Genomic DNA, 144,179 nt, shown 5'->3' with positions numbered 1-144,179 from the left:
CTCTATACTCCCTCTGCCTTAATACATAACCTACCTTTTCATCATCACAATATACCTCTGTCGAAGTAAATTACCACAAGGCATTGCACGCATAGTAGACATGTGGAAATTAGGTGAGATCTTCAGAGCATTACATTAAAATTGCATTTGATTTGTTCTCTTAAATGACATTTAGTAGGTGAAATGATTAAGCCAAGAAAAATATTGTTTGTAAAAGATCGCTGCACACGGGCTCATTTTGTAAACTACTGAATCGTAAAAGCAAAGTGTATATAACAAAGGCGTAAATTATGTATGTTTTACTTTCATGATCCAGGGAATATTTTGCTGTTTGGAAATGGAGTGGGGGTACAGAACGGGATATCCATTCCCATGATAACACAATGGACTTTCACCATTCATTATTTTCATGCAAGCAGAAAACCAATGGATGCCTATGGAATCCACATGACCTTACCGCCTGTAAAAGCTGCCTGCAAAGGTTGCTTTGCAGGCAGCAGTTACACTTTTCTAGATTGGAAATGGGAAGAGTAAAGGCGATGTTGCCTTTGTTTTACTCTTTGCATTGCCTCTCTGTTTTGGAAATAGCAACAATTGCACTGCGAGGACAGGTTGCACATACGTGCAATTGGAAGTGGTCCCCTGCAGTGCAATTTAGGTTTCATATAAAAGGACCCCTGCAGCGCTGGGTTGTGGCACCTGCAGAAACTAACTGGAGAGACATCGGGCCTGATTTGCAAAACGTTTTCCAATGGGATTGCGCCATTGTAAAACATTCTTAATACTAGAGTGCCATTCAAGTAAAACCTGAAGGTTGCTCTACTTGCCGACCTCTGAGGCACCTTCATAAGAAGCTCCCTCACATCTCTCACAACAAACAATGCGGGTCATTTTATATGAGGTAGGGTAAATTAAGGCATGAAAGCGTTAATGCCTTCATTTACCACTGCACCTCATTTGAGAATGGGCGCAACGCTAACCTAGAATTCCTTCCATGCTTTTCTCCTCCTCTTGAAAGTAAACTAGTTTTACTACTGCCTGAGATTTACATGCAAGAAAGAAATGGCAGGGAAAGATCAAGGATACTTTATATTAGCAAACTACCATAGAAATGCAGAAGTCATTAAAACATAACATACATCCCATTATTTCTTTTTTTTTTATTTCGATTTTATTGTTTTTTTAGAGCAACAGAGAGCTCATTCAAATAAGCAACATAGGGCACATGCCCCTAACAATCCCAAAAAGAAGCAATAATTCCCTGATGTGTTCAACCACCCTCCCCCCTCCCGCCCAAACCCATTGTCTCGGGTCACAGGATCTGTTTGTCCATGGTGAACCTCTTTCGGCAGCTACGACTGAGCTCAAGACCGTCGGTAGCGAACCAACTCCCCAAACTCAAAGACCGTGTGTTCTGTACTGAGGAGGTTTTGGGGCCGGTTCGAGGGCCCATGTGGTTTTCAGGGCATGTCTTCCGGGTTGCCAAACGCCTTCATGAACTGTAGCCAAACAGTCTCTATCTGTGCACTGGACCCCTGTATTGCTGCTGTGATTCTTTCCATAAAATAGATGTCCTTGGCAACTGCTACCCATTCTCTCCTCGTGGGGAGAACGACCCTCTTCCATGTTCTAGCCCGAGAGGCTCTGGCCGCCAGAAGTAGTCAGTGTCTAAAGTCCGGGAGTTTTCCCCAGTGTTCATCCCTTTTCTGTAGCACAAACAATAACAAGATTGGGTCCCGTGGGTAATCATCCTCTCCCGCCTCTTGAGCACTTCTGACCAGTAAGCTTGGACTTTTTTGCATGACCACCACATGTGGCTTTCTACCCACTTCCGTGCCAGCACACAGGGACGACATCTGGGAACATCCTAGAGAGTGTGATCAGGTCATACTGCCACCTGTGGAGGAGTTTTATGGCATGCATCTTATATTGGCAAGAGATCGAGGTCTTAAATGCCGTGCTGCAGAGTCACCCCCAGAGGCCATCCCCGATTCCACAGCCCAGATCCCTCTCCCATTTCTTTCTAAGGCCTCCAGTCGCTCCTTCTTAGGGGGTCATGAGCGCTCCGTAAAGGAGGGAGTTGAGCCCTTTCATTTCTACGTGGGGATCTAGGATTTTTTCCACAGGAGTGGGCTTTCTTTATATGCATGGCTTCAGTTAAGACTTCATTAGTACCCCCTTAAGCCTTAGATATAGGAGTGGAGAGAGCCTGCTAATTCCCAATGCCTCCTCAAGCTCCTGGATACTTATAAAAGTGTCTTCCCTCATCAACTGGCCAACCCTACAGAGCCCAGCCACGAACCAGGACTGGTAATGTTCATGACCCGGGATTTCTTCTCTCACTGGCGGCAACCAAATGTGGCTCAGTGGTGAAGGCCACGTGGTCACCTTTTCTCTATTTCCCTTCCCTGCTAACGCTTTCCACATTGTCCCTAGTATTGGGTGGTCCCTGATCCTTTTTGGGAGCTTTTTTAATGCAACCCACAACCATTCCCCTACTGTGACTGGGTGCAGGTGAAAGTGTTCGAGGCAGACCCATTGTTTGTTAGGGTCCTCTCTAAGTTGGGAGGCCAATGCCCTTAGTTGGGCCGCGCTGTGACAGGTCTGCAGGTCAGGGAGGTCGACCCCCCTCTTTCTTAGGGGAGGGTGAGGGTCTCGTATCCTATTCTAGGTCTTTGGCCCTGCCATAAGAATTTCGTTATGTGCTTTTTGGCTTCTCTAATGTAGGTTTCTGGAGCCTCCAGTGGGAGCTTCTGAAAGACATATAGCACCCTGGGGAGAAGATTCATCTTTATCGCGTCTATCTTTCCCATCCACGATATTTGCCCCTTCCCCCATCCCTCCATTTTCCTGAATAATTTATCAAACAGTGGGGGGTAGTGTGCCTGGCTCAAATCCTCATTGGGTCTGACTATATTGATCCCCAAGTACTTTATCCCCTCTGTGCAAATCTGGAGGCCAGTTCAGCCAGGTTTCTATCTGTATCTGGTGCAAAGGGGAAGATCACTGACTTGCCCACGTTTACCCTGAAACCTGAGAACCGTCCAAATTGTTGAATAACATGTAAGGAGGCTGGGACCGACCTGGATGGCTCCCTCAGATGTAACAAAATGTCATCCACGTAAAGGCCAAGTTTAAAGGTCGGTTGCCCACGTCGATACCCCGTACCACAGGGGAACAACTGAGGTATTCTACCAGTATCTCCATGGTCATGGCAAACAAGAGTGGGAAGAGGGGACAGCCCTGCCGAGTCCCTCTCTGGAGGCTAAAGATGCGTGACAGGCGCCCATTCACCGTGACTTTAGCTGATGGGGCTGTGTATAGGGCCTTGATAGCTCATCGGATCCCCTCGTCAAAACCCAATTTCTCCACTACCCCATGGAGGAACCCCCAGTCCACCCGGTCGAATGCCTTTTCAGCATCAATGTCCACCAGGACCGGGTTATCCCCCCTTGGTGCGTCCTCCCTCATGAGATGCAGAGTTTTACAAAGAGTGTCCGCCCCCTGCCTCCCCTGTATGAAACCCACCTGGTCGGAGTGGATAAGCCCCGGCATATGGCCTTCCAGTCTCGTTGCAATAATCCTAGTGAATAACTTTGCATCCACATTCAAGAGAGAGATTGGTCTGTAGGACCGACAGTCCGCCGGGTCCTTCCCCTCCTTCGGGATCACCGTGATTAATGCCTTGCCAAAGGATGGAGGATTCCTCCCAGTCGTCATTATGTTAGAAAATAGACCTGCTAGGAATCCCACGAGATGTCCCGAAAAGGTCTTGTAAAAGCCTGCCGTGAACCCATCCTCCCCCGGGGCCCTTCCCAGCTTCAAGCCCGACATTGCCCTGAGAACCTCCTCCTCTGTTATCGGGGCATTCAGGGTGGATGCCTCTCCGGATCCAAGGGCAGGGAGGGTAACCCCACTGAGGTATGCCTCTAGTGCTTCGCCCTCTTCCTCCCCTTCCCTCCCATATAGGGTCTCATAGAAGCCACCAAATTTCTCTGCTATCCCTTCCGGGTCAGATCTTTCCCCCTCTTCTCCACTCATATTTTTTGCCACCCATCTGTCCGCACGCTGGCCTCAGAGTTTGGCTGCCAGCATAGCATCGACTTTGTCGCCTTTTTCATAGTATTTTCGTCGCAGATGTTGGAGTCCGCTACAATTTTGCCCATCTCCAGTTCTCTCAGTTCTTGTCTCTTCCCTCTTGCAATGCCCAGGTCCCTATCCTTCTCTTCCTCCCTTTTCCCTTCTGACCTCTCCAATAAGCGTATCTCTGACCTCAGTCTGTGAGCCAGGAGGGTCCTGATCCTCTGTTTGGATGCCCCTTCCCTAATCAATCTACCCCTCCAGGTTGCCTTCACCGCCTCCCATACTGTCTCCCGGTTAACTTCTCCAGTGTCATTCAGCTCGAAGTATTCTCTGATCGCTGTTACCATCTCCTCCTTAAAAAATGCATCCCTAAGTAGAAAGTCGTTACATTTCCATAGGTATTCCCTAGGTTTCAAGCCTGACATGCTAATGTCTGCCCAGACCAGCTCATGGTCCGACCAGCTGACCGGGTGGATATCACAAGCATCTATTCTGCTCATGTACTGGTGCTCCGTGAATACATAATGTATTCTTGTCCTAGTACCATGGACTGCGGAGTAGAATGTGTATCCTTTTCTGATTGGGTGCAGCTCCAACCATTTGTCCACCAGCCCATGATCCCAGATTATGTCTTGGAACCCCCCATGTGGCCGTCCCCCTCTGCTGCTTAATGAGATAGGCCTCCCTCTGTGGTCCAACTCCTGGTCAGCCCTCATGTTGAAATCCCCACCCAGGAGAAGGAGCCCTTCTGCTTTGGTCATCACATCTCTCACGGCATCTTGAATGAATTCCATCTGGCCCACATTAGGGCAATATATCGCTGCTAAGGTGATTCTGGAATTGTGCAAATTGACAGACACCACTATGGCCCTCCCATCCGCTCGGCCCCACCACGATACATCAGTGAGTTTATGGCTCCCGTGTAATAGGATTCGACTCTGCCTCTCTTTGTGTGGCCGGATACCCAAAAGGTCTGACCCACATGTGATCCTGGGATGGCCCTCTCTTCCCCCTTCACTGTTCTGGTTTCTTGCATGCAAAGAACATCTACTCCAGCATTCTTCATTTCCCTCCCCAGAAGGGAGCACTTAGCTGGGGAGTTAAGCCCCTTCACATTGAAAGAGCCCATCCGGAGTGTCTCGACCCGGCCCTTCCTCTCACAGTCTATCATTCGGTCTTTGCCTTGTGCTCATTGTCTTCCCGGTCATGTGGGGACTGCTCTGTTCCCTTTTTAAGCCGGATCCGTGCTGTGCCCGAGAACCCCTAACCCCAACTCTCTCCCCTCTCTCCTCCCTCCCATGTCCGAGCGGCCCCCATGCCTGGCAATGGGCAAGCCACCAGGGTAAATATTCGTCCGTCCACCGCAGCTCCCCTGGTGAACTCTGTGTGCCAGGCCGGGATTGCTTGACTGTAGCCCCCTCCCGCACCGATGGTGCATCTTTGTTCACCTAGTCCTCTCCTTCGTTCATCGTCACTTTGTTTAATTTCTTAAATTTGCGCCTGCCCTTCGTCTTCTTCTTTGTGGTCCAGGGGCCCTCCGATTCTCTCCTGGGTTCTGGTAATGCCTGTGTGCCCTCCTCGCTTTCTTCCTCTGGGGCTTCTCCCTTGAGTACCTGCAGCACTTGTGAGGCCTCCTTGCCGCTCTTAACTCTGTAATCCACGCCAGCTTGTTCGAAGGAAAGGGCAAATGGGAACGACCACCTGTATCGTATGTCCTGATTGGTGAGCCACTGGGTGAGCGGACAGCACTCCCGTCTGTGGGTGAGCGTGAGGGTGGACAGGTCTTGGTAGATCCTGATAGTATCTCCTTCGAAGATGAAGCTTCCAAGCCTTTTTGCCTTCTCCAGGACCTCCATCTTTTCTCTATAGCAAAGAAAAATGCACCACAATGGTTCTTGGGCCTCCCCCTCCGCCACCTCCACCCCGGGGTGCTCTTTTCAGCTGGACTTCCTTGCCCCCCTCTATGGAGAAGAGTTGGTTTATCAGCCCTTGGACTTTCCTCCCCACGTCCGCCGTGGTCTCTCCTCTTTGCTGGGACATCCCCATAATGCGCAGATTATTTCGGCGTTCCCTATTTTGGAGGTCGTCCATCTTCAGGATTATGTCCTCCTCCCTTGTTTTCAGGTCTATAAGCCTCGCCTCATATTTCATGTCCAGCAGGTCCATCTGGAGGTGATTGTTTTCCATCTCTTCCATATTTTTTCCCAGGGTATCCACTCTTCCTCTAAGGTCCACTATTGAGGCCTGTATATCTGTACGAATTGCTTTAATCTCCTGGAGAATGTCCTTGAGGTCATCTTTAGTGAGCGCTGCAGGGGGGGAATCATTTCCTGCGGGCATGGTGGCTCCGTATGCCTCACCCAGGGCCGTATGTGACCTGCGAAACCTTTGGAGAGAGAGGATTGCACTGGTGGATGGACCCTGCTCCAGGATCTTGCTTTTTGGGTGCACCTTGGTGTGGTGCAGCTGTCTGATTTCTCCTGTATGTGCCCCAATATTCCACTCTGGGTTCCTTCAATAGTACCGGTGCCTCTGCATTTCAGGGATACAGTTCTTCTGTTTGTGGGGCCTTAATGTCAACCCGGGGCTCTCAGGCGATTCCACTGCTTGGATCCGGGGCCAGCTTTTCGAGCCTTCCTATCATGCATTTTCCTTCCTCCTGCTTTGCCAACTCTTCTCCCTTCCCCGACCCTGAGCAAGGCGTGGGGCCATTAGCAAGTCTGCGACTGCACCGTCCGTCTTCTTTGGTGTGAGGTTCGCCTTGGTATGGCCCTCTGGTGATTGAGTGTGTTCAATGGAGAGGGGTGGGGGGGTTAGCCCCTGGCGCGGCGTCCTCTCGGTCCCGCTTGCCCCCCGTAATCTCCTCACCTCTTCTTGGTCGATGCCTCCGGTTGGGACCTGCAGGGTGTCTGCCAGAACCTGATGTGTGTCCTTTGTGCCTGCCAAGCAGGCACTCTGGGCCCGAGCGCCCCCTAGGTTAGAGGGCTCCTCACCTCTATCGGTGGGTTGGGGGGCCCCTGCTGCAGTTCGGGTGGGGGGATCTCCGAGTCCCGCGGGTGCGCTCACCTGTGCTCTCCTGCTCCGACTTGCTGTCCCTACTCGGGTGCCCGGATTGGGCTCTTCTCCGCCGCCGGGTCCGTGCGGCACTTGGCTGGTCCCTAGTTGGAGTCTCCCGTCTCTCGCGTCAGTCTTGGCTGGGTCCGTCTGGTGGCGCACTCTGCTTGGGTTTGTTCACATGCGGCCCCCATCTCCTGACTTCTGGATGCGCTCTTTGGGTGCGGGGGGGCTGTCAGTGTTTTGGGCTTCCCTGGGATCCTCTCCAGGTCCGATGGCGCCTTGGGACGAACTGCCTCCGGCGTCCAGGGCGCGTATTACGCTGCACTGGTTCGGGTGCCTTTCAGCTATCTCTTTCGGGGAGCTTCCCTCTGCGGTAGCGTTGGGGTGGTCCCCTGGCCCTCCTCGCCTGGTGGGGGCCGACTACATGGGCTTGAGTCTTCTCAGCTCTATGCCGTACACCTTCTCCCGGCCGGGGGTGAAAAAGGCCTTGCGGTGTGGGCGGAGCGCGAGCTTCACGCGTCCGTCATGCTCCGTGCCCCTTGGCGGTCTCCATCCCATTATTTCATACATCAAATGTAAAGAGAAAAAGAAACATTTCAAAAATAATGTAAACAATTAAAATTGACCATCTGATATCTGTCTTTGGTCATACTATGACGAACTACAAATGAGTCCCCTAATTCGACTAAAGGTCCAGTGCAAAATTGTTAGAAGAATAATTTTTAAAATACAATTGCTCGGTAATCCTACACTCACAGGCATACATAGCCTCTTTGGATGGAACTGTGGTTTAACTTTATATCCTTCATCTAGTCAGCAATATGCTAGGACATTATATACATTTATAAGCTAATAAGAATTGCTACTAAATACACATTATAGGATAAATATTCACAGAGCAATCAATAAAATAAAAAGTTTGTAAATGTAATCAACATGTATAATATATAAACCGATATCAAGAGATAAAAGGCTACATTTACAAAATGTTCAGCGCGGCGCAAAGTGACTTTGCGCCGCAAATGTACACTTTGCGCCCCTGCAAAAAACAATTTCTGATTTACAGATCGGACTTTGCTCTGGCACTCCCCACTTAACGCTCTGTGTGAGTGGTTTCCGCGGGAGGCGTGGTAAAGGGCAGCGCAAAGAATAGAAAGGGGTGTAACATGCAAAATCCTCATTAATCAAGGAAAATGAGGGAGAAAATGGGTATGGGGATGGAGCACAGTGATGCAACCCACAAACACGCCCGATCAAGCGCTAAGTAAACCCTATTCCCAGAAGCGATCGCATAATTGTAATGATTCCAAAGGAGAACAAGCATCTCGCATTTTACGTCCACCCATTACCCATCACCCTGCAAAATGAGCAATGAAAGCTCAAGCATAAAAGCACAATGCAACCCAAAAGAACATACCATTTCTACAATGCCGGATCTTACATTGCTAGCACTGATATTAATACATGAAAGGACAAGGAGGGTCACAATATTCCATCCACCAAAAACAGTATTTGGGATGCCAGAGGAAGAGGTCCATGGACTGCTTCCCTCCGGCATGCCACTTTAGACCTGGTCAGGGAGAGGGGGAATGACCTTGTATCACCCACCATGTGCTCACAGGCTGTGCCATCTCTGGTAAAAGTGCTAACTGCCTTACATTTCCTGGCGACAGGATCATTGCAGCATATCACAGCCATTGTAGGGGTATATCACAGCCCACACAATCAAGGTTCCTTCACCAGGTCTTGCAAGGCAAGGCATAGAGTGTGTTGGGTATGCTATGCATTTGCACACTTTCCACAGGGTCCAGGAGTCATCGGCTGCACCCATGTAGTTCTGCAACCCCCTTGAGACACAGGGCACATTTATTGCAACAGGAAACCGGCACCCCATCAGTCTGCCGCCGATCTGTGATCCCATGGGACACATTATTTATGTCAATGCCAATTACCCAGGATGCACACATGATAGCTACATCTTCCAGCATTCCCCCATATACCAGGCCTTTGCATCGGGAACCTTTGTAAGCAGCTGGCTTGGGGGTGAGTATTAACTATCACACACACACAAGCAGTCACATGACACACAGAAACACAAGAAATGACAAAACATGCAGTAAATAAATAATGATTTACCCCTTTGTAGGGGACTGTGCCTAATAAATGTCACCATTCCTGTTGACACCCATCAGGAATTCGCCCACCCCAGGTGAGTTGCACTACAATGCAGCACACATACCCACTAGGGGCATAGTGGCGTGAAGATTCAGAGTGCTTAAGTCATGCTTCCGCTCCCTTGACCACTCAGGTGGCGTATTGCTATATGCATTCTCTGTAATATGAAAAATCATTGTGACATGTTTCCTGCATAATATTTCCACATGTTGTGGCATAGCAGTGGAGCTGCAGGAGAGCTTCCACGCTCATCCACATGCACCACATATTCCCCTACTAGGCCAAAGGGCACAGGGACAGGACAAACACAGCGAGGTAGTACAAATCTACTTCACATGAAAACCAACCTTTGTGGAACACATACAGTAATGTCACATCCCTGATGGCATTCAATAGTGCAATAATGCCCATAACAACACCCCGAGATAGCGCCTCTTGATTAAAAGTACACTCCAACATCATTGATATCCTTGACAGGAAGTGCACAAACCATGTCCACACTCATGTCAAGCTGGTAGAAAATTGTCCATCTCACATGGCCAAAATACCTGATATTGCAAAGACAGCACCTGGCATGATGACTGCATCATGTGTCCCTTTGATTCCCAGGCATCAAGTGGAGAAAAACACGTCTAACTGCCATCTTGAAGCTGGGTCCCTCAGCAGCATTGCAGCTAGTCCTGCTCACCACCACTCCCCACTGGCAAGTTCATTCTCCTGCAATGGGTAAAATCAACAGCTGCCAACCCACCCCCTTCTCATGCATGTCTCTCATACCCTCAACATGTACATTGTCCCATCATGAAGATGCACACCAAATCTCTCAGAAAGCTAGTTAGACACTCACAGGATACAGAAACATAACAAAATGGTGGATGGTTACATACCTCTCACTATCCACAGTCCTTGATCATATCAATTGGAACACAGCAGCAACATAACACATGACACATGAGAAAGACATGAAGGCCTCCGACACCCGCACCTCACCAGCAATGCACTCATACTTCACACATCACCCACATGCATACTTGTCATCTGCATCATACACCTACGAGGATTGTGAGAGTGAGGTGTTTTGCATACCTTTGCATCATTGACTGGGGTGGACTGGGGACCAAAAGAGGGTCTGGATATTATTCTCAAAGTGACTCCATATCACACATCTACAACATGCCCAACACATAACCCATGAGAAAATGTGGAAATACAACACAAAAGAGGCCCAGGGTGCAGCGCCATACAGCGAAATGACCAGACTTCCATATAGGCCAGGACACCCCTGATCATGGAGTGGCAACTTGACATGACACATGTCAGGAGATGACACAAAAGGCTGACATGACAGGAGTGCAAATGTAATGCCACACAAAAAGTAGCTACTGCATCAGCCCTCATCAAAAACATGTTCACAGGGACATGCTGAGGAGACTGACTCGAAGCAGCAAGTCGTGGAGGTTTTAACAGTGACACAAAGCACATGCATAGCTGATCAAGGAGACATGTACACACACACAATTATGTAGGACAACTCACATCTTCAGTGACTGTGACCATCACCTAATCATCACCATATCACATTAATCATACAAATCCCACATCATGCCACTATTGGGATCCATATGTCACAGTCATGAAAAAGAATGACGATACAGAATCTTTCCTTGTGGTACAACTGTTGGGCTGTGAATCACTCACCGCCTCCACCTAGCACTGGGCCTCCGTATTGGTGCTAGGTGGGTCATTGTCCAGCAGAGAGAATTAGCATTTGGGTAGAAATGGGTCACTGGGGACCCTCTCAGGTATTGTGGGTACATAATGAGGCAAGATTACTGAAATTACATTGAAAATGTGCTTAGAACAGCTAAATGAGCCTGTCTAACAGACTGCATATATCAACATCAATGTTGAATGGAATGTTCATCTATATGCGGGAGTCTGTAACAGTCCACAAGACCACGTCAGTTGACTCCAGGTAGCATGGCCGCATGTCCATTACACCATCTCGAAAATGTGCCCAGCATCATGAGCAGTTGACTCACTGCTCTCGAGAGAACAATGACCCTGACATGAGGCCCAAAAAACGGATACAGTCCACCCTGGACGAGGACAAAAAAAATACATTTCACCTTGGACGGCGTAAACAAATAAGGCAGTGAGTGCACTGTCATTGGCTGGTGGTCTTCATCCCTCCAACTGACACCAGCCTCAGCTGCTGCCTCCGTGATGGTGGAGTGCAATCTTGCAGACACTGAAACTACCATTGACACAGGACTTCCCACTGCCAGGCCCAGGGTCTCCTTGCTCTCCAACTCTGCAGCCTCAATGTACTCATGGAGCTCCATGGCATCCGGACTACTCCGTGATGTACACTCCACCATGTCCCTCAGTACGCCCTCCACATCAGATTCAGCAGCATCGTCAGAAGAGTCAGCAGGCCAGCTGATGATGGCCTGCAACACAAGGGGATTCTCAACCGGCACAGCGCTCCAGACTGCACTGGCAGATGGCAGTGGCTCATGCTCTTCTTCCTCCTTCTCATACTCCTCCTACTCATCTGTGGAGTCCTTACCTGCACAAAGTCAGAGAACAATAGTCAGAGGCCTACCTACCTGGATGAACATACATATGGGAATTCTAATGCATACATACATTACAAATTGAAACTGGGCATTCTGAAATGTGAAAGGCACAAGTGACTAACATTTAATGCTCTGGCAATCAAATCGGTGTATATTAGGCGCTGCATCAAGCCATGGATTGGAGGAGTAGGCAACCATTTCACACATACATACATGTATGAGAATGGAAGGTTAAACAGTAGACGGGTGGAGGTCCATGCTTCATTGCTGAGCCCCTTATCTACTTCAACCATGCCTACTTGCAACATGTGGAATTATCACATTTTCTCCTGTTGACCAAACCTGCATGCATCCATTTGTGTTGTCAACATTCCCTTCACTCCCTTCTCCACATTGGCCAAGGCCAGATTTGTGGCTACCCAGGCTCACTTGCCTCTCAACTATGTGTGAGGCGAATGCAGCATGGATATAACCAGTGTGCATTTGCATGATGATTGAATAATTGACATTCAAATGCGGATTGAATATCACTCAAAAATGTTTTGGCAAATCACTGCAAATTCTGCCTGGAATACACCCTCATTCTCACAGACAATGTCGCTCATCCATACCCACTAGCCACCAGTGCCAGTGAATGGATAACTCTGACATTGTCCACTGCTTGGTGTTATTCTATGGTGTCCGACAACATGTGTCTTGCAAGCCATTGCCACATCACATATAGGTGTATTGGCATTGCTAAAGAATCCTGTATACAGTAATGTGTGCTGTAGGATCAATGTCAGCTGCAAATAGAGTTCAAGCATCCACGTTCTAGGATGCACAAAATGTAAAGGAAGTGAGCATGGATGCATTACTGTAGTATTCATCGATGGGTGAGAAGGACCTCAGCCAACTGTACCACAACATTTGATAGCATATCATGTGTAGATGAAAGCATATATAACATGCACACGTGGCACACACCTGATGAGGCTGCATAGTTGTGCATGCCTGCCACATCAATCACCATCTCACTGCTGATGAGGCCACTGACGACCTCTTCAAATGGAGTCCACATATAGTTATCCACCTACAGTAGCCTGAGCAAAGGCCACATTGCTGCAAAGCTTCTCATTGGTCCATCACATGAGGTTCCCCATCCTCTTGTGGACCTTATTTGCAGTGTCCCTCCCCACCCCAAAAGGCATTGATGCGATCTGTAACCTCCTGCCACATCCTCCACCACTGGGTCACAGGAAGCGTACTGCCCGCCCAAGGGTACAGTTCAACCTGGTATTCATTGACGTAATCAGTGAGGATTGTTACCTACTCTGTAGAGCTCCTCTTCCTTGGTGCCCCCTTCTCCTTGACCTGTGCCTCTCCGTGGGGTACTGCCTGTTCCTGCTCTGCAGGCTGACCTCTTTTGGTGCTAACGGGCCTCGGATCTAGGTTCACCATCACTTTTAGCAGGTGGACCCTTCTTCTGCCCTTTTCCCCACCTTTGTCTGCTCCTTCTCTGCTGAGCACTTCGACTCAGGGTTCAAGCAGCATTCACAGCAAGGTACACACAAATGTCAGCGCAAAATTCACATTGTACCCCCTAAATATCACTGCCTCCATGCACTCCAGGTAATCTGTGTTGTACCGCATAAATGTCTCCACCTCTGCATGCAAGGGAGGGTCCATAATATACAGCGTTACGCATGTAAGCATGCTGCATGGGGCATGGAAATTACGTGCATAGGGCCCTTGCTATGATTATGTCACTGCTACCTCGTGTGTGGAGTGTAGACAACTGTGACTTGTTGTAGCTCCTGCCTTGTGCCATATCCTGCTTCCTTCAACCTGAATTTGCCTCCATAGTTCAACATCTCCTGCTGCCTGGTGGTGTGTCATTGCCTGCTGACCACTGGAAATGTCACTGGTATTCCTTAGCCTGATCCTCTATGTGGACCTCCTGTCAGGCTCTGTGACCACCTCATCTGCCACATAAGGACTTCCACTCCTCAGTACCACCACCACAGCGCCACAGCATGCATAGTCAGGGCCCAACTTCACCCCACCATCCTCAGGTGTACCATCTTTGGAAAATCGACTAGCATCCCTGTCAAGTTCTCTGCTGCAGAGATTGGCATCTTGGGTGACCAGATCCTGACCCATTAAGATGACACACAACTCTTCATCAAACTCCCCTCTGATCCTCTTCTTACGTCCTCCATAAATGTAATCTGAACAAAATGTCGCCACAAAATTGCTGTGATTTGCAGGGACATTATCTCATTGAACATGCGGAGGACACCCCTGCAACACCAAAAACCCTTTTTATTTCAAGGGTGTTGGGGGACACCAGCACAACCCCTGCTCCTCTCGACCCCATATATATGTTCAGCATATATAAAGTCGCCAAAACCTTTTCCGGGTGACCACATATATGGCGACCATATGTATGGGGATAATATTACTAAATACCCTCCATCATTCCTGACTGCCTATCTGCCATCCTGTCATGGTGTAATTCCAATGCTATCTGCCTCAATGCCAGCAAGACTGAGGTCCTTTCTATTGGGACTCCTGCTCCCTCTTTCTGTCCCTCAAACAGGCCTTCTTCTATGGGCTCGCCCCCTTCTCCTTCATCTAAAGCCAGAAACCTTGAAGTAATCTTCGGCTTCTCTCTTTCTTTCATCCCTGACATTCAGAACATTGACAAGGAGCCCCACTTCCAACTTCACCTCCTCAAAGGAATTCTTCCTTTCATCACTTTTCCCCAGAAGCTCAATGACTCTAGAGCTCTGGTTCTCTCTGGGCTAGACTACTGCAATAGCCTTTTCCTTAATCTACCCTCTTCTTCTCTACGGTCCCTCGATCTAGTCCAGAATGGGCTGCAAGACTTATCCTTGGCTGCATCTCTCCAGCCCTAAAAACTCTTCACTGGCTCCCAGTTGCCGGAAGGATCACATTCAAATCCCTCTGCATCATTCACAAGGCTGGCTGGTGCCGGGGACCACAGTATCTACAATTTGCTCTCACTAAATACTCTCCTTCCATATCTTTATGTTCCTCCGGCACCAACTCTCTATGTGTTAAGTGCTTTGCTAAACAGCGAGCTTGTGGCCAATCCCTTTCCTCCGCAGGTTCCCTCCTATGAAACAGCCCCCACCCCCCTCTTTTTCTAGAGCCTCATCTCCTCAAATTCCGGTAGCACCTCAAGACTTTCCTTTTTACCTCCTTCTTCCCTTCCTCTATCCTCTGCTAAATCCCACAGTTGCTGAGATTGGTGACCAATGCCCTTATGTGTCCTCTTGGGTCCTGGCCTCCCACACCCAATCGCCAACAGCCTCCACCCTCCACCCCTCCGAGCACTTTGCCTTGGCACCCACTGGCCTATGACACCGCAGGCCTGCACTTACCTATTTATTGGCAACTGACCACTCCACCCAGGCACTTACAGCTGCTCACTCTCTAGCACTTCCCTCTTGATACACCTAGCACTTACCAACTCCTTCATCCCTTCTCTCTCTCTCTCTGCACTTGAGCATTCTGAATTCTTCTAAAGCCTAGTAGGTCCACCTCTATCTCTTAATGTTATATTTGTTTTCACTCCCATGCTCCCTTCCTGTTGCCCTGTGGGTGCTTTGAAACACAATTTACTTGATGTATAAGCACCTTACAAATGCACAATAAATAAATAAATACATAAATGCATAAATAAATAAATAAATAAATAAATAAATAAATACATGTTGCAAGTGACGAAGGAGACATGGCAGCACCCGCCGGCACTTGTATCATCGCTGCTGTCATTTGTGAGGCAGCAGGATGAGGAGAGGCAGTGGGCACATGAGGCAGCATTTGCAAGGACCAAAGTGGCAGAGAGGGTGGTGCGGGTGCAAATGACAATGGAGGAAATTAAGTCTTGTATGATGGAAACCCTGAAAGTCATTCAGGGAACAATGGAGGTCCGCCTGCAAGAGGCAGACGTGGAGTGTGAATCAGCCTTTCCTGAGGCATTTTTTGGGGAGCAGGGGCAGAAGTCCCAGGCGCCTCGCTGATTAGGGACGAGGCAGTTGTAGAAAGAGATGTTGTCAGGGATATGGGAGAATGGAGGGGACAGGGGGGGTCCCATTTAGATGCTGGATGGTAGTGGAAACATAGTGATTCGTAGTATTAACATCAAGTAGACAGCAGATGCCATTTTTTAAGTTAGGCGCCATTTTGAATTCGGGTCTAGTACCACAGCTTTGTCAGTTTGCTTAATTTAGTTTTAAGAATTGGAAGGGTGTACGTGCGTTTCTTATTCCCAACCCTGACTTCCCTGCAATAAGCCAGTTTAATCCAGGACACACAGTTCTTCAGTGTCTCTTCTCATTAGCTTATGTAACCCAGAAGGAATGTGCTTTGCCAGGCCAAGAGAGGGCTGCAGTCAGTCTTTGAAAAGCTGTCCCACGATAAGGAGGGTGAGGGCTACAGGCCTCTATCAGTCCAGATTTCTAAGTTATAGCAAGTAGGGACTCCCGAGCCCAGCACAAAAGAATTTGAGTGCACTGCCCTGGCAAAGACACATGGTCCTAAAACTATGAAATGGCCAATCGATCGGAAGATCAGAGAGCGGTGATGGGTTGCCCCCACCGTTGGTGCTTTAGTTCTTCATTTCTTTTATGCACAATTATTCTCTTTTGATGTTTGTACATAGTTTGTCTGTAATGCATTTTTCATTCATGATTCAACCACACCGCTTACCATCTCTTTGTCCATTTGCACCTTTTGTTTGAATATGATCTCCACGTAAGTATGTCCTTTTGCTGTAATGTGGTTTTAGGTCACACTCTGTGGGTCATGTTGGTACTGGGCTGTTTGCTGGGCTGTTTGCTGGGGGGCATGTGGGAATGCTTCATGTACATGTGATAATTAGTATAATGCATTCATGGTCATTGTACGTATATGTGGGGAGCAGACATGTTTTGCCAATCTAGTGTTTCACATCTTTGTCATGCATATCTGTTGCTTGCCTACTTCTGTGCTTTGAAGTACAGGCATGTTGCTCAATAATGTACATGGTGTGTGTGAGTGTGTTATACATGTATACTGTAGTTGACATGGCACTTCATTTGTGAATAGGTTAATGGCTGTTGAATAACTCTGGGGGTTATTTGAGGTAGACATTGTGGTATTACTTTAATTGACTTGCCCATATGGTCATGTGGACATGTGTTTCACATGTATATGAGGTAACATTGCAAGTCTGAGGGCAGGAGGGGATGGGTGCCTGATGCCATTCCTTGTGCAAGGGCACAGCATGTTTGGTATCAGTGTCTCAGTGTTGTTTGAGTACGTTTTTGATTGTGTGTCAAATGGTGTCAATGTGAGGGTACATTTGGTGATGAGATGTTTTAGGGTGGTGTGTTGGGTCTCTTATTGAGGATTGGTACTCATTTCTTCATGTGTCTCACCAGATGTCCCACAGAGATGTTTGAGGTATGTGGTGACAGCTCATTCACTTCTGTTCATTCACTTCTCGAGGTTTAGTTTATTGTACATTATGTTGCTTTCTGGTACCAATGATGTGTAGGGGCCCCCTTGGCACTTACGTTTCCATGTGGGTGTGCTCACATTTCAAAAACAGGTATGGCTTATTGGCATTGGGGATGGCGGAAAGGAATGCTGCCTCACTCTGGATCACTGTGCTACTCACATCACATGTGGACTATGTCACCTGCACATCATGGGACCAAAGTGTATCTGCAGTAAAAGTATGGTTGGATGTTGTTGTGCATATGAGTGTGATCCTTTGGGGAGCCATGGAAGAGGTGATTGCCCTGTAATCAGCTTCTGCTGCTTCCAGGTGATCATGTTGGAGGAGGATGTCTAGCAGTTGTACTTCATGGTAGACACTGGCCATTGGAGCTGAGGTAGGTGAGTGTTCCTCATTGCACTGGGCCATGGGTGTATTTGGTGTGCTACCTTAAGTTATGGGTTGGGTGCAGATTAGTGGGTGTAATGGGGCAAGGGTGGACTTGTGGGTGCTGCATTAATTTAAGGGGTTGGTGTGCAGATTAGTGGGGGTACCTGGACGAGGGCAGACTTGTGGGTGTTTCTTTAAGTTAGGGGTGCAAATTAGTGGGCCTTAAATTAGGGGGTTCGGGTGCAGATTAGCGCGGGAACTGAGATGAGGGCAGACGTTTGGGTGCTGCCTTAAGTTAGGGGTTGGGGCTCAGATTATTGGGGTTCTGGGACACTGGTGGACTTGTGGTAGCTGCCTTAAATTAGGGTGTTGGGGCACAGATTAGTGAGGGTACTGAGACAAGGACGTATTTGTGGGTGCTGCCTTGAAGTAGGTGATTGGAGCGCAGATCAGTGGGGGTACAAGGAAGAGGACTTGTCGATCGCAGTTGTGGAGGGGAAGTAATAGTGATTGCTGGTAAGAAATCATTGTTTTCCATGAGTCCAGTGCAAAAGTTTTACAACAGCGCTATGTTCTGTTTGCAGTGGAGGCCTATTGTGAGTGCTAGTCGTTTTTCTTTGCGCTGCAAGTTTCTGTCCGCTTTTAATTCCATGAATCAGCTCACACGGCTATACATTTCATCTGCACAATGTTCTTGCTCGTGCTAACTACTTAGAGCAGACGTAGCTTTTTGCAAATGAGGCCAAAAATCTCTCTCTCTCTATATATATATATATATATATATATATATATATATATATATATATATATATATATATATATATATATTCAGTAAAAAAACTTTGTTAAAGGGACGTTATGGTTAAGTTGCGCTACTAAAAACCTATGAAATTCAGTAAAAAAACATTGTTAAAGGGACATTATGGTTCCAAGTAAAATCGAAAACTCCCTGAAATTCACCAGTTATGGGCAGCTAAGCAACCATAACTTGCGCCATCAATGTGCACTGCTAAGACTAACACCCAGGACATCAAAGATGACATCACAAATATCATTGATGACGTCACTGATGACATCACATGGGCATTTACTTTTCATACAAGGGTTTGGGAAGGTAATGTTGGCAAAAAGTATCAGGGATTATCGGGAAACGTGTAATAAACTAACATACTTCATTATGCAATGTAGTGTTGTAAAGAACATTTCCTTGCAGTGTTCTTTCTAGTACAGGAACCTACTCATACAGAAATGTAGGTATTGGCTGCAGCATACACCACACAGGTGGTATATTTGTAATTTTCCAAAGTTATATAATGAAACGGTGAATGCTTCTGTATCAGACTTTTCCGTACTGTGAAACATGTACTAAGTAGCTAATAATGCATCACTTACTACATATTTCTACTAATACACACAAAACATAAATAGACTACAATGCATACACATATGGGGCTTATATATGGAGAGTACAGTAAGCAAACAAGAGGCAGTATCATTAGCAACTGTGTATAATCTACATGATTGTATTGATGTACAAAAATGCTTGCTATGTTTCAGGCCTGCATCTCCCCTATATATGTACATCATAAGATGTGATTAAATTCTAAGGAAAGTAGTGTAAGAACATGTGAGAATAGCAATATCTATAAATGTAATACTTTTTGAAAGTTAAGTTTCTGACTGTCAGTAAATAAACCCACCTGCCCTAGATATGGTAGTGAGCAAAAAAGAAGGGGCTAGACATGTGATGTCATCAGTGATGTCATCAATGATATTTGTGATGTCATCTTTGATGTCCTGGGTGTTAGTCTTAGCAGTGCACATTGGTGGCGCGAGTTATGGTTGCTTAGCTAACCATAACTGGCGAATTTCAGGGGGTTTTCAATTTTACTTGGAACCATAACGTCCCTTTAACAATGTTTTTTTTACTGAGTTACATAGGTTTTTAGTAGCGCAATGTAACCATAACGTACATTTAACAAAGTTTCTTTAGTGAATTTCATAGGTTTTTAGTAGCACAACTTAACCATAACGTCCCTTTAACAATGTTTTTTTACTGAATTTTATAGTTTTTTAGTAGCGCAACTTAACCATAACGTCCCTTTAATAAAGTTTTTTTTACTGAATTTCACAGGTTGTTACTAGCGCAACTTAACTATAACGTCCCTTTAACAAAGCTTTTTTTACTGAATATATACTTTCATCGTGTGAATTTGGGAGATGTTTACTAGGATTCCCTTACTTTATATACATGTAACATAGAACATATTGAAACCCCCTCGCTAATGATTTGTGAAGGCAAGACGGACTGTGCGTATGTCCGCAGACGGGTGCGGACGACATCAACACTAACCACACACTCAATGGGTATCAGAAATGTTCTATCATACCATATAAAAACTGCACAAGTTTAAGAAGCAGTACATAAACACATTATAAGTAATAATAATTAAGCAGTGGAACCTGCACGTCTAACACATCAACCATCCATTTAAATACCAAATATAATTAAATGGATTGTACCATAACAAAAAAGGTATGCCTCCAACATAATTACCTCACAGAAACTGCAGAGCTAGGAGCGACAGTAGACAAACACAACACAACAAAGTTAAATTGCCAGAAATTAGTAAGTAAACTTCATTTTTCTTATGTATTTGTATACTTTTTGTATGAGGTACAGAACAATTAATGTATTTGTGTTTTTTACACAGAAATATGCAGTACTTTGGAGTGGCTGGAGAAGAATTTTCCGCGTGACGAAATGTCGGAAGATAGCGATAATAATGGTACACACTTCTCTGCATAAGCAAATGAAAAGTCAGCACTTTATGTGTACTTAACATATATATTTATTTTTAACAGAGCATACAAAATTGAAGAAATTCCACCAAAAGACACAATGCAAGACACCTTGCAACGCATAGAACAGAAAGTAGACATGTTGAAAGATAATTTCAATGGTTTAAGGCAATTTGTGGAGGAGCACGTCAAAGGGAAAATTAGATATCACTGTACTACCTGTCCCTGTCCCCCATCTTCATGTCCCAGTGACCTATCCCCAAACCCTCACGAACAACATAAACGTTTCAACGAAACTTCCATGCCTTTATCCCCTCACAACCATCCTCTGCAAACCCCTAATTCCCCTATATTTGTTTCAGTTTCTGCTTCCCACTCTCTTTCTTAATTGCTGTTTATGTGTATAATAAAAGAAATGTTATGTTAGTTTTAATGAAATTGTTTGCGTTTAATTTTTTTTTTTTTAAAAAGTTAAAATGTCCATGGACAGCGCGCCTGTCCGGCCTGTCCATAATTAACAAAATATGGATGTCCTAAGGACACTACACCTATCCGTACCATTCGCACCAAGATGAAACTGTTCTTAGAACACACCAGCTATCCGGGATATCTGTAAATCAACAAAATGGGGGTGTCCTAAGGACAGTATACCTCTCCTCACCGTTCGCAACCAAGATTAAAGTGTTCTTACAACAGACCAGTTGTCCGTGATGGCCGTAAATTAACAAAATGGGGGTGTCCTAAGGACACTATACCTGTCCGTACCGTTCCCAATCAAGATGTAATTGTCCATAGAACAGGCGTGGTGTCCGGGATGTTTGTAGGGAAACAAAATGGAGGTGTCCTAAGGACACTATACCTGGCCGTACAGTGTGCAGAACATCTACGCACATGCGCACCACACCTGTAAATCCTGCGAACATCGCGCCTGTCCGTCTCACTTGTGTTGCACTTTTAATTAGTTTCAGAACCCAAACACTGTCCGTGGAACACCAGCGCGCATGCGCACAACCATTCCTGCAGACGGGTTCACAACGTCATCATGTGACCGCACCCACGCTGAGCGTGTGTCCTAATTTGCGCACTTTGTCCGCTTCCCCAACATTTTAAAAGAACTTATGCAGACAATTCAAATTATTTTAGAGTAAAAAATCACCATTGCACATGTCCCAGACAATGGCCCTAGCTTTCCACATATTTTTGGGAACTTTTTGAATGCTTTAGAGTGAGCGATATGGGCATGAGGCACACCACTCCACCCCTATATAAGGCCACCCCCCAGAGCTCATCTTCATTGTACTTCTGGCAATTGGAGATTGACGTTTGCTGCCTTTAGTGCTCTAGCTGAGATTACGTCACCAACCCTAATGGCATCCATGGCTGCTGTTGCTACATCAGCCTCAGCACCACCCCCAAACCCTCCACGACCACCACCTCCCCAAGGGCCTGCAGAGGGGAATAGGCATGAGGATGTAGAGAACGAGGATGAAGAGGATGAAGAGAATGAGGTGGAGGAAGTCCCTACTACCAGCACTCGCCGGGAATCGTGGGTGTAGCGGTTGTTTACCTTTTTTGTTAACATACAAAAAGCACGTGCGGACAGGTCACCTGTAACCAGTGCAAATTGGTACTGAGTCGTGGGAGACCTGGTTCGTACAGCTTTGGTACGACATCCATGAAGTGACACCAGACTTTGTTCCACGGTGCAGACATTTGCAAGATTGTACCATGTAAAGAACGTAGTAGGTTGAGTTGCTCCACAGCATTCTCTGTTTCTGATCCTCTCACCACAAGAGACACTCCTGTGGGAGAGCGCATCCCTCCAGCTGTCTCACAGGCCATCGGCAATGCTGTTGAGCCTTACCTTTCGAGGGTCACAATATTGTGTATGTTCTGTGACACAGTACTCTGCAGGGGGGAGAGTCTTCGAACTGCTTTCGAGACTACGGTCATGCAGCACCAGAAGAGTTGCTACCTACCTAAATAAGGCCCACCCTACATCTTCCTCTCTCCACCTGCCCTTTCTTATCTCTGTGGTTGGTGTCCCTTCCTTACCCTCCTTTCCCCTCCTCTCCTAATGTGTCAGGTGTAGAAAAAGGCAAAAAAATATATAAAACAACAAAAAGGTTTTTTTAAAAAGGCTCTTTTCAGAGCCGCCTTCCTCAGTTTAAAAATAAAACTATCAAGTAAATGGTGCATGAGCCTGCACATTTATTAAAAGTCCGTGGACAGTCCTAGGACAGATAACATTTTGGGGTGCGACCCTAGCAAAAGCAATGCACTTTTCTCTGAGAGTAATTGTTGGCTCTGATAAGAGCAGTTTGGTGGTGTTTTGTATGTTTGAAAAAATGGGATTCGTCAACATGTAATGCAAAATAGATTACTATACTTCCAAAAAAGGTTGCAATGCATTTTGTACACTTCGAATAAAAATATGATTGCCAGCATATGTAAGATGGACCCATTCCATCTCCCTCCGCGAAAAATGAATGTACTATGAAACATAATATTTTCATTGTGGAAAGAGGACATGCCAACATCTCTTAGAAAGGCAAAACAGCCTTATTGACATTGTGCCTCGCTTTCTCCATTTGTGGACCAAATGAAGAAGAACGCAGCCACATTTGTATTTGCGCAATAAGAGAAAAAATTACTTGGCAATTTGGAAACATGTCCATGACCTTCTCAAGTCCTTCCCTCATTGGGAATTGCAAAAAAATTCCAGACACATGTCCTAAACTGTTCCCTCCACAATGAATTATAATTATGTCAGGATGATGCTCTGTCTGTAAAGTAGCACAGAGAGGTACCAAGTCCACCCACTTCATTCCACGCACTCCGTGCCAGTACACTTCCACATGAGGGAATCCAAGATCTGCAGATATACCACAACGTTCTGCATGCACCTTCAACCAATGTATCCATGAGTCTCACAAAATCCAGATAATCTGTTTTCGCCCACACACAACCATAGCTGTCTGTTCTCCTCTCAGGAAAAGGACGTCCTCGCTAAATCTCTCCGTACACAACTCACCCACTAAACTTTACTGACCAATCCCTAGCGCCGCTCATTCTCATTTGCATGCCTCTCCACCCCAGAATCCCTGTATGTAATACGCGCTGTCCGCAGACTACCACCATGTCTGTGGACATGTAGAAGATCTGAGCGTGGCGAATTTACATTTAAGTAGTCTTCCCCATTTCCCCTTTAAGGTGGGCTCTGAATAGAGCCGTTTTTTGTTTTTTTTGCAGATATTTTTTTTTTTTTTCTTCTTAATTTACTCCTTGATCATCACATAACCTGTTCCAAAGCAAGCCTTACATTCCAAAAGAACATGGCATTTCCCAAAAAAGATAAGGAAACACCATCTGTTTCAAAATAAGCCACATTACTCAAAACAATGTTCTCGTGGCTACAGAAAAACATACCAGCTCTTAGCATGAAAGCACGCATGCCACAATTGATTGCACACATAGCAATGCATTGATCAGGACAAAAAACAAACTGTTCTCCCATTTTGCTCTAGGAAGTAATCCAGAAAAAATTACTATCACATTTGGAACGATGTTGATTACTGCTTGAACCAACTGTTCCAAATCTCCCAGCAAAGTAGGGGAACTCGCGTAGCCCAAATGGAAAGCACCATAGTGCAAAACTACGACATGGGGACTGTTCATCCTACGCATATCGCTGCAAACTTGGAGAATTGTCTCTACATTGCAGTCAGTCACAGCGCTCCACACCACCTCCACTCTTCTGACATCGAAATTGTTGGCTAGATGCCTGCATTGAGAATAGTGCTGTAAACCATGGACATAAATATCCCCAAGCACCAACACCCTGACTGTTTCCATCTCTGCCATCTTCACTAAACACACTCTCTTCCTACACAAATCCACAACATCAACATCTGATTGGCTTATCCCTGCAGTCCCCTTTCCATGCTGGATTTGCTGTAAAACCCTGTATGTGGCACCCCCTACCCGCAGACAGGCGCGGTGTCTGCGCGGCACGTAACTCTTAGCCAGCCCTTGTACCCTTTCCACATCACTCGCCAATACATTCCCTCATTGGACACAGCGACGCAGTCACACAACCATCCACCAATCACATCCTAGACCTCTACATATAACTCCATCATCAGAGTTCCGCACTTCAAATGTACTGTTGATCACTCTGAATACAAGTCTCATATCATTGGAAAGCACCTACTACAAAAAGTACTGTGCAAGTCTCGAAGATTTCTACTTACAGCTCCTTGCATATCCACATGCATGATTACAAAGTATAGGTATGCATATTTTATTCAGACTACATGTACAACTCTTATGATTCCATACAAACAAACTAATGCCACTAAATCGGCATAGCCAATACATACATGCCAACGCTCCTGCTTTAAGTGCGAAACTCCCGATTTTTCATTGAAAAATCGCACTACTTTCTACTGTCTCCCGCATAACCTATACATACATGCCAACCCTCCCGATGTACGCGCGAAACTTGATTTTTCATTAAAAAATACCACCATTTTTTACTGTCTCCCGCCTAAATTAATGCTAATACCAATGCGATCGTATGAGAAAAATAAACGTTCCTGATTGCTGTGGTGAAATCCCCCTCTCAGGGGCTCCTGATTGTTCGCATGTCTACTTATAATATGAAATGATTCAAATTTTCCCATCTACTATAATGAACTATCACTTCCAAACCTCTCTGCTATCTACAACACATCTGCAAAAAAAGAAGGGCATTTCATGAACTTAAAATTCTACTCATTTGCAAAGCAGGTTGAACTAACATACTGCAAATAACATATAAAGGCTGCACATAGTCAAATGAAATGCATGCGTACACTATGTTCAAATATCAAACGAGAATACTACCTCGAAAGCATAAAAATCAATGTGTACATTAAGATCAGTGCTATAAACACACAAAATTCCTAACTTCTTCCTTTTACAATAGCAGTGAAGACCACTCTCCTGAAAATCAACAGAATCTAAACTACAAACAACATATCCGAAGAAACCTGCTCATTCCACAAAACAAGTAAGTACAATGCTACCTTTATATTCTTACTGTTCCTCAAAGAGACTGTGTGGGTCATTCATGTAATTTGCATACCAAAAAAAACATTGATTTCTGAACCATTCTGCCCAGAAATCATCATTTATTAAACAAAGAATAACAGGCAGAATAGTACACAAATCGACGTTTTTTTGGAACACAAATAACATACTCAAGCATTACAATGTTAATACTACAAAACAAATAACTGTTTTTATTTTATACCATTACGTTTACTATTAATGCTTCTCCTCACCACTACCTCACTTTCTACTCTCATCTGAAGCACAGTGTAGTAACATACAAACAGAAAAGTAGCCTTCCCAACTCATTGTAACTGCTCAAAGCACATTCACACACCACCACAAACATCTTCCCCATCAAACTCATAAACGCATGCACACAGCACACATACATTGTAAAACAGACCAACCCATACCTTCTTTTTTTTTCAACAGACTCCAAAGAATGCCTACCAAAAAGCAAGTCCATAGAAAGCAATGCAGAACTAGAGCAAATGAAAATAAAAGTGTCCAAAATAGGCATCCATCTCTACCACAGTTTGTATAAAACGTTCAAACAAAACATGTAATGCAGTCATTTAGCGAAACAAAAGAAGCTTCAACTACAGAAACTTTGCCTCCTCTATCAAAATGTGAAACGAAACAGAAAATGCTTACCAAGAATTCGACTACAACTACTGCTAACACTGCTCCTATAAATCCTCATATACTAGCAAGAAACCATAGTAAAAAAAATATTTTAGCAAAAATGTTCGCCACAGAGTCCTTCACAATCTAATAAGAACAGGAGCGAAATCATCCACAACCCTTAAAGCCTACCGTAGAAAATTAATCCTAGAAGCTCTCGTAGACTGTACAATCCTTCTCAAAAGGAAGTTATTTATTTTAGTTTTAAACAGGATGAAACCACTAACAAAACTAAGTACTAAACTACAAAAGAAACTTCTCAATAAACGGAATGTCAACAAAAATAACTTCTTAAATATCTTTGGAGGTGAATGGAGTCACACAACGACCACAGAACCATATTTTAATAAAGAAGCATACAAACAAAACCAAACAAACACAATTGCCATCGAGGATATGAAAGAAATCATAATACCATCATGGAGCAAGAAACACTGCTTACAAAAGTATCCGCAGAAAACTCAGAATTACCTCTCCATTCGACTGAACCAGAAGGTCCAGTATACAAATGGCCATGCACGTTAATGTGTAACATTCCCAACAAATCTTTCAAATCTTTATGCCAGTTCCTCAATCAGTATGTGAAAGGTAAAGACAAAATCAAAATGAAAGTGCTGCAAAATATGGATACCTGTCCAGTGCGCAAATACACAGGACTACAAGGACACTCATTAGCCTGCATTTCAGGACCTATTTGCAAAAGCACCTTCCATGATATCAAAATGATATCAACACATCATTCAAATGTAAGAAATCTAGTGTATAAACTGTACTTTGCTAAAAGTCCTGCTTTAGAACTAGCCAATTTAAATAACACTCTTCTGCATGGTACACCCAAATACCTGCAAGAAGAAATCGACCGTATCCAGAGAAAATATTTTGGAAGTGAAAGCCAATTACAAAATGAAAATAGCTTTAGAACAGACTACCAGCAATTCTGCACATGGCAACCTTCTATAACACACATACAAAAAAGAAATACTAACATTTAAAAGTACATCCGCTGAAGTACCAAACCATGTGTGTGTGTGTTGCCGTAGAACATTTTACAAAAGGAACACAAAAACTAGAGATGTAACATACAAAATAGAAGACAATGAAGAATCCAAATGGTTTGAATTAGCTCTCTACCTTTTACCAGAAAACAAATACAAAATAACGGAACCCTTAATATGTTGCAGTTACTGCACTACAAAACTTGATAACAACCAAACTCCTTCACGTGCTATCACAAATAACTTGGAATTATTCCCATTACCAAAACCCCTGCAACAACTCAATTTGTATAAGAGCATCATAATTCAAACAGTGCACCCATTTCAAGCAATAATGCGCCTTCAACCAAAAACAGCAAAATTACCTCCCTTTGAATTGGTGAAAGGTATTTGTGGCAAAGTAGTTTATTTACCATTAGATCTGACAGAAAATGTGCACACTCTAGGAGTGCAACATCCAATAGAGCAATCTTTAATTGTCTTAGTAAATGGTGTACCAACAAAAGAGAAATAAATTTGGCAACAACTCGTGGACTTACATAAAGTTAGACAAACCTTTGTTATGCTTGATTTATGCTCGGTTCAAAATGGCGCGGGCGCGCAATGCATTCTGGGAGCGCTCGGAGCCATGTTGGATATTTACTTCACACCGCAGTGAAAGGCTGCACATATTTTACTGAAGTGTTAGATTCACAGTGTTGAGACAAACATGCTTTTCCAAACCTGGTATGCAGTCAAGGCCATTTCTGCTGGGAAAGCTAACATTGTTATGGCTTGCTACTGTTCTTCGTGGAGCGTGTTTTTAGAGCAGGGAGGCCCTGCGTTCCTTGGGGGGAGCTCTCGATTGAACCAGCTGGCAACCGACGGCTGTTCCTCAACAGCGCAGGTGCAATTTCCAGAAGGTTCGAGAATTAACTCCCCTTTGTGGAGTGTGTATATATGCGGAAACCCGGAGGGGGTCAGGTGAGACTTCAGCCAGAGAAGGACGCTCCGTCTGGCCTTCCTGTGAGCTGTGGTACTCTCGGCCTGCCTGTCCCTAGAGTCTTCCAGCCGCTTCTGGACGAGATGAGGACTTTGATTACGCTCACAGTGATGTATTCCCTTTTGATTTCTTTATTTCTTCTGTGAACTATATCCATATTATTTGAATGAGTTATTTCTATGTACTTGTAGCTTTGAATAAATAGCTGTAAAGAGCAAATTTATCTTCTAAGAGTGCGTGGTTGTGAGTTATTGTGTCTGTCTGTTTTTTTTTTTGGTTCAAAGTACTTGCTCCATAATTGCATTGATGATTTATGGTTGTTTCGTGCACTTTTCGGGGGAAGAGCAGTACATTTTTGGCGTCACGAACAGGATGTACGTGATGAGTTATTCCGTGCATCCAAGAATCTGTTGAAACGTAGATAAGATTTGGTTGTCGTGTAAGTGAAGTTTTTTTGAGAAGTGACATTTGTTGTCTCTTTGGTAACTGTTTGAGTGCCTGTGGGAGTGATTGTAGTGTGGAGAACAAAATATATAGGTTCAACGAGGTTTTGCTTTGTTTGTGATAATGAGTAGTTTGTTCAAGAAGAAGAGCGTTACCGCTGGCGGTGACTGTTCTGAGGTTGTTATTCCAGGTTGGACTAAGAGTCTGTATGATAAGTTGGCTCAAGCGTGGGCATGTGGTGCCGGTTTAAGTGAAACTTGGGATCAAGGATTGGGAGATGCCGATCCGACTGATGTAATTGCATGCTTGCAACAAGTTCCAGTAGAACGTGGTAAAGAATGTGCGGCATTAGGTAGGTGAGGTTGGGTTCTTTTGCATGCTTATAGGAAAATACATCAGAGGCAAATAGATATGAAAACTGAGGATTTGAGATTAGAGAGAGAACGAGCTACAGGACGGCAGACTGCGTTACTGCAGCAGATTCAAATGAAATTGTTTAAAGATAAGGCCGACACATATCAGGCGGTGGCCGAGAGGGCAGCAGACAGAGTAGCACGATATAAGTATAGGAAAAGACGGGGAGTGGTCAACAAAAGAAAGGTGGCAACTGTAATCGCTACCGCTGGTGTAGACTGGGATCCGGACAAATGGGATGGTGATATTTGTGATTCGACCAGTCTAGAAAGTAGTTCTGCAGAAGAGTCTGACCCCAACGCAGAGGTGAAACAGAAAACAGTGGCGGCGAAGCCTGTTAGAAGGCGGTGAGCCGGACCACACCCGCAGAATCCTGGTGCTGGTATGGTGGATTTAAGCACTTTTGAAGATTACACACAACAGGAGGTTGGGGAAATTATTACCCGTTTGAGGCAAAAATCAGGGGAAGCTTTATTGACATGGATGGTGAGATTACTAGATGTGGGTGCTGCAGGGTTGTTGGTAGATTCTACTGATTCACTGCGTTTTTTACCCCTGTCAATTGACACCAATGTACAGGAGGTCTTAAGAGCAGGACCACCCCCTGATGCAAACAGTCAAGATACGCAGGTGTCTTTGTTGCACCTGATAGCCCAAGCATGTAACCGTAAATACCCTATTACCACAGATTGACCCAGTGAAGAAACAAAGTGGTATACGTTGAGAGAAGCAATTCAAAAAGTCAGAGAGCATGCTATGAAAGAGGCGATTCACATAGACGCTCCTGATCACATGGGAGCCGTGCCCCTCTCAGTCTCAACTCGAAACATGGTGATTAGAACTGCACCACCTGCATACAAAAGTATCATTATGACTTTGCTCATAGGCATGACGGGCAAGGCTACGGATGAGGTAGCAGATGCCATTCGACAACTTGCAGATTTGGGAGAGTGGGATAAGAGCGATAACAAGCCACAAGAGAGAGAGAGGGGCGCAGTGAGAGAAGAACTGAAGGCAGGCGGCAACATAGCAGAGACTCCCGAGTGTCCCGAAAAGACATGTTTTTGGCTTTATTAAAAGATGGTGTGCCACATGAAGAAATTGATGGCATTGAAACCAGAGTAATGTATGAATTATACAAAAAACGAGGACTTGCAGCCAAAGAGCGCTACAAACAGGTTAAGAAACAAGTAGTCACCAGGACACAGGGGGACGCCTCACCTTCTGCTTCCCCTACGGAAGAACAAGATGAAGGGTCTATGGGGACACCTTTCCCGTACCAGCCAACATATGCTGATTTGAGAAAGGTGGTGAGTGCGATGCTAGAGGCGGAGACGAGTCACACTCATTCGAAGTTTGACTAGGTCTTCGGCCAAGCTCCGGCAGCGTCTGCCCGCATAAAAGTGGATAGGCGGCCTCATGTTGATGTTAAGATTTTTTGGGGGCCAAGAAACACACAAGGGGTGCGAGCATTGATAGACACCGGGGCAGAGGCCTCTTTGATTCATGGTAATCCGACACGATTTAAAGGCAAACAGTTAACGATGACAGGTTTAGGGGGAAAGGAGACCCCCGCAGTGCAAACAAGAGTGGACATGAAAATAGGCAACTTAAAGAAGCAGAAATACCAAGTGTTGATTGTCCCGATACCTGAATATATAATTGGCTTTGACATTTTGGAAGGGCTAACCTTAGGACTTGGCGGTAAACGTACCAGTTTGGGGTGAGTGCATTAATTTGTACACCCATTACTGTAGGCAAATTGAAGATGCCCCCAGTGCAAGTGCCAGTGGCGACTAAGCAGGTAGCCATGAAATAATACTGCATTCCTGGGGGGCACAAGGACATTTCAGACACCATTAAAGAGTACGTGGAGGCGGGTGTATTACGCCCTTTTACCACATCATGGAACAATCCGCTCTGGCCCATTAAAAAGGGGGATGGGTCGTGGAGGATGACAGTGGATTATAGGGAGCTGAATAAACACACTCCTCCCTTAGTGCCTGCAGTCCCAGATGCCATTACTTTGATTGAAAATGTCCAAAAGTTTGAGGGGACTTGGTATGCAGTGATCGATTTAGCTAATGCATTTTTCTCCGTGCCAATTGCTGACGAGTGTCAAGAACAGTTTGCATTTTCATGGGGTGGACGTCAGTATACTTTCACGAGACTACCCATGGGGTACATGCACAGTCTGACTATCTGTCACTGGCTGGTGGCAGAGCACTTAGACAAGATACTGTGTAAACCTGACATACAAATTTCTCATTACATTGATGATATTTTGATCCAGGGCAAGGATGAGCATAGCGTCAGCTAGATGTCCTTATAGAAGGATTGAAAAAGGAAAGGTGGGAGATTAATCCGAGTAAAATTCAAGGTCCAGCTGAAACAGTGATATTCTTAGGGATTCAGTGGCATCATGGGCATCGAGAAATGGTGCCAAAAGCGTGACAGAAAATACTTGAATTCACCACTCCAACGAGCAAAAAGCAAGCTCAGCAGTTTATAGGACTGTTTGGCTTTTGGAGACAGCACATTCCGCATTTAGGGCAGATATTGGCCCCCCTCTACAAAGTGACAAGTAAGAAATATGAGTTTCAGTGGGGGGAAGAGCAGCAGAGAGCCTTTGAGATGGCGAAAGACACGGTGCAGCAGGTGCTTGATTTATGGCCCTTGAAGGAAGGCGAAGTGGAATTAAATGTGTCTGTGCAAGACAATTATGCTAACTGGAGTGTGTGGCAGAAACAAGACAGGAAACGTGTGTCATTAGGGTTTTGGAGTCGTAAGTTGCCCAATGCTGGTAACTCATATACTCCGTTTGAGAAGGAATTGCTGGCATGTTATTGGGCTCTTGTTGATACCGAGCAGATGACCTTAGGTCATGATGTATTCATGAGACTTGAAATACCAATCATGCAGTGGGTATTGAGCTCTCCTAAAACGCATCGTATAGGACATGCTCAAGAGGCCAGCATAATTAAGTGAAAACGGTATATTCAAGACAGAGCCAAATCAGAAAAGGGTGGAGTGGCAAAATTACATGAGCAAGTAGCCAACATACTGCCCTCTGATTACATACCACCGGAGGTGCCTGAAAAACGTGAGTCTCCCGTGAAATGGGGAGTCCCTTACAGTGATTTGACTGTGGAACAAACAGAGCATGCTTGGTTCACGGATGGTTCAGCTCGATATGTGGGAACTGAGCGGTACTGGGAAGCAGTGTCGTACAATCCCAAAACAAAAAAGATGTTGACAACGACAGGGAAAGGAAAAAGCAGTCAGTTCGCAGACCTTTACGCAGTTTACCAAGCATTGAAACAAGAGACCCCTGGTCAATGTCATGTGTATACAGATTTATGGTCAGTGGCAAATGGATTGGCAGTGTGGTTGCTGACTTGGCAAAAGAATGGATGGAAGATTCACTCAAAAGAGTTGTGGGGAAAGGAACTGTGGCAAGATATCGCAGAAATGTTGTTACAAAGTGAAGTCACTGTATATCATGCGGACGCACATTGTGCCACAGATTCATTAGAACGTTGGTTTAATTCTGTTGCAGACGAACACACCAAGATTGTGACAATGGATGCAGAGGCTTGGGAAGACGATATGGAGGGTTTGGCCAAATGGGCCCATCAGAAAAGTGGGCACCTTGGAGAAAAGGCTACTATCAGGTGGGCACAAGCTCGAGGCATCAGTCTTCCGTTAGAACTAGTGAAAACAATTATTTTACAGTGTCCCGTGTGCCAACACCAATTGCATAGACCTATACCTCAGATTGTTCGAGGCACATTGAGAAGAGGAAAATTACCAGGTCAAATTTGGCAGATTGATTATATCGGCCCTAGGCCAAACAGCAGAGGTTGTCAGTATGCATGCACTATTGTAGATACATACTCGGGATATTTGATGGTTTTGCCGTGCAAACGTGCAACCCAATTGAACACCATCAGGTTTTTTTAGATCAGATCATATTACATTATGGAGTGCCTTTGCAGATTCAAAGTGACAATGGGTCATATTTCAAAGGCAAACTAATCCAGGAATTTTGTCAGGAAAAGAGCATTGAGTGGATATATCACATTCCCTACCATTCAGCTGCAGCAGGGCTAATTGAACGAATTAATGGGTTACTGAAGGAACAGTTGCACAAATCTGGAGACGGCAGTTTGGCAGGCTGGCGTGATCGTGTGTTTGATGCGGTGCAAGTGCTGAATAATAGGCCTGTGTATGAACATGAAACTCCTTTGATGCGATAAATGACTCCTAATTTACAGGTTCAACCCAATTCAGTCAGAGAAACATTGTTATACTGGGAAATTACGCCAGGTTCTTTAGCTCCCTATCGAGCAACTCCAGAGTCAGCAGGGGTAGACTTGCATTCTAATGAAGAAATCAGATTAGATCCACGAGGAATAGTTGTCATTAAAACAGGGATTGGAGTACAGATTCCCCCAGAGCATATGGGATGGATTGCCCCTAGATCTGGCCTAGCATTGAAGGGAGTTCAAGTGTTGGGAGGGGTAATTGATGCTGATTACCAAGGAGAGATTAAAGTCATCCTAATGAATAGTGGGGATCAGTTGTTATCAATACACAAGGGTGATCGAGTGGCCCAATTGATAGTCATTCCCATTAAATTGTCCATGATTAAGAAAGGGGAGCCTCCTACAGTGTTAACTACCCATGGGGATCGCGGTTTTGGCTCTTCAGACAGTATGGTACCGGGTGCAAAGGTGTGGGTGGAAAAGCCAAATGGCCCACCAGTGCCAGCAGATGTCATTGCATCAGGCAAAGATCAAGTGGTTTTAGTAATGGAGCCTGGTAGAAAGAAATGGCAATATGTACCCGCAGACAAATGTTACCTAAGAGAGAGATGTGCAACACTGGTATCTCTTTTCTGGGTTTGCCTTGTAGATCCTGGGTCTGGTTGGTGTAAATGTGGCACTAAATGGACTCCATTTGGGTGGATTAGACGATCTTCTGTTACATGTGACCATCGTCACATCTGTGCTAGTGATCAAGGGGATACTGATAGTGATGAATAATGTTGTCCCAAAGCAGTCCTATGCCAGTGCCGACAAGCCCGCCAGACCGAAGACATGGATCCGTGAAATGCGACAAACACATCAGGAGCAAGTGAAAACGACCTTGATGCCAGCTGTGCAGGAGCCCTTTGTAGGAAGGAGAAAACACTCTCCAATGATCACACAAGAAGAGAATATGTGGATATATCTGGCACAGCAAGTACTGAATATATCACACTTTTGTCTTACTGATGTGCCCAATGCTGAAGCTTTATTGACTACATGTTTAGTAGCGGTGCCGACGCCTGTTCCGGTTTTAAAGCATATTTTCGGCGTCACACATAATGATTCTCTAGTTCAAGATTCAGACATTAGACAATCTTTTTCAGTTTATGAATACTGTAGGTTCTGCCAAGAAACCGACAAGAAGTGGAGAAATTTGACACGTGTGATTACGTACAACATAACCCAAGGCGATGTGTATTATATTATGACATGCAATGCACAAGAAATTGGTAAATGCAGACGAATAGAGTTGACCAATCAATACAATCATACTACGTTCGAGAGGAGACTGTGTTCCCGAAGGTCACACAAATGCACCAGTGTAAATAACACTATGTCTTGCAATCATACAGTGATAACTGCTAGTCATTTGAATCATGTGAAACTTCCAAAAGGATGGCTCTTTTCATGTGGTAACATTACATATACTTATATTCCAGCTAACATTTCTGGAGGTCCATGTGCGTTGACTCGATTAGGACTAATGATGTTTCCTTTACACTCAGCGATAACTCGAGGTAAAAGGTCAACCTTTGAATCTGTAGGGCTATCTCCTGACTGTGATTCACATGTACATTTGCTATCAGAAGCTGAAGTTCAAGCATTAACCCTTTCATTAGTAGGTGTTTGGGGTTTAGCTGCTGGAGGTTACAAATCTTTGATGAAATGACCCTGTTTAGTAGTTAAAAGTCTTAATCATACTTCGCAGGCTTTAGGAGAATTACTCCTTGATAGTCAAGTTATTAGAAAAGCAACTTTACAGAACAGAGCTGCTATTGATTACTTATTGCTTAAACATAATTTAGGGTGTAATGCCTTTGAAGGTATGTGTTGTTTCAATTTAAGTGACCACTCACGATCCATTGAAAGTCGTATTCGAGGTTTGAGGGATCTCATTTCTCAAGTGTCTTAAGATCGTAACAAAAACTGGTGGGATTGGTTATTTTCATGGATACCTGATATTGGAGGTACACTACGTTATATTTTTGCTTGCATTTTTATTATTGTATCTATTATAATTGCTTGTTGTTGTTGCATTCAATGTATTCCCAATTTAGTTTTAATATTTCGTAGGTTTCAGAGACCAGTTCCAGTGCCACCTGGCTACGGAAGATAAATATCCAGAGGGTGGAATTGTTATGCTTGATTTATGCTTGGTTCAAAATGGCACGGGTGCACAATGCATTCTGGGAGCGCTCGGAGCCATGTTGGATATTTACTTCACACTGCAGTGAAAGGCTGCACACGTTTTGCTGAAGTGTTAGATTCACAGTGCTGAGACAAACATGCTTTTCCAAACCTGGTATGCAGTCAAGGCCATTTCTGCTGGGAAAGCTAACGTTGTTATGGCTTGCTACTGTTCTCCGTGGAGTGTGTTTTTAGAGCAGGGAGGCCCTGCGTTCCTTGGGGGGAGCTCTCGATTGACCCAGCTGGCAACCGATGGCTGTTCATCAACTGCGCAGGTGCAATTTCCAGAAGGTTTGAGAATTAACTCCCCTTTGTGGAGTGTGTATATATGCGGAAACCCAGAGCGGGGTCAGGTGAGACTTCAGCCAGAGAAGGACGCTGCGTCTGGCCTTCCTGTGAGCTGTGGTACTCTCGGCCTGCCTGTCCCTAGAGTCTTCCAGCCGCTTCTGGACGAGATGAGGACTTCGATTACGCTCACGGTGATGTATTTCCTTTTGACTTCTTTATTTCTTCTGTGAACTATATCTATATTATTTGAATGAGTTATTTCTATGTACTTGTAAGCTTTGAATAAATAGCCGTAAAGAGCAAATTTATCTTCTAAGAGTGCGTGGTTGTGAGTTATTGTGTCTGTTTTTTGGGTCAAAGCACTTGCTCCAGAATTGCATTGATGATTTATGGTTGTTTCGTGCACTTTTCAGCGGGAGAGCAGTACAACCTTGCAATATCTGAAAGACAATAATGAATACTACATAGAAATAAATATTGAATAAAGCTTAAGGGAAACAACTGAAATAATTCAAGAGTCATCAGAAACTGGTCAATTTGAACTTCTGGATCCTGCTGCAGCATCCACTCTTTTGGACCATAATACAATTCATCCATTGCACTCTAATGACAGCATAGATGATGCACTAGAAACGTACCAAATGCGATAAACCAAAGCTTCACCAATGAGCATATGGGAAAAAAGTATAGAAGCACGTGCTTTCCCTCTACTATTTCCTACTTGCAAAGGAGGAGGATACGATGATAGACCCACTCAGATAAGAGCATCAGAATACCGCTCATTACGAATGTATTCTGAAGATCCCCGATTTAGACAAAATGTGGAATACGTATTCCATCTACTCTTTGAAAGTGAACTAGCAACTCTACGTTACGGAGTTGCACACATATTGAAATCGGCAAGCCACTTTCAAAATATGTCAGCTACGCAAGTAATACAAAAAGTGCAAGAAAAAGTTGAAGTTTTACAATCAAGCATAACAAATCTGTTTGCAAACATGTGTGGTACAAAAGAATACTGGTTCCAACGTTATGGAGATGTACGTTGTATGATCAGAAACCTTGGACCACCAACTTGTTTTGTTACATTAAGTTGTGCAGAATATGCATGGGAAGATATACATAATTTCCTACGCATATCAAACAAAAACAAAACCAACATAGATACACTAACACCTGGAGAACTTTGCTCTCTAGATCCTGTTAATGTTTCAAGATATTTCTACCATCGTTTCATTGCTATGCTACACTTTATTTGTAATAAAAGTGTTCCTCCCCTCAGAGTAGTACAACACTTCTTTTGGAGAAAAGAATACCAAGCCAGAGGAGCACCACATATCCATATGCTTTTATGGATTAAAGATGCTCCTAAATTTGGTCAGGACAGTGATGCCACTGTTTTGCAGTTCATCCAAAAATATGTCACTTGTGAAATCCCTTCACAAACAAGACATAGTGACCTTCATGGACAAATTGTACAATTTCAAAGACACAAATGTGGCAAATATTGTCGTCACAAATACAAAAACAAAGGGAAATACTACACCAAATGCCACTCTGGATTCACTAGACTAGTTACAGAAACAGGTGAAGTGAACAACTTCATGTCTTCAGTTCGACATAGGGTTAAAGGTAAATCACCTAAGAACATGTACTACATAAAAAGAACCGAAGATTCAAAATATATTAATGATTACAATGCAATCATTGCCCTCTTATTGAATGTAAACATAGATGTGCAGTACATTGCAGACAATTCCACTGCAGGTGCACAATATGTTACAGCCTACTTAACAAAAGCAGAAAAAACAGAACTTCAAGACCTCTGGAATGACCTATCATCAGACAAAACACTATCTCAGAAATTGTATAGCCTAGGCATACAAATGCTCTCTCATAGAGAATGTGGCGCTTATGAAGCTGCAGATTGTTTAACCGGTACTGCTTTGTATGGAAAATCTGAAAATATAGTATGGCTAAGTCTTGGTCCTGCTAAATCTAGAAAAAGCGTTCTCAAATCATCTGAGGGCATAGAAACAATAGCCAAAAATTATCCCAACAGCCAAGACATTTTGAAAAACATACTAGACACATACTACCCGAACAGGAGTACCACTTTGGAATCCATGTGTCTATATACCACATAGCCCAAAACTTTGCATACAAAAATAATATAAAACCCAATGAAAACAAAGGTAGATATCGAGTGACAGATTGTGAAGGCAGCTTAGTGAAACTTACCAAACGAAGCTTAATTAATCATGTCAAATTGTCATTAAATCTCCTCAACAGAAATAACTATATTCATGTCCCTGCTACAACTTTTTAAACCATACAGAAAAGAAGAAGAGATTCTAGATAACTATGACTGCTATGAAGACGCTTTCAAAGCAAATTAATGCACTGTCACCGATGTGAACTTTACGCAGTACAAAACAATGTTGGACAATGACCAGCAATACGAAGAAGAACTCCAGGCCCAACTAGATAAGGACACTTCCGACAGTAGTCAATCTTCTGTAACAGGAAGCCAAGAACCACTAGGACAGCCACTAATAGCAAATGAGGCAGAATTTGCTATGACAGAAGTCGAAAACACCATGTGTCACTATGAAGAAGATACAGAAGACTTAACTGTACTACAATCAAAACTTAAGAAAGACCAGCGCACCGTTTTTGAAGAAGTAACAAAAGAAATTGCACGTGGTATACAACACGAAAATGAAGAATGTACCTGCCAGAATTACAAACCTATACTGCTGTACGTCAGTGGTGTAGCTGGTTCAGGCAAAACATTCTTAATCAAAATCATCAGAAAGTTCCTTCAACAATTGACAATGGACAAACTGTCAGCTGTTGTAACTGCCCCCACAGGTTTAGCTGCCTACAACATAGGCGGTATCACTTTACACGGATTACTACTCCTTCCAGTAGAACACCAAAACAAATTAGACTATTACAAACTTTCTACAGAAGCTGCGATGGGACTATGCAGAGTATTAAAACAAATGAAAATGCTATTAATAGATGAAGTGAGCATGGTCTACAACATAATGTTGGCTTTGATTCACCTCAGATTGCAAGAAGTACTTAAAACAACCTACGAAGAACTCTTTGGAGGAAAATACATTATTATTTTCGGAGATCTTCTGCAATTGACACCAGTGAAAGGCGAACCTATTTTTTAAACCTTAGGACACAAACTCTGCCGTAAAACTGTTGGCAGCATAGGAAATGTCAACCTTTGGCAACATTTCCAATACAGAGAATTAACAGAAAACATGTGTCAATCTGCAGACCTCACTTACGCCAACATTTTAAAAAGTATTAGAGTTGGTGTACTATCTCAAGAAGCACAAGCAATATTGAAATCCCAGCACATCCATGCACTTTATGGCGATAACGCATGTGCTACTGATGTTATGGAACAATTAGCGCACAAAAATGTCAATTGTATGGCCTCAATGCCAACTCTTGCAAGCTGTTCAAAATTTAATGAAACAATGTTTAAAAAAGAAATGCAGCCAATAATTGAAATTTGCTCCACAGACAAACTGGACGTACGTGGTATGACACTACCCATGTGTCAACAAGCCACAACAAGACTAAATACCTTAGAAAATTCAATCTCCAACACAGCTGGGTTGGAAAAAATATAAAAATTATCCTTAAATTGCCGAGTAATGCTTAAACGTAACCTTGATGTGTAGCAAGGACTAGTTAATGGAGCACTGGGTACAGTTGTTGGCTTTCAAACATACCCACGTGACAACAACATTCAGTTTGTCAATATTCTCTTTGACAAACTTTCAGAAGTAAAAAGAATAAGGCGCTCAACAGCTCGATTGCTTCTCTTCAAAGACATGTATGTACGTAGAGAACAATTTTCTCTAACTCTTGCATATGCAGTCACCATTCATAAATCCCAAGGTCTTACCCTAGACAAAGCATTGATAGATATTGGGAGCACAGTCTTTAAAGAAGGGATGAGCTATGCAGCACTATCATGCTTACGTATACTTGACGGTCTATTTCTAATCAACTTGATGCAAGTAAAGTAAACGCTGATATTCCTTGCATTTTAGAATACAATAGACTACGTTCACTGTACACCCCCCATCTGAAATCATATCCTGTTCTACAAAAAGGAAAATGTTGCAAAAGAAAACTAATTAAAACAGAAATGCAACAGGATCTGAATACAAATCCTTCCAAGAGAGTAAAATAAGCTAATACTTCACCAATTACCACAACCAAAGAAGAACCTATTATTGAAAGTAACTCAGGTACTTCTTCAAGGAAGCAACACAAACTCTGACAAAATGACTCAGACACAGAACTATCTGGTCCATTCAAATTTTCAAATGTAACTCGTATAAATTGCTACGCAAATGTAGCAATGAATATTCTATTTCAATTGCCACCAATTATTAACAACATTTACTTACACAGTACAGACCAATTCTGTTTGCAAATGTTAGTCCTTCATAGAAACGCAACAAACAATCCTGACAACACGTATAGTGTTCACGGAATAAGACAAGAATTGTACTACTGTGCTGGAATGGTGAGATTCACTATAAACTCACAAGAAGATCCACAAGAATTTCGAATGTACTTATTACAAGTTCTGGGAAATTAAAACATACCTATAAATGAAATCTTCCAGATTTCATACATGTGAAAAGATACATGCACTCTCTGCAACAATGTGACACAGGAACAAATCCCTAATGAGCTCTTTGTGTATGTATCCATAACTAATTGTGAATCCATTCCATTTCAACAACTTGTACAAAATGCAAACCATGGCAGATTATGTACTATCTGCAATTCAGATAATCGCTCCACCTTACTAATACAAACACATAGTAACTATGTAATACTAATGCTTCTACCTTACAATGCAGATGGAACCAAAAACAACTGCAAGCTGACTGGATTCACACACGGTCAAGTGTCACCTGGTAAGGAAACCTTCACAACAATAGGTATAATCTACCACGCAGGAGCCACAACCAATGCTGGTCAATACACTGCATATATTAAAAAGAAATGTGGATGGTTCGAATGTAATGATAGTAGCATTACTCTAAAGCAGAGATTACCAGCAAATTTTACGAACGCTTATTTAATCTTCTTAAAGCCTAAATGTAATAACTAATCTGTACTTCAACATTAACAAAAATGCAATTAAAAGACTATGGAGGTCATTACGACCCAGGCGGTAAGTACACCAACCTTACCACCATGGTGTAAACTACATTTACACCATGGTTGATGACGGATTTACCGCCCCATTCCAAGGTGAGTGGGGCAGTAAATCCCCATTTCCCATTTACCCTTCCCCATTCCCATTTTTGCCCCATAGGGCATAATGGGAGTAGGGAAGGCGCTAATTACGGCACCGTAAATTACGGTGCCGTAATTAGCACCAAGCCGTTTAGCTGCTAAAAGCAGCCGTTAAAATTGGAATCAGGCGTTAAGGGTTAACGACGGCGTTAACCCTTACCGCCTGGGTCGCAATGACTTCCTATAAGCAGTTATAATACGCCAACAGCTATCTAACTGGCTCAAGATTGTATAACAGCCACACAGATAAATGAATAGCACTGATTTGTAACATAAAATAGACGGTTAGAATACGCCAACAGGTATCTAACTGCTTCAAAAATCTGCAACAAGCCAACAGCTAGAACATTAACCAGAAACAACAATTGAACACTCAAATGAAACAAACAAATAGTTTGTAGCATAACAAAAAAGGTTTTTTTTTAATCCGACAAGGATTTTCTTTTCCCCAGACCCAATGATTTGAAAAACAAACACAGAAACTGAGCAAAATGCACAGTACACTGGTTTGTAAACTAAATATTTCCTCCAAACTACTAAAGTCATATAAAAAATACATTGAATCTGTACAAATGAAACAGTAAGTATGATTTCAAACATTTCATACATATTAGAATCCATACGTGTGATCTATGGCTGTAATATGGTGCAGTGGTTGTGGCCAGGACCCAGAGTCTTGGGTGTATAGCCTACGGCCTACGGCCTGCGGCCATGCACCCAAGACTCAAGGTCCTAGCCACAACCACTGCAGCATATCAAACCCATGGTGGCTTCTAACTTCAGTGCTTATAACTTTGGTCTTGGGGGCATGGCCTTCAGCCATTCACCCAAGACTCTAGGCCCTGGCCACAACCACCGCAGCATATCACACCCATGGTGGCTTATAAGTCATTAGCACACTGATAAAATGAAACATTTTAACTGCAGCATGTACTCAATTTGCACCCAGGACTCTAGGCCCTGCCCACACCTACCAGATAGATGGTCGATTGTATAGGTGTGATGTATGGGTGTGTTATTCTGCGGTGGTTGTGGGCAGGGCCTAGAGTCTTGGGTGTATGGCAGTAGATATTCAAATGTATGTGTGTGATCTATGGGTGTGATATGCTGTGGTGCTTGTGGCCAGAGTCTAGAGTCTTGGGTGTATGGCCTACAGCCTACGGCCTGCAGCCATGCACCCAAAACTATACGTCCTGCCCACAACCACTGCATTATATTAAAGCCATGGTGGCTTATCATTTTACTGCTTATAGCATATCACACCCATGGTGGCTTATAACTTCAGTACTTATAACTTTGGTTTTGGGTGCAAAACTCCAGGGCCTGGCCACAACCACCGCAGTATATGAAACCCATGGTGGCTTATAACTTCAGTGCTTATAACTTTGTTCTTGGGTGCATGGCCTTTGGCCATGCACCCAAGACGCTACGTCCTGGCCACAACCACCGCAGCATATCACACCCATTGTGGCTTAAAACTTCACTACTTATAAATATGGTTGTGTAATAAATATGGCCTTCGGCCATGCACCCAAGACTCTAGGCCCTCCCCACAACCACCTGATAGATATTCGATACTACGGGTGTATCTATTGCTGTGATATGCTGTGGCCATGCAGCCAAAACTCTACGTCCTTCCCACAACCACCACAGTATATTTACTCCTTATACCATATCACACCCATAGTGGTTTATAACTTCAGTACTTATAACTTTGGTTTTGGGTGCATGGCCCAAGACTCAACATCCTGGCCACAACCATCGCAGTATATCAAAGCCATGGTCGCTTATAACTTCAGTGCTTATAACTGCAGTCTTGGGTGACAATCCGTCCAGCGGTTTGGGCTGTAGGCGTGCGCAAAGTTTTTGCCCCATTCAGTCTATGGGAAAAAAGATGTTTTGGGACCCTCCCTACAACTTTGCCCCTCCTGGACCAAACCTCACCAATCAAATGCAAAAAAAAATCAGAGTGGGCCATATACTTTATTTGCAAAGTTTGGAGAGGATTCGTCCAGTGGGAGTGAAGTTATAAGCCACCCAAAAAGTGATCTTCCTATGGAAACAGCAACTTAACCATAACTACACAGCCAGTACTGTGGCTGTGTAGTATATGTACAAATCGATAAAAATTATAAAAATGTAAAGATCATCATTATTGTTCAACTTTTTTCTTTATTCTTAGTGCTACTTTCAAAACATGTGTTACTGTCCAAGCAGCTGCTATCGCAGACAGATTTCATAGGAATTCTGTTTTACAATATGGCGTGTAAAAGTAAAGTGTAAGGGTGATTTTGCTTAGTTTTCCATGTAGCGCACCAGAACATTGCATGCAACTACAACTTGATATCAAATTACCAATTGGTTTATCCCTTTGTAAAGAGGCAGCCACCCGTGAAATTCTTGTGAAATGCCGATAAGGGAAATAGTGCTGGGCTGTGCCTGCCCTCAGTACAGCAGAGAGACTGACCTTGCAGGTTTGGCGGGGTAGTGTTTTGTGTGGGTGGGCAGGCACAGCCCAACACCATTTCCCTTATCTACACTTGCATAATCAATTATTCACTGTACTGCGGGTGCTGAAGAAAGCCAGCCTGTTTTTTTTGGCCAGGATATATGTTTAAATGATATCATGATAGCACCTTCTTCCTTGATGGACTGGCAGCAATAACTTCCGATTATGTGATGGCAGCCATTCCTCCTTGGCATGGGTTCTTTAGCCTCTACATAGGAAGGTCTTATTGGTGGTGAAAAATGTAAATCCATAGCAGTGAGATGCTAATGTGTGAAAACGGTTCATTGGGGCATACAACAGGATGCAGTACAATTTCAGGAAACACGTGGTCGTCCTCTGCTGTATTTAGGTGGTTCCATTCCGATTTCCTGCTGCAATTATCATTGGGCATTCATTTGTTTATTTGCAGAATTCAAAATGTGTTCTGACAGGGGCAGACGTTACCAGGGCCGGCCGGGTTCAGTCTCCCTGTGTTTCTCTCAAAACATCAAGAGCTGAAGGATAAGGGTCACTGTGAAGGAAACGAGGTCCATCACACTGTTACTCCTTACAGGGCCGGTCCTAGCAGCAGCAGCGCCCTGGTTGAATTGGTACCCCACCTCCCGGCGCACCCCTGGTCAACAGGGGGAGGGTGTTAATCACTGGAATAGGGTGCTCATGCTAACACATGAGCACCCTATTCCAATGAAAACAACCTCACTCCCGCGCCAGAGCAGGGAGGTAATCATTGGAATAGGGTGCTGATGCAAAGTATCAGCACCCTATTGTTATTAAATGTGCCACGCGGCCACAGGCACGTTTAATAACAAAAGGGCATCTGCCGCGCCTTCTCCCACTATGTCAGCTCGGGAGACCTTGAAAGACTCGCTCGAGCTGGCATGGCAGGGGGCTAATGATGCCCTGGGGTCTAGACCCCTGGTCGGTCCCCTGGTTTTCCCTGCCCTAAGGCCGGCCTTGAGTCCTTATAGAGGTGACAGTCCGCACTGTCTGACTTTGTAAATTACCTTTTCCCTACCATTTCACCCTTGGTAATGTAGGATGCAGTGTAAGGCTGACACACCTTGCGTGGGGGTTTTATTCATATCTTCTGGTCATTTTATTTGGATTTTTGTTGATTTCCTTTAAACTGGCCTACTTATGCTGACGGCATGTGTGGTTGACTGGACACACTTTTTTGATCCCCTCTGCCAGATTGGGCAGCGCGGTCACCTGAGCAGCAGCAAAAACAATCATTGCTCAGAGGGAAATTGAATCCCTCTGTTCTACATTTTGGGCGGAGAAGGAGATGGGAAACATTTCCATCAGGAAGAAGGGTATTTAAAGTATTTTTACTTTATTAAAATTGCATGTCAGTCCCCACCCATCACCCCCTCACTTTCTCCCTTCTGGATATGGTACACACCCAAGCTTGCTGTCAACGAGCACTCAATCAGATCCATAACAAACCAGTGGTGCAAGGACATAAACCACAGATGATCCCACATTCACGTTTGATGCAACCTCTAACCGGAGCCCACAGCTGTGATGGTGCCGGCTTCATGAGAGAAATGTGCCAGAATCAACACCTTCTTCTTTAACAAAGTTGGTAAGATAAGCAGTTTCATGGATGCCTCAAAACTAGACAGGTCCCGGCTATGCAACAGCTTGGGCACTGCTCTCCTGGATTTACTCTACCCTCCTCTTCCCTAAGGATCTTTCAGACACACTTTCTTCCCTTGAACCTACAGCTTATACAGATTAATTCCTTCTGACCTCCCTCATTAAACAACTCACTGACCCAGTATGGTCAATACCTTCTTCAAAGAAGGTGCATTACCAAACACATTGAAGACAGGTCTCATATGACCCCTACTCAAAACACAAACCATCGCTTGAGCCAGGGGACCCAGGCAACTACATACACACCACAAGCCTCCCGTTCATTGGGAAACCTATTGAGAAATTAGCTGTGACCCCTTGTGACTTCTTGGCAAAATTGACCAACATGACCTTCTCCACGATTACCAATCTGGTTCCCACCTCAAATGGAGCATTGAGTCTGTAATCATCCCATTGGCGGATGATGCTCTGAGAATCAGCTACATGGGGGACTCATGCCTCCCGGTCATCTTAGACTTCTCAACGTCCTTCTACACAGTTGACCACCTACCACTCCTCTCGCTCCTTAATGACAGGATGTGTTTCTCTTGAACCGTCCAACAATCATTCTCATCCTAGCTAACCGGCAGACACCACACTGTGCAGATGGGCTCTTTCAGATCCAACCGTCTATCAGTCACATGTGGGGTTCCCCCATGGATGCATCTTCTTCCAAATTATCTTCAATTTATACATTATACCCTTAGAAGCTCTTCTAAATGAACCCAATATAGCCATCCATTGGAACTCTGATAACACTCACCTATACCTTAAGATCAGTGCTCCCAGGACATTGCTTGCCTTCACGATTGCCTGACTACCATCTAAACATGTATGTCAAACTCCGACCTCCAACTGAACCCTGCCAAGATCAAATTCATCCTCATCGGTCCCCCCATCAAACAACAAGGATTCAACCCTCAGCTGTGAAGCTCAGCCAAATCCGTGGGATTCATTGTCAACAGTTGCTTTTCCTAACAAAATCATAGAAGCAAAAAGGTGCAAACCACAAGACTACAGATATCTGCACTCCGCCAAATCAAACACTTCATCCCCAGGATGCCTTCCAAACATTGGTACAAGCCCTCGTGATCTCACACATCAAAAGGGGAATTTCTTCCTTACTGGGCTTCCAGTTGCATGCATGGACCTCCACAAAGTAGCCCACCATGCAGCAGCATGCCTCATTACAGGTGACCGCAAATTCGACCATATATTTCCAACACTGAGGGATCTTCACTTCATCCGCCTCCCGCTAGAATTATACTCAGGACTGCACATATCACCTACAAAGCAGTCTTCAACAGAACACCAGTAATTATGCTCCCAGGTTTCCCACCTTTTTCTTTACTATATTGAATTAATCCTTCCTGATAGCCCATCATACTTGACAATACTGTGATTTTGCCCCTGGGACTGTTATGTGTTCTCTTTTTGGATTTTGCTTCTTGTTGTCCTGCTGTCACGCTGTCCCTTAATCTCCCATCATAATATGTGGTATATAAACTGTAATGCTACTCCTTGGTGTTTGCCTGTGAGCGGTGCTATATTCTAAGTTCCACAGTAATCCCCCACCCACCCGAAGTCCCACCATAATTTGTCCTACACAGTGATTTTGCTCCCTGGAGTCCCACAGTAATGTCTGCCCCCTGATATGCCACTGTAATGTATAATACATTGTAATGTTACTCCCTCGTGTCCAACAGTAATTCTGCTGCCTGTCATCCAGTCATCAGCCAGATATTGTAACTTGGATCCTATTTGGCCATCTGCAGTTCTGCTCCTGTCGTGTCACCTTCATTTGTGATATTCTGTTTTTCTGCTCCCATTGGGCCCTGCAGTATAGCTATTGTCATTGTGACCACTGACGTGTTCCTGCTATACCTTTATTTTCTATCCTGCTGTCCCATTTGTCTGTGTAAAATCCTGCCTGCCACCCCAAGATTCCCACTGTGACCATGTCTTCCAGGGAGCTGCTCCCAAGCACCTTGGTGAACCAACTAGACTAGATTAGTCCACTACATGTGTTCATGCTACTACGTTTCCCCTCCTTCCTTGTTCCCCCATTCGCAACTAGAACCATTGATTGAGCACTGTACACCACCAGAAATAGAAATAGCAGACTACACCTGGAAACATCTGCATGTTTTCCCACATGCAGCGTACCAGAAGGACACTGCTACCGTGACATAGATCTAAGGGGCACATACACCAAGATGTTGCCAGGAACACGTTGAATGAATGCACTAAATTGCCCACCAAGCCGTCCACTAAACCTTTCGCACCAACTTTCCCAACTTCTAGGCTCAATCAATATGCAGACCAACTTAATTACTCACACACCACTATTTAATATCCTTCCCAACAGACATCAAACAGAACATTTCATCTTTACAACCAACATACATACAACAATCCCAGACAATGCATCCTAGCACCTCCGGCACATAAGACTCTGCTCTGTACACAAATGCTTCTATGATCTCGACAGAAAACATCTAGAAACATCTAGTGGCTTCTTATCAACGGGTAGTGAAGCCAAGCCAAGTTAGTGAAGGGATCTCTGAACTGTCAGAGGTGCTGAACCTCGTTCTGGGCCTACTTCATAGAGCAGGTAGTGGTCTCTTGCCACGAAAGCCTCCTTAGCCTAAGGCGTACAACTTTATGAAATACCAGAGATCTATTTTCTAACGTGTAAAATACAGATTGTAATTCTGTGCATGTTCGGCCATCTATTTCCCCCACAAACAGGGCATTTTTTAAGTAGTATATTTTCCACCCCTAGGAAACTATTTCATTTAACAACCACTTCAAAAATAAGATAATTTACTCAAAATAAATCCAAGAGGTGGCACGGCCCATTGGCAGGAATTTCACCATGTAAATTGCTTATTTAACTTGGAAACATAACAAGTGGAAAAAGTTCAGCTGTACTGCTAATAAGAAAAATGGTACTTTTATATTTACCCTTGCTAATAAGAACAATTGTACTTCTATGGGAATTATACAAAAAGACCGAGAATAAAATTCAGAATGGGAGATTTGGCCAAATTCTGAACGCCCGAAACGTTCAACCAAATCACACATTCGCTGCTAAGGGCTGCGGGGGCTGCGGGTGTGTCCCCCGCACCCTTGTTGACTATATTGTGAGTGGGGGTTGCAGGGGTGTCCCCTGCAGCCAATCCCAAGAAGCCCAAAACAAAAAAAAATAAATACAAACATGTAAAAAAGAAAAGGATCCTGCAGCATCCGTTCCGATCATGAAAGTGAAAGGGAACAGACATCACAGGCACGCAGCGAGTCGGCAGCCGCTGATAAGTAAGTGGGGGGGGTGTGGGTGGGGGTGGGGGTGGACAGTGGGGGCCAAGTCGGGTCAGCAATGTTCTGGGGATTAATACCGAAGGTTTTTTTCAGAAAAATTATCTTCGGTCTTTTCTCCCTCAAACATTTCAGTTGCAGCCTTTCTACCCTGATCCATTCTATGCCTACCCTTACCAGTACACTTCTTCCACATGCCCTCTGAAACAAATGTATAACTTATGGAACAATCCCTGCTGTCCAGCCAGTCGTTTTAGTAATTCCTTTAAGGTTACCATAGGTCATAAATCGTTCTGCAATGTCCGTTCTGCTTTTTAGGTTGGACTCCCAGAGGTAAATTGTTCACGATTGGGTGCTTATTGTATGGGTATGCTACCCCTACCAATGTTAGTACCGTACATATCATCTCCTGCACTATGTCTTGGAGCTCCCTGTGCTGATTTTAGGATCCTCGTCCATTGTTGAACAATGAAAAACCTGGGGCAACATCTCAAAATCCTTTTACCTATGTGCCTATCTCCTTTATGAGGGGTATTTTCTTAACCATTTAATCAATGTACCTGTGTAAATGGGTGATGGTCAATGTTTTATTTAGGCCAAAGGTCTTTCATTTTATACCATTGAAATCTACTCCCTTGTCCGATATTCTAAACCCCATATTCCCATCTTTCATCGCTGTTCCTTTGGTCTTTTAATTACCTGGCCCCTTGTTAACCCATTCAGTTCCTTTATTTCCATCAGTCTTTAAAGATCCCCGACTCATTCCCATTCCTTGACTGCCCCATATCCCTTTCATCTGAACATTATAGCATAATGACAATTAAGTTCTGGCAATGTATATTTTGTAAGCATATTCTATATATTTTTGTCTAAACTATTTCTATTTACATTTATACTTCCTGTTTTGTCCTTGCTACAACCCAAGACCTTGCCACTCTCTGTCCTCCCCTTATAGAAGTTCTCTTTTTCTATGTCGCCTTATTCCATGCTGAAGCATACTGTCAAGTTGTTCAACTGTTTGCTCAGTTCCACTCCTACAAACTTTTATTTTGTGCCCCCATATTATAAGAGCCACACATATGTCTGAAATGACATCTAGGGTCCCAGTTGTGCACACATCCCTTGAACAGAACGCATGTCTGTGCTTCTTTTTTCATTCCAAAGTCCCTCAATCACTTATCCCTTTCTAAGCCTCTGGCGGTAGTGTTGATGCCCCTCTACCCCTTTGAGGGCAGTATTGGAATTCCAGGCCATAAGACCCAGCCTAAGCCTTATACGTAAAGGGCCTCTTCCTCACCCTATCTTACTCCTGACTGCTCCCTTTGCCCCTCCCAAAGCACGACCCATTAATTTTTTTTTTTTTTAATTTACTTTTACAAGAAGTTGTTAATTACAGTTGATGTACGTCAGAGAGTGCGTAAAGGTAAGTCTCAAGGTATTAAATTCAAAGGTGTTCTCAAAATTGAACAGGGAGAAAATCCTCTGTAATTAGAAAAATGTCCATTGAAAATCCAAGACCGGCCGGTCGCTTTAAGTTACGACGCCGAGTTTGATGAAGGCTGCTTCCAATATTTTGGCCATGACTACCGCCCATCGGGACTTTTCGCCAGATATCAAGCGGCACCACCACGTGTGCTCATCAATCAGGACCGAGTCAAGCCATAGCGGAGTAAAAAACGGAGTGCGAATTTGCTTCAAAGACGGGCAGTTTAGGAGAAGATGGCGAATGTTCTCAACAGAATCAGGGTCTTCACACAGTCTGCATGTAATTGAGCTGGCCAGCCGTCTTCTCCCTAGGATTTCTCGAGTGTGGAGCAAGTTTAAACGTGACCTTAAAAATGTTGAGCGCAGTTTTTTATCTGGGAATCTCAGACAGTACGCCAGAGGAAGTTTCAATTTATTATAGGTTGGTGGAAGTTGGTTTAGGCACTTGATGGAAGCAGCTTTGTCAATGGTGGTAATCCAATCCTGCAGTTTCAGTTTTTCACTTACTCTTTGCGGGTTCGTTATCAAGCCGTTGAGTGAACATTGCAGGTCTTCCAGTTTGGTTTTTTGAAGGTGTGCCCATTTTTGGACCGTCTTGGTGTTAGTTGATTCCAATTCCTGCCCAATAATTTTAAAGATTGGCAAGCTGTCTTTAATTAAGGTTTTCCTAAATAGGGCAAGTGTGGCCCCACTGACGGTGGCGCTTAGCGACAGAAGGCCCAACTCTCGTCTGATCGCTTCAATAGGAATTGCATTCGGAAGGCCTAAAAGAGATTTCCATATATAGGCCTCTAGTTTTCGCCATAGTTGGGGTGGTATGGTGAACATGGCATCCATGCCATAGGTCAGTGCGGGGACCATTTTTCCCTTGTAGAAATTAATGGCCGGCACTAATGAGAATTTGCCATACTTCCTGTCAAGTGCTCGTAGTTGGGAAGTCAGTTGTTTAGTTTTAGCCCAGAGATGTTGCTGCATTTTGAGTTCTTGAGGCGACCCATCTATGAACACACCTAGATATTTAAATTGTTGGACCACTTCGATTCTAGTTTCACACACTGACCAAGACCGGGTGGTCTTCGGAGGGTGGCGAGAAGAGGACAGCACCATAATTTTGGTTTTAGTCTGGTTTATTTGGAGATTGTTGGTGGTCATGTAGGTTGCCAGATTGTCCAACTGCCGTTGAAGGCCGATCAGAGTTTGATCGAACAGGATCATATCGTCGGCGTAAAGCAGACCCATTAAATCAATCCAATATTTTGCTGGACCATCATTACATCTTTGGGTTAGCCTTCATTTTCTGCTGAATCGTTGGCCATACATTGGCCATCACAGCTCGCCCCCCCTTCCTCCTACTATATTTCCTAATACAATCACTGTACATGTAAAGGACCAGCCCCTGTCCCAAAAATCATGTGGGCCATAATAACACATGTGTTGATCCAATTCTCAAAATGTATTGCTCATCTCCTGAGCTCATCTTTTGTGTTCCCTTGGAGTGTGTCATACCCGTTTTTCTCATGATAATGCAGCATAACTATAAACTATACACATAAAGCTGTTTTGCTGCATGTTAGTGCACCATTTCTAGGTGGTGTGTGGGTTGTGGTATATTCTTTTTTACTTTGGGGTTGGGGAAGGAATGGGGTGGCGTAGAAGTGCCCCCATAGGAATGCTGCAATGAATGCATGGCAACGGTCGCAGTGAGTTGGCCACCTAGCAGTTGAACCAGATCCATGTTTAAAAACCTTTTGTATTATTATTATTAGTATTATGGTATTTAATGAGCGCAGACCCAGCTTTGGGAAGCAACAGAGCGCTTCACATATCACATCAATGCAGATCCATAACGAAGCGCTTTACAGAGTTGTTCAACCTTACAGATGCACAACCAAGTGCTTTTCTATGGCACCAACAGTACAGATACACAGGTGGGTGGTAGGATACAGATAGACGCACAGGGGCGGTACAGCTGTACCAGGTGGCAGGAGGAGAGGGGTGGGTGGCGTCTAGTGAGTCGGGATGGCCTAGGTGTTGAGGAACCCTTTCTCCAGGTCTCCTTCTGTAGGGTATTTTGTGGAGATTTGGGGCCTGACGGTATTTTATTACCGCCGAAAATAACTTAGCAATAATCACTCTTTGTATTCAGATTTGGCCATGTGCAACAATAATACAATGGACATGCATTATTTCAGCACCCAGACCTACATATTTGGTATATGTGGTTGGTGGTATTTTTGGTGAGCATAATTCCCTTGTTTTATTTGTGGCCCCAATGTCCAGAATCCCTTATCTTTGCTTAGATTTTTCGTGTGATCACTAGAGAGACCTCAGACCTGCATTCTAGGAATACCACATTTCCAGTGATAGTGTTGGTGTGCCACCATGGGCGAACTCACTGACTTATTTACGACAGAGAGCTATATGTGGTAGTCTTGTGGTAATTTCCACTACCTTATATACGGTAGGGAGCTATGTTCAGAGAGTCTCTCTTCCCGTTGGCTCATGTACCTCCAACAAGCTATGCTACAGTCACTCACAATTATTCATACTGATTCTGACATGCACACATCTGTCTTAAAATGACCATTGCACTGTTTAAAAATCTCCCCACATCATCGGCATTGTAATGGTAAATAGAAAATAAACCACCCATCTGTTTTCAAATATTTTCTGTATTATAAAAGTTGCATTTAGACACGATCTCATTCTTTACAGAAATAAATAAAATGGTACAGTAAAAGCATTGTCTATGACACACTGCAAAGAGCGTGGCGGAGAACAGAACTCAAATTGCAACATTGGTATTTGATTAAGACACGCACAGGAATCCTACACTGACTGCATATTTTCGTGCACACACACGGCTCCCACGCTTATGTAATTACCTTATCTGAGTTTTCTTCAGCTGTTCTCTTTCTGAATGTAGCTCCCTTGAAGATTAACCCCAGTAAAAGGATCGCCTTTCCTTCTCAAACCGGGGTCATTGCCTGGAATTCTCAGCTTTTTCAGATAGGAATGCCTCAGCCAGTGGAAAGGTTTTTCTTTCAGCTCTCCCCAATCTCGACTGCAGCAGGACACAGGAATCTGCATTCAGTCAGGAGCCCCACAGCCAGGTCTTCTCCCCAGTAGTGCAGAAAAATGTCTCCCTGGAATTTTCCCCGTTACTGCCCACTAAAACTTTCCTCTCAGCCCTCTGTATGACGTGTCCCAATGAAATCCATCATCTCTCATCCTCCTACTCTTCAACAATAGCTTCGCTTATACATTTGCAATTGTTGCAAATCTGACTTCCTTCTTCCTGCAGTTACTGTGCACAAAAACACGGAGAATCAGGCAGAGAAGAGAAGAAAAAAAAATCTGCACACACATTTAAATGGTTTTCAGAGTATGCCTAATTCTGCAGTGGAGAACACATTTTATTAGTGGGTTATATTAAATAAGGTTGTATTAGTCAGGTTAATGGTTAATAGGTTAGCTGTTAATTTTCAAATGTGTCTCTCGCACCATAGGCATTTCAGGTGAAAAATAGTGTGCATTTTTAAATGAGCACGTGTGCTTTTAACTGTAAAAATAGATTTGCATCTTATATGTTAAAATCGTTTTTGACTGAACAGCCTGTCTTTCCTTGTTAATCTGGTAACCCATATAGCAATGCACCGCACCCTTGTGGTGGTAATGCAAAACAAAAATGTGCTACTTGTGCAGTAGTGCTGTACTCTGTGCTGTTTGCTAAATATCCTTACATATACCCTCCTTTTGTTTTTAGAACTTGGCTATAATCCAAGCCAATTCCTAAAAACAACTTGTTCTTTTTTTTTTTTTTTTACAATATAGCAATCCAACAAAATGAATATTCATGTGCATCAATGAAAATTTGCAATCAACATTTCATCTGAGTCCATCAGTTCATAAAATGTTCCACATTTGCCTTCTCAGTGGAAGTGGCATTACTTTAAGTTTAAATTTTCCAAGTCAATTAAAAACAACGAAATAAAACAACTAACTAAAACAAATAATTAATATAACAAATTAAAATAAATAATTAAAATAATAAATACGTGGAACTTCATATGCCGGAACTTCTGTTTTGTCTCTTTTGGTATGTCCCGACCAGCGATGTTATTCGGTTCATTCGAGTATTCTTTCATCTTGGCAATCTTGAATCCACAGCAGTCATCTCTTTTGGCATTCCGGTTATTTTGTCTTCACCTCCACCTGGAGGCAGGCATCTTTTGGTCTTCATCCAGGGGACTCCAGGACTCCATCGTCTCTCCCGTGGGCTCTGATCTCGGAACCTCCGATCAAATAATGTTAATTGTCTAAATCAAAATAGAAAATAAACATTTTAAGTACATAGCACAATACTAACTTCATCCTTTTGCCAAAAATTAAACATGCTTGGTAAAAATATTTCATTTTTTTTTTCTGAAATTAAACACAAGTTAAAAGAAAACAAGCAGATATTCAATATTTAACACACTTTCTCTCTGCACACCAACCATGAGCTTCCATTATATGTGCATTTATTTATTTATTTATTTATTTATTTATATTATATATTTTTACATATATTACAGTGTTTATGTGCCATCATAACAATCAACTTTTTTTAACTTCTTTGTCACTGCCTCCTGATTACACCCATTTATTTCCTCAAGGGACTCTATCTGTTTCTACATGCTCAAGCTGCCTGATCTCATGCCTGGGATGGCATGGTTTGATTTGATTTACATGGACAAACTGCTCTATTGCTGTTTCACCTTCATTTTTCAAAATCTTATACACTACAGGAGAGACCTTATCTATAATTCGAAATGGCCCCTGCCAGGCTGCTAGAAATTTAGAATTTTTCTGTTTACTTTTTCCAAAATGAAACTTGTACACCTGATCCCCTACACTGTATTCCTTTACTGATGTCTTTTTATCATAATATGACTTTGCACTGTCAGCAGCTCTTTCCAGATTTCTCTGCACAAAAGCAAATGCATGTTGCAAATGTCTCCTCAGTTCATCAATATATTCATGAACTGTGGATGCACTCACAAGGGTTTGCTCATGTGTCCTGTATAGTAGGTGTTGTGGTAACACCATTTTCCTACCTGTTAAGACCTCATGGGGGCTAACACCTGTTGCTTTGGCAGGAGTCGACCTGATTGCCATCAAAACCAATGGTAAACGCAAATCCCAGCTGGAACCTGCTTCTGCCACAAATTTCTTTAAAATATCCACAACAGACCTATTGCTTCTTTCAACTGTACCTGAGGACGCCGCCCGATATGCGATATGTAGTTTCCTTTTCACACCTAGTATTTGCCATACCTTACTCATTAGAGTACTTGTGAAATGACTTCCTCTGTCTGACTCAATTCTTTGTGGCAACCCAAACCTTGAGAACACATGGTTCACCAGTAATGTGGCTGCTGTTTGCGCACTACAATCTGGTGCAGGAATGCACTCAATCCACTTCGACATCAAACATACCACACTCAAAATATAACGGTGTCCCCTGCTCGACCTTTTTAAAGGACCTACATAGTCTATTTGCAAATCTGACCATGGGAGAGTTAGGCCTCTTTTCATCAATGGTGCTCTATGCATTGGTGAAGCAGGTTTAAATTGGGCGCATACTAGACATCCTCTAGTATATAATTCCACATCTTGGGACATATGTGGCCAGTAAGCATAATCTTTTAGTATTTCTAATGTCTTTTGTGAACCTCTATGGCCTGCAGTTATGGCATCATGTGCATGGTGTAGCATTAGTCCTCTGAATGAAAGGGGTACTACCCACTGTATTTGCCCTGTTATGGACTCTCTAATCATGAGCCCATCCTGTAATCTAATTCGTGTTTTGTTCTTTAATAACACCCTCAACTCTTCTTTTCCCATACAATCTTTTTCTGTTACAGGATTTTGTTCAGGATCTATCAAATGATTATAATAGATTCCCAAAATTTGATCATTCTTTTGTGCCTCAATCAAATCTTGGTCTGGCGTGTCATGACTCCACTGCACCACCGGTTGATCTATCTCCTTTGGTGCTTTAGAACGTGTGACTGCATCAATTTGTATTTCACCCATTAAATAATCAATAGGTAGCAATTCTCCCATCACAGCCCCAATCTTAGCCAGATGGTCTGCCTTATCATTTCCCTCCTTATCCTCTCCTGGTGTTTTTAAATGCCCACGAATTTTTCTCCAGTATATTGTTAAATTATTTTCTGACACCAATTTGTCTATGGCTTGTATCATTTTTCCATGTTTAAGTGGCTTTTTGTTGTATGTAACCATGCCTCTTGCTTTCCAACCAGGCAAATACTCCACAAAGCTATTCCGTGCATAGTCAGAATCAGTCACCAGGACAATTTCACTGAACATTTTATCAACTGCAGTAGCAATTGCTTTATAGATGGCTGCCAATTCCGCCACCTGACTGCTCCTATCCCCAATCCTCATCCCTATACTGGGGACGCCTTCACATTTCAACCAGACATTTCCTATTCCTGCCACTAATTGTTTATTACTGTCATTTTCAATGTGAAAAGCACAACCATCCACATATACAGTTGGCAAATCCTTGCATGTTTTTTCATCAAAAGCTTTGTGTGATGATTGTTCAAATTCCTGCAAACTAGTTTCCACTTCCATTTCATTTGGTATTTGTTCAGCTGCACAGTCATGTAAGTCAGCTAACCCTTGAGCAATTGGGCTCTTTTTATTTTGTCCATATCTCACTTCTACGGGAAAACCTTGTAATGCCAGCGTCCATGAAGTGATTCTGGATTGCGCTAGATTGCCTGATCTAATCCTTTTACTCTCTAAAAATGGCAAAGGTTGATGATTTGTTTCAATAATCACCTTTTCTCCCTGAACAATGGGGCGGAAATGTTGTAGCGCCCACACAGTGGTTAATAGGGCCTTTTCACATTCATTAAATTTCATTTCAACTTGGGAAAATGCCTTACTTGCATATGCAATGGTTTTGTGATTCAAATCGTGTTTTTGTGATAATACTGCTGACATACAATGTTCAGAAAAACCTATTTCTATAAAGAAATCCCTGTCCTTTATGGGGTATGCTAAACATGGTGCCTTTACAAGACATTCCTTCAATCTAGCCACTACATCAGACTGCTCTCTTTCCCATCTCCAGGGAGTATTTAGTTTAAGCAGTTTAGTTAATGGTTGAGTGATTTCTGCATAATTCTCAATGAACTTTCTGTTATAGCCTGTCATCCCTAATAAACTTTTTACTCCTTTCACATCTTTAGGATCTTTTAATCTTTGTATGGCCTCTATTTTCTTCCTTTGTGGATTTAGCCCACGTTCAGTCACTTCATGCCCTAGAAAGTTCACTTTTTTCATGCACCATTGTGCTTTTTGCAAAGATACTTTGGCGCCTGCTTTCTGCAATTGGCCAAGCACATGTCTTATTTCATCAAAATGGCTTTTAAGGCTTTCATTTTTTATCAGGACATCATCCACATAAACTATTGTTCCTCTTTCCGCTGCATCCGGCATGGCCTTTCTCAAAAATATGCCAAATTCACTCCCACTATTGATGTACCCGAACGGAGCTCTAAGCCAGGCATATTGAGTCCTGTCAAATGTAAAGGAAAATAAGTGTTGTATCTCCTCTGCCAATGGCACACACCAATATCCAGAGGTGAGATCTAATGTGGTAAATACCTTTGAACCATGTATCTGAGCTAGGCCCTGATCAATGAATGGTAGTGGCCATCTAGATACTGGTACTCTTTTATTTAACTCTCTTAAGTCTGCACACAGCCGCCATTGACCATTTGGCTTTAACACACCTAAAATAGGCGTATTGGATGTGCTATGAATGGGCCTGATTATTCCCCGTGATTCTAAATTTTTAATAATCTCTGCCAATGATTCTAAACATGCCAGCGGTAGTCTATACTGGCGTACAAACACTGGATTTCTGCTACAACCTTCTGGTAGTGTGGCCACATGTAAATCAGTTAAACCACAATCATAAGCATCTTTTGCAAATACATCCTTAAACTCCATAAATATTTCCCTCAGATTGTTTCGATCCTCATCGCTGTCACATGCATCCGCTAAGGAGATCTGCTCTTCTACCATTCTGGAAAATTCTGGAAACTCTTCTGGTAAAGGAATCTCAGCGCTTTCCTCTAACTGTGTGGCTGTATCTTTTTGTAGAGCTGCCACTTTTAAATATTTTGGCATATCAGCTTCCACTTCAATGGGCTGATTTCCTGTTTCATTTTCATTTAAATTAAATATTATGCAATCCTCTTGATGGCAGCACACTGTCTCATTTGAATCATAAGGATACACAGAATGAATTTTAAATATTCCTTTGGGCTGAGAGTCCAGGTGTTCTGGCAACTCGCCCTTGGCATCTACATATTTTTCAGGAATATTCCCAATCACCATGTTATTTAAATCTGCCGTATAATGTGATTTTTGTATGGCCATTCCTAATGGGGAGTTTTCCTCTAAATGAATATCCTGACAACCTTTATTATTTACCATGATTTTTACAGATCCCTCACCAATGTCTACCAATGGAATGTATTCATAATCCAGGCCTTGCTGTTTTATGGATTCATTCAGGCATACAAATGCATCAGAGCCTTTCATCTGCTGTCCATTTTTGCATTTCAGTGTTATTGCAAACTGTTTTGTAAATGCAGGAATAATAGTATTTTTCCTCATTTGTAATTCGACTGCATAAGGAACCAGTTGTGCACAATGATAAGCCCTTCTTTTGTCTTCAAATTCAGGTGCCGGACCACCTAGGCGTGACCATATTTTTTGATTAAGGAAATCTAACACCATACACATTCTGTGCATGATGTCATTGCCCATGTAAAATTCATTTTGTGCTCCACTCACTATCCATACATTATGGTAAATTATTTTCTGCCCAATGCTAATTTTAAGCATGCATCTGCCTGCAATTCGGTTTTCAAAGTCTGGACTGTCCAACCCAGAAACATATTGGTTTTTAATCCTAAATTTCGGGATTTCTTCCCTCTCCATAATTTTTTGCAACAATCTCTCATTAATGAAACTCCTTTCATGTTCAAGTGCTAAAGTGGCTTTAATTGTTTTAAGATAATCATTTATACCAACATGAACCCATGGTTGCTCATCTTCCATGTGTATTTCTGCCAGAGTGGTAATGTGTTTTTCTGAATCTGTTTTAGGAACAATATTCTGTTTGCATGTTTTCTCTTTTAAATAGAAACGTAATGTGTGCTCATCTATGGCAGTCTGCCAATCTTTCCTTGGGTCCAAGTATATTTGTACAGGTAGTTTTTCATTGTCGCTCTGCATTTTGTCTTGACACATTAATATAACAGTGACACTAGGTATGCAGCTATTCTGGAGATATACCTCCACAGCATCATTTGTTTTGGCAACGGTGTGACATTCTTTTATATTGCTGTTTTGTGATTTTAGTTTCTTAGGCCTCAATGGTTTTTTGGTTAAGGACCACAGCACTCCATTCACCCCATCTATGAGAGGAGACAATCTTTTCAGGCAATCTGTCCCCATCAGAAATGGAATTTCACAAATAGATGTGATCAATACCTCTTGTTTCATTCTGTGCTTTCCTATTTTTATGTCAACCTCAGTTACACCTATGATGGGCACCTCCTCCCCATTAAAGTTATGCACTGGGCCTTGATTTGCCTTCTCTGTGATCTGACTCTGTGGAGGCCTCCCTTCATTGATACTCTTTACCAGCTCCTTGGACATAATTGTGGCCTGTGCGCCAGTGTCAATCATAGCGAAGGTGTGGCATTTTTCTTCTACAGTGCTGGGTGCATAATATCTGTCCTCAACTTCCTCTAATACACATAAGAAATGTGAATTCTTACTGATTTCAGGGCTCACCTTTCTCAGGTCTTTTTCACTTTTGGCTAAGCACATTGGTAAATGAAAAGACATTTTTTTCCCTCCTTTTTACCCATTTCTGTGCGAGATATTTTATTCATTTCTCCATGTTCAGAGGTTTTTTGGAGTGTGGCCACTGTTCGCCCATCCATCTGGGTAACATCAGAGACCACATTACAACCTTCCAACTGAACATGTGTAACAACATCATTCAGCAATTTGTCATTTTTTAATTCTGTGCATTTGTGATCATTTAGTGTCATATCAGCCCTTGCAGCCTCTTCAAGAATATGTGGCTCAAAGAATTCTTCAGGTGATTGACTTGTACCCTCCTTGTGAGTATTTCCTTTTTCTGTCTGTGTTTGGTCATTGTTTTGCTTGCCCAGGGAAGGAGCTATGGCATCCCCACTTACTCCCTGTTCACTGGTATTCCCCATGCATGAGTCATTTTTCTTAAATCTGTCCCTTTGTTCTTTTGGAATTCCTAATGTTTCTTTTTCATTTGTGCAAATCTTTACTGTTTTATTTAGCTCTAAGTTAAACTGTACCTCTTTTTTAGAAGTATTTGCACTTTCTATCACAATTTCATTTACTGGTACTTTCATTTTTAATCCATTAGTCACCTCAGAGTTGTTATGCAAAATTATATCAGAGCAATCTGTCATTTTGGCACTGCGATTATCATGAGTACTTAGTCACTTTTCGGAAGCCCCCCGGTCATTGCTATGGCCATCAGCCCCCTCTTTGGAAGGTTGTTTTTGCGCTGTATAGAGCTTTCCTATTTGCTCAGCTAACATTTTCACTTGGGCCTCAAGGCACTGGAACCTTTCCATCTCTCTAGGATCCTCTTTCTGTGGCCTAGGTCGATATTCGTTGTTTTCCCCCTGATTGGATCTATTCTTATACCTCTCAGGTGATTGATGTCGATTGGGATGGTTTCTGAACTCTTGATTCATTTGTGGAGGGGAGCGGGTTGCACCCATCCTTTGATTATAGTCCCCTGGTGGGGAATCATTGTACTGGCGTGGATTGTAGTTCACGTTTTGCCTCATGTCCTGTCTCTCAGATTGTGGGTACTGGCCCCTATGTTGATTTCCATTATCAGTAAATCGATCCACATATCGGGTCCTATCCTGATTACCATATATCATGGTGCTGGGATCAAATCTGCTCTGTGTCCCCAATGACTGGTAGGGACCATCATTTCTTTGATCTTGATTTTGTCTCTGGTTATTGTTCATACATGCCATATCAGACCGGTATCTTACCCGGGGTCTATCCCCTAAATATCTAGGGCTGATGTAGCTCTCTCTATTACTAGGATCATGTGTTTGGAACATTGGTACAGGAAATGGCGATCTTTGTTGATTACCCCTTTGTTCAGGTGTCACATTATTTTTACCTTGGCTTTGAGCAGACTCAAGGGACATTTTGGCTGACCTGATTTCCATTACTGTGGTTGAGGGTTCTTTAGATTTAGGCCTGGTATCTTTCATTTTATCACTTTCTCTACCCTGACAATAGAGTACCTCATATAGTTTTGTGCTTTGATGTACAATCCATTCAAGGGACTTGTCACGGTCAAATTCACGGACCAATTGGGATATGATGTCTTTCTGTAGCCCATAGAAGTATGCGGTTTTAAACTCATTGGAATTTGAGTCAAAAGATACATCAAAGCGAGAGAATGCTCTTTTTAAGTCTTGTAAGAATTGGCGAGGGGATGTATTAGGTCCAGCAGTAATTGTGTACGCGACTTTCTTTGCCTCCTGCAATGACTGAAAAGGAGAAAAATGACGCCTAATTTCTTTTTCAAACTCCAGCCATGTCATATTCTGCTGTTCATTTAATCCCCTTATGATGCTGGCCGTCGGGGCATCTAAAGTTAAATGAAAATATTGTCTGTACTGTTCCCTAGGTATCTGGAGTGCTTTAAAAATGTCATGCACCGCTTCTAAGTGATCCTCAATGCAGCATTCACCTCCCTTTTTAAATGGTTTGATCAGGGCTTTAATGGATTTCATTATTTTTATGGGGCTACTTGTTGCAATGCATGGAATTGCACTATTTTGTGAGTCAATCCTGTTTTCAGGTGTATGAGATTGGTGACTGCCCCCAATGGGAGTATCAAATCCCCCAAGGGCGCTGCAACCAAGTTCAGTCACCGGCCCAGTCACTGGGGCACTAGCTCTTTGGGCAGAGCTAGAATTCACCTCCACTCCATTGAATGTGGTACCCTGCCGCCTCTCTTGGGACCTGGGAATGCACATTTGCTGTTCTAAGTCCTTACACTTTTTAAGGAGTCTGGTTGCTTCATTCTGCAAATAATTATTTTCATCGCTCATTTTATTAATCGCCTCCTGCATGTCGCACATTTGCATTTGGCATTCATTGAACTCTTTATTTCTTTTGTCTCTTTCTTGAATCATTTTAATCATTTCTTGTTCTGCACTCTGGAGATCACCTTCTTTTTCACAATGTTCTTTTTGTAAAATCTGCATTTCTGAAACAACCTCATCTTTATCCTGCCTAATGTGATCCACTAAGGCTTTTAAGTGTGCCAATTCTTGCTCACTATCTTCAAATTGTTTCTTGCTTTTGGATAACTGAGTATCAAAGTCTCTGCATTTTAATTGCATGTCTTTTTGGCATACATCCAATTCTGCTCTCAACATTTCCTGATTTTTACTTGCCCCCTCTAATTTAGTCTTTAACCTGTTAATTAGCTGAGTATCATTCTCTTGCATTCGCAGGGATTTGTTTAAAATAAACCATATTTTGCCGCATAGCCGTATTAAACAGTCTTTCTCTGCACTTTTATCGGCTGCATTCAATAATCTTGTAAGGCAGACCTGAATTATGCTGCCTTCTGCAAAAATATTGTCTAGTTTTTCTTTCTGCACCTCACCCTGAATGCGGTTACTCCATTCTAACGTACTATTCGAAGACCAATTCCCATGTGCAAATAACTTTGCCTCTAAATATTGCACTAGATCTGAGAATGTGGTTTCCCTTTGTGACATTCTGAATTTCGTTTTTAGTGGCACACTGCTATTATAAAATGGGTTCCCTTTAATGTGCAAATGGCAGTGTGAGACACGCTTGCCACGCCCAGTAGGTACTCTATGATCACTTTCCCGGCCTGCAACGTACCATAAATATGTAGGGTATTTTGTGGAGATTTGGGGCCTGACGGTATTTTATTACCGCCGAAAATAACTTAGCAATAATCACTCTTTGTATTCAGATTTGGCCATGTGCAACAATAATACAATGGACATGCATTATTTCAGCACCCAGACCTGCATATTTGGTATACGTGGTTGGTGGTATTTTTGGTGAGCATAATTCCCTTGTTTTATTTGTGGCCCCAATGTCCAGAATCCCTTATCTTTGCTTAGATTTTTCGTGTGATCACTAGAGAGACCTCAGACCTGCATTCTAGGAATACCACATTTCCAGTGATAGTGTTGGTGTGCCACCATGGGCGAACTCACTGACTTATTTACGACAGAGAGCTATATGTGGTAGTCTTGTGGTAATTTCCACTACCTTATATACGGTAGGGAGCTATGTTCAGAGAGTCTCTCTTCCCGTTGGCTCATGTACCTCCAACAAGCTATGCTACAGTCACTCACAATTATTCATACTGATTCTGACATGCACACATCTGTCTTAAAATGACCATTGCACTGTTTAAAAATCTCCCCACATCATCGGCATTGTAATGGTAAATAGAAAATAAACCACCCGTCTGTTTTCAAATATTTTCTGTATTATAAAAGTTGCATTTAGACACGATCTCATTCTTTACAGAAATAAATAAAATGGTACAGTAAAAGCATTGTCTATGACACACTGCAAAGAGCGTGGCGGAGAACAGAACTCAAATTGCAACATTGGTATTTGATTAAGACACGCACAGGAATCCTACACTGACTGCATATTTTCGTGCACACACACGGCTCCCACGCTTATGTAATTACCTTATCTGAGTTTTCTTCAGCTGTTCTCTTTCTGAATGTAGCTCCCTTGAAGATTAACCCCAGTAAAAGGATCGCCTTTCCTTCTCAAACCGGGGTCATTGCCTGGAATTCTCAGCTTTTTCAGATAGGAATGGCTCAGCCAGTGGAAAGGTTTTTCTTTCAGCTCTCCCCAATCTCGACTGCAGCAGGACACAGGAATCTGCATTCAGTCAGGAGCCCCACAGCCAGGTCTTCTCCCCAGTAGTGCAGAAAAATGTCTCCCTGGAATTTTCCCCGTTACTGCCCACTAAAACTTTCCTCTCAGCCCTCTGTATGACGTGTCCCAATGAAATCCATCATCCCTCATCCTCCTACTCTTCAACAATAGCTTCGCTTATACATTTGCAATTGTTGCAAATCTGACTTCCTTCTTCCTGCAGTTACTGTGCACAAAAACACGGAGAATCAGGCAGAGAAGAGAAGAAAAAAAAATCTGCACACACATTTAAATGGTTTTCAGAGTATGCCTAATTCTGCAGTGGAGAACACATTTTATTAGTGGGTTATATTAAATAAGGTTTTATTAGTCAGGTTAATGGTTAATAGGTTAGCTGTTAATTTTCAAATGTGTCTCTCGCACCATAGGCATTTCAGGTGAAAAATAGTGTGCATTTTTAAATGAGCACGTGTGCTTTTAACTGTAAAAATAGATTTGCATCTTATATGTTAAAATCGTTTTTGACTGAACAGCCTGTCTTTCCTTGTTAATCTGGTAACCCATATAGCAATGCACCGCACCCTTGTGGTGGTAATGCAAAACAAAAATGTGCTACTTGTGCAGTAGTGCTGTACTCTGTGCTGTTTGCTAAATATCCTTACACTTCTTAATTGCTGTTCAGATGTGCCCACATAGGTTGTTGTGTCTTGTTATATGCAGAGTTGTGTCCACCTGCAGATCCTCCCCTTGTTGCAATTCCTTTGATTCATCCCATTGACCCTCGGATAATCCTTGTATTTGTTTTCAGAGTCCCTTTGGCCCATTCAACATTGTCCCCATATACCCTGATGCTCTACTCACCCTTCTACTGCTATGCTCTGTGAACGCCGTACCCCATATTGACCCTCCACCCTCTTTCATCCTTCATTGCGAACCTTCACGTCTTTCACATTTCCTTCCATAGCTGTGGGTCCCGATCTCTTATCTCCCGTCATAAACCGCCACATCGCTCCCATTTTTCCGAGCAGTGAGACAGATTCTCAAAACCTTTTTGGCACAAGGGATTGATGCATTTGTGCAAATTATGGGTATTTCTGCACATTTAAAAGTGGGATATGCTATTAAATGCGCAGAAATTAGACAAGGTCATTCCGGAACCTGTCATGCATTTGTGTTGAAATGTGACAGCCTAAATTGACTGTCACACTTGCATTTCCATTCCCCAAACTGATGGAAATGCAATTTCTTTGTTTACATTTCGCAGTGATGTGCCCGCTAAAGGCCTGTCACTGTGAAATTCACTCCAAGGACACACATGGGTGATGGGAGCAGTCATGCATTAATGTTGAGAGAGGCTTACAACACTAATGTAGGCAAGGGGGCGGCCCCTCAGAAATGCACAGGTCACTTTGAGAATAAGCTTACCCGCACATGTGTAAAAGTACAGCAAATGAAATGAGAGCATTCTCCGTGCTCTTTTCCTGTGCATTACATTTTGAGAATCTGGCTCACTATCTTCATCAGCACACCCAAATGCCCACTACTGTGAGAGGCTCTGTCGCTGTGGCACTTGCCTGGCCTTTTTCAAATGACCCACTCTGTGCATCTAACTTTACTAATGGTGCAGCCTGTTGCACCTTTCCCTATTCTGATGCCCCCGTTCTGTGCCTACATCCTTTTGTCTGATCACTGCAGTTACTGAAGTGACCCTGTCTTTCAACACCTTCTAACTACTTTTATTAACTATGCTTGTTTGGGCCTGCATTTGGAGCATGGGGAGTACCGTCTGGTAATTCCCCCCTTCCATGCTTCCTCATTGGCTGAGAGGCTGACACCCCCCCCCCATCCCCTGGCTACTAATTTGTATTAGACAGCTATAAAGCCAAACCTATTGGCATGGGAATAAAAGATATGGGGGAGATGGCAAGATGGCATGTGAGGAGGGACACAGCCTGCAGATGTTGTTTGGTTATTTGTCCTCACAGTCAACACCCATTGTCATGCTAAGGTCTATGTGACTTCCCTCACAAACCCTGCCCCCTCCTCTTCCAAACCACGCACATTGCAGACTCTCTTACCATGTTGTTAATCAGCTGACTGTCTCACAGCCACAACACCATGCACTGCCCCTCCACACACACACACACACTGCATGCCGACATACACTGCCCAACATGCTAACACAGCCCCTGAACACACTGCCTGCTCACACAAACACTTTCCCAACACGCACACTGCCCATACTCAACACACACACACTGCCTTCCAAACACTGAACCTTTCCATACCCATAGTTCCCCCACAAATTGCTTACAGGCACTGCCTTCCACACACCTCCCAAACATGTACTTACCCCACACTGTCCACACACACTGCCTTCCACACATAATTCCCCACACACACTGCCCCATCACTTGCTGTCCCACACAATCTACTTCCACTTAAACACAACCACTACAGGCATTCAACTCCTCCAGATGCACTGTACTCCACACACAGTGCCCCTGAAACACTCCCCCAAACACACCTTTTCTGGCCCACACACACATTCACCCACAGACACACTTCCACTTCCTGCATGCACAACCACTCCCCTACACACAGCCACTCCCTTACACAATGCCTCTCCTCCACACATCAACACTCCCCACACACACATCCCAAACACGTGAACTGCCCAAACAAACACTTCGTCCCCACACTCACCACACATCCACATACACACTGATCCCCAAACGCAAAGACCTCCAAACACACTGACCTCACACCTACACACTGAAACCCAAGCACACATGCCACACACACACACTGCCCACACCCCCTGCTATCGACTGCTCAAACACACATGCAGCCGCTGTCCAGAAACACAAACACTACCCATGCAATACACACTGCTTCCACACATGTCTCTCCCTCACACGGCCCATGACATATTAACCCAATAAACTGCCCCCACATTTTCCCACCATATGTGCTCCCCTGCTCCATGCACACTTCCCCACACATACACTGCCCTCATACACAGCCCTAATCATGCACAACGTCCCCACACATGCACACTTTCTCTCCTCTGACACAACACAAACCCCCACACACACACACACACACACACACACACTAACACTCCCCAAGCACACCCACCATCCACACACACTACCCCTGCCCCGACACAGAGCCAGATGCCACACATACACATCCTCCACACTGCCCCACCACACACACTGCCCACTGCCCCACACACATTGCTAAATGGAAACCTCCCCTCACACACATTGGCCAGCATCACAAACACAGACATGCACATTTCCCCCACACAGTAAAACTGTCATCCACACACACACACACACACACGGACTGTCCAAACATACTACCCCCTCCACACACACATACACTAACACTGACACCCCAAACACTGCCCCAACAAACTAACCCTTCCTCTACGCAACCAAAGACCCTATCCCATGCATGCACTTCCTCCCACATGCACACTGCTCCCTATATAATTCCACCCCACACACATTGCCAACCACATGTATACTTCCCCCTACAAAATGGGTCTCTGACCTTTGGCTCTGTAGATATTTTAGACAACAATTACCATTATCCCTTCCCATTGACTATGCAAGCTAACGATGGTGGGAGTTGTATTCTGAAACATCTGTAGAGCCAAAGGTTGAAGACCCTGCCCTACATCATAATAATAATATTAATAATCATTTCACATTTATACAGCGCTACAAACCCTCAGGGGTCTGAGTGCTGCTTATTATTACCCATGGTGTGTGGTGCTCATTTATCGACCTCAGAAGGATGAAAGGCTGAGTTTGGCGTTGCCAGGATTCGAACCTGCATCAGCAGGCTCTGCACAGATGTCAAAGCGAGCGCTCTACTCGCTGTGCTACCGGACCGGCTACATACACACTGCCCCCACATGCACAATCCCCCTACATGCACACTGCCCCCAAAAGCTGACTGCCCCCACACATACCCTTCTCCCCACACCTACACCTCTTCTCACACATGCATGCACAAACACACACACACTATCCCGACAAACAGGCACACTTCTTCCACACATACATATGCACACACACACGCACACACACTCCTCACACTGATAGACTCCTCATGTTTCCCCCACACAAGCCTTACACACACTCTCCACACAGATACTACTGTACACATAAACTCACTGTCCACACATACTAACACTGCCACCACACACTACACCCCACACACACCTCCCCAAAACACACTGCTCACTCACACACTGCCTCCTGACACACACACTCCCCCGGCTCACAATCTGCTCACGCCTATGCATAATGGCCCCCTCATATGCTGCCCCCACGCACACTCTTCACACACACACACACACACAAACACACACATACATTGCATAACAACAGGAGCACTGTCCCGTCACAGAAACATCCTCCCATAAAGTCACTGCCCCAACAAGCACACACAGCACATCCACACAAACAATGCCCACCAACATACACATGCCCCTCCCGCTGTCCTCCCACGCACTGTTCACCCACACACTTCCCTCTACACATACATATTGGCTGCACACTCTCTCACACGCAAACACACACATTGACCCCACACAAACGTATGCACATGCACTGACCCCACAGGCGTTGCTCCAATACAGCACACACCTGCACACAGACCCTCCCAAAACACTAGAAGTGCCCACACATGCACACATTGCTGACAAACACACTGTTCATACATGCATACACACACACTGCCCCGACACACTGCATACACAAACACAGTGCGTGCACATACACACACCCACACAGACAAGCACACACACGGACAGCAATGCTGTGAGTACCTGGGCATTAAGGGAAATTCGTGACAATCCCTTGTGTAACTGGACATGTGTAGGTAATTAGTGATGATGATGCAAGTGCTTTGACTTATGTAGCCAATAGTTGCCAAAAGGTGTGAGTGTTGAGCAATGATGGTTGTACCTGACAGATGCTTACAAAGTTCTTATCCAAAAGACACTATTGACTTTGCCAATATTTGCACTTTAATCTATGCCCATGTATCCTTAACTAAAACCTGGCTGCCCAGCCATGCTATTTGCATCAATCACTCTTCTCACCCTTACCAGTACTTCCAGCATCTCATCACTGAGTTGCATCAAGTTTGTCTTTGCGCTGTAAAGAAAGCATATTTCTTACAATACAGTTTTATTTTCTTTACCATGGGTTATCCCTTTCCCAAGTACTGTTATAACAGTACTCTACCCCTTTTGCTGGTACATCGTTAACAACCGTCGCCATATGAAAGGCAAAGTCAACCATGTCCCGTTTGCGCGCTTGCCCATGCGTGCTAGGCAAAACCTGCTTGTCAGCTTAAACACAACAGTTGCTTTGTAGTGATGTTGGTTGTACAACTCTGCAATAAATAATGCTGACGCTTGGGTTTCTATCATTGCGTTATTCAAATGACCTCTCTTCCTGTACACCTTGCGCATGAATCACACTTCTTCATGCAATATTAGACCGGAAGAGTTCTGATACGAACTGGCACATGGTGTGCCCTTTGCCCTGTTGTCTCCTCGACTGAACGCAACTTGATTTATTTATTTCTGTTTGCCATGGAAATGGCTAAAGAGAATCTACCTGCACCTCTCCGGTGCCAGACGGAAACCACATTGTTCATACGTATGTTTTTCCCTAAGCTGAGCGCGTGGCGACCTGTTGATTTGGAACGGCTCATCTATGCTTCTGGGGGCTCCACTCACACAGAGTTGGATTGGCAAGTGGGTAAGACATGACCCCACGAACGAGGAACAGTTGTGAGTGCTGAGATCGAATACCAAATCCGCTAATTCCCTTTTGTAATGGGTACGTTTTCTGTTATTTGTTAAAACACAGTAGAAGGACTTTAGCCTTGAAATCAACAGACATCTTTAGTAAAATGTGCAGCTAATCTTGCGGCTGGGGTGACTGATGGGAAAGGTCGAATGAGGGCCAACAGCTGAGTCCATGTTATTCATGACATTTCAAACCCCCTTACCATAAAACACTGATCTTTTTTTCTTTATATGTTAACAGTAGTTGCTGTTGTTGTTTTGTTGCTGATGCAGGCTTGCAGCTGTTTTCGAGTAGCTGGGATTTTCTGGTGTCACCCAACTCTTTCTTACCCAAGTCTACATCACACTCAGGGGCGTTGCTAGGTTTGTAAAAGATCCGGGGCTAGAGCCCATTGCAAGTTTGGACTTCACATAACTACATGATCTGAACGTAGACGCCACGTTGCGATTTCAAGCGTTAATATCGCAAACTATACTGCTCAAAATGCTGATGCTCATTTGGAAGATTTGCCACTCCAAAGCCTGAACATTCATCCAGTAGTGCTATGCATAATCATGCCTTTTTTTTTACTGTTTCGTCAGTTGTTGTGGTGTGTAATCGGGTAAACACAACTCTTTGTAGCTGCGTTGGCCGTAGGGTAGGGGAGATTGAGTCTATGCAAAATACCACTATTCTCTGTTTTTGAGCTCATAGTCGGAAAGAGCGATATTACTGTGGAGGCATTCTTTTGAGCCCGCGCTTAGATGATGTTACACAAACTTTTGGGTGCTCTTTGTAAGGACCTCATGCGAACACACAGTAGACAAACTGTCTAAATATTTTGGGTTGGGTTGCAGCCTCCAGATTCTGGATAGCAGCATACAACGCCTGCACGCTGTCCATGGTGGCCGGCCAGAGCGCGCAAAGTATGCTGTTGCATATGTTTAGAAATGTGCACAGGCAGTCGTTTTGGCCTCGATCTGTTTGGTGGCAAAGGCGTTCAGAAGCCAGAAGGCGAATGCTGTAAGCATATGCTCTTGCACAGGGGTGACCCTAGTCTAAAATTTTGGGGGGTCGGGGAAATTCAGAGCAGTGAGGGAGGGGCAAAGGTACTTGTTTGAACGCATCTAACTTCTTTACGCATTATAAAGAGACAGGTCTAGTGCAGCTCCAATGTTACAAGCAGTTAACTCAACCCTTGGTGTTTGAAGCAACACACTCAAAGACTCTGTGAGAATGAGCTGTCCCAGCTACCTTCCCTTCCAATCACTCCCCTGGCAGGCAAGTACTAACCCCACATCACAATTTCGATTGCCTTAAAATGCATGCATATGATATGAATGCAAGTGCTACAGTGACACAGTAATTGCAGGGCTTTTGTTAACCGTGAAGCGCAGGCACCGTTTAAACTCTGTGTCCTGTTCTGCCCGAGTCAACATAGCCCAACGGTGGAGGGGGGCTAGAACCTGATCTGCCCAATGGTGTCGCGCCACTGTCCTCACATGTTAGCAGCCCCTTTCATGTATGCATGCCATGCAGTCTACATTCATTCACGAAACACTGATTTACCAATTACGAAGCACCAAGCACTACACTGTAAAGAAAAGGTCAGATGATTCAACAACTAAAAGTCTCCCGAGACTGGGCAGAGACTGAGAGGCATGGAATGCTCCACTTCAGCCCCCGCACAGAGCCCCCAGTGAGTCGCAGCAAGCATCCACTTTGGCCGCCTCTGGACAGGCGATCACAGGGCATTTAAGCTTTGCAGAGGTTGCACAACACTGCGTTTAGTGCGTTACATGGGACACTGAGATCACTGGGGTTTATATCCCAATCCCGGCATTGGCAACACATAATCTGAGAAAGTTTGAAGGGGTTTGAGGAGCTTGGGGGGAAGGGAGAGGCTCAGCGGCCAAACCTAATCTGGCGTCTTCGTAATATCAGAGCCTAGGCCGGGTCTTCTACATCAACTCTCTTGACTAGTATGCGCCACAGATGGTCCCCTTCATCTCTTGGTAAAACAACAAAATGTGACCCCGACTGATTTGTGGCATAATGCATAACCCCATCCCCCACGGATTCAGCCAACATTTCAGCAGATGGTGAAAGGAGCATTTGTAAGCAGGTAATTAACCAGAGGTTGGTTTAGAAGTGGCTACATTGTTGAACGTGGAGCCAGAAACGTTAGGTTTCTAATCCCGGCATCTGGACCGTGTGATCGTGAGCACATTCCTACATTTTCTTGTACTTTCCCTTTAAATTGTTGTGGCCCTACCCACCACATGCGAGCCAGTCTTTACCCTGCCACTTGAGGAGTCTGTGCCCTCTGCATAGGAACGAAAACCACTATAATAAGGGTTTGGCCTTTTTGTGGTACATATATGTATAGGGCTAATACTGTGCAAAGCTGACCTCAATAAATGCTGTCTGTCCAGTTTATAGATGTCATATGTTAATTCGGAAATACAATCTAATTCATCAGTGACCTGCAGGACACATGCCGTGCCATGCCCCGCCTGAATAATGAACGTGGTCGCTGGACCAGTTCTGCACAGCTCGTATGCCGGCTTGGTGGTGCTGCACAACGAACGCTCGTGCCGAGCTGGTCCTACATAATGCAGGTGCATGCTTGGCGGGCTCTGTGCGCGCCATAAGCATGCACGCGCGCTAGTTTTCGACATCAAAGTTTTCTAAGAGGGTGCTTGCAATTTGATGTTAGTGGGTTTCTGCGGAAGTGAGGGGTTTCTGCGGATGCAGACAGGTGATTTGTATGCTAGTAATGACACAGGAGGAGCAAAATTGCTGTTAGCCTGTAGTCAGTTATTCACATGAATTCTAACTTAATTTTCGGAAACGTCTAATCCAAGGACTATTTTGCTTGGGAGCAGGATGCAAGTGGCCTCCGTATGGCACAGGGGCACACGGAACACGCCAAAACCACCAAACAGTGTGCATGCGCGTGTATACATTGAACGGCCGCTTCCCCACCAGTATATGGAATATAGGGCAAAGCAGCTATGTACATAAGAAAATGCTTTCACAACTTTTTACATAGTTGTAGCCTAGGGTGCACTATTCTGTTATAACAAAAACATGATCAATTAAAAAGGAAGCTATTGGTTAAAACCAGTTAAATGACGTAAGCATGTAAGAAACTTGAATCTGACCGGATTGCAGATGTATGTCGTAGGCCGCGGCTATTACCAATAGCGACACCTACCTTAGCTGGCGCCGGTACATATGCCGCCACCGGCATGGGGCTCGGTCCCGGAGTCAACCGGCACTGCAGCTTCACAGGGGTGGGAGCACGGTGACGCGGCTGGGGGGTCACACAGGAGTGGCAACTGGCGTCGTCTGACTCGTTTCTCGTGGCAGCTGCAGGCACGGGGCTGGGTGTGACCTCCTACTGGCTTGATCTGCGCAAGTGCGCATGCAGGGAAAGACCCAGGGCACATGCGTTTGTGCCTAGGCAGTGGCTGGCTCCATGCTGTGCAAACTCAGACTGTCATCATGAGGCAGCAGCACGAGCAGCAGGCCAGGAGGCAGCTATGTTTGAATCGTGTCACTCACATTTTTATTCAAATCACAAACCAACGTTGCTGCACTGCCTCCTGGCCTGCCTGCATGCTGCGTCTACCTGTGTGCACAGTGCCACCCACCCACCTTTCCAGCACTGCAGGCCAGGTGGCAGCAAAAATGTTTGTATTCGGGTCCGGGCTAAGCTTTGCTTGTAGCCCTGTGATCTTCATCCGAGGCTACAAGTAAAGGATCTGGGGTTATAGCCCCTCTAGCCCCCCCTAGTGACGCCCCTGATCACACCACTCAACCATTCTACAGTATCCCACTCTTACTCGCCCCACTTACCCGCTTTACTTCTCTCTAGCTCACCCCACTCACCCACTCTACCTCACGCCACTTACCCACTCTATCATATCCCACTTTACCTCACCACACTCTGAATTCCTGAACAACCTTTTCTTCCATACCACCTTAGAAGGGTTTGGCAGATGGCTTTTCACAGAGCCTGTATGTGTCAGAGACTTTTTGCCCTTGCAGGGTGGGATTGGTTTCCGAGGTCTGGTAGATCAAAGAGGAGTTTGCAAAACAGGGCCCAGGCAATGTAAATGTCCTTTGCTTTTTTTTTTTTTACTTGAATTTTAATTAAAAAATAAATTTTCAATTTTTACAAGGGTTTTTCCCAACTTAAGGAGTCCCGAAGTGCGGAGATGAACTATTGATTCTGGACTCCTTTGATCTGATCCCGTCTGGTTATATTCTGTATTTTTTTTTTTTTTTTTTTTTAGCTGCAGGAAGCGTCTCCCTCTTCGGTAATCGGGTTTAGATCAAGCTATTCCCTGGTTTTCGGATGCCGTCTCAATGGTGCCTGTCTGGTTTATCCTCTTAAAGGCTGTTTCTATTAGCTTCACCAGTGACAGGGACCAACGTGTTGTCTCTCCTGAAATTAGTCTGTGCCACAGCACCTCTTCTTCTACCAGCGTTACACCTTGCAGACGAGTTTGGAGATATGTGACTCTGCCTTGTTTGGTATTCGGGCACTGCAGGGTCAAATGTTTCAAGGTTTCCACTTGGTCAATGTTCTTACATAGCCGACAGCTGTTGTCTGTTGCCTGATTACGTATGGCTAGAATTTCCTTTGTCCTCAGTAAGTTGAGTCTGGCCCTCAGGATCATGTTTCGCATCGCTTTGTTCGGAAATTTCAGGAGGTAATTTTGCGTTTTTTTCACTTCATTAAATGTTGGTGGGAGGTGGGCCAGTAGTTTGTTGGCACTGGCTTTTTCGGTTGTTTCGATCCAGTCTCTCCATTCCATTTTTAGTTTAACCTGGTCTGGGTTAGAAATCATATCTTCCTCTGTGCAGGCTATTTCTATTAGAATGCTTTGGAGGCTTGCCGCCCAGTTCTTGAAAGCCTTGCATGAGCCAGTCTTGAGTTCTTCTGCGATGATTTTGAAGATTGGTAGTGAGTCCGTCATTAAGATTTTTCTCCATAACCTCATTTTGCTTTGGTCTACCAGTGAAGCTAGGGAAACAAGGCCCAGTTCTCGCCTAATTGCAGGCATGGAGGTTGAGCATGGTAGACCCAAAACCGACTTCCAAACATGACTTTCCAACTTCTGCCACACAGTTCTTGGAATGTTTAATGACGCTTCCATGCCATAAATGATCGCTGGGACCACCTTCCCTTTATAGAAGTTAATGGCCGGCAGCAAGGAGAATTTGCCAAATTTCCTATCGACCGCTCTTGTCTGTGCTGTTAATGTTCTGACCTTGGTCCATAGATGCTCTTGCATTGCTTTATCTCTGGCCGATCCGTCGATAATCACCCCCAGGTATTTGAACTCGTTCACAACCTCAATTTTTGTTTTGTTCAGAAAGCATTTTGGCGGTCTCATCGATTTCTTTGTAGTTTTTTCTAATACTAGCATTTTTGTTTTTGCTGTATTAATCTCTAGATGGTTCAATTCTATGTATCTCCCCAGGTTAGTTAGTCTGCGTTGGAGTCCGATTTGGGTCTGATCGATGATAATTACATCATCTGCATATAGTAATTGCGATATTTAAACATTTCCGATTTTAGGTGGAAAGGCTCTGATTTGTTCTTCGTCAGTTTGGTAGTCCCCTAGAAAAGCGATAAAGAAGGCCGGAGCTAAGGGGCATCCTTGTTTGACGCCTCGCTTTACCGGGATCTCCTTAGACAGGCCTCCTTGTTTGTTCAGTTTCACCCTGATTTTCGTGTCTGCATGCAGGGCTTTTATCGGGTTCAGAATTGGCGGTGGACAGTCCCAGAGTTTTAGTTTAGCCCACAGTTTTGCCCTGTCGATTTTGTCGAAGGCTTTCGACAGGTCTACAAATGTAAGGTACACTTTTGGGGCTCCTTCTCTCACTTTGGCCTTTAGGATGTTGATCGGTAAGATGTTTATTGAAGTGCTTCAGTTTTTTTGAAAGCCTGTTTGTAAGGTGTCATAGCATCGAGCGGTTTTGGCCCAGTTTCGAAGATGGACTAGTAGCTGGGATGCGAGTATCTTCCCCACGATGTCGAGCAAAGCTATCGGCCTGTAACTTTCTGGGTCGTCTCTGCCCCCTTTCTTGTAGATGGGGACAATTATCGCCTTCTGCCAAGTTTTGGGAATCATCTTAGTGTTCTTACAATGGGTGAAAATTTTGCTGATCACGTCTGCCCATGCTTTTGGTGATTTTTTCAAGTCGACATTGGTCAGCCCATCCGGACCCGGGGCTCTTGAAGTTTTTAATTTAAGAATGGCATTTTCGATTTCCTCTGCATTTGATACTTCAACCCATTCTGTCGTGGCCTCTTTTCCCTCCTCCGGTACTTCCTCTTGCGGTAGGTCAAATTGGGCCGTTAGGTACGACATCCATTTTTCCTCTGACACTGAGTTTGCCATTTCTGTAGCCATGTTCGAGTTCGTTGTTTTAATCAGTGCCCAAAAATCGCTAGCCTTTTTTATGTTAAGAGCGCTCATCATTTGCTCGGCGTCTTGCTGATAGAGTTGGAATTTGTGATGTTTTAGCCAGTGTTTGTAGGATTTTAGTTCCTTTTGCCACTGCTCCATGCTTCTTTGGTGTTACTTTTCTTTGCAAATCTCTTCAATTTCCGGACTGTTTTCCTCTTTTCGACTATCTGTTTGTCGTAGATGTGTTTCGGACAAACTGCCTGTCTTTGTTTTCCAGCGACTGGTCTTCTGAAAGGGAGCAGCATTGGTAGATAATTTGGACGTTCAGCCCCCCCCACTGGGTCGTCTTCCTCCGTGGTCTTGCCATAGTTCCTGGTTATCTTTATGATGTCTGCTTCCGTTAGACGTATACGCGTTTGCTGGTTATTTACCTCCACTTGAAACTTGTATGTTGGATTAACCGGGTGATTACCTTTCCATGCGCACCTCAGGAGGTTATGGGCACTGTGCGAGGTTCTTTGGACTTTAAATTCCAGGATCCTTGTCAGGAGGCCTTGGGAAGCATAGATGTAATCCAAGGTGGCTTTGGCATTCAGATTGTCCCATGTAGGGATGTTTGCTTGGTTGGGGAATAGAGATTCGATGTTGTATACATTTCTCGGCTTGGTCACCGACTTCCAGGCCTTGCCCCGTTTAGCTGCGTTTCCTTGTGGGGCCTTGTCTTTTCTGATCGAATGGGATTCACCACAATCCGCGTTCAAATCGCCACACAGGATGATGTCAGTTCTTTCAAACTCAGTGTAAATCCAGTCTATTGTTTCCCCCATTTTCTCACAGTATGTTTTTGTGTTGGTCCGTTGGGGGTTCCAATATGTATTTATTATTACTAGTTGGCTAATTTCTTCCTGTTCCCCCACTGTGGGTTGTTTGCTCCAGGATGTAAGTATCACCAGCATCTCATAGGAGTCCATTAGTTTCTTTGGCGAGGAGAAGCCGGAGCTCATTTTTATGGCTGTCAACAACCCCGAAGATGGGCGACCCAGAAGGCCTTTTATGGCAGGTGATATTTCTACTTCAAATCCATCTAGGGTCGGTGTCTCTAGCAGCCATGTCTCTTGGAGACACACAATGTCCATACTGGTTAGGTCTACGTCACTCACCATTGTCAGGTGAGCGTGCCCTCGCGTGTTCCATGAGCCTAAGGTTAATCGTTCAGCACCTGCATCGATCATTATGTTCACCGATCCTGTGTGCGATTGTGCCGGGCTTGTAGTTCGCTGCTATCTCCGAGAGTTCGGGTTCAGGGTTGATTTTAACCATGCCCATGGACCTTGTGGTTTTGAGGGGACCTTTGTTTGGTCCCAGTTTCTCTCTTCATTTGCCTCTGATGCTTTCCTGCGTGTGGATCTTGTTGGGCTTCGGTTTCTTACCCTTTTCGTCTCCTCTGGGTTAGACTGTGTGTTGAACTTTTGCTGGTCCTTCATGACTCTTTCTTTCTCTGTTTTTTCGCTAAATTCTCCGATCTTCCTGTTTTCAATTGTGCTGGTACGGTGGCGATGCCGTTGCTCCAGGTCTTCCTGATATCTGTGTCTTGATGGGCTGGGATACCTCTTTTCCCGCCACTCTTTTCCCAGGCGGTTTGATTTATATCGCTCTTCTGCTCTAGATAAGTATCGCTGTGTTTGTTCTCCTCTGGGTTTTTCCTTGCTCCTTTTTTCTTCGGTGTTGGTTATGGTTTTTATTTCTGATAATGTGAAACCGCTTTTTTCCAGTTCACTGACTGCTATGGGGTTTATGTATTGAATTCCAACTGCCTTTATGTGGAGATATGCCTTTGCTGTGTTACCTCTGTGGTAAGGCTCCACTAGTTTGATGTCTTCCGACTTGATGCTTTTTAACGTCGTTGTTTTGCTTATTATTTCTAGAATAGTTCTCCTGTTCAAGACTATGTAGTCTTTAATTCTTTTTGTTTGTTCAATTTTAAAGACACGTTCCACTTCGTCAGTTCTTATGTCTTTGCTCTGATGTCTGCTTACGGTTTTGACCGTTATTCTGAGCTCTGGAGTTTCTTTTATTCTCGATCTGTACTTGTCCTCTATGCAGTGTGTTATACTACCGTAGCGTGTCTTACTTTCCTTTGCCTTAGCGGTTTGCTCATTACACTTTTTAGGGCTTGTATCTTCCATGTTTTCGTGCTCTTCCCCCGCTTCTTTTCTGCTTACCTGGTGTTCTAGGACTGAGGTTTTTTTTTCCTCCACCTCTTCAACAATGAACACCTCCTGATCTGTGTCCCCAGGGTTATCATCCCAATGTTGCGAGAGGTTCATCAAGACCGAATCTTTCCAAAACTCTTACGTTGATTTTGGGGAGGCCGTGCTGTTGGGTTTCCTTTTCATTGGTCCCACAAATTCAAGGCGTTCCTTGTCTTGGGTCGCGATCTTTGGGTGAAGCTTCTTCGATTTATGGATGCAATGTTCTCTTCAGCTTGTTTACCCCCATACCTTTGCTTTCCTACCGGTGCCTCTAGCAAAGTGATGTCTTTTTGTGCTTGGTTATTGTCCCCAATACCTGAAGGTTTTTGGGGTAGGTGGGGTTTGCTTGTCGATGGGGACACTACTTTTCCAGATGGCAGGTCAGTTTTGCCGGCTTTGCGGACTGGCGTGATGTTCTGCACAGCTTCTAAAATTTCAGCGTCGGACAGTTCTGCTTCCGTGTCTAGCTTTCTTTTCTGATGTCCACAAAAGAAGGCCTTTAAGGTGCCCGACATTAGCGGTGTGGGGAGCCATTTTGGGTGCACCGCGCTTCTTTTCAAAGGTTTTTGCTGCCTGATTGCGGTTAGTTTTTTATTTTTTTGTGATTTTGACGTTATCATGGCTGTCTTGTACCTTTCTCTTTTTCATGGGTTTGTGTATATTTTTTGTTTTCTCATTTGTCAGCAACTATTTGGCTTCCGGGTCTGAACCCGACTTTGAGTTTTTCTCCTCGTTCGATGCGTCCTCGTCAGTTACAAAGGCATCATCACTTTCCTCGATTATTGCGGCTTGTGACCCTTTATTATTTACTTCTGTTCCACTAGCCGGCTTTTGCCTTGCTGTTTTACTGCATTTTTCAGGTAGGGACTTGAGTGGCTCATAGCACAGGCCAGGGTCCCCATGCACTATTGCGATGGTGCTCGTCCTGGTCCTATTACTTTGCTGGAACCCATCAGTGGTCGGGCCTGCTTTGGCCAGCTCCCCGGGCCGTGTCGCACTCTCTCGCCAGCTTTTGCTTCGTCCTCCGCCTTCCTGCAGCGCAGTGTCAAGGGGGCTGACGCCTTTGCAAGGGGCCGGCTCCGCCCACCTGGGAGCTGAGCCGGCAGCCGACGGCACCAGCGTCGACGCACCTCTCTGGGTAGTTGGTGCTGCCTGTGCCGCGAGGACTGCTGCACCTGGCTCCCCGCTGGCGTACCAGACCGGCGTGCCGTGCCGCTCAGGGTCCGACAGGAGCCCCCCTCTGGCCGCCGCTGTTGGAAACCCGCTCGCCGTGCCGGCAGTTAGCTGCGCGCTGCACGCCAGGTCGTCCGCCTCCCGTGTCAGGTCAGGTGAGTTGGTTTGAGCCCCGGTGCTTCCTTTGTGGCTTTCTGCGATGTTTCGCTGGACGAGGCTTCGGTTTCTTTGTTATTGTGTTTTGATTTCGTCCTCGTCCGCCGTTAGCATTCCCGAAGGTGGATTCTTAAGCAGATTCTTTAGCGGCTCCCCTAAGCTGCTGAGTTCGCTGTGGTAGTCCTTCGAGGTGCGCGCCTTCCATCTCACGGTTGCATTTGCGTTTTTTGATGTTTTGGGTGCTTTTGTTGTGTTTGCTGCTCCTGAGACGACGGGGACTCAGGTCATGGTCCATATCTAAGTCGGTGTCCATTTCTCCGTCTGTAGCTGCGTCTGAAGCTGTAGCTGTAGCTATCACAGTAGCCTCAGACTGTGCTTGTAGTCAGTCCTTTCTTACCATTTGCGTCTGTAAGAGCTGAGCTTGCCTTGACGATTTTTCGTTTGAGTCCATTCCTCACTTTATCCTCGCGGATCCCGCGGACTCCTGCAGACTCCACAACTTTCCTCACAACTCTGCTCACCGCTTCGCTCAGGTGTGGAGTTTTTAAGTCCTCCCACACTCTGGTGGTAGTAGGCAGAGTATAAAGACTGTAAACTGTAGAGACTCCTGCAGGCTCCACAACTCTCCTCACAACTCCTTTGCTTTCGTGTTGGGTGAGTAGTCCAACTGGGAAGTACTGTGATACATTGGAATATTGCCTGGACGTTTAAACAAATTCTAGCATTTGCCCGTGCCACGGACAGATTTAAATGATAATTGTAGCACCATTAAAGGACATCAAAGCCAAATGTATGATGCAAACAGGTGGGGATGGGCTGTGGGGTGAAGCGAGGATTGTCTAGGTAGTAACCATTCTATGTCTTTGGTTGGAGTTAAAGTGAAGACAGCAGTTGTCTATTCTAACAGTATCTGCTCTGTTCTGTACAAGGGAGAAGAAGCATTGCATTGCATTGTGCTGTGGATTCTTGTCTGATGAAGGACAGACATGCCACCAGTATGAACATGAATAGCATTGTATAAGCTTCAAAAACACTAGCTTAGACATGGAGGGAACCTTTCACCATTTACACATGCAGGTAAATCATAGGACCTTATACACTTTGTTTTCAGGACACCCTGTTCCCCGATTAATACAGAAATGTTGTTTACACAGATTTGTATTTTGAATATCTCAGCTCATTTATCCAAAAATGGATCTTGCAGGCTGAAACCAGGAATGCAAGAGATGCAAGCTCTGCTGCCTAACGTATGGACCACACAGTAAGTGCATATTGCAGTGATACAATTTAAGATATGATATCTGTGTCTATCAAAATGGTTCAGATTAATACTGTCATGACCCCTCACCATGGACCATGCTGGCTTTGGCAAATGGAAGCTGTAGTCAAAAACAGCTGGAGAGCCCAAGCTGGTAGATCCATGATTAGTGTAGTGGCAATACAGCTCCTCCCTAATTCTAGTGTATGTTTTTAGTAATTCAAGGGTTGATCATGCAGTCTGTGAATGCAGCTGTGTGATGATTAGTAGAATATTCGGCCATGCAGCAACAATAATCCTGCCACTGGGAATTACCATCATAATCATGTCATTTCAAAGATCAAAAAGAGCATGCCCTAGAAATCAGATCACTATAATTACAAAGCCTGTGGTTTTCAACTTTTAGTGTTGCATTGTGCATTGTTCATGATGATAAAGGTCAGTTCATAAAAAAAGGAGTCTATAATTCTTCAAATATTAATGTTGCACTGAATGTACATGCAAATGATTTGCCTGCCCCCCGCCCACTCTCATAAATCCATCCGTAACCGACTCTCCCGTGACCACATGAGTGGGTTCTGGTGTTCTTCATAAGGGGCTGTATGTTTGCTTTTCAATGTACTACTTGATGCTTGCCTGTATTATGTCCTGCTAACTGACTGACTATGTACTTTGCTCTGACGTGTGTGTCTACTGGAAACCTCTGCCAATAAATACATTTTTTTTTTTTTTAAATCCATCCGTAACCACAGGCACTGGCTGGGAGCTGCAACCAAATACGCATTAGGGAGTTGAATGGAAATCACAGTAACTTCAATGTTTTTGGGGAAGAGTTAACACATTTTTAATAATTGCTTTAATGGGATGCCAAAGTGAAGCTGACAGGACAGAGGGAACAAGTCTATGGCACTGCTGTGCTCTAAGAGAGGCAGGTGCATTTGAGTGTAGTGCGAAGGGGGCGTGGTAGGATAAGAGGAGACAAGAGATGAAAATGTAGGAGCACATCGTCAGCCATAATACATTTTAAGCACAATGCTCCAAAAAAGTGTTGGATATGTTGCTGGTAGGGTGATGTGCGGAGGGTATAGTATATTGTAACAGATCATGAAGTTATGGAATGTGGTTGTCAATTTGTACATTAGTGCATACTCAGTTTCTAGCTACAAATTGTGACATAAGTTCATTTACCCTGCTGCAGGTTTCCTTGTCACATTGCTTGCTGTGAAGTGGTGAGCGCATTCGGCTCTTGTTACCAGGCGCCCAGTTCAATCCCCCCCCAGCCAATGACTTTTGGAATTGGCATTTATTTAAATGTATTTGGTGCTTTGGTTTTGATATCCACAAGCAATAACAATAAAAAATTAAAAAATAATCTTTATAGCAATGCTACACTGCATCAATGACTTAAGAGAGGAGACAAGTCAGGTGAAAGCAGCGTGAGTCAAAACCTCCTATGAGCAAATTAGTGAAGTGAGGTTTCATCAAGAAGTTTATTGCACAGAAGATTGTTTCTGTTTTCAAATCAAAAACGAAAAAGGGCCATCCAACAGATGGCGAGGCTCACGCCAGGTTCAAAGCCTGCACCCAGACTACTACACGGAAATCAGATAAATGTTCAACCCTGCAGCCACCGGGAGAGTGATGGGCATTTTAATGTATGTCTCCTACAATGGCTACATCACACTCTCCTCCCACTTAAAGCACACACGTCGAATGGTAAGAAGTCTCCTAGTTGTGTATTGTTAAACAGCATTTATCTACATCTGCAAGGGGGTTGGAGACTACACTTGAAGCCTTTATTGAAAAATGCACTGAGCTTAAATTTGAGATAAACGCAGCAAAAACAAAACCTTTATTTTCCAGCCAAAGTAAAAAAAAAATTCAATAAGGTTTACTTGAGCATTATTAAGGGAGTCACTTTAGAGCAAGTCTGATTCTATGATCGCCTAGGGGTGAGATTAAGTGATCATGGCGATAGGACATCTCAAAAGCTCAAACCTAGTTTATCATTAGGTAAGTATGGGGGGCAATCTGGAGATTTTTTCTTGCTTACAGCCTGGGTGTGATTTCGGACGCTGGTCACGCCACATCTGGAGCATTATATGGTGCAGAGACCTGGGGATATTTGGTCTGTAGTAAATTGGGTTTGGCCGAAATACCTTTTTCTTAAAAGCCTGCTTGGTATGCCAACAGCATGCCCAGGTTATCCCATCTATTTAGCGCTTGGTCTGAGACCGAACCATGGCAACGTCGCCCTTAGGTTCAATTCCAGAACTTAAAATGTACCGTGGGGTAGTTATGCATTATTCTGAGGGCAGTAGATCATTGCCCTGATTTGGTCCACGTCAAAGAATCTCTGAGGGAGTTGAACCTGGTTGAACTATGGCATAATCTCTTGTGCATCATCAAAAGCGATGTAGGAAAAATGAAGAGAGTCTTATGGGAGGTAATTGAGATTGATATGGTCAATGCCTGCAGTGGATTGGCAATGGCCAATACATACCTAGCCAGTAAACTGACGCTGGGATACGAAAAATATCTCGATGTTGTTAGCCCCCCTTAGCACGTACCCCATATATGAAATTTAGGCTAGGCCAATTGAGCCTGGCATATCGCACAGGAAAGATGGATCCTGCTGGAAGTGATTTATGTCTGGTATGTGGTTCAGCTATGGAATCCCTGGATCATTTCCTGTTCAATTGCCAGGGTTACCGTGTGGCCAGGAATAAATATTTAAAGTCAATTTGCAATACTCATGACATATATACGGCGAACAAGCAAACACTTGTGCTGTTTAGGTACTGTAATGACATCAATATAGCATATTTTGTGGCCAACTATATTCATCAGGCATGGCGTACACGAGCCAGAATACTGATACTTGTGGAAAGTAGGATTTAGTTTGTTAAAACACTGATTAAAACAAATCCTATACTGGTATCATTAAGGTTTAGCATCAATAGAAATTATAAATCTTCTCTTATGGAGGCACATGCACTTTGATGTTATTTTGCTGCTATACACTTTTAAACCTCTCTGGGATAACCAAACAAATTTGAATATGAATGACCTATAAATTGTATGGACTAAAACTGTTGTGTGTATTTTTTATGCACTTGACCATTTTTCTTCCGGTGGTTTTGAATTAGGAAGTGCATACCTGATAGTGGGAGTAGTCATGGAAATAGACTATTTATGTCTGTATCCTGGGTCAAGATAAGGCTCTCATAGAACCAACTGTTGATATGTGCTTAAAGACGGCCTATTAGTGGTCCATATGCATCAGCTAGCCATTTTCTGTATAATTTAGATGTGTATTGATGATTGTTCATCTTGACTTATGTAGTTAGCTATCATGGACATTAATTTTATTTATATTTGTGATCTGATGTGTTTTTGGCAAATGATGATTGTATAATAAAGGCTATGATGATGATAAACAGCATTTCAGAAGACTTTGATCCATCAATATCGAAGATAAGCTGGGACTGTACCAACAACCAGAAATATGGCCGAAGACGTACAGAAAGAACTGGCAGCTCCTGTAACAAACTGAGAGATCAATCATCTCTTAATGTTGCTCTCTGTAAAAGAGGTCTGCAGCATGTCATCATTCATCAACCAATAATCTACATTTCAGAATGGGTAGAGAATCCGTGCAATTAGTAATAACTTTGGTCCTTCTTCTCTGCCATTGTCCCTGTTACAAAGCACAGGTAGATGCATTCCTTCGAAGCAAAACATACCATTACATTCTTTCTTGTCCTTCCACATGACATCTGCCTCCATCAGTTCATCATCAAATCCCGTAATTCATAAATCACCCATAAAGGCATGATAGTGCCACAATGAGCATAACTTGCATCTTAATATCAGTTGTGTGCCTGTTTGCTCACTACTGAACCTTACAACAAGCGCTCAATTCAGTGGAATATTATGGCCTATTTTTCCAAACCTTTCTGTCCGATCATACCAGAAGTCAATTCTTTCCAACAGCCAAGTGGTGGGCCAACAACAGTATTTTAAAGCGAAAATTTGTATATTAAATGGCCTGCAGTAGCGGCCATGTAGTTATGGTTAAGTTGCTAAACCCATAGGAAGAACACTTTTTGGGCAGCTTATAACTTAGTTCTCCCTGGACGAATTCTTACCAAACTTTGCAAAAAAAGTAAATGGCCCACTCTGACTTTTTTTGCAAAGTTTTCCCATAGACTGAATGGAGAAAAATGTTGTTCATGCCTACAGCTCGAACCGCTTGACGTATTTCCACCAAATTTGTGGCAGGAGTGGCGGCTTGGTCCAGGAAGCGTGCTTTTGTAAATTTGGTGGAAATCCGTCCATTAGTTCTTTTTAAAATGAAAAAAAAGTAGGTTTAAAAAAATATGTGATATCTGTGTCCACTCCGCTGACAAACTTCCCTGTTCGCTCCGTGGAAAGGACACCGATTGGATAACGGCCTTGCGTCATGTCTGCGGACACGTGACGTGTTCTCTGATTGGCGGGTAGATGTGTGAGGTGTGTCACATTGTTTCAATGCTCCTGCCATCTTGGATCTGCAGACATCTCTGGACAGCGCAGCACTGAACTGAGTGTGTTGGTGTGTAGGAGTGCTTGGGGAGGGTGGGGGAGTAAGAGTTGGCTGAAATGGTGTATTTGTTTAGGTGGTGTGAGCCTTTGATGTGTTCACTGTGTCCGCGGTCGCCCCGGCTGTCCACGGACATACTAAATACTGAGCGCTCTACTAGCTATTTTCCTTTAGTATGATGTTGGGTTTGGGTTGTTAGTAGAGCATTGATTGTAATTAATATCACCTATAAGCGGCCCACATACAACAGTCAAAATGTTTGGCAGCATGGGTGTGTTATGCTACCGTGGTTGGGGCCAGGACATGAATTTGTAAATGTGACCTTCTATCTACTCAGAAGTACAAATTAAGTACACTAACAGCACTGGATTGCAAACCGTACTTGACTGTGAAATGATACCCGCAGCAGGGCCCATGTTTTGACTTTCAGAGATAGAAGAGTGGATTCACACGAAAGTTCCCGAAACTAGCTTTCTTTGCATATAAGTGTGTGGCTGAGTTGCATTATCATCTTGGTGGAGTATATTGGCCTCTGAAGACAATGTATTTGATTAATAAAGCAGTCAGTTTGGAGATGGTCTCAGCAGCACAACGCATGCGAAATTCATCAAAGCTCTTTTAATGCTGTCTTAATCAAACTGACATATCCTTTTCCAGTGGCTTTATTAATCCAGGAGTGAGGCTAAGCACCCCCTCAGGAACTCAGTGAAGCTGGCAGAGCATCTTATCTCTTAATATACTGTATAGTCCAATATAACATATATCCTCTATAATCAGTCCACATACCACAGTCAAAATGTTTGGTAGCATGGGTGTGTTATACTGTGGTGGTTGTGGCCAGGACATGAATCTTGGGTGCATGGCCATTCCGTGGACCCAAGACTCTAGGCCCTGGCCACAACCACTGCAGCATAACACACCCATGCTATCAAACATTTTGACTGTGGTATGTGGGCTGCTTAAAAGGGATGTATGTTTTGAAAAGTTTGTGTACTGTTTCATTTGTAGAGTTTGTATGTAAAGTTTTGGCTAGGCCATGCAATTAAGATTGTAGAGTTTGGTAACAAGCACTGCAGCATAAAATACCCATGAAAGTAAACATTTTGGATTGTGGTCTATGGTTAGATGTTTGCTTGAATGGGTGTATTATGCAGCGGTGTTTGTGAGTCCATTTTTTGTATACTTACTGTTGACTTTTTGTGGTTGTTTGCAGTTTTTTCATGACATGGGTAATTGGAGCAGATATTCTTTTTCAATCTCTGTGATGAAAGAAAAGATCATATGTTAGTGTGGGTAGTTCATAATGAGTTATTGCATTGCATAATAGACAATTCTGTATTTTTTCGACCCTCATAGTTAGTACTTTATAAGTTCAAACCAGTGTACTGTGCAATTTGCTGAGTTCCTGTGTTTGTTTATTAAATCATTGGGTCTGTGGAAAAAAAAATCCATGCTGGATTAAAAAAAAACTTTCTATGTTGTGGTAAAATATATTTCTTTCATGTTGGCTGGTTGTAGATTTTTGGGGCAGTTTGATACCTGTTGGTGTATTCTAACTGTATATTTGTTGTTTGATTTTAGTGGTATTTATTTATCGGTTTGCTTGTTGCTGAATTTTGGGTCAGTTAGATACCTGTTGGCATATTCTAACTGTTTATAGGTTTGAAATAGAAGTTGTGTTAATGTTTATGCACAGAGTAGCTATTACATTTTGGTTTTAAGAATATTAAATAAGCGTTAATAAGATTTGCTGGTAATCTTTGTTTTAGAGTAATGGTAGTATCATTACATTCAAACCATCCACATTTCTTTTTTATATATGCAGTGTGGTGACCTGCATTGGTTGTGGCTCCTGCATGGTAGACTATTCCTATTGTTTTGAAGGTTTTCTTACCAAGTGATACTTGACCATGTGTGAATCCAGTCAGCTTGCAGTTGTTTTTGGTACCACTGCATTATAACGTAAAAGCATTACTATTACGTATTTCCTTTGTGTCTATATTTGTAAGGTGGAGCGATTATCTGAATTGCAGGTACTACATAATCTGCCATGGTTTGCATTTTGTACAAGTTGCTGAAATGGAATGGATTCATTGATAGGTATGGATACATACACAAAGTGTTCATTAGGGACTTGTTCCTGTGCCACATGGCTGCAGAGAGTGAGTGCATGTATGTTTCCACATGTATGAAATCTGGAAGATTTCATTTATAGGTATGTTTTTGTTTTCCAGTACTCGTAGTAAGTACATTAGAAATTCTCGTGGATCTTCTTGTGAGTTTATAGTGAATTTGACCATTGCAGGACAGTAGTCCAATTCTTGTCTTATTCCAGAAACACAGTAAGTGTTGTCGCGATTGTTGGTTGCATTTCTATGAAGGACTAATATTTGCAAACACAATTGGTCTGTACTGTGTAAGTAAATGTTGTCAATAATTGGTGGCAATTGGAATAGAATATTTATTTGCTACATTTGCGTAGCAATTTACACCAGTTAAATTTGAAAATTTGAATGGACCTGACAGTTTTGTGTCGAAGTCATTTGTTTGGAGTGTGTGTTGCTTCTTTGAAGAAGAAGTTGAGTTACTTTGAGCAGTAGATTCTTCTTTGGCTGTGGTACTTGATGAAGTATTAGCTTCTTTTACTTTCTTTGGAGGAATTGCAGTGAGATCTTGTATCATTTCAGTCTGAAGTAGTTTTCTTTTACAACGTTTTGCTTTTTGTGGAAAAGGATAGGTTTTTAGATGGGGGTGTAGAGTGAACACAGTCTATTGTATTCTAGAATGCAAGGAATATCAGCATTTACTTTACTTGGATCAAAGTTTATTAGAAATAGTCTGTCAAGTGTACGTAAGCATGATAGTGCTACATAGCTCATGCCTTCTTTAAAGACTGTGCTACCAATATCTATCAATGCTTTATCTAGGGTAAGAACTTGTGATTTGTGAATGGTGACTGTGTATGCTAGAGTTAGTGACAATTGTTCTCTGCATATATATATACATGTCTTTGAAAAGAAGGAAGCGGACTGTTGAGAGTCCTATCTTTTTAACCTCTGATAGTTTGTCAAAGAGAATATTGACAAACTGAATATTGTTGTCAAGTGGGTATGTTTGAAAACCAACAACTGTACCAAGTGCTCCATTAAGTAGCCTTGATCCACGTCTAGGTTACGTTTAAGCATTAGTTTAAAGATAATTTTAATATTTTCTCCAAACTAGCTGTGTTGGAGATAGAGTTGTCTAAGGTATTTAGTCTTGTTGTGGCTTTTTGGCACATGGTTAGTGTCATGCCATGTAAGTCCAGTTTGTCTGTGGAGCAAATTTCAATGATTGGTTGAATTTCTTTTTTCAACATTGTTTACATAAATTTTGAACAGATTGCAAGAGCTGGCATCAAGGACATACAATTGACATTTTTTGTGTGCTAATTGTTCCATGACATCAGTTGCATATGAGTTATGGCCATAGAGTGCATTGATGTGCCTGGTTTTTAATATTGATTGTGCTTCTTTAGATAGTCAATGCCTGCAGTGGATTGGCAATGGCCAATACATACCTAGCCAGTAAACTGACGCTGGGATACGAAAAATATCTCGATGTTGTTAGCCCCCCTTAGCACGTACCCCATATATGAAATTTAGGCTAGGCCAATTGAGCCTGGCATATCGCACAGGAAAGATGGATCCTGCTGGAAATGATTTATGTCTGGTATGTGGTTCAGCTATGGAATCCCTGGATCATTTCCTGTTCAATTGCCAGGGTTACCGTGTGGCCAGGAATAAATATTTAAAGTCAATTTGCAATACTCATGACATATATACGGCGAACAAGCAAACACTTGTGCTGTTTAGGTACTGTAATGACATCAATATAGCATATTTTGTGGCCAACTATATTCATCAGGCATGGCGTACACGAGCCAGAATACTGATACTTGTGGAAAGTAGGATTTAGTTTGTTAAAACACTGATTAAAACAAATCCTATACTGGTATCATTAAGGTTTAGCATCAATAGAAATTATAAATCTTCTCTTATGGAGGCACATGCACTTTGATGTTATTTTGCTGCTATACACTTTTAAACCTCTCTGGGGTAACCAAACAAATTTGAATATGAATGACCTATAAATTGTATGGACTAAAACTGTTGTGTGTATTTTTTATGCACTTGACCATTTTTCTTTCGGTGGTTTTGAATTAGGAAGTGCATACCTGATAGTGGGAGTAGTCATGGAAATAGACTATTTATGTCTGTATCCTGGGTTAAGATAAGGCTCTCATAGAACCAACTGTTGATATGTGCTTAAAGACGGCCTATTAGTGGTCCATATGCATCAGCTAGCCATTTTCTGTATAATTTAGATGTGTATTGATGATTGTTCATCTTGACTTATGTAGTTAGCTATCATGGACATTAATTTTATTTATATTTGTGATCTGATGTGTTTTTGGCAAATGATGATTGTATAATAAAGGCTATGATGATGATAAACAGCATTTCAGAAGACTTTGATCCATCAATATCGAAGATAAACTGGGACTGTACCAACAACCAGAAATATGGCCGAAGACGTACAGAAAGAACTGGCAGCTCCTGTAACAAACTGAGAGATCAATCATCTCTTAATGTTGCTCTCTGTAAAAGAGGTCTGCAGCATGTCATCATTCATCAACCAATAATCTACATTTCAGAATGGGTAGAGAATCCGTGCAATTAGTAATAACTTTGGTCCTTCTTCTCTGCCATTGTCCCTGTTACAAAGCACAGGTAGATGCATTCCTTCGAAGCAAAACATACAATTACATTCTTTCTTGTCCTTCCACATGACATCTGCCTCCATCAGTTCATCATCAAATCCCGTAATTCATAAATCACCCATAAAGGCATGATAGTGCCACAATGAGCATAACTTGCATCTTAATATCAGTTGTGTGCCTGTTTGCTCACTGCTGAACCTTACAACAAGCGCTCAATTCAGTGGAATATTATGGCCTATTTTTCCAAACCTTTCTGTCCGATCATACCAGAAGTCAATTCTTTCCAACAGCCAAGTGGTGGGCCAACAACAGTATTTTAAAGCGAAAATATGTATATTAAATGGCCTGCAGTAGCGGCCATGTAGTTATGGTTAAGTTGCTAAACCCATAGGAAGAACACTTTTTGGGCAGCTTATAACTTAGTTCTCCCTGGACGAATTCTTACCAAACTTTGCAAAAAAAGTAAATGGCCCACTCTGACTTTTTTTGCAAAGTTTTCCCATAGACTGAATGGAGAAAAATGTTGTTCATGCCTACAGCTCGAACCGCTTGACGTATTTCCACCAAATTTGTGGCAGGAGTGGCGGCTTGGTCCAGGAAGCGTGCTTTTGTAAATTTGGTGGAAATCCGTCCATTAGTTCTTTTTAAAATGAAAAAAAGTAGGTTTAAAAAAATATGTGATATCTGTGTCCACTCCGCTGACAAACTTCCCTGTTCGCTCCGTGGAAAGGACACCGATTGGATAACGGCCTTGCGTCATGTCTGCGGACACGTGACGTGTTCTCTGATTGGCGGGTAGATGTGTGAGGTGTGTCACATTGTTTCAATGCTCCTGCCATCTTGGATCTGCAGACATCTCTGGACAGCGCAGCACTGAACTGAGTGTGTTGGTGTGTAGGAGTGCTTGGGGAGGGTGGGGGAGTAAGAGTTGGCTGAAATGGTGTATTTGTTTAGGTGGTGTGAGCCTTTGATGTGTTCACTGTGTCCGCGGTCGCCCCGGCTGTCCACGGACATACTAAATACTGAGCGCTCTACTAGCTATTTTCCTTTAGTATGATGTTGGGTTTGGGTTGTTAGTAGAGCATTGATTGTAATTAATATCACCTATAAGCGGCCCACATACAACAGTCAAAATGTTTGGCAGCATGGGTGTGTTATGCTACCGTGGTTGGGGCCAGGACATGAATTTGTAAATGTGACCTTCTATCTACTCAGAAGTACAAATTAAGTACACTAACAGCACTGGATTGCAAACCGTACTTGACTGTGAAATGATACCCGCAGCAGGGCCCATGTTTTGACTTTCAGAGATAGAAGAGTGGATTCACACGAAAGTTCCCGAAACTAGCTTTCTTTGCATATAAGTGTGTGGCTGAGTTGCATTATCATCTTGGTGGAGTATATTGGCCTCTGAAGACAATGTATTTGATTAATAAAGCAGTCAGTTTGGAGATGGTCTCAGCAGCACAACGCATGCGAAATTCATCAAAGCTCTTTTAATGCTGTCTTAATCAAACTGACATATCCTTTTCCAGTGGCTTTATTAATCCAGGAGTGAGGCTAAGCACCCCCTCAGGAACTCAGTGAAGCTGGCAGAGCATCTTATCTCTTAATATACTGTATAGTCCAATATAACATATATCCTCTATAATCAGTCCACATACCACAGTCAAAATGTTTGGTAGCATGGGTGTGTTATACTGTGGTGGTTGTGGCCAGGACATGAATCTTGGGTGCATGGCCATTCCGTGGACCCAAGACTCTAGGCCCTGGCCACAACCACTGCAGCATAACACACCCATGCTATCAAACATTTTGACTGTGGTATGTGGGCTGCTTAAAAGGGATGTATGTTTTGAAAAGTTTGTGTACTGTTTCATTTGTAGAGTTTGTATGTAAAGTTTTGGCTAGGCCATGCAATTAAGATTGTAGAGTTTGGTAACAAGCACTGCAGCATAAAATACCCATGAAAGTAAACATTTTGGATTGTGGTCTATGGTTAGATGTTTGCTTGAATGGGTGTATTATGCAGCGGTGTTTGTGAGTCCATTTTTTGTATACTTACTGTTGACTTTTTGTGGTTGTTTGCAATTTTTTCATGACATGGGTAATTGGAGCAGATATTCTTTTTCAATCTCTGTGATGAAAGAAAAGATCATATGTTAGTGTGGGTAGTTCATAATGAGTTATTGCATTGCATAATAGACAATTCTGTATTTTTTCGACCCTCATAGTTAGTACTTTATAAGTTCAAACCAGTGTACTGTGCAATTTGCTGAGTTCCTGTGTTTGTTTATTAAATCATTGGGTCTGTGGAAAAAAAAATCCATGCTGGATTAAAAAAAAACTTTCTATGTTGTGGTAAAATATATTTCTTTCATGTTGGCTGGTTGTAGATTTTTGGGGCAGTTTGATACCTGTTGGTGTATTCTAACTGTATATTTGTTGTTTGATTTTAGTGGTATTTATTTATCGGTTTGCTTGTTGCTGAATTTTGGGTCAGTTAGATACCTGTTGGCATATTCTAACTGTTTATAGGTTTGAAATAGAAGTTGTGTTAATGTTTATGCACAGAGTAGCTATTACATTTTGGTTTTAAGAATATTAAATAAGCGTTAATAAGATTTGCTGGTAATCTTTGTTTTAGAGTAATGGTAGTATCATTACATTCAAACCATCCACATTTCTTTTTTATATATGCAGTGTGGTGACCTGCATTGGTTGTGGCTCCTGCATGGTAGACTATTCCTATTGTTTTGAAGGTTTTCTTACCAAGTGATACTTGACCATGTGTGAATCCAGTCAGCTTGCAGTTGTTTTTGGTACCACTGCATTATAACGTAAAAGCATTACTATTACGTATTTCCTTTGTGTCTATATTTGTAAGGTGGAGCGATTATCTGAATTGCAGGTACTACATAATCTGCCATGGTTTGCATTTTGTACAAGTTGCTGAAATGGAATGGATTCATTGATAGGTATGGATACATACACAAAGTGTTCATTAGGGACTTGTTCCTGTGCCACATGGCTGCAGAGAGTGAGTGCATGTATGTTTCCACATGTATGAAATCTGGAAGATTTCATTTATAGGTATGTTTTTGTTTTCCAGTACTCGTAGTAAGTACATTAGAAATTCTCGTGGATCTTCTTGTGAGTTTATAGTGAATTTGACCATTGCAGGACAGTAGTCCAATTCTTGTCTTATTCCAGAAACACAGTAAGTGTTGTCGCGATTGTTGGTTGCATTTCTATGAAGGACTAATATTTGCAAACACAATTGGTCTGTACTGTGTAAGTAAATGTTGTCAATAATTGGTGGCAATTGGAATAGAATATTTATTTGCTACATTTGCGTAGCAATTTACACCAGTTAAATTTGAAAATTTGAATGGACCTGACAGTTTTGTGTCGAAGTCATTTGTTTGGAGTGTGTGTTGCTTCTTTGAAGAAGAAGTTGAGTTACTTTGAGCAGTAGATTCTTCTTTGGCTGTGGTACTTGATGAAGTATTAGCTTCTTTTACTTTCTTTGGAGGAATTGCAGTGAGATCTTGTATCATTTCAGTCTGAAGTAGTTTTCTTTTACAACGTTTTGCTTTTTGTGGAAAAGGATAGGTTTTTAGATGGGGGTGTAGAGTGAACACAGTCTATTGTATTCTAGAATGCAAGGAATATCAGCATTTACTTTACTTGGATCAAAGTTTATTAGAAATAGTCTGTCAAGTGTACGTAAGCATGATAGTGCTACATAGCTCATGCCTTCTTTAAAGACTGTGCTACCAATATCTATCAATGCTTTATCTAGGGTAAGAACTTGTGATTTGTGAATGGTGACTGTGTATGCTAGAGTTAGTGACAATTGTTCTCTGCATATATATATACATGTCTTTGAAAAGAAGGAAGCGGACTGTTGAGAGTCCTATCTTTTTAACCTCTGATAGTTTGTCAAAGAGAATATTGACAAACTGAATATTGTTGTCAAGTGGGTATGTTTGAAAACCAACAACTGTACCAAGTGCTCCATTAAGTAGCCTTGATCCACGTCTAGGTTACGTTTAAGCATTAGTTTAAAGATAATTTTAATATTTTCTCCAAACTAGCTGTGTTGGAGATAGAGTTGTCTAAGGTATTTAGTCTTGTTGTGGCTTTTTGGCACATGGTTAGTGTCATGCCATGTAAGTCCAGTTTGTCTGTGGAGCAAATTTCAATGATTGGTTGAATTTCTTTTTTCAACATTGTTTACATAAATTTTGAACAGATTGCAAGAGCTGGCATCAAGGACATACAATTGACATTTTTTGTGTGCTAATTGTTCCATGACATCAGTTGCATATGAGTTATGGCCATAGAGTGCATTGATGTGCCTGGTTTTTAATATTGATTGTGCTTCTTTAGAAAGTCAATGCCTGCAGTGGATTGGCAATGGCCAATACATACCTAGCCAGTAAACTGACGCTGGGATACGAAAAATATCTCGATGTTGTTAGCCCCCCTTAGCACGTACCCCATATATGAAATTTAGGCTAGGCCAATTGAGCCTGGCATATCGCACAGGAAAGATGGATCCTGCTGGAAGTGATTTATGTCTGGTATGTGGTTCAGCTATGGAATCCCTGGATCATTTCCTGTTCAATTGCCAGGGTTACCGTGTGGCCAGGAATAAATATTTAAAGTCAATTTGCAATACTCATGACATATATACGGCGAACAAGCAAACACTTGTGCTGTTTAGGTACTGTAATGACATCAATATAGCATATTTTGTGGCCAACTATATTCATCAGGCATGGCGTACACGAGCCAGAATACTGATACTTGTGGAAAGTAGGATTTAGTTTGTTAAAACACTGATTAAAACAAATCCTATACTGGTATCATTAAGGTTTAGCATCAATAGAAATTATAAATCTTCTCTTATGGAGGCACATGCACTTTGATGTTATTTTGCTGCTATACACTTTTAAACCTCTCTGGGGTAACCAAACAAATTTGAATATGAATGACCTATAAATTGTATGGACTAAAACTGTTGTGTGTATTTTTTATGCACTTGACCATTTTTCTTTCGGTGGTTTTGAATTAGGAAGTGCATACCTGATAGTGGGAGTAGTCATGGAAATAGACTATTTATGTCTGTATCCTGGGTTAAGATAAGGCTCTCATAGAACCAACTGTTGATATGTGCTTAAAGACGGCCTATTAGTGGTCCATATGCATCAGCTAGCCATTTTCTGTATAATTTAGATGTGTATTGATGATTGTTCATCTTGACTTATGTAGTTAGCTATCATGGACATTAATTTTATTTATATTTGTGATCTGATGTGTTTTTGGCAAATGATGATTGTATAATAAAGGCTATGATGATGATAAACAGCATTTCAGAAGACTTTGATCCATCAATATCGAAGATAAGCTGGGACTGTACCAACAACCAGAAATATGGCCGAAGACGTACAGAAAGAACTGGCAGCTCCTGTAACAAACTGAGAGATCAATCATCTCTTAATGTTGCTCTCTGTAAAAGAGGTCTGCAGCATGTCATCATTCATCAACCAATAATCTACATTTCAGAATGGGTAGAGAATCCGTGCAATTAGTAATAACTTTGGTCCTTCTTCTCTGCCATTGTCCCTGTTACAAAGCACAGGTAGATGCATTCCTTCGAAGCAAAACATACAATTACATTCTTTCTTGTCCTTCCACATGACATCTGCCTCCATCAGTTCATCATCAAATCCCGTAATTCATAAATCACCCATAAAGGCATGATAGTGCCACAATGAGCATAACTTGCATCTTAATATCAGTTGTGTGCCTGTTTGCTCACTGCTGAACCTTACAACAAGCGCTCAATTCAGTGGAATATTATGGCCTATTTTTCCAAACCTTTCTGTCCGATCATACCAGAAGTCAATTCTTTCCAACAGCCAAGTGGTGGGCCAACAACAGTATTTTAAAGCGAAAATATGTATATTAAATGGCCTGCAGTAGCGGCCATGTAGTTATGGTTAAGTTGCTAAACCCATAGGAAGAACACTTTTTGGGCAGCTTATAACTTAGTTCTCCCTGGACGAATTCTTACCAAACTTTGCAAAAAAAGTAAATGGCCCACTCTGACTTTTTTTGCAAAGTTTTCCCATAGACTGAATGGAGAAAAATGTTGTTCATGCCTACAGCTCGAACCGCTTGACGTATTTCCACCAGATTTGTGGCAGGAGTGGCGGCTTGGTCCAGGAAGCGTGCTTTTGTAAATTTGGTGGAAATCCGTCCATTAGTTCTTTTTAAAATGAAAAAAAAGTAGGTTTAAAAAAATGTGTGATATCTGTGTCCACTCCGCTGACAAACTTCCCTGTTCGCTCCGTGGAAAGGACACCGATTAGATAACGGCCTTGCGTCATGTCTGCGGACACGTGACATGTTCTCTGATTGGCGTGTAGATGTGTGAGGTGTGTCACATTGTTTCAATGCTCCTGCCATCTTGGATCTGCAGACATCTCTGGACAGCGCAGCACTGAACTGAGTGTGTTGGTGTGTAGGAGTGCTTGGGGAGGGTGGGGGAGTAAGAGTTGGCTGAAATGGTGTATTTGTTTAGGTGGTGTGAGCCTTTGATGTGTTCACTGTGTCCGCGGTCGCCCCGGCTGTCCACGGACATACTAAATACTGAGCGCTCTACTAGCTATTTTCCTTTAGTATGATGTTGGGTTTGGGTTGTTAGTAGAGCATTGATTGTAATTAATATCACCTATAAGCGGCCCACATACAACAGTCAAAATGTTTGGCAGCATGGGTGTGTTATGCTACCGTGGTTGGGGCCAGGACATGAATTTGTAAATGTGACCTTCTATCTACTCAGAAGTACAAATTAAGTACACTAACAGCACTGGATTGCAAACCGTACTTGACTGTGAAATGATACCCGCAGCAGGGCCCATGTTTTGACTTTCAGAGATAGAAGAGTGGATTCACACGAAAGTTCCCGAAACTAGCATATAAGTGTGTGGCTGAGTTGCATTATCATCTTGGTGGAGTATATTGGCCTCTGAAGACAATGTATTTGATTAATAAAGCAGTCAGTTTGGAGATGGTCTCAGCAGCACAACGCATGCGAAATTCATCAAAGCTCTTTTAATGCTGTCTTAATCAAACTGACATATCCTTTTCCAGTGGCTTTATTAATCCAGGAGTGAGGCTAAGCACCCCCTCAGGAACTCAGTGAAGCTGGCAGAGCATCTTATCTCTTAATATACTGTATAGTCCAATATAACATATATCCTCTATAATCAGTCCACATACCACAGTCAAAATGTTTGGTAGCATGGGTGTGTTATACTGTGGTGGTTGTGGCCAGGACATGAATCTTGGGTGCATGGCCATTCCGTGGACCCAAGACTCTAGGCCCTGGCCACAACCACTGCAGCATAACACACCCATGCTATCAAACATTTTGACTGTGGTATGTGGGCTGCTTAAAAGGGATGTATGTTTTGAAAAGTTTGTGTACTGTTTCATTTGTAGAGTTTGTATGTAAAGTTTTGGCTAGGCCATGCAATTAAGATTGTAGAGTTTGGTAACAAGCACTGCAGCATAAAATACCCATGAAAGTAAACATTTTGGATTGTGGTCTATGGTTAGATGTTTGCTTGAATGGGTGTATTATGCAGCGGTGTTTGTGAGTCCATTTTTTGTATACTTACTGTTGACTTTTTGTGGTTGTTTGCAGTTTTTTCATGACATGGGTAATTGGAGCAGATATTCTATTTCAATCTCTGTGATGAAAGAAAAGATCATATGTTAGTGTGGGTAGTTCATAATGAGTTATTGCATTGCATAATAGACAATTCTGTATTTTTTCGACCCTCATAGTTAGTACTTTATAAGTTCAAACCAGTGTACTGTGCAATTTGCTGAGTTCCTGTGTTTGTTTATTAAATCATTGGGTCTGTGGAAAAAAAAATCCATGCTGGATTAAAAAAAAACTTTCTATGTTGTGGTAAAATATATTTCTTTCATGTTGGCTGGTTGTAGATTTTTGGGGCAGTTTGATACCTGTTGGTGTATTCTAACTGTATATTTGTTGTTTGATTTTAGTGGTATTTATTTATCGGTTTGCTTGTTGCTGAATTTTGGGTCAGTTAGATACCTGTTGGCATATTCTAACTGTTTATAGGTTTGAAATAGAAGTTGTGTTAATGTTTATGCACAGAGTAGCTATTACATTTTGGTTTTAAGAATATTAAATAAGCGTTAATAAGATTTGCTGGTAATCTTTGTTTTAGAGTAATGGTAGTATCATTACATTCAAACCATCCACATTTCTTTTTTATATATGCAGTGTGGTGACCTGCATTGGTTGTGGCTCCTGCATGGTAGACTATTCCTATTGTTTTGAAGGTTTTCTTACCAAGTGATACTTGACCATGTGTGAATCCAGTCAGCTTGCAGTTGTTTTTGGTACCACTGCATTATAACGTAAAAGCATTACTATTACGTATTTCCTTTGTGTCTATATTTGTAAGGTGGAGCGATTATCTGAATTGCAGGTACTACATAATCTGCCATGGTTTGCATTTTGTACAAGTTGCTGAAATGGAATGGATTCATTGATAGGTATGGATACATACACAAAGTGTTCATTAGGGACTTGTTCCTGTGCCACATGGCTGCAGAGAGTGAGTGCATGTATGTTTCCACATGTATGAAATCTGGAAGATTTCATTTATAGGTATGTTTTTGTTTTCCAGTACTCGTAGTAAGTACATTAGAAATTCTCGTGGATCTTCTTGTGAGTTTATAGTGAATTTGACCATTGCAGGACAGTAGTCCAATTCTTGTCTTATTCCAGAAACACAGTAAGTGTTGTCGCGATTGTTGGTTGCATTTCTATGAAGGACTAATATTTGCAAACACAATTGGTCTGTACTGTGTAAGTAAATGTTGTCAATAATTGGTGGCAATTGGAATAGAATATTTGATTGCTACATTTGCGTAGCAATTTACACCAGTTAAATTTGAAAATTTGAATGGACCTGACAGTTTTGTGTCAAAGTCATTTGTTTGGAGTGTGTGTTGCTTCTTTGAAGAAGAAGTTGAGTTACTTTGAGCAGTAGATTCTTCTTTGGCTGTGGTACTTGATGAAGTATTAGCTTCTTTTACTTTCTTTGGAGGAATTGCAGTGAGATCTTGTATCATTTCAGTCTGAAGTAGTTTTCTTTTACAACGTTTTGCTTTTTGTGGAAAAGGATAGGTTTTTAGATGGGGGTGTAGAGTGAACACAGTCTATTGTATTCTAGAATGCAAGGAATATCAGCATTTACTTTACTTGGATCAAAGTTTATTAGAAATAGTCTGTCAAGTGTACGTAAGCATGATAGTGCTACATAGCTCATGCCTTCTTTAAAGACTGTGCTACCAATATCTATCAATGCTTTATCTAGGGTAAGAACTTGTGATTTGTGAATGGTGACTGTGTATGCTAGAGTTAGTGACAATTGTTCTCTGCATATATATATACATGTCTTTGAAAAGAAGGAAGCGGACTGTTGAGAGTCCTATCTTTTTAACCTCTGATAGTTTGTCAAAGAGAATATTGACAAACTGAATATTGTTGTCAAGTGGGTATGTTTGAAAACCAACAACTGTACCAAGTGCTCCATTAAGTAGCCTTGATCCACGTCTAGGTTACGTTTAAGCATTAGTTTAAAGATAATTTTAATATTTTCTCCAAACATTTGCGTAGCAATTTACACCAGTTAAATTTGAAAATTTGAATGGACCTGACAGTTTTGTGTCGAAGTCATTTGTTTGGAGTGTGTGTTGCTTCTTTGAAGAAGAAGTTGAGTTACTTTGAGCAGTAGATTCTTCTTTGGCTGTGGTACTTGATGAAGTATTAGCTTCTTTTACTTTCTTTGGAGGAATTGCAGTGAGATCTTGTATCATTTCAGTCTGAAGTAGTTTTCTTTTACAACGTTTTGCTTTTTGTGGAAAAGGATAGGTTTTTAGATGGGGGTGTAGAGTGAACACAGTCTATTGTATTCTAGAATGCAAGGAATATCAGCATTTACTTTACTTGGATCAAAGTTTATTAGAAATAGTCTGTCAAGTGTACGTAAGCATGATAGTGCTACATAGCTCATGCCTTCTTTAAAGACTGTGCTACCAATATCTATCAATGCTTTATCTAGGGTAAGAACTTGTGATTTGTGAATGGTGACTGTGTATGCTAGAGTTAGTGACAATTCTTCTCTGCATATATATATACATGTCTTTGAAAAGAAGGAAGCAGACTTTTGAGAGTCCTATCTTTTTAACCTCTGATAGTTTGTCAAAGAGAATATTGACAAACTGAATATTGTTGTCAAGTGGGTATGTTTGAAAACCAACAACTGTACCAAGTGCTCCATTAAGTAGCCTTGATCCACGTCTAGGTTACGTTTAAGCATTAGTTTAAAGATAATTTTAATATTTTCTCCAAACTAGCTGTGTTGGAGATAGAGTTGTCTAAGGTATTTAGTCTTGTTGTGGCTTTTTGGCACATGGTTAGTGTCATGCCATGTAAGTCCAGTTTGTCTGTGGAGCAAATTTCAATGATTGGTTGAATTTCTTTTTTCAACATTGTTTACATAAATTTTGAACAGATTGCAAGAGCTGGCATCAAGGACATACAATTGACATTTTTGTGTGCTAATTGTTGCATGACATCAGTTGCATATGAGTTATGGCCATAGAGTGCATTGATGTGCCTGGTTTTTAATATTGATTGTGCTTCTTTAGATAGTACACCAACTGTAATACTTTTTAAAATGTTGGCGTATGTGAGGTCTGCAGACTGGTGCATGTTTCAGTTACATCTCTGTATTGGAAATGTTGCCAGAGGTTGACATTTCCTATGCTGCCAAGAGTTTTATGGCACAGTGCGTGCCCTAAAGTTTTAACAATAGGTTCAGCTTTCACTGGTGTTAATTGAAGAAGATATCCGAAAACAATAATGTGTTTTCCTCCAAAGAGCTCTTTGTCATCTGTTTTGAGGACCTCTTGTAATCTGAGGTGAATCAAAGCCAGCATTAGGTTGGAGACCATGCTCACCTCATCTATTAGTAGCATTTTCATTTGTTTGAAAACTCAGCGTAGTTCCATTGCAGCTTCTGTAGAAAGTTTGTAATAGTCCAATTTGTTTTGATGTTCTACCGGAAGGAGTAGTAATCGGTGTAAAGTGACACCGCCTATGTTGTAGGCAGCTAACCCTGTGGGGGCAGTTACAACAGCTGACAGTTTGTTGTTTGTCAATTGTTGAAGGAACTTGCTGATTTTGATTAAGAATGTTTTGCCTGAACCAGCTTGACCACTGACGTATAGCTGTATAGGTTTGTAGTCTTGGCAGGTACAGTTTTTATTTTCATGTTGCAGACCATGTTCAATTTGTTTTGTTATTTCTTGAAAAATCCTACGCTGCTCAATGTTGAGTTGTGATTTTAGTACAGCAAAGTCTTCAGTAGATTGTTCATACTGACACATGGGGCCTCATTACGTCCCAGGCGGTAAGTTACCGCCTGGGTCGTACCCTTACCACCATGGTGTAAACTACGTTTACACCATGGTGGATGGTGGATTTACCGCCCCATTTCAAGGTGAGTGGGGCGGTAAATCCCCATTTCCCATTTTACCCTTCACCATTCCCATTTTTGCCCCATAGGGCATAATGGGAGTGGGGAAGGCGCTAATTACGCCACCGTAAATTATGGTGGCGTAATTAGCACCATGGTCCCTTAGCGCCATGGATTTTAACACCTGCAAAAAGCAGGCGTTAAAATCACCATGGCGCAAAGGGACCTCGGAATCAAGCGTTAAGGGTCGGCGCCGTTTACGGCGCCGTTAACCCCTTAACGCCTGATTCGTAATGAGGCCCATGGTGTTTTCTACTTCTGTCATGGCTAATTCTGCCTCATTTGCTATTAGTGGTTGTCCAAGTGGTTCTTGGCTTCCTGTTACAGAAGGTTGACTACTGTCGGGAGTGTCCACATCTAGTTGGGCCTGGAGTTCTTCTTCATGTTGCTGTTCATTGTGCAACATTTTTTGTAGTGTGTAAAGGTTACATTTTTTATATTACTTTCATTTGCTTTGAAAGCGTCTTCATAGGAGTCATAGTTATCTAGTAACTCTTCTTTTCTCCATGGTTTAAAAAGTTGTAGCAGAGACATGTAATACAGTTCTTTATGTTGAGGAGTTTTTAATGACAATTTCATATGATTTATTAAGCTTTGTTTGGTACGTTTCACTAAGCTGCCTTCACAATTTGTCACTCTGTATCTACCATTCTTTTAATCTGGTTTTATATTATTTCTGTATGTGAAGTTTTGGGCTACGTGATAGAGACACATGGTTTCCAAATTGGTACTTCTGTTTGGGTAGTATGTGTCTAGTAAATTGGTTTTTGAAATGTCTTGACTGTTGGGATCATTTTTGGCTATTGTTTCATTGTCCTCATAAGATTTGAGAACTCTTTTTCTACATTTAGTAGAACCAAGACTTAGCCATACTATGTTTTCAGATTTTCCATACAAGGCAGTACCAGTTAAACGGTCTGCAGCTTCATAGCAGTCACATTCTCTATGAAATATCATTTTTATGGCTAAGCTGTACAATTTCTGTGACAGTGTTTTGTCAGATGATATGTCATCCCAGTGGTCTTGAAGCTCTGTTTTTTCTGCTTTGATTAAGTAGGCTGTGACATGTCGTGCAACTGCAGTGGAATTGTCTGCAGTGTACTGCACATCTATGTTTGCATTCCATAGGATGGCAATGATTGCATTGTAATCCTGGATGTATTTTGATTCTTCTGTTCTTTTTATGTAATATGTGTTCTTAGGTGATTTACCTTTGACATTATGGGCCTCATTATAAGGTAGGAGGTATTAGCGCCATGGCTACCCCTTTACCGCATTCTGGGTCCGGGTTCCTGAAATAGGGATTTACCAGGTCATTCCAACTTTGGAGGACCCGGTAAGTCCCCATTCCGGGAACCATTCCCCATTCGCATTCGAGGGCTCAATGGGAATGGGGATGGAGCTAATAACGGTACTGTAATTTGCGGTACCGTTATTAGCTCTGAAGTCCCTTAACAAGTCCCTTCCATAACGCCTGGTAAAACCAGGCGTTAAGGAAGGGACCCGCTAAGGGACCTCGGAATAGGGTGGTAAGGGATTACCGGCACCGGTGTCCTTACCGGTGCCGGTAATCCCTTACCACCTACCTTGTAATGAGGCCCTATGTCTAACTGAAAACATGAAGTTGTTTACTTGACCTGTTGTTGTAACTGGTCTAGGGAAACCAAAGCAGCATTTGGTATAGTATTTTCCTTTGTTTTTATATTTGAGACAACAATATTTTCCACATTTGTGTCTTTGAAATTGTAAAATTTGTGCATGAAGGTCACTAAGGGCCTCATTACACGGTATGCGGTAAAAACCAGCAATTACCGGCATGGCGTAAATAGCGTGTCCGCCCTCGCAAGAGGCCGCAAATTGCTTGCCATTACGAGATCGCGGGCACGAGCCTACCGCCATGCCGGTAATGAGCCTACCGCCATGCCGCAAAAGTCCCCAAAAAGTCCCTTAACGGCATCCTCGAAAGCGCTGTTAGCACTTCCGCCCTGCCGCCACATGCAAATAGCGGTTTCCGCAAATAGCGGTGACCGCCATTAGCGGTCACCGCTAATAGCGGTCACCGCTATATTGCGGAAACGGAAATAGCGTCATCGCACCGGAACGGGAAAGAGCACGGCGGCCATCTTTAAAAACACAATCCATTGCCATCCCCCTTATCCAGGACACCTTACCAGAAACCACGTTGGGAAATACACCAAGGACACCGTGAAGATGCCCAAGGCCATTAAAAAATCGTCTGAGCGGCAACGCAAGGAGAAGTTTTGCAAGGAGGAGCTCCTGATGCTAACGCAGACACTAGCAGACAATGCTCATGTCGTCTTCAACAACGACATGCGTCGGGAGACCATTGTGAAGAAGAAGACCATCTGGGAAGAGGTAACCCACAAGGTCAGCGCGGTAGGCACCACAACCCGCACAGTCAAAGACTGCCGAAAGAGGTGGGATGACCTCCGGCTCCGTGTGCGGAACATTCTATCCGTGAACAACAACCTGGCTACGGGCACAGGAGGAGGCAGTGAATCGCCAATCAAGCTCACCGAGTGGGAGGAGACATGCGCATCAACCATCGGGGTGGAATGCTTTGAGGGAGTTGGACAAATGGAGCATGGCGTGGCCGTTTCGTCCGATGGAGGTGAGTGTATGCATCAAACAATGCACAGTGAAGTGTGATGTTCCCCCCAATCATGTGTCCATATCAATGCCGTGGCTCCAGCCACAAACAGACAGGCATGCATCACCACATGCCCAAACAACACAGACCCATTCATGCATGACCCACCCAACATCCCCATTACCTGCATCCACACTGAAGAGCCCGGAATGCATAGAACGGCATGACGTATTCATTTTGCTCAAGGCAGGTCGACCCATTACTGATGGTTGTCAACATTTCTCACCCTTGCAGGATCACACACTGACACTGAGGAGGCACGCACTTCCACACCTGCTCCCACATCCAGCAAAAAAGCAAGGAGGGATGCCACAGGGGACACCGCCACATCCACAAGGGCAGCCAGGACGAGTGTCCATGACCACAGGGACAAAAGCAGCCGGAACACCAGTTGCACGCATCCACAGGCCATGGCTGCTCCCGTCGTGGCACCCACGGAAGTGTGTCTCCCAGCAGGTGAGGGCAGCATCGAGGGAATGCACTCTGCTGCCACAAGCTCAACGGGTGAAGCAGCAGCCACAGCCCCACCTTCAGATGAGGAGGACACACCTGCCATTGATGCTGATAGCCAGAGCCCCAGACCAACAAGCCCATTACTGGCAAGCCCGAGGTACTCCTCAGGTCCGGGTAGTCATGGAGATTCACCCACCCCTGAAGGGATATGGAGCCCCCAGATATCCTCTCCTGATGCAAGTGCAATGGGACCAGGTGCATCAGCCATCCCACCAGCACCCACCATGCGACATGACCTCTCAAGCATCTACCAGAGGCAGAACGAGATGAGTGGCCTAGTAGGTCAACATGTGGCAGAGACAGTCCGCCTGAGGGAGGACATTGCTACATTGGCACAGCAGACAAGGGAGGGCATGGAGGCATGCACCAGCCGAATCTGCAGTGAAATGGCCCAACTGCGGCAGGCCATGAACCGCATAGCAGACGCTATTGAGCGTCGGTGCCCACTCACGGACCAGGAAGAACCAGGCCCCTCCTCGTCTGGGAGTTCACGCCAGACTAGTCCCCTGCGCCGGTCTATGCGGAACCTGTGGCGCACGGCTTCACAACCACCAGATGACGATGCAGGCACTGGCAAATAGGGCCACCAGGATTCGTGTGCCACATGTGGCGATGGACACAATCACGTCATGAGACTCACATGGGAGTGTTGAGGGGGGAGGGGGGTAAGGGTCTGTTTGGGTGTGTTGAGGGGGGAGGGGGGTAAGGGTCTGTTTGGGTGTGTTGAGGGGGCAGGGGGGTAACGGTCTGTTTGGGTGTGTTGAGGGGGGAGGGGGGTAAGGGTGTATTTTGGGAGTTTGGGTAATGCACTTTCGTACCACAATATGTTCAATATACACTGTTCAGAGTTTGAAACCCAAGCGTGGTCTCCATTATTGTGTATGTGTCATTCATTGTGGACAGGGTCCTTTGTGGGCCTCGAAACATGCACCAGGGCAACAATTCCCATCTACGTCCATGCTATTTCACCTTGGTGCATAATGAGATTACAGAATCAGATGCTGATGTACATCGTGTGCCTCCTTGGCACTGCCTGTTTCATGTCCTGCCGGGGCATTCCACCCGCACTCATCCTCAGCCACATCATACTCTTCTGGTGGTTGCATGTCAATTTCAGGTGGCATAGGCACGTTCCATCATATGCACATTTTGTGATGCTCTACACATGCCATGGTTGTCTTTGCCACTTTGACACGGCCGTACAGGAGTGCCACACCCAGGCCGCTTAGGCAGCGGAGCACTGTCATTGGAGGGATGTACTATATTGTTGTCCTCTTCCTGCTGGTTCTGTGGGTTCCGTACAGGTGTTGGGAGCCACCTCCTCAGTGGATCGCTGGCATTGCCTGTATGGTGTGAGGAATGGGTACCTGTTACGGGTCACCTCTGGTGTGGGCTGTTGTTGTTGGTGCTGCACTGCTGTCATGTAGTCAAGGCTGTCATGTCATGCTGCTGCTATTGGCACCATCTTGGTGTGGGAAGGGGTGTGGGTAGGGGTGTGGTGTGCTCTTTTGTGCTGCCTGTCTCCATTGCATGCACCTGTGCTGATTGTGTCCACCTGTAGTTAATGGGTACACTGCTCAGGTCTCTTAACGGGTGCTTTTCGATGCCGTTATTAGCGCCATGCCGGTAAGGGGATTTTGGGTGTTTTACATGCCGCTAATACCATGTCCGCATGGCTTGTGATGGCCTGGTATTAGCGCCATGGCGCTAATTCTGGCCTGGGGGTCGCGCGCCCGCGGCCTTGCCGCTATTAGTCGCACCGTAATTAACGGGTGCGCAGATAGCGGTGGGTTCGGGTCATGATTGGCTTAGGGAATTAACGGTACCGGTAAATCTTTACCGGTACCGGTATTCCATTACCGCACAACGTGTAATGAGGCCCTAAGTGTTGTTTGTGACGGAATTTCACAAGTCACATATTTTTGGATAAACTGCAAAACAGTGGCATCACTGTCCTGACCAAATTTAGGAGCATCTTTAATCAATTAAAGCATGTGGATGTGTGGTGCTCCTCTGGCTTGATATTCTTTTCTCCAAAAGAAGTGTTGTACTACTCCGAGGGGAGGAACACTTCTATTACAAATAAAGTGTAGCATACCAATGAAGCGATGATGGAAATATCTTGATACATTTACAGGATCTAGAGAGCAGAGTTTGCCTGGTGTTTTTATATCTATGTTTGTTTTGTTTTTGTTTGCTATGCGTAGGAAATCATGTAATTGCATATTCTGCATAATTTAATGTAACAAACCAAGTGGGTGGGCCAAATTTCTTATTATACAGCGTACATCTTTGTGATGTCAGAACCAGTATTCTTTTGTACCACACTTGTTTGTTAAAAGATTTGTAATACTTGACTGTAAAAACTCATCTTCTTCTTGCACTTTTTGTAGTAATTGCGTAGCTGACATATTTTGAAAATGGGTACCTGATTTTAATGTGTGTGCAACTCCGTAGCATAGAGTTGCTAGTTCACCTTCAAAGAGAAAGTGGAATATGTATTCCATATTTTGTCTGAATTTGGGGCCGTCAGAATACATTCGTAAAGAGCAATATTCTGATGCTGTTATTTGTGTGGGTCTATCATCATACCTTCCTCCTTTCCCAGTAGGAAAGAGTAGAGGAAAGGCACGTGCTTCTATACTTTTTTCTCATATGCTGATTGGAGATCCTTTGGCTTGTCGCATTTTGTGCGTTTCCAGTGCATCATCTATGGTGTCTTTAGAGTGTAATGGATGAATTGTATAATGGTCTAAAATATTGCATTCTGTAGCAGGATCTTTAAGTTGAAATTGACCAGTTTCTGGTGACTCTTGAATTATTTCAATGGCTTTTCTCAGGTTTTCTTCAATATTAATTTCTTTGTAGTATTCATTGTTGTCTTTTAGATATTGCAGGGCTTGTCTAACTTTATGTAAGTCCACGAGATGTTGCCAAATTTGTTTGTCTTTTGTAGGTACGCCATTTACTAAGACAATTTATTATTTATTTTTTTAATTTGGTTTAGTTGAAAATATCAACTTTTCAAATTTATCAAAAGACTTTAAATAATTCATTCTCATAGAATTAACAAATGTCATTGCTTGTTACATACAACAATTCAAAGTAAGATTCAAATCAATTCAATTCAATCATTACACATCATCCAATAAACTCTCCATCCCTATATACAGTCTTATCATTAGTCCAAAATTAGTTCCCGATTTGATTGACACTATGCCACTATGCCATTATATTTGAATCTATGTCAAAAGCCAACATCCACACCCAAGGGTCCAATGAGTTTTCACTCTTGTTCCTCCATGAGGGTTGCATCCCAAAAATGGACTGTTGCCACTCTTATTGCCAGCTTTGTATTAGTGAATAGCTTTTGAAAAATGCGTGATCTTTCAACCGGACAATAGGAGGCAAAAAGACCCTTAAAATATAGATTACGTTTCTCCACAAGGGACGGACAATCTACAATCAGGTGCTGCAAGGATTCCTTCACATAGATGTTTCTACAAAAACGAACAATGGTTTTGTGTGGATGGAATTTGCTTGTGTCTTGCTAACACCTTTCTGGTCGGCTGAAGATTAAATCTAAACCTCATATATTGGGATCGAATGAACAGTGAAGGGCAGGCCACTAAGCAATCCGCAGGCTCTCAATAGCGTTTGGAGACGAACAAAGCTGGATCAAAGTCCTTATATGAGCTGCATTTTGTCAAATTTTGACACCAATCATGTTGAAAGTTTTTAATCTTTGCTCACCCAGGATTGTGCATAATTATCTCAAAAGTAACTGCAGCCTCGGAGAGGGCTATAAGAACATACTGACACCATTGTGATGGAAATAAATCATTAGAAACAAGTAAATAATGAGCCATTATGTTCGGTATATTTTCAGCTGATATTCCCACCAGGCATTTCCTCCAAAGCGAGCACATATACTAAACAACCTGTGAGCGTAAGGATAAAAGACCCAATTCAAACTGAATCATCGGTAAAGGTACTGACCTTGGGAGTTTCAAAATCTTTTTCCAAAAACATGACTCCAAGACATCCCAGTTTGCATGATCTTTAGGAGCCCGAGTCTCTGCACCATATAATAGGATAGGTGTTACCTTTTGCTGATAGAAGGAGCTCACATGTTTATATGAGAATTTGCCATTCTTCTGGGCTAAAATGAGCGCCTGTGAAGTAAGACTATGTAGTTTGTTATCTAAGTCACCTATATAAGTATCTTGGGAAGCCTTTGACGCAAACCATAAACCTAGGTATTTATACTGTGGAACAACTAACAATTGTGCATTCTGTAAAGTCCAATTATATCGGACAATTTTAACATTGCGGTGTGAATTGCAGTCAACAATTTGTGTCTTTTCAGCATTAATAGTCAAGTGGTTTTTCAAAGCATAACTTTCTTATTTTGATAATAGATTTTGAAGATCACACGGAGACTGAGACAACAAAACTAAATCGTCGCCATAAAATAACCATGTGACTTTTTGATCGCCCAATTTTGGCGCATCTCCTATGGTGTCTATGAGAGTTTCCCCCATGTCCAAAATAAATAAATTGAACAGGGTGGATGCCAGGATGCATCCCTGTTTAAGCCCTCTCATGGCCGAAAATATTTCAGACAATCGTCCTTGGTTAGACAATCTAATTTGCATCGTCGTATCAGTATGCAGATGCATAATTAGGGCAAGCAAAGAAAACGGACAATTATATTGTTGCAATTTGTGATACAAAAGAAGGTGATCTATAGAATCAAAGGTAACCTTAAAATCTATGAATGCTAGATATAAAGGGCGCTTAAGCTGTGCATATTTAGCTTTCAACATGTTTAGTGTAATAATATTCGGAGCCGTTCCGATTTGGGAGACAAAACCAGCCTGAAAAGGATCAGGGAGCTTAGACTTTAGGGACCATGCATTCAGTTCTTTAAGAATAATTCTACTATAGATTTTGCCTAGAGCATCCAATAATGCTATGGGCCTATAGATCTCTGGTGTACTCCTATCACCCTTTTTAAATATGGGCACAATTGGAGTGCCTCCAATATTTGAGTATTTTTTGTGTGTTATTAATTGCTGTAAAGATGTTATATAAAATGGTTGCCCACAGCTCCGGATGTTGCTTAAACATGTGGTTGGTTAACCCATCTGGGCCGGGGCGCTCTCGAGCCACTTATCTTGGCTATATGAAAGCTGATGTCATCTAGCTGAAAGTTCAAACGAAACAAACTGGCCAAGGCCACTGCTTCTAAACTAGAATTAAACGTAACCAAAGAGTATAGATAACGAAAGTGTTTAATCCATACTGCTTCAGAAACCCCATTTGCTTGAGCTAATGTTTGTGCACCCTGGTTAGTATGATTCAAAATTGCCCATTTGTTGGCAGTGTTTTTTGTTGCGATGGAGCTAAGCATTAAAGCACCATTGGCTTGGTAAAGAGCCGCTTTTTATCTGCGCAACCAGTTCTTATATTCAGTACGTAGTTTTATAAGCATACATTCAGGGTAATTCATAGATTTCAGCGCAGAGGCAGCGCACGCGAGCAGCGCAGAGAGGTAGCGTGCGCCAGCGTGCGCCAGCCGTGTGCGCCAAACAGCAGTCTGGCGCACCGCGTATTCATGGAATATCAAAGCCATTTTAAGCGCTGGTGCAGAGAACATCCTGCAGCGCCAGTTACGCCCCTAAGAACGCCCCTTGCGCAAGGATAAGGCATTGAAATCCCCAATACAGCGCAAAGGGCCGCGCTAACCCTGCACCAGTTCACAGGGCTGGTACAGTGCATTTGGGGGGTGCACAGGAAGTTTCACACATGATAGGACTTGGGCGAGCGACGTACGTGTATTCTGAGGGGTGCGCGGGGAGTATCACACGCGATAGGCCTTGTGCGAGCGGGGTACGTGTATCTTGGGGGTGTGTGGGAAGTTTCACACGCGATAGGCCTTGGGTGAGCGGGGTACGTGTATTTTGGGGTACGCGTGCAGTTTCACACATGATTTCGCTGGGCGAGCGGGATACGTGTATTCGGAAGGGTGTGCGTGCAGTTTCACACGTGATTTCGCTGGGCGAGAGGGGTACATGTATTCTGAGGGGTGCGTGGGGAGAATCACACGTGATAGGCCTTGGCCGAGCGGGGTATGTGTATTCTGAGGGATGCGCAGGATGTTTTACACGCGATAGGCCTTGTGCGAGCGGGGTGCGTGTATTTTGGGGGTGCACGTGAAGTATCACACAGGATAGGCCTTGTGCGAGCGGGGTACGTGTATTCTGAGGGGTGCGTGGGACGTTTTACATGCGATAGGCCTTGTGCGAGCGGGGTACGTGTATTTTGGGGGTGCGCGTGAAGTATCACACATGATAGGCCTTGTGCGAGCGGGTACGTGTATTTTGAGCGGTGCGCGGGACATTTTATACGCGATAGGCCTTGGCTGAGCAGTCACGTGTATTCAGAGGAGTGCGCAGGGAGTTTTACATGCGTTTTCACTGCCGCGGGAGGGGTACGTGTATTCCTGGGGTGCCCCAACGCGAATTGGCAGTGTGTGTCCTCCCAGGTGTGACCTCTACCCCTCCCCAGGCCCTGCAGGCAGCCCACAACACAGTGGACTCCCCTGCACCCATGGCCATGCCCCGCAGGCAGCCCATCCACCCTGGCCATGCCCCCCAGCCAGCCCACATGTCACCATGCACAGGTGAGCATCGACACATGTCCCCCTGAACCCCCACCCACCCAGCAGTGACAAGCACCTGCCAGCAGGCCCCGACCTATGTCTCTGCACCCCCAATCACCCACCCAGCAGTGACAGGCACCTGCCAGCAGGCCCCGACTCATGTCCTCCCACCCACTCACCCACCCACCCAGCAGTGACAGGCACCTGCTAGCAGGCCCTGACTCATGTCCCCCCACCCACTCACCCACACACCCAGCAGTGACAGGCACCTGCAAGCAGGCCCCGACTCATGTCCCTCCACCCACTCACCCACCCAGCAGTGACAGGCACCTGCCAGCAGGCCCAACTCATGTCCCCCCACCCACTCACCCACCCACCCAGCAGTTACAGGCACCTGCCAGCAGGCCCCGACTCATGTCCCCTCACCCACTCATCCACCCACCCAGCTGTGACAGGCACCTGCCAGCAGGCCCCGACTCATGTCCCCCCACCCACTCACCCACCCACCCAGCAGTGACAGGCACCTGCCAGCAGGCCCTGACCCATGTCCCCCCACCCACTCACCCACACAGCAGTGACAGGCACCTGCCAGCAGGCCCCGACTCATGTCCCCCCAACACGTCATGACGATCCACAATCATGGGCCTTATGGCCATCCAAATCACACCCCACACCACCCCAGTCCAAACACACAACCAGGTATTACATCCACCCCACAATGAAATCCCCATCACATGATACATCCCAAATGGCAAGTATGCACATCAACACATTTCGTTCACACCCACACAATGGGTGCATGTGATTGAGAAAACACACATCGTAACATGCATGAAACCAAAGAGAGAATACCACACATTGAAGTAGGAAATAAAAATGTATTAACCACAAAAGCAAGGGAATGAAATGAAACACACAAGAATGGAAATAATGAATAAAAAGCTGCATGTTCAAAATATAAAATAAATATGTGAGAAAGTAGAATCCAAATCAATCCAAAAGCACACGGGTCCAAAGTGTCTGTCCGGAAAAACAAATCCAAAGTGAAAAAACAAGACAAAACCATTGATCCATGGAAAAATAAAAAATAAGAAGTGAAATTCAGTGTTCAACTATTTACAAAGTACAAATCCAGGGTCCATGAGCCCAACCATTGAAAGGAAACCTACAAAAAACCCTACCTAATGAACAACTATATACAAAAAGGTCAGGCATTGTCCAAGCGCCCCAAAAGAAATAAAAACAGAAAGGAAACCTGACACTAACTAACTATATACAATGGCGGCGGGTAAGTCCTACGGCTCACTCTGTGATGTCCTGGGCCAGAGCATCATCAAACTCCATGTCGAGGTCCCAGAGGCGGGCCTCTGCTCTGGCCCCGAGGTCTCGCAGGGATGCAGTCACGGCCTGTTCCAACTCCCTGCGAGTTGCCTCGAGGCACTCAGCCCGCCTCAACGCCCTCCGCATGGAGAACTCCGCCCTGACCATGGTGAGCCGTGCCTCTTCCACCCGCCGCCGCTCTTCATCTATCTGCTGGCCCAACCGATGCGACACGGAAGACACTCCCATTCAAGGGACCTCCTGCCCTCCAGCCGATGCCTGCCCCTCTGATGTTGATGGCCCCGAGCCATCATCGCTCCCACCTTGAGCCTGCTGCTGCTGTCCATGTGCCCTGCCCGATGATGCCGGCACATCCTCCATCTGCTGGTCTCCAGTTGGTGGGGTGTCCACCCCTGCTGGACCTCCAACTCCCGACTGTGGCAGGGATGTGATCTACACCAAGCTGGCTGCGTTGGTCTGGCTGCGTCCACAGGGGGACCTGGTGGAATCTGGGCCAGAAGACGGCAAGGAGAACGACTGGCGCATAGTCTCCAGAGAGGAGGAGAGGGCCGCCAGAGTGTTCGACACATGTAGGAACCCTCCGACCAGGGCCCCTCCCAACTGTGCCACGTTGCCACGCAGCTCTTGGTGATGGCATGCGTGGTCCCCCCAGGAAGCACGCACGTCATCACGAATGACACGCGTGCGCAACGTGAAACCAATAAGGATGGACCCCATACGGTCATGGGTTTCCTCGTCCGCAGGTAGTGGAGTGCCAGATGACGTGGGCCTCCCCCCTACCTGAGGACGGGCCTGGGACGGGGCATCCCTGCTGGTGCTTGGTGGTGCAATCACAGGGTCAGGGACAGTGACATGCACAGGCCCCTCCTTGGTGACCTGTGCTGCCTCCTGTCCCTGGCCCTGGACTGCACCACTTGGACCAGTGGTGCAACCCCCACCAGGCCGCATGTGAGGCTCAGTAGCGGCTTCCTCCTCCTCTGTGTAGACCACCAACCTGGATGGCTCCGCACCGTCTTCCACCATCGAAAGCCCCTGTGGGGGCTCACCCGGCCCTTCCGCTGCAGCCGTACTGGCAGACGCGGCACCAGTCCCCTCACTCCCGGATGATGGCAATTCCTGGGAGGGTGGCTGGGCCTTGCGTCGCCACCCAGTGGAGGCATCCCCGCCGCTTTGCTCCACAGCGCCGTCTCCGCCCTCTTCTTCACTCGACGCTGTGTAGAGGGAGACATTGAACACAAGCATCAGGGTACTGTACAATAGTCCCCTAGACAGGAAGCAATAGCACATGAGTGGCACTGCCAAACGTCACTTCCATCCTGTCCCTCCACAACATATGGGTCAATGCAGGCAACACACATGCAGAAACAAGCATGGTGCATGCAATCAACATTAGCATCCATGTACAAGGGCCTCAATTGACATAAATGTTGTCTTCAAACTCAAATGCATCATGGCTCATACTGATCCCATGCACACACATCACCGGAGGGTCATGCATCAGCCCTCGTACACCACAGACACAGTGGATACAAGGATGACTAGACTGCAGCAGTGAATCAACATATTGTCACGGACATGTTTCATGCATCCATGGATTTCAAAGTCACACACACGCTACTCAGACACACAGGCATGTACACTATACATGTCCATGACAGCAGCACACATCTCTCACACCCCATCCATGTCCAAGCACAGAGACAGGCATGCATTAATGTGTGCATTCCGCATGCTGCTCCCACATGACTGGTCTCACATGCAGCACCATTATGTCCCTGCACACACACGTCCATACATGGCCTATGTCACAAATACAGGCAAGTAGCTGACTAGCAGCGCACTGCAACATGCCCTGTTTCACACAGCAATGCATGGCCACTTACAGATCAACTCCAGACAGGTCTGCCTCTGAAGGATCTGGACGTGGATCGCTGGGCTTATGTGTTCCAGGACCCTCATCTGGATGTTGGTCAGGCTGACCCAGCACCCCTCTGAATCCTCTGCCTTCAAGAGGCGCCGGGCCTTGCTGAGGATCTGGACCTGAAGTTCTCCCAGGGCTTCCGGACGTGTTTGATGTCGCGGGTTGCCACCCCCTCCGCGTTGATGGCAACCACTATGTCCTCCCAGATCCTCTCCCGTCCTTCCTTGTTGGCGCACGATGGTGTAAAGAGGGCATCATAATGCCCCAGAACTTGCTCTAACAGGATACAAACTTCCTTCTCGCTGAAGCTGGTAGCCCTCTGCATCTCTGGCCGGGGGTCGCCAGTGGTCTCAGATGGTGTTTGCCCTGACATGGCAACCCCAGAGGCAGGTGTGGGTGGGAAACTGGGTCCTGGGGCTGGGCTGTGGAGCGATGGTATACCAGTCGGGAGTCTTCTGTTCCAGCAGGACACAGCAACTGGACCCCTGCAGATGGCTGACGTGCAGGCATCAAATAGCAGGGCATGTGGGCAGCAGTCAGGCAGGCAGCAGCAGATGGCAAGTGGGAGCATGCTCGGGGCTCTGGGGGGCAGGAAAATGGCCTTCTGGGCAGGAGCGTGGTCTTCCGTGTGTTGTTGCATGGCCAGCTTGATACGGAGTGATTTGGCACATGAAAAACAGCACGCCTGCGTGTAATTCGAGGAAAGGCCCTTAGCGCGTAAGCGCGCCTGTGATGTTACGCGCACAGGCTTTTCCCTTGTGATGGGTGCATAGTGATTCAGCATGCGAAATACCAGCACGTCCACGTGTTAATGCGTGTAATCCGAGGAAAGGGCCTAAGCGTGTAAGTGACGTGACGCGTGCAGGCTTTTCCCTCAGCACGGGGGAAAGGTGAGCGGGGCCAGCAGTTTGCTGTATGTGCCTTACTTGGAGACTGACGTGTGTGTTGCTACTTTGTGTTGTTTTGCGCACCATCACAACTTCACAGCGGATCAAGGACGTATCTCTTCTTTTGGCGGGGGTATTGGCTACGCATGTTTTTCATTATCACGCTAGTCTGACGGTGAGTCGCGCACGCTATTTTTCCCACTGCGGGTGCCCCTGTGTATCGCATACCCGTTTCTGAGGTCATAGTAGCCTGCGTGTCCCATGTGTACGTGTTTTTCGTGTCCCTGGGTGCCACCGCGTACTGCGGGAGGTTAATTCCACACACGTGGGCTACCAGGGGTTGCGTGCCCGGTTTTATTGCAATTTTGTGGTGCCTGAGCATTGCGTGACCTGTAACTTGATCACTGGGGTCACACACAGCCTTGCAGGTGCAGGGGTGCTGTTAACATCTTGTATCCCACCCCCTTCACCCCAATTGCCCAGGACAATTGTTGTGTACACCTCCCATTGGCACTACTCCATCTGTGCCGGCACTACTCCATCTGTGCCATGGCTGGGAGGCCACGAAAGGTGAGGGGCACCTCAGCTGGGCATACTCCACATGGCGGGCGTGGTCAGGGACGTGGCCGGGGTGACCAGGGAGTAGGGGGATTCCTGGGTGTCCAGGGTGGCTGCAGAGGGGGAAGAGGCAGGGGTGCAGCAGCTCGGCACAAATTTGTGCCACGTGTTGGTGCAGTCATGCCACCACCCCCTGTGGCTCCAGGAGATGTCGTTCATGCATCTGACACTGATGCCCATGTGTGCCAGCAGTCCATTTCATCGACTGCCAGGGGCTCAAGGGTAGTGGTAGCTGCAGGTACAGCTGTGGACACCACCACTCAGGCTCAAGGTCTGCCAGTGCAGGCTGCGTTGGCACTTGAAGAGTCCATGGCAGAATCCCAGGTGGTCAGGAGTCACACCATAGGTGCACGCAGGGCTGACCTGACCGAGGAACGTGTGCCTGGGGCAGCAATGTCATCTGCTGCCCCGACCAGCCGGGTGTTGGCAAGTGCAGGGGCAGATGCAGCCGACAACACCCCGGTTGTGAGTCTACCAACCAGGACAGTCCCGGTCAATGACCCTGGCACAGCAGATGTTGCTGCGCAGGATCCATTCCAGGGCACCCAGCAGCCACTGACGCAAGTCAGGGCCTCACCCCATGTTCCACCTGCCACTCCCTCGGCTCATTCCACCAGCGCCACTGCCCATACTGATCAGGGCAGCACTTGCCAGCCATGGTCTGGACCAGCGTCCAAGAGGAGGAAGGTTGCACCTGCAGTACAGGCTGGGACCCCAGACACAGCTACGGCCTCCGGCATGTTGAGGAAGAAGCATTTCTGCAAGCAGGAACTGGACTTCCTTGTGGGCTACGTGCAGGACCACAACCGTGACATGCTAGTGGGGCCGAATTGTCAAACTAAGGCTGCCCATCGTGATACCCACTGGAAGCAAGTTGCGGAACATGTGAGTGCATTTGGCCATGAGGTGTGCACGGCGCAAGAGTGCAAAAAGCGTTGGAATGACCTCAAACGCTAAAGCGCTAAGGCGAAGCATGCCTCAAATTACAACCTGAGTCTGGTGACTGGCGGTGGGCCAGCACCTGAGGAGAAAGACCTCACTCCACACAAGTCACTCGTTGCGGAGTTCATACCACCAGAAGTGGTCGAAGGAGTGGGAGAGATGTAGGACTTTGATGCCCAGTCCAGTGAGTGTTGTTGCCTGTTTGTCGAGCCCATGTGTGTTTTACTTGTGTGATGTGTTATGCATGACTGGCACTACATGTCATGTGTACATGGTTCTTATGTGCAAGTCATGCAAGTAGTCTGCGGTGTCCTTCCTCTCAGCACTGGGACTATGTCATTGCATGACTGACGTGCATGTGTCCTCTGCCTGCATGCGGGTACTCCACGTAGGCATGCTCCCTTGCCCCGCCAACCCACCTGCACCCCAATTTCAAAATTGCACTGGTGTGCATCATTTTGCCATGATGGAAGGCCCTGTTAAAGCCTCCTGTGTACATTCAAACTACCACCAGCAAACTGGCCAGACACATGCAGTGGGGTACATCCTCTGTCTTTCATGCAGGCTGTCTCACTTGGACTGTGCAGATGGCAGATGCTCCGCAGGGACATGAGTGCCCATTCATGCTCCATGTGCATTCCATGCATGCCCCTATATGTCCTTGACTGGATGAAATTGTAGTACGTGTCCAGGGTGACCTACATTTCATGGCATTTCATCAGTCTTCCCATGCCAACTCTGGCTCAGCCCTGTGTCCCACACATGTTTAGGGTGTGACAGTCTGTGTGGGCCACTGACTCTGTCCAACTGGTGTAGTGTCTTCTGCACACATCGGTGTACTACTGAGGGTTAATCATGCGTCCTGCTTACTGTCCCATCATCATCTGTTGTGTTGTCAGTTGACTCAGATGATGCAATTGATGCTAGTCAGCACTGTCTGCCAATACACAGGTCTCTGGTCATCCTTTTAATACCATGCAAGCCATCCCTGCATTTCACTTAGGGGGAGGGGTGGATTGCTTGTAGTCATGCAACCCATTGCATGCACATTGCACATGATGCCTGAACTTGCCCTTCCACTGCATTCACATATATTGATGCACAACATGATGCACTTGTTCATGTAGATAGTGGGTAACATGCACATGTACTGCACTGCATCAACCCACTTCTGAGCCGTGTTACACCGTTCTACATGCCTACTCACTGATGCCATGTCAAAGTGACCTTGCATGCATGGCAGGTTCTCAGTTGTGTCTGACATGTCTGCTTGATGTGTTGGCTGTCTGTGTGATATCTATGTGTGTGTGTGTTATGTGCTTCTGACATGTGTACTGATGTTATGTTTCTCCACTTTTCAGATGATGACGCAATGGAGCCAGAGGATGGCGTTGTCATGCCAGGCACAGGGTTGTTATCACAAAAGCAACCCGGCACAAGTGGGGGTCGTGGGGTGGTAGACCACGAGAACCCACATGTGTTACAGACCATCTTGTCTATGGCTGGCAATGAGTCCAGCCCAGATGACCACTCTGACGTCCGTGTTTAGTTGGATGTGTATCAGGTCCATTTGTCAGGGGTGAGTGATTCTGATGTGGACACTCCTCTGTCCGCAACACCTGCACCGAGGGGCCAGACGGTGGTGGGACCTCTGCCTGTGGTGAATCGGGACGCAGGGTCACCCTCCACACTAGTCACTGATGTGCCTGGGACATGGCGTCGAAGGGGAATGTAGTCCTGCGGCCGCGGGTGGTGCAGACCCGACAAGGACGGCCAGTCCTTGGGGCCCGCAGGTGTCAAGCCCAGCAATGCGGTGGCCGCGCGCCACCAAGGTATACTGAGTGGGAGCAAGACATGACTGCCAATTCAGAACGCCAGGGGGCAGCAATGGAAAACATCACTGTGAGCATGGAGCGTGTGGCCCAATCTGTGCTCCCCCCTGCTAGGCAGGTGCTTCGCTAGCAGCGGGCGGCACAGTCCACAGCCCACTCGCTCAGGCTGGGCATGGCAGCCTCAGACAGAGCACGCCAGGCTGAAATGTTGTCTTTGACTCAAGCAATTGCTGCTCACGCAGCGGCACACATGGAGGCCCTGAGGGCTGAGTCTGAGTCCCTCAGATCCACTCTGGGTGTCCTCTTGATGTCCCAGAGGGTGCGGTCAGAGGAGAGGTTTGAGCAGCTTGAGCGTACCATCTCGGCTGAGCTACGTGCTTGCCGGGAGGTGCATTAGTTGTCCAGCTAGACCACGCAGGAAGGACTCTGTGTTACACGTGTTACCTTGCAAGAGGAAGCACGTGTATCACGGGAGGTTCTGCATGCTGACCTACGTGTAATCGCCGCACAGAACCAGGCTCACCCATCCGGCAGACTTGCTGCCGACGAGGGGCAAGCTGCGCCTAGGCGTGGCCGGGCTCCTGTGCCACGTCCACCTTTTCAGGAAGAGGCTGACTCGGACGGCTAGATATCTCCCACACAGGTCGGGCTGTGCAGGCGTTGAGCCCATGGAGGTTTTTTTTTGTCTCAACATCATCGCATGTGGGTATTGAGGTGCACCCTGTACCTTCCCCCTCCTGGGTTCCTCCCCTCCCCCCCGGGTCGTATGTGGCCATTTTCGATTTTTGATTTTAGTTTAGTTCATTAATATTGACTATTTGATAGTTATTTTAATTAGGTTATGTAGGTTGTTCATTGTTAGTTTAATTAGTTAATATAGTTTAATATTGTTTGTCTATTGTGCATTCATGTGACGGTGTGGTGCTTTGTGGCTTTTGTAAGCATCTACTGTCTGTTTCAGCTGGGCCCTTCAAGCTTGTCTCGTGTATGTTTTTGCAGCTTGGGGTCCTGACTCACATAGGCCACTCCTGCTTCCCTTATCCATGGGCTTGCTAGGATGGTTCAGTGTAACAAACATTTTCACAAGGGCTTTGGACTTTTGTCATAACTGTGGCCTGTCTGCTGCTGTACTACATGTGTTAACACCCCTAGTCGGGATTTGTAGCGTTTTATCCACCCCATGTCTGTAATCAATTTGGGTGAGTATGTGATTGATGTCTCCATTAATTGATGTGGATTGTGATGTATGTTATTTTCTTGCCTGTATATGTGCTTGATGCACTTCATGCTGTAGACAGTAGCCTGCACCCTTGGCCTGTCAAAGTCACACTGATGGTGGGAGGAGTTTGGATGTAGGTCTGTAACCTGGACAGTGACAACCCGCATGAAGACACACACACAGGGAACTTTCAAGCCTTATTAATATATTTCATGCCCTTTCTGCAGGAAAATGAGCCTCCACACTACCTTTGCCAGCAGACACAGGGACGAGTAATCCTGATAACTGGCCACGTTCGGTGGTGCAAACGTGTGCATGTGTTCACAAGCAGAAGCACAGGGCTTGTGCTCAGATGTCCGACAGAAGCAGACGTGTTTACAGGAGGTCCAGGCAAGGTGAGCAGCACAAGGGCCCACACCGCAGCCAACCTTCCACCATGCCACTTCCACATGCATGCTAAGTAGAACCAGTGCTGGGGAGCTTTGCCAGGCATTGTTGGAAAAGCGCACAGTACAGCTGACATGCGTTGAGGGCCAAATGCAAAGTGGCTTTACAATTTGTCTGGGGCACACGCAGGGACCATCTAACATATCCTCGAGTACCCCCTGCTCTATTGAAGCAGATTTATTAGGGCAGTAGCGTTCCTAGCCAGAAACTGATACAGGGCACAGGGACACCCTGCGAGGCACAGACTTGTGTGCAGTGCATATCATTTGCATGTGCAAATTGCCACTTGCACTACCTATTGAAATCCACGGCTGCCAGAACACAACTTGTACTGAAGTTGCACCTCGCTATACGCGTGTAGCAGCTCACCCAGGGACCATTGTATCTTGTGTGATTCTTGACGCATTGGTCTTCCATTTCCTGTGCGCCCACATGTGCCTGCCTTGCTGCATTGACAGTGTATGAACCATGAGGGGGCCAAGCTAACGTATGGGTACAAATCAGCAGACAGGAGTGTTTGTTTGAGGCGGAGTCACTTGCTTTGGGGCATGGATGGTGTTGTGTGTGTGTGTTGCTAACACACATTCAGATTAGTAACTCAAGCTCTCTTTGCAGCATTGAACTGCTCCTGTTACCAGACCTGAGAGTGCGCAGGCAGAGATAAGTCTCTCTTTGGCTTGCATTTGACTCATTTGGTACAATGTGCATGATGAACATGTTTTCTCAGATTGAGTATGTGTTATTGTGAATATTATTTTGATGTATTTTGACTACTTTCCCTTGCCAATCCGACTCCCCTCTCCTGCCCCTCTTTCTGGTTATCCTGCATACCAATTCCTGTCCAAACAACATATCCCTGACCCTCCTTCCCCGCCGGGGTCTCAGAGGCCTGTGTAAGTTTGACCTTGCAGGCGCCCAGACCACAGAGGGGGTTGTTGGTTCGTGCCACTCCTGCGCCTGGACAGCGGAGCTGTGACACTACCCATCAGTTGTTGCATCCTCATTGTATGTTATGTACCGTAAATGGTACCCATCCTGTAGGACCATTGTTCAACTGTGCTACCTTGGTTGTTCTATCATTGTGCTTGTACATGTGCTTTGACATTTCCTGATACTTCAAGTCATCTACTGGAAACTCTTCCTGGGTTTTTTGGTGCCTACAGGCTTTTTCCCTGGTTTGTGGGTTTGGCTCCTTGGAGTTCTCTGCGATTTGGCATTTTTACCAGTCAAGGTGGCCTCTGAGGGGGCTGGACCCTATTTACACGCAAGCTGAAACATGGAGACCAAGGGATAGAGTGATCCTCTAGCCAGGTAGACTTGAAGGAAGAAGGCCTCATACCCCAGACACAGTTGTTCAGAAGTTCACAGTGATGTGTAAATGAGGGAGGCCCTTTTGTGGTTGGACAGTTGGCTTGGGCTACAGTGTTTTGGGCACTCGGACATTGTCATTGCGAGGTACTATGTACATGATGTGTTGTGCTGGTCAATGCCTGTTCCTGTGTTGTCTTTACTTTTCAGGTGTCAGGGGATTGGTGTGGTTTGACGGGCAATGTTCACATGTGATGTGTACAGGACACTGAGGGTAACTTTATTTCACATGCATATATTGAGTGCATGTCCATAATGGCACACACAGTTGCACAATGATCCACCACACGTACAACCACCCTTCCATGGCCACAGGTGCACACAGATAGCATTCTCGGGCCCGCTGTGTCCCTGCAGCACATGATCTATTACCATTTGGGTATCCTGTACATGTGTCATTTGGTTATTGATTTGATTTGTCATTTTCATCTGATGCACAAGGTGTATCTGCAACACAATGGCTGCTCAATGTGCTGTGTGCCGATTCTACACAGGATGTACGATTGGCTGATGAGTTATTTAGTTTAATTACATTTTATTGTTGAAAGTGCAGACCTAGCACGTCAGCACTTTACAAGGTGTCGGTAGCCAGCATTTGGCTTTGCATCTTTCAACAGTAGCGCAGTACTTTGAGTTGCATCTTTGCATCAGTTAGTGCATACACCGGGATTAGTCATTGGTCATGTATTGTTGGAAAAGTCATGTTTTGAGAGATTTGCGAAATTGGAGAATTGTGGGACATTCCAAGCTGATAGTGGGATCCAGTTCCAGAAGGTGACTGTGTGACAAAAGAAGGATTGCTTGCGGGTCCTCTCTATGCAGGGGATTTGTAAATCAATCCGGTTGGTCGATTTGCTGCATGAGGAGTGTGCGCAACCAAAAAGTATGTGGGCCTTAGTCGCTAGGTATGCTGGTGTTCTACTCGTGACTACTTTGTAGATGATACATGCAGATTTGAACAGTCTCCTGGCCTGGAGAGGAATCCAATATCCTTTGCATAGGCCGCGGGTAAATCAGTCAAATTTCCATGCTCCCTTAATAAGGTGGCATTGTGGACTGCATTTAATGAAACCACAGGAGCTGCTGGGTGCCCCGTCATAACAGTGTTTCCCCAACGAGACAGCCATCGAGAATAACCATAGCATACATTGCTCGCAATCCTGCAGGGACCCAAGTGGTTCATTTGATCATATGCTATTACTATTTCCAGCGATATACAAATGTTGCCTCTCAGGTGGTTATTGAGGTGGAAAGAGAGATTGAGAAAACTGGATTGGTAGCATGTGTCAGATGATCCTTGGGTCTTCTTCCCACAGCTATTACAGACATGGTCTTACAATTGCTAAACGCCTCTGGACGTCCGCAATCATCCCCACATTGGCAGGTTGTTCAAATGCTTTAATAGTATGGGCCAGTGCAGAACAAAGGTTGCAACAGCATATGTTATGTTATGTTATGTTATGTTATTGGAATTTGTTTAGCGCTCGGTCACCCGAAGGTATCATGGCACTGGAGGAGAGAGACAGAGCATGAAGCACGAGATAACTGCATCAGAAAGTAGGTTTTTAGTGCTTTCCTAAAGAGCAAAAGGCTTGAACAGTTTTTCAAAGCAAGTGGAAGATTGTTCCATAATAGAGCTGAGGCAACTGAAAAAGCTTGTCCTCCAGTGTGGGAGCGGCAGAAGGAGGTCACAACCAGTAAACCCCCGGTGGCAGAACGTAATAGCCACGTAGGCAGGTATCAGGTGAACTTGTTGTGAAGATATTCAGCCCCATGGTCATGCAAAGCACGGTAAACTAAGCAGAGGGACTTAAACATAATGTGCTGAGTAACAGGCAGCCAATGTAAGGACCGTAGCACTGGTGAGATATGGGCCCCATAAGGGGAACCAGTTGCCACCCTAGTGGCCATATTATGTAAACGCTGAAGCCTCTGAACTAGAGTTTTAGGCTGAGACAGATATAGCGAGTTGCAATAGTCTAAACGACTAAGTACCAATGCTGCAATGACAGGGGGCGTAAATGAGGCGGAATAAGAGGAAGCACCTTCTTTGAATAGAATTGAATTGCTATTTTATTTCTATCACGCTCGTACACAAGTGTTTCAGAGCATGACAAGGCAAGGGAGGGGAACAGGAGAGAGCAAAACAATGATCTTACTAGGCCCAGTGACATTGAGAACGCGCAAGTGCATGGGAAAGGGGGAGGGGAAAAGTGCAAGCCGGGTGGGAGAAGTGGAAGGTGCTGAGCAAAGGAGAAACAGATAAATAATAAATAAAAAATAAAGGCAACAAACAGTGGTAGTGCAGCCAGCAAGTGGCAAAGTGCTGGGTTTAAGGCAGCAGACAGGGTAGGTCTGACAAGTGCAGGAAGAAAAAGGGGAGGGGCTGTATGGGTACAGATACAGTCCCCAGTGCAACGGGTGGCCCGCAGGCAGTGCAGAAGGGTGGCAGGGTGAGCAGGTGCCTGGGCCCGAAGGACAGAGGGTGGACAGGTGCACAGTGTCAAGAGAGAACAGATCAGCAGGGGAAAGGGGGGCAAAGGCAGGAGCAAATAGGATTGTCTTGAGGTGCTTCGGGAACCAGAGATGGTTCTCCTCAAGTTTTAGAGTGGCAGGGAGGCTGTTCCAGAGTGAGGTCCCAGCTGAAGACAAAGATCTACCCCCAGCTCGTTTCTTTGAAAAAACGACTGACCCTGAGGGAGGTAGAGGTAGAGGAGAAAAGAGCTCGAGAGGGGAGGTATTTGCGGAGGGATAGCTGAAGGTATTTTGGACTCAGGCCCCAGAAAGCCTTGTGGACAATGCAGAGGTTTTTGAATTTAATCCTAGCATAAACTGGAAGCCAATAGAGAGATTTCAGAGCTGGAGAGATACGATCCCAGGGCTTGAGGCCAAGGACAAGTCTGGCAGTCCTTTTCTGGATGAATTGCAGAGGGCAGAGAGTAGAGACAGATAGATTTAGAAAGAGGCTGTTTAATATCTTAAGGTGATAATGGCCAGCCTGACACACTGCAGCAACCTGTGCCTCCATAGATAGTGAGGCAGAGACAACCACATCCAGATTATTAACCTTCGCCGTTGGAACTGAAAGAGGGCCAAGAGAGGTGGTCCAGAAAGAGGACACCCAGAGTGAGGGTTCAGGAGGGGAGGTTGCACTAGGAGGATGGAGCAATACTTCGAAATGGAATATGTTGCTAAACAATGCAATAATCTAAACGACTAAGTACCAATGCTGCAAAGACAGCAAGGCGTAAATGCGGAGGAATAAGGGGAAGCACCTTCTTTAATATGTTAAGGTGATATTGGCCAACCTGACACGATGCAGAAACCTGTGCTCCCATAGATAGAGAGGCAGGGACAACCACACCCAGATTATTCACCTTGGCCCTCGGAACTGGAAGAGGGCCAACAGAGGTGGGCCAGAACGACACCCAGACTGAGGGATCAGGAGGAGAATATGCACTGGGAGGATGGAGCTGAAGGGAGCAATACTTTGAAATGGAATATGTTGCTAAAAAGAAATGAATGTTTCCATCTGGTACCTATCCGTCCTGATACCACCACGCACATCATTATCATTATTATTCTATAGGTTTACCAATTCATATGAGCCTTTCTGGGTGTGCCGCCATTTCCTCGGGCGTACTGGACGAAAATAAATGTCATGCAGCGTTAAACTTTCCTACGAAACATACTCCCTAATATTTTCTTACTTAAGATGATGCTCTTCTCCGTAGCAGATGGGTATGGGTGATTCTACGAAGGTCCAGTTTATTTTGATCCCAGTTGGTTTACTTTTACGCACGGCAACGTAATGAAATAATGTGATACTTTGTTAGCAATATGGCAGTGTATGCTTAATTATGTTGCTATGTGGTATGCATCCATGTCGTTGCTTAATACGAAATGCTTGCAAGGATGACTTCTTGTCGACCCGTTTGATATGTTTAACACTCAGTGCAGCTTTACATCTTTATTAGCATGCTCTGCCATGGTTACATGCTTCAGGGAAATTCATTAAAATAGTGTCAAAAAGGGCCTCACTGTAATGCAGAACAAAAGCAAATAAACAACAATCCACCAAGCAGCATCGATAAAAACGTTAGTTGGTAAAAGCATTGTTTTGCTCTGATAATTCTTCTTCCGCAGAAAGTCTGTCCCACTGCAGGGATTGTCTTAACCTGTACACACTGCACTTGTGTCTGAAGCTAATAAAACATGCACTTTTACTCCATTGCCCTGCCTGAAGGACTTGTAATATTAAGCATTAAGATTAATGGAATACAACATTTAAAAAAGAATGGTAATACTTCAGTATAGAAACACAACATGCGCTTGAACGTTTTTTTTTCAACAATGTTCTTTTAGAATTAGACCGCTGCACTTATTCCTATAAAATGGATGCCACTCTAACAGAGAAATCACACTGAGGCATTTGATTTTCATGACTTGGCATTTGATTTTCAGCACATTACCTCCAACGCGCACCTTCAAGTTAGAAGAGGGCTAAGGATTTCTATAGCCAGACCTAATAAAAAGGAAACAGGGGCATGGAGGTGGTATTCATTAAATTCTATGAAAATCTGTAAGGTAAGACATGTAAAATGACAGACATAAATTACATTGAGTTGGAAAAACAATGTGTATAAAGGGCTTAAAGGGCTGACTGGAGTATACAGTATGATAGATATGACACAAGCCTCTAGGGACATTTCAAGTGGTTTATTTAAGATAGCAGGGCAGTCAGAGGGGTTTTAAGCATCATCAAACAAATGTATCTTGGGTTCAGCAGCACAGAGTTCTCTTCACTAAATGTTATTCATTATCCATTTTCACTTTACTTGTTGTTCTTGACTCCTTACTGTATATTCAGCTACTCAGCTTTTCATACCCATCTGTTGGTCTGACCACTTGCCTGTGTCTAGGGCCCTAAGAGTGACCTCACATTAGGCCTTGGCAGTGGCAGCAGTGACTGGTGCAACAGCATCTTAAAACTGCAGGATAGCCACCAGAAGGGCACACTAGGCTGGTTCTGTTTCTGCTTGCCATTTTTCTGTATTAGATACCTGGCTCTAGACCACTACACTTTGTCATTGACTACCTCATCAATTAGTTGTAACAGGTTCTGTGCCTATGGGGAAATCCTTTTCAACTCCACAACTTTACTCTCCTCTCTTACACCTACCCACCAAATCGATGCTCTTTCACATGCTTGTACCTCCACTCAAATATTTGTCTCACCCCTTTGGCTCAGGGTGTAATGTACTCTCTGTACTTTTTCTTTGATAGTCATCTCCGATTGCTTCCCTCCTAACGTCCTCCAAAACTCTTCTTCCAACCTCCTTGTTGACACACTTCACTGTCTCTACTTCAATGCTTCCTCCAAGCACCTCCTGAAAACACTCCTCCTCTTCAAATCACTGTCCAACCTCCTCCACAATACAATCCTCTGGGCCTCATTACGGTTACCGCCGGACTCGTATTACAATTCCGCCTCAGTGATTCCAGGAAATACCAGGGCATTACGACCCTGGTGTCGCGGGAATTCCAGAGGCGGAATTCGGTAAATAGGACTCAATGGGAATGGGGAAGTGGAAACACCGGCACCATCTTCTGATGGTGCCGGTGTTTCCACGTCCGCCTGCAGGCAGGAGGTGTTAAACCCGCCAGGTCAGACCTTGCGGGAACATCACCTCCCGCCTGCAGGACTTGGGATCGGGCGGTCCGGAATTAACAGTGGCTGCGGGTTTACCACCACTGTTAATTCCGGACCGCCCGACCTGTAATGAGGCCCTTTGTGTTTACTCTGATGTCTCCTCCAACCTTTTCTAGAATATTTTCCCTATCTCCTTCCAATCACCTCCTTAATACACTCTTTAACACAATCCTCTGATTCTCTTTCGATGTTGGTTACAAAATCCTTCCGGCCACACTCCTATTCCTATCCCTTCATGTCAACTGCATCCTCCTTCTCCTCTGTGCTCCTTCTTCTTACAACCTGCACATTAGCGCTCCTTCCAACTGTCTGACTAGTTCAGGTGTTTGTCCACAACCCCTCCTTACTCTATACCACCTGTACTTCCTCTGTCACCACAAATATATTTTCCTGCTCTCTGCCAACCTCATTGCAGCCTCTTCTTCTCCTGCAATTGGCTGCAGCCTCTTCATATGCTCCTTCTCTCTTTCCAAACTCCCAGTATGCCGCTCTCAAATACCCTTCCATTGCTCTGCTGGGACATAGCTCTAATAAAAGGCCTGGCTGGAATCGTCTCACCCTGATTGGCTCGGCCAATCACATGATGAGTCTGAGCATGCTCAGTGGCAAAAATGCTGCTTAATTCAGCCACTATGTATGAAGTCTTTAAAAGGGGCAGCCACCATCTTGAATCACAACACAGAATGCTGTCACCACTGAGTCGGTTGCTGCTGCTGTTCTCCCTCCAGGGCTGCTGCTGGAAGCTTCTTCCTCTTAAGAAATCGATGTTTCTGGCTTCTGTCAACACCAGGTGACTGCTGTGTCTACAGATGGAGGAGTGGGGAGGCTTTTGAACCATTTCTCCTGCTGTTACTGGAGAGGTTTGCCCCCTAGGGTTGAACTGGTGGAAGGGGTTGAACTTTATTCTACTCATCTGGATATTAACTGAGGGAAGACATTGAGTTTCCCATAAAGGTCCCCTATGGAGGATTCACAGTATTTCTGTGGGTACTGCAGCCGTCAATGTGGTTTACCTTGTCTTGTCCAAAGACAGCAGATACGTCTTTACTTCTGGTCCAAGTTTTCCTTCATTAGGGAAGCGATTATGAGAGACACAGTCCTTCTCTTGCCAGTGTTTTAACACAAGTTCGGGTTGCCTGGGTTAGGAATGAGTTCCCTGGTGCTCTTCTTGACGTGACCAAGGGCATGCACATGGATTTTTATGGACCTCTTCCTCCTGAATCCATAGGTAATGCTTCAAAATCTGGTCCAGATTTACCTTCCGACCGGGGGGCGGGGGGAGGGTGTTTTTGTACTCATGGTTTACTGACTTTGGGCTTTCCAAACTTTGATAGGAGACTTGACTAGGGGATACCATCCACAGGTCCATGCGACTAGAACCATAAAGTAACTTCATCACAGTAGTCAGGTATCTACATAACATAGGCATATTAGCCAATACCCTAGGAATCAGTGTATAATAATTCAGAGTTGTATGTTATGCAAGGAAGTCTCAAATCAACCAGCCACTGACTTAGAGTTATGTTTCTCAAGAGTTCACTTATACATTTAGCCCGTAAACTGTAACCCAGTTTCCCTGAAGATGTATCATGGAATGTGGCTAGGATATGGACCAAAATTAATGATTGCGTTGCCATTCTTTTTTCAACAAAAGTCACATTATTTTTCGCAAAGAAACCTTGGCAGTTTCAATTCCACCCAAACCAGCGTTTGCAAGTTATATTATCCTGGATTCCAAAGATGAGGGAGGTAAACGACGTGGTGGTCCTTTAGCATGGGTCAAAAATTTGACCTTGATTCTTGAATCAAATCGATTGATACTCGAAGTCCAGGCATACAATTATCAAAGATATATTTTTCCCCGGGTCCTCTGTTAATTTTGTTTATGCATATATTCGACCATTTGGGTGCTCCTCAGCTGCTACTCCCCTAATTGATCTAGATAAATGGTCGAACACTGTGGAGGAACTTCGTTTTTTAGGGTCAGGTTGTTGTATAATGTTTCCCTGTCCTCAAAATGCTCAAATTGAAACACTAGGTTACCAGTCAAATGGTCGAAAACATTTGGTCGACAGACAATTTGGTCGACACCATTTGGTCGAATGCCAAATGGTCGAATTTTTTTTTTTTACCCATTTTTTGGTTTTTTTTGGGGGGGTCCCCCCCCCAGCCCCCTTTTTTTTCTTTTTTATTTTTTTTCCCCACACGAAAACCCACAAAACACATATATATATATAAAAAAAAAAAAATTCGACCATTTGGCATTCGACCAAATTGCGTCGACCAAATTGCAGTCGACCAAATTGCAGTCGACCAGTTGACTGGACACCGAAACACTAAATTTCTTGAATGCCATTGTTGACGATGAGTATACTTCATGATGAGCACTAAGAGACAGACCAATGGTTAAACAACACATTGGGCCTCCTTACGAGTTTGGAGGTAGCCATGGTGCTAATAGCGCCATGGCTGCCTCCAAGCCCGTGTCCGGGTAGTCGGAATGGGGACTTACCGGGTCATTCCAACCTTGAAGGACCCGGTAAGTCCCCATTCTGAAAACCATTCCCCATTCCCATTCGAGCCCCCATAGGGCTCAATGGAAATGGGGAAGGAGCTAATAATGGGGCCGCAAATAGCTGGCCCGTTATTTGCTCCACGGTCCCTTAGCGGGTCCCGCTTAGGGCGGGTAGTTTTACCAGCTGCCCTTAGTGGGACCCGCTAAGGGACCTCGGAATGCAGCAGTAGAGGGTTAACAGCACCGGCATCCTTACCGGTGCCGTTAACCCCCTACCGCCGTACTCGTAATGAGGCCCATTGGAGCAGAATTTCCAATCATTTTGGAATGGAGAAATCCCATTGAAAAACACGTTGCTTATCAGGCCCATTATCTCTTACATTTCAAACATAATGTAAGCTTGCAATGATCAATACAAATATAATATAATCTGTCCACCTTCAGGAACGGCCACTAAATAATATTCCATCTCACTATCTCCTTAAATCTATGCAATCAAGCAGGGCCACACATTGTAGTTGGGTGTCTTTGTTGTAAAACAAGTGAAGCCACCAGAGATAGTTTCCACCACACAAATGGCAAATTACATTGAAGGCCGTTTTAACTAATGTCATGAAGAATCATAAAACAAAGCACAGAGACATTGGAAAATGCAGGCCCAAACCTCAGACGTTCTAAAAATGTTATCAATACTTATGGCAATGGCACTGAAATGCCTTCTAGGAATCATCACAATGTTGCACATTTGCATTCTTGTAGTAATCAAGAACCAATAACACAATCCAGCACAGAAGATCGCAACCAGAGACACAATGCAATAAGGACACCATCCACCCTGCAACACTGCTGTTAAGATCCACCAACAACAATTAACCATACACCTTTCACTCCATGCAAACACCATTACTGACAATAATCGACACCAAACCAGGAATAAAACACCTAAAAGAACCCCAAAACAGAAAAACAAATGTTGTACTTCTCGACCATGTCCTATGTCAAATAAAGCTTTGATAAGGAAGACATTCATTTCCATCAGGGTTGCAACCAGAAATACATTCAATATCCAAAATGTCAAAGAAGAACGTCAAATACACATGATTTAAGTCACCAAAACATGGTTAATAAACACTGAGACACCATCCTTAAATAACCTTAGAGATCCTAAAAAACTGGAGGATGTGTTGATCCAAGTTTTAAGCATTTCTTTTGAGCCACCAAAAACAGCTTCTTTGAAAACCTCATTATTAATTGCTTGTCAGCTTGTAACACATATATAAATATTTAGGTTGCTTACTGCTCTCCAGTGTTTAGCTGAAAATTAAGTCTCAAACGAAGCTTGACCTGATGATCAGCCTACACAAATAACCAACTATTCCTTTGGGTGAGGATAGCTCAGGGGCAACGTGCTTGCCTTAAAAACAAGACGACACAGAGCACCACAGGTTCGATCCCCGGGTCCACACTTAGAAACCTCTGGGTATTAAGAGCTTATAAATAGCCAACCATATCATGCAATCTAAACTCCTCTATATAGGAACCAGTGTCACTAATCCACTACCTTTTACGTCCATGAAGCCTCTATGCAAGTCCCCAGAAATGTTAAGGAAAGTGATACATGTGTGTGTTATTTTATTGGGACATGGTTATACATTCTCCCTGATTTGCCTAACACCGACATAACACGGTTGTGTGCCAATCAAGGCTCTAGATAGTTCTGGATAGATTTTTCAGCAAAACATGGTCAACAAGTAGGTAACAGTTTCTTCAAATATATTTCTAAAGGCCTCTGATCCCTGTTCAACCGTAGGATGATAAGCTTAAGTGTGGCTTTGCCGAGGTCCCAAATTCCTTGGAGGGAAGTCTCTAGCATGACTCAGCTCTACTGAGTAGGCCACACATTGGCCCCAGGCATATTTCTTAGGTTGGATGATCATAGCAGGTTTTGGTGGGTCAGGTTTCTGGGTCCACAGAGTGCAGTAGGTGGCAACCAGGCTAAATGTAAGGTTTTGCTTTCCCCACCTGTATAGTGTTCCAAAACACTAGTCGAGTCCCCTCATTGCCATACGACCAGCTCATACCTTCTCCCATTGTGGATTCAACTCCCTGTGATCATGGTCTTAACCCAAACCCAACATAGCCAGCCCAACATCTATGGTCTTCAAATCTTTCATCTTTCTCAACACCACTAACTTTAGTATCCTTCCCAATATCTGCCTTTCACAAATGTTGTATCACACCTTCTCAGCTCTTCCCAGGTCTTCTACCACCCTAAATCTCTTCTTTCAAGATCTCTGGCTTCCATTAGGCTGTCCCTAGCCTTCTCATTGCTAACATTTTCCACCTCACCATACTAGTCTATCTCGAGAACCCAGAACACTCCTCCATTTGTAAACCCTCTTGCTCACCTGACACCTCTTCCAACATTCATCACCAAAATGCTTTCCTCCTCTTCCTGACATTCTACTCCTTCCTTATTCGAATCACCTTCTTTGTGCTATTCCTCAGCGTCCTGTATTGATGCTCCCAACTCTTCCTTAAATTCCTAGAGCACCTTCATCCATTACCCAATCTCTTTAAAGAACATGTATACCTCTAACTCTCCCAGCCTCCTTCTACAACATGCTGCCTTTCTGATTAAACTGCCCAAACTCTTCCTACAACTTTATTTCCTTCTCTCTCCCGCTCCCCCTCTCTCTCCTCCCTCCTCTGATAGTACTCTGAGCTCTTCCTGAAGTTCATCAAACCCTTGGTAACCTCCTCCAACAATGCTTCGTGGTCCCTTACTGCCTCCTCTTAAACACTTCATCCTTCTACCTCTATCACAAAAACACAATCTTATAACCCCTCTGCTGTAGCCACCTCCTCTTTATATTTCACAGACTCCTCTCCCTTAACCTCCATCACCAGTCTACTACCTCAAACCACCGTAATTGTTATCTCCTCTTACAAAGTCTCCTAACCTCACCTCTGACTACTAATGTTATTTCTGCCTCTCCCAAATTGTTCACTGACCAGTCCCTTCCCTGTCCAAACCAGGCCCCCCACCTAGCTCCCTGAGTGGTATGTCCTCTTGCCAAGCTCTACCTTTAACTATAGATGCTTTTCTCTCTTGTCTGGGCAACTGGTCCCTCTCTGCTCCACCCCCATCTCCCCTTGTAGTGTCTCTCCACACTGCCACTGTATTACGCCTCTGCAGTCTGTAAGAGTATTTAGCATTATTTTTCTCCACCAGTACTGTGAGCTCAGCCTCACTGAAGCGCTGCTTTCTCTGTCTGCGTGCTGGTATCCTGGATGCCATGATGGTGTTGGATTGTTTGTCAGTTTCAGGGAGGTGATCTGACCTGTGGTGTCTGAGGATGGCAGTGAATTGTGCTTTATATAATGGCCGCCTCTCTGTTTCCGTTTTTTTCCCCGCGGTCATGGTATTTCCGCTTCTGGTGTTTCCGTGTCGGCGGGGGCGGACACAGTTCTAGCGCCGTTTTCTGTGGCACTAAATCCGCGCGCGTAGGTGTTTACGTGACGGCGGTGACTCCGTTTCCATGCGCGCGACCCACTTGACGTAATCGGCCCTTCTTTCCGCAATCTTGCGGTCCCCTCCTTTTTTAAATGGTTTGATCAGATCTTTAATAGATTTCATTATTTTTATGGGGCTACTTGTTGCAATGCATGGAATTGCACTACTTGGTGACTCAATCCTGTATGGGATTGGTGGCTGCCCCCAATGGGAGTATCAAATCCCCCAAGGGCGCTGCAACCAAGTTCAGTCACCGGCCCAGTCACTGGAGCACTAGCTCTTTGGGCAGAACTAGAATTCACCTCCACTCCATTGAATGTAGTACCCTGCCGCCTCTCCTGGGACCTGGGAATGCACACTTGTTGTTCTAAGTCTTTGCACTTTTTAAGGTGCCTGCGTGCTTCGTTTTGCAGATAGATGTTTTCATCACTCATTTTATTTATTACCTCCTGCATGTCGCACATTTGCATTTGGCATTCATTGAATTCTTTGTTTCTCTTGTCCCTTTCTTGAATCATTTTAACCATTTCTTGCTCTGCACCTTGGAGATCACTTTCTTTTTCAAAATGTTCTTTTTGTAAAATCTGGATTTCTGAAACAATCTTATCTTTATCCTGTCTAATGTGATCCACTAAGGCTTTTAATTGTACCAATTCTTGCTCACTGTCTTCAAACTGTTTCTTGCTTTTGGACAACTGAATATCAAAATCTCTGCATTTTAATTGCATGTCTTTCTGACATCCTTCTAATTCTGTTCTTAACATCTCCTCTTTTTTACTTGGCCCATCTAAGTCAGTCTTTAACCTGTTAATTAGCTGGGTATCATTTTCTTGCATTTGCAGGGACCTATTCAAAATAAACCATATTTTGGCGCATAGCCGTATTTAACAGTCTTTCTCTGCACTTTTATCGGCTGCATTCAATAACCTTGTAAGGCAGACCTGAATTATGCTGCCTTCTGCAAAAATATTGTCTAGTTTTTCTTTCTGCACCTCACCCTGAATGCGGTCATGCCATTCTGAGGTACTGTTTGATGACCACGTCCCATGTGCAAACAACTTTGCCTCTAAATATTGCACTAGGTCTGAGAATGTGGTTTCCCTTTGTGACATTCTGAAATTCGTTTTTGGTGACAAACTGTTATTGTGAAATGGGTTCCCTTTAATGTACAGATGGCAGTGTGAGACACACTTGCCACGCCCAGTAGGTGCTCTATGATCACTTTCCCGGCCAACGCACCATAAATATTTAGGGTATTTTGTATAGATTTGGGGCCTAGCGGTATTTTCTTACCGCAAAAATGAAAATAATTCAGTAATAATCACTCTTTGCATTCAGATGAGATTTGGTATATAGTTCTACAGTATACATACATTATTTCAGCACACAGATACATTTGGTGGTATACATTATGTTGGTATGCGTTATTGGTGGTATTTCTGGTGAGCATAATAGCTTTGTTTTATATGTGGCCCCAATATCCAGAACCCCTTATTTTTGCTTAGTTTGTTTGTGTGATACCTAGAGAGGCCTCAGGCTTAAATTTCAGGAACACCACATTTTCAATTGGAGTGCCACCATGGGCTGTCCTCACTGACTTATCTACGACAGCGAGCTAACATGCAGTATTTATCACCAACTTATCTACATCGGTGAACTATGTCCATGGCCTCTCTTTCTGCTGACTCATGTACCTCCAGCAGCAGTCTATTTCATTATATTATTATTATGTTCCGTTCAGAAAACATACACTTATATATAGAATGGAATCATGCACACAGCTACCGCTAAACCTTATTTTTAGCTAGCTTAAAAATGACAGTTGCACTGTCTAAACCTCTCCCCATATTATCAGTACTGTAATGGTAGATGCACAAATAAAAGAGAAAAATAAAACACACTATCCGTCAGCTTTCAGATATTTTTTGTGTATTATAAAAAATTGCATTTCAGCACGATCTTACTCTTTTTACAGAAATAAATGGAAATTGCACAGTAACAACCTTATTTGTAACAAAATGAGAAGAGAGCGCGAGAACATATTCAATTCGCAACATTAAACCTGTTGATAAAACACTGGAGTTCCCTCTTCCACGCTGACTGAATAGTTTCGCACACATACACACTGCCCCCACACTCTGTAATATAATTACCAGGCCTGTCCAGCATGTGAAATTCGTCGGCTGGTCGCTTTCTGGAAGTGGTTCAATGAATTGTTCTTAAATCACCCCAGCAAGGACGAGCATCTGCCGTCACTCAACCCGGGGCTTATTGACTGGAATTCCCAGTCTCTGCAGCAGTGCACTGGGATCTGCTTTTTCAATCAGGAAAATCCCCAGCCACCAGCCAGGTCTTTCTCCCAGCTGTGTAAAATGCCTTCCCCTCTCTTCTTCCCCGAGATTCATTAGCAAAGCTCTGTTACAGCCTGCCAAACGAGTTCAACCAATGAAATTCTATCATGTCCTACCCTCTTTCTCTTTAACAATGGCTTGGCTCATACAGTTGCAACTGTAACCAAACTGATTTCCTGCTTATTCGAGTCTTTGCTTCCTGCAAATACTGTGGACAGAGCGCAGATAGAAGCAAAGAAAAAAAAAATCTGGAATCGCGTTTAAAATGACTTTCAGAGCCTGCCATTTTCCATCTCATTTTGCACTGGAGAACACATTATATTATTAATGTGTTAGGATCGTTACTATTGTTAATGAGGTTAGTTCATTAATCCTCAAATGTGTCTCCTGCAACAGAGGAATTTCAGGTGAAAAAAAAATATATGCTTTTAACTGTGAAAAAAAATGATTTGCATTTTAGATGTAGAAATCGTTTTTGACTGAATAGACTGTTTTCATTTACATGTCCATGTCAAACTGGCAACACATGCCTTGCTGTACCGCATTATAGCAATGCACCAAACCCATGCAGTGGTGCTGCATAAACATAATGCTAAATACTCTTACAAGTCTCCTCTTCTCTCTGCACTGCTTACTTGGGTCACACTTTACACATTCGCCCCAAACTCCACCCACCTCCATCTCCAAGAGCTGTTAAACTGACTGGGAGTTAAGCTTCTTTCATAGTGGCCTGGTCCCTTCTGTGGACTGGCTCTCAGAATGTTGTGGTTCACCTGTGGATTATGAAGAGGGTTCCAGTTTGATTGGCTGCAACAGCTTCCATCCCAAAACTCCTCAGTTGTCGGCCAAATGAAGCAGAGGATACTCGAGGTGGGTCAACTATTTTGGATCTCACTGTTGTGCCTTGCCACTCCCTGTATAATGACTGCCTTCAGCTCTCACAACTGTTTAGATATACTAAGTGATCTCCTGTTTAAACACAGTAAGTGTGCTTCTCTAATTTTACCTGCTGGCCTTCTCTGATCATAACGCCCCACACCCTTCAGTTTTGCAGGTGCAATGTGTGTATTTTGCTTTCAGAGTCACATATCCCATGAAATCTTAATAAGGGCATTGTGAAGAATTTCCATCTGGCAAGGGTGTAATAGCCCTAGCTTTTTTTTGTTTTTATTATTGATAAAATGATGTTGTAATTCCGTCTCAGAAAGGGAAGTCTGCTAATCAGATCCCCCTTTCATGAAACTTCATGCCAAACGCGTAGTGTACACCCATGCTCTGCTGCATCAGTATCTTGGTCTGAAGCACCTGCTCACCTGTATCACAGAGAAGGTTCAGAGGCCCCAGATGTTTTATTCACTTTAGCTCTCAGTCTGCATTTGAAGTTGGCAATTATGATGAATTATCATCCTGGTGGTGGTTTAATGTTTAAAAATAAGCCATAACATAGGGTTTGTTGGCTGGGACTTCAAAAAAATATTAAAGCCACATCTCATCTGCATCATACAAGTGTCTACACTGTGAGCCCAGGCCAGTCATGCATAGGCAGTGTGCATTCTCCCAAGATGAACTGTCTCTGCTGCACCCAATGCCGCATCACATCAGCAGAGCCCCAAGACCTATCCCACTCGAGCACCATTGCCCCTGGGCAACGACTTTAAACTGCCACATCGAACAGCTAGGACTTCGCATTGCAGCTCAATTTGAACCGCTGGAACCTCATGCCTCATGCCTCATTGCCGACTTGCCAGCTGGGATCAACATGACTCATCATTTTCCAACCCAGTTTGACCAACAGACACAACAGCTCAAACCCTGTTTGTAAACCATTAAACCACCTAAACTTGGAACAAGGTACTTTGAAGTAGTCCTGTACCCCTGGTCCACCTTTTGCTGGGCCCTAGAGACAGGTTAGATCCCTCTTACACCTTTTACCACTAAAAACATATCCTTTTTGAATTTATTGTCGCATGTCTTGCCTTTTCTTGCCCCTGTTAAGTTCCCAGAGTGTGACATCATTACATTACGTTTTTAGCTTTAGCCATGTGTTTAGTGTTTGGAGGCTACTCTGCTGCTACACTGTTTGTTTCCCGGAGTTGGAGTAGGATTAGACTTTCCATTTGGGAGCCTGCCTGGAGGCAGACTCTTAAACCTCTGCACACACGGAGTACGCGGTGTGCACCGTGTGTTTAGTGTTCAGTTGAATGCTGGACAGATGACTGGCTGAACAAAAGCAACTTGCTCTATATTGTGTTTTGTGTATCCCTCACAAGTAAGATCTTTCGTGTTTTTGATTTTTTTGAATCATCGCTGTAGGAGTGCGATATGTGCAATTGGATCTGGAACTAACATTTGAGGTGCTCCTGTAGAGATGCAAACAATTTTCATACCATTTTCCGTGTCTTTCCCCACTCATCAAAGGGATCCCTCTTTGTTGGATACCAACACTGATCACTTAGCAATTGCGAGTCCACAGGAGTGTGTGCGGCAGTGTAGTAGTGGAAGCACCATAAGACACGGGCCCTCATTACAACACCGGCGCTAAACCATGGCGCTATTAGCACCATGGTTGGCGCCGGTGTTGTAACGAGTCTGCCATGGGGAAATGGGGAAATACCGCCCCATTCCAAGGTTGGCGGGGCAGTATTTCCCCATTTCCCCATGGCCCTTCCACATTCCCATTTTTGCCCCATAGGGCTCAATGGGAATGGGGAAGGCGGCAATTACGGTACCGCAAATTGCGGTACTGTAATTGCCTGCGAGGTCCCTTTGCGGATCCCTACTTTAACGGCTGGTCCAGACTAGCCGTTCAGGTCGGGTCCCGCAAAGGGACCTCGTAGTAAGGCGCTAAGTGGTTAACAGCGCCGCAGCCTTTTACGGCGCTGTTAACCACTTAGCGCCAGGGTCGTAATGAGGCCCATGATCTTTTTTGGCAATTGGAGTGGCACATGCTGCAGTGTTTCATTTTTCTGCCTTACATTCAGCTTGCCAAACATTTTCTTATTCACTGTCGTGGACGTGCACGATATAACGTGAAAGGGCACGCTCAATCAGAATAACTCGACTCTGCCAAACAAAGTCATTCAAGGATTAAAAACACTCTTGCAGGCTCAGACAGCAATATGTTTTATTTTATTTTCTAATTTAAAAAAAAAACAATGTTATATCCTGACATACCTTGTCCCTGCCATAGACCAGGCTAATCTGACTTCCTCTGTTTTGTCTGTACCGACTGGGCACGCATCAACATAGAGCGGGGACTGCGTGGAAACTTCCCTTTGACCCGCAAAGTGCCCAGGTGGCCTGACGGCTGGTTACTTGGCATGAAAGGTAAAACCAGACTTAATCCAAAGCGCTACCACTTGAGGAGCACAGCCCTAACACTGGGGGAAAAATCGATTGAACCACGCTCGGAGGGTGGGACCCACACAGGGGGTTCAACTGAACAAGGTACAATCACGAAACTCTTCGCTCTGAAACGGAAACAACTATACAGCCAAATCCTTCTCTCCGAAACGCCAACCCAGGACCCTCCACCGATGGAGGCGGGAGCTGGCTTGCACCAAGACCTAGAAATCTCAGGGACGGTGCTTTCACAAGCAGAGCAGAAGCAGGCTTGCCACTGATGGATGTGTGCCTCAGCCTGAAATACGAGATTAGAGCTGCAGAGAGTGTATATGATTGTTCAAGTCTCTCCCCCGCTCTCTTCAAAACACAAGAGATGACAAATACCAATCTGGACTTGCACTCCCCAGGCAGGAGTCAGGAAGAGACTCCTTTTGTAGATCATACTCCAGAGCCCCAATCTGTGAGGGGAGGGGTATCATCTAGCTACATCCCCCAGGAGGGAGGCCCAAGCTCACTTGAAGCCCGCAACATTGTGTATTTATTAGACTATACAATGTTATTGCCAGTGAAGTGAAAGCCAACACCTTAGCCCTCTCACACATCAACAAGCAATTATTAGAGCGCAGACCTTGTGTGTGCTAGAGGGCCTCAGGAGTGGCTGTAACAGAGAATTAACCACCCCTGTGTGAGGCAGACCCTTCCCCCAAGCAGAGTCGCCAATGCGGTGAAGAAGCCACGAAAACCAGGGAAACATCACACAAATCCAGGTGAAGCCCCTAATAAACACGGCCATCAGACTGGGAATAATCATACCCCAGCCAAGAAATCAAAGAATAATAAGAACAGATCAAAGACCCACAACCGGGACTCGCGGGAATTCATCCGGCACATGAGGCTTTGGGCCTCAAAGAAACACTGGATCAACAGCCACTCTATTATAGACTGGGGAACGAGTGAGCTCATTGAGATTGTTGATGACTTTAGAAATGTGGGAAACTCACCTAGTCCGCAAGGAATGCTAGCGACGGACGACAGGAAGGCTAGCAATAATAAAATGACTCCATTGGATGGTTCAGTGCCCAAAACATGCCGTAATCAACAACGTTCAAAAAGGAGATCTTCAAAGAGCCGATCATGGTCCGTACGGGCGCACAGATGACCATCATACCCACGACAAGCAAATCCAGCTTCGCCCTGGCGAAAGCATCAATTTCTCACGCTGGTGCCACTGATAGGGAATGTACTGAAGAAAATGTAAACGATACATCAAAGCCAACTATTGAGCTAGACTCTGGCCCTCAGATGGCAAAGGATGGCAATGCACATGGCAACCATCATGCAAAACCAGGGAAAATGGCCAATCATTGTTAATCAGTCTTTGAAGAAGACTGAAGCATCCCTCTAAATAGAAGAGGCATTCTCGCCCTTCTGGCCTCAATCCCACTTTTAAAGGACATCTCCTCGGCAGACCTTCAATTTGTGCACCTATTCGATTGAAAGCAGCTGGGGAAATGCACAGTATGTTTTCACTCCAAACTTGTGGAAACATTGGTCAGTGACTGCCAAGAAGATCTTCTCCTGAATGGGTTTGAGACCTACTACCCCTCGAAAATGGGGGTGGTGGGTGGCAACCAGAGAAGAGTAAACCTGACCTTTCAGTGCTTCTTTGATCCTGATCAGAGGAGGCTCGTTGACCAAGAAGGCATAGCCTCAGGGTGGGGTTGACTCTCCAGCTCGCTCCCTGTCCACACAAGACTACAGCCAGGCTTCGAAGGAACCAGTGGTTCTCATCTGTTCCTGAATTTCAAGAGGCTTTAATGCCCTCCTAAATGTGGACTTCAATGTTACTTTTAAGGGAGCAGGCATAATCCTTTTTCAAGAGACCTGGCTAAGGGCCACTCCCTCGCTTGATGATGTGTGATTGATGGATATATCATGCTTGGCTGGTAGGCCAAAAAGAGCTCTAAAGGGCAGCCAGTGGGTGGACTGTTGGTGGCAGTTACCATCACAAGTGGTAAGAGCCTCCTCCCCCTGAAAACCATGGGAGAGGCCTCCTGATCGCCAAAGTGGAGGACACCAGCTATGGCAGAACTGAACAGAACCTCTTTATCAATATTTACTTTAATCCTTTAGCATACAATCTGGATGTACTGTTGAATGAGATTGAAACCGTACTGTATGAATGGCAAAAAGATGGTGGGTGGCCCAATTATTCTATGACAAGACTTTAATTGTAGCTGCACAGTTACAGCAGATGAGTTTGTGGAACTTGAATTTAGGGAATCTAGCAGCCAAGTCGGAGGGACATCTAGAAGGTTGAATATGGGGAGGGAGTGGTCCCGCTTCTTGTCAAGATGGGGCTTTGCCCAATCTAATATGATAGGAGACAAGGCAACTAAAGATATTCCAACTTTGGTGAACCCCTTTCTTAACATCAACAATAGACTACATATTCATGAAAAATGTTGACATTGTAAGGCTGAGAGTTCTACAGATCATAAACACTACAAGGAGTGACCACTCCCTTCTTATGTTGTCAGTATTTTATTTTATTTTATTTATAAAGCGCAAAAAACCAGGCCCAGGGGCAACCGGGCGCATACTCTTAAACATGTTACAAAAAGCAGTAGTTACAGAAGTTAGAAAAATATACAGCATATATACATGTACATACTCTTAAACATGTTACAAAAAGCAGTAGTTACAGTGAGTTACAAAAATATGCAGCATATATACATGTACCGAAGGGTACCATCAAAGGTGTATAATACAGGGACAGAGCAGAGAGAAAATGTATATTAAGTTCTGTACCCCACAAGGAGTCTGGACTGTGTCAAGGTCTCATGAGACTTGGGAGAGCAACCATGTTTTAGCATTGTTCTTGAAGGAGTGGAATGATGGTTCAATTCTGATAGGTGTGGGCAAGGTGTTCCAGAGTTTGGAGGCCAGGACGGGGAAGCTCACCCCACCAGCTTTTTGGAGTTTGCATTTAGGCACGATGAGGCTGTGAGTTTGGGCTGCTCTGGTAGGTCGAGTGGAGGTGTGGCGTGAGAAGCGAGTGGACAGGTAAGGTGGGGCGTTGTTGTTCAGACATTTGTGAGTCAAAGTTAGGGTTTTCAGTGCAATTCTCAGTTTTACCGGGAGCCAGCGTAAGTCCAATCTGACAGAGGAGATATGAGAGCGTCTCGGGATGTTTAAGGCTGCCCTTAAGGCATTATTTTGTACAGTTTGCAATTTATTAAGGTTAGACTGACTGGTCCCTAGGTAGAGAGCACTACAGTAGTCGATTTTGGCCATAACAAGAGTTCTGGCGAGTGTGATACAGTTGGTGGAGTTTAGGAAGGGTCTACAGGCAGTGATAAGTTTGCAGGTATAGGCCGAAGCTGACCTAACTGCATTTATTTGTCTGTTCAGAGAAAGCGAGGAGTCAAGATAGACCCCTAGCGTCTTAGTATCTTTGGAGACTTTAATGTCATTGCCGTCAATAATGAAGGACTTGTAGGTTTGGTCTAGTTTGTTGAGCCGATGATTTGATCCTAAAAGTAAGAGCTCAGTCTTATCATCGTTAAGGCAGAGTTTGTGCTGTGCCATCCAGGCCTGGATGACCGAGTAAACATTGTTAAGGGCTTTGGTGTCAGCTGTGTAGTCTCCTGTCATAGGGATGAGTATCTGGGTGTCATCCGCGTAGTTAGTGTAGGAGACACCCAGATAGTCAAGCACATCAAAGAGGAGCTTGGTGAATACGTTATACAACGTAGGGGATACACACGAGCCTTGAGGAACGCCACAGTGAATGGGGAGGGATCTGCTGATGCCAGTGGTGAGAAGACCCTCATGGATCTATT

The sequence above is a fragment of the Ambystoma mexicanum genome, chromosome 6q (genome assembly GCF_040938575.1).
Source record: "Ambystoma mexicanum isolate Mex_15411 chromosome 6q, UKY_AmexF1_1, whole genome shotgun sequence".
NCBI lineage: Eukaryota > Metazoa > Chordata > Amphibia > Caudata > Ambystomatidae > Ambystoma > Ambystoma mexicanum.
This window is presented reverse-complemented; position numbering follows the sequence as displayed.